The 107,537-nt window shown below is 44.1% G+C and overlaps 2 long non-coding RNA genes and 1 pseudogene across 2 annotated transcripts; 1 reads left to right on the top strand and 2 right to left on the bottom strand.

Annotated features, from left to right (window-relative positions):
• Positions 1-32,621: 32,621 nt before the first annotated feature.
• On the top strand, positions 32,622-84,306 carry LOC109495063 (annotated as a pseudogene).
• LOC111558254 lies at positions 58,613-74,208 on the bottom strand. Its single transcript, XR_006591277.1, has 2 exons — positions 71,347-74,208; positions 58,613-58,745 (listed from the first exon to the last, which is right to left on the bottom strand). It is a non-coding gene; the product is annotated as an uncharacterized LOC111558254 (long non-coding RNA).
• Positions 84,054-102,650, bottom strand: LOC123382628. Its single transcript, XR_006591276.1, has 2 exons — positions 101,533-102,650; positions 84,054-86,094 (listed from the first exon to the last, which is right to left on the bottom strand). It is a non-coding gene; the product is annotated as an uncharacterized LOC123382628 (long non-coding RNA).
• Between the last annotated feature and the right edge of the window lie 4,887 nt (positions 102,651-107,537).

The following is a 107,537-nucleotide window of genomic DNA, read 5'->3' as shown; positions in this document are numbered from 1 at the left end:
GGCTCGAACTTGGGAATCGCGAACGGCGAGATTGTGACCTGAGCCGAAGTCGGACGCTTAACCGACTGCGCCACCCAGGTGTCCCGAAAGCAGTTCTATTCTAATGGGCATTTGTGTCCACAAATTATAGAGTTCAGCTATAACTGCACAGCTGCACTCAGAACTTAGTGCTTAAAAATGGCTTATCCACACATGTCCTTTGCTGGGCGAAAATAGCCTCTCAAAGTCACAGGGTCAAACTGTGTCAATGTGCAGGGGACCTCGTTGTGTGTAGAGGACAGAGGGAGTCTGCATGTGCTCAAAGCCCCTTCCCTGAGCAGCAGGTCTAGCAGGGGTGTGTCATCGGCCCTAGCAGCACCCCTGCACGAACGTGGGGTGTTGCTCAAGTCGTCTGTAGAAGTCAGGGACCCACAGACAGGGGGCTGTAATAGATACAAAGAGGTAACTGATAAATTTAAATTTAATCCCTGCTCTGGCCACCTGGGTGGCTCAGTTGGTTAAGCATCTGACTCTTGGTTTTGGCTCAGGTCATGGTGTCACCGTTCGTGGGTTTGAGCGCTGCATCGGGCTCCTGCTTGGGATTCTTTCTCCCTCTCTCTGCCCCTGCCCCACTGGTGCACTCTCTCTCTCTCTCTCTCACACAAAAATGAATAAATAAACGTGAAAAGCAAATTAAATCCCTGCTCCCAAACAATCCCTATTGGAGCAATTGATACTTAGACACCTAAGGTTACAACTTCTAGATTATTAAAATTCCTGGGAGGGGTGTTTCTGCCATCGTTTCTGTTTAGTAGCTGTCATACATTTGCTCTCGAGGAGTGTGGCTATAACCGGCACCTGCATCTGCCGTGGTCCTCACACAGAGCCCCGAGAGGGAAGTTCTGGCCACCGTGGGTCCCATGGTGCCCTCCAGAGACAAATTTATCACTAGTTCCTGCCTCCTGAGGGGTTGGGTGAGGAGTGGCCGAACCCAGACCCTCTCTCCTGGCCGCTGCGTTCGTTCCCTATTGCAGTGGCACAGGTACAAAAAGACTGCGGCTCAAAGAAGCACAGAATTGTTTCCTTGAAGTTCCAGGACCCAAAGTCCACATGAGCTTCACAGGGCTAACGTCAAGGTGCCAGCAGGCTGGTCCCCCCTGGGGCTCCAGGAGAGGCCGTCCTGTCCCTTCCTCCATAATCAAACCCATGTTCTGCCTCTGCTTCTGCTGTCACATCACCTGCTCCTCTGTCCTGATATTCTTGCCTCCCCTTATGAGGACGCTCCCGGATAATTCAGATGCTCATGTTTATCACAGCTACAGATGCCTCTTGCTGTAAATTCACCTTGTCACAAGTTCTTGTGGTTAGAGATGTGGGCACCTCCAGGGGCCACGATTCAGCCTACCACACCCATGTTCTGACGTGAACCCACCCTACAGGTCCTCTTCCTTGGACACAGGCTAGAGCCCAAGCCAAAGGTCCCAGAGCCTGGAGCCGAGCCCTCTCCCCCACGTTCCCAAAAGAGATGGGCCCTCACTCTTAAGAAGGGCCTTCTCCTGAGTGGTTTTTAGCCGATGACCAGTCACAACCCTCCTTAACCCTCCCCATCACGGCTGCAATCCTCCCTAACCCCAAGCAACCATGAGTGGAAGCAAGATTGTGTCCTTGCTCCTTCCTGACAGGGAGACTAAAACGAGTCCTTGAAACTTTCCCCACTTCCCAGGGTCACTCCACCCACGCTCATCATCCCTGAACTTGTCATCTTTGTCAAAGCTGTATGAAAATATATTCAAAGATAGTTAATTTTCTTTCTACTGACTTCTCGAGCTCCTAACATGGCCTACAGGGTAGTGGTCACTAATGCTGGGAGAAATTCTTCATCTTTCAACATATCTCAGGTGGCCTTGAAACTTAGTTTAAGATGTGGGCCAACTGATGCCTATATAATAATGTTGCTAGATCTTATGACTCATTTTAATCTTAGTGTTACATTTGATAAATCTACGTGTGAAATAACAAAGAGTAACATTTTTCTATGAAAAAAAAAAAAATAAAGTGGCCCGCCCACTTCACTCTAAAACTTGAGAAAGAGCTAACTTTGCATTCTGTGACTAGGATGCTGGGACTTTGAAGTTTCACCCTACTAAACATGACAAGCTGTGATAGAGCTCTCGCTGGGTTGATTTAGCTAGTCACCGAGGGGGACCTGTCAGCAGCATTGATGGCAGGCAGCAGGGAGATGAAGGGGAACACAGCATCATTTATGCAAAAGCAGAATGAGATATTACCCCTCACAGATGGCTTCTGGCGTTTTCCTTGCTGAATCTCCCGTTAGCCACCTCGGCCAACACTTCTGAACAGCAAGACGGAACAAGAATCTTTGATTCTTCATAAAAAACATTGTCATAGAAATATTTAATGGAAAGTAGTTTTAGACTGTCCGTATTTAGGAGGGATCTCTAGGTCTTAGCTGAGCTCCTGCTCCTGCTTTTATCCTCTGGGTACTTAGCCTGGAAAGCTGGGGTTTAAAAACTGTTTTTAATAAAATTTGTATGTATTCAAGGTGTACAATGCAATGATTTGATATACGTAGATAGTGAAGTGATTGCTACAGTCGAATTAACATATCATTTCCTCACATAGTTACTTGTGTGTGTGTGTGTGTGCGTGCACACGTGCGTGTGGAACACCTGAAATTTACTCTTTTAGAAAATTTCCAGCCTGCAGCATGGTGTTATTAACTGTATCCATTCTGCTGTGCATCAGACCTCTATGCTTATTCGTGTTACGTAGGTGCAGCTTTGTGTCTTTATGCAGCATCTGTCCACTTCCTCCAACCACCGACCTCACCCCTACTCACCACTGTTGTAAACTCTGCTTCTGTGAATTTGACTTTTTTCAGATAAATGATGTTATATAGTATTTGTCTTTATCTATCTGGTGTATTCCACTTAGCCTAATGTTTTCCAGATTCATCCGTATGGCCTCAAATTGCAGAATTTCCTTCTTTTGTATAATTGAATAATACTCCCCTCTATGTGTGTGTGTGTGCATCTCACATTGTCTTTATCCGTTGCTTATCTTGTTTCTATGTCTTGGCTATTGTAGATAATGCTGGAAGGAACACAGCTGTACAGATATGCCTTTGTACTGTCTTTGCTCCTTTACCAAAGATTAATTGACTATATTTATGGGGTTCCACTTCAGGACTCTCTACTCTGTTCCCATTACCTGTTCGCCTGTTCTGTCACCAATACCACACTGTACCTTTGGAGTAAGTCTTACCGTCAGGTGCTGTCAGTGCTCCAAATGTGTTCTTGTTTTCCAGTATCGTGCTGGCTATTCTGCATCTTTTGCCTTTCCCTGTAAACTTCAGCATCACATTGTCAGTATCCATAAAATAACTTGCTGGAGTTTTGTTTGGGGATTGCACTGAATATACAGATTAAGTTGGGAAGAATTGGCATTTTGACAATAATGAGTCTTTCTAAATGTGAACATGGAGGAACCCTTATTTAGTTTGTGTTTAAATTATTTCCTTTGTCAGAGTGCTGTAGCTTTCCACATACATATATTGCACAAATTTTGTTAGACTTATGCCTAAATATTTCTTTTTTTTTTTGAGTGCTAATGTAAATGGTATTGTTTTTAATTTTAAAATCTGTTTATTCATTGCTGGCGTATAGGAAAGTGGTTGACTTTGTATATTAAACTTTATATCCTGCAGCCTTGCTATAATCACTTACTAATTTCAGGATTATTTTGTCTACACTTTTAGATTTTCTACATGGACTGTCATGTCACCTGTGAACAAAGACCAAGTTTATAGGTCTTCCTTCCCAATTTGTATGTCTTTTGCTTCCTTTTCTCGCTGTATTTCATTAGCAAGGACTTCCAGTATGAAGTTAAAAAGGAGTAGTAAGAAAGGACGTCCTTGCCTTGTTCCTGATTCTAGTGGGAAAGATTATAGTTTCTTGCCAGTAACTATGTAAGCTGTAGGTTTCATATACAGATAGCCTCTATCAAGTTGAGGGATTTTCTCACTATTCCTAGGTTACTGAGAGTTTTTATCATGAATGGGTGTTGGATTTTTCTGCATCTAATGATTTTTACCATATGATTTTTCTTCTTTAATCTGTTGATGTGATGGATTACGTCAATTGCAGCCTTGAGATACCTGGGATGAATTCCACTTGGTAGTCACATATAATTCTTTTCATACTTTTTTTTCACTTGATTTGCTAATACTTTGTTGAGGATTTTTGTGCCTCTGTCCATGAGAGATATTCGTCTGTAGTTTTGTTTGGTTTTGTTTTTCCTTGTCATGTTTTGTCTGGTTTTGGTTATGAGGGCGATGTTAGTTTTATAGAATGAGTTAGGAAGTATTCTTGAGGGTGATTTTTGATGAGTAAATTTTAACTTTGATAAAGTTCAATTTATCAATCTCCCGTCACCTCCTTGGTTTTTTAAAAAATTAATTTCTAAATATTAGGATAGTTTCAGGTTAATAGAATTATGGGCAGAGAAGGTTTCCATGGACTTCACATGCAGTTTCCCTATTATTAACACCTTAATCGTACGGTACACTTGTCAGAATGAATGAACAAATATTAACATATAATTATGAACTAAGTTCCATAGTTTATTCAGATACCCTTAGCTCTTACCAAGTGGCATTTTCTGTTGTAGGATTCCAGCCAAGATACCCCATGGCATTGAGTCCTCATGTCTCGTTAGGCTCCTCGTTGCTGAGACAGTTTCTCAGACTTTCTCTTCTTTTAATGATGTTGACAGTTTTGAAGAGTAGTACTCATGTATTTCGGAGATATCTCTCAACAGGTTCGTATGATGTCTTTCTCATGATCAGACCGGGGTTAGGGGCTCTTGGGACGCTCACACGGTAAAACACCATTCTCGTCACATCACATCAAGGGTGCATTTTATACTCATCACTCTTTTTTGTAATTTTTTTAACGTTTTTTATTTATTTTTGAGACAGAGAGAGACAGAGCATGAATGGGGGAGGGGCAGAGAGAGAGGGAGACACAGAACTGGAAGCAGGCTCCAGGCTCTGAGCCATCAGCCCAGAGCCCGACACGGGGCTCGAACTCACGGACCACGAGATCGTGACCTGAGCCGAAGTCGGACGCTTAACCAACTGAGCCACCCAGGCGCCCCAATGCTCATCACTCTTTTTTTTTTTTTTTTAATTTTTTTTTCAACTTTTTTTATTTATTTTTGGGACAGAGAGAGACAGAGCATGAACGGGGGAGGGGCAAAGAGAGAGGGAGACACAGAATCGGAAACAGGCTCCAGGCTCTGAGCCATCAGCCCAGAGCCCGATGCGGGGCTCGAACCCACGGACCGCGAGATCGTGACCTGGCTGAAGTCGGACGCTTAACCGACTGTGCCACCCAGGCGCCCCTGCTCATCACTCTTAATGGTGACCTTGATCACCTGGGTGGAGGTAGTGTTCGTCAGGTTTCTCTGCAAAGTCACTCTTTTCACCCTTTTCTGCGCTGTACTATAATTTACCGAACTTCTGTTTTATGCTTTGCGCGTTTTGTGTCTTCGTTATGGAGTCTTTGCCTCACTCTTGAGTTGACAAGAGGGGAGAAGGAGGAGGGTCAAGGCCCTCTTCATTACCTTTTCGTGTGGGTCCAGTTTTCCCGGCACCATTTTCCCTGCTGAATTGGCTGGGCTACCTTGTCAAGAATCATTTGGTGGCATCTGTCAGCCGACTTCTGTCCTCTGCACTGCTCTGTCATCTGTTATTGTGCTGATGCAGGTCTGTCACAAATCCTGCAGTTACAGTCAATCTTGGTAAGTCTCCTGACTTTGTTATTTTAAAAAAGATTGCTTTGGTGATTCCTATACCTTTGCCTTCCTTATGAATTGTAAAATTATCTTGCCAATTTGGAAAAAAAGTTTTCTATTGGGATTTTATGGAATAAATAAGTCAATTTGGGAGAAGCGGTATGCTAATAACATAAACCCTTTAATCAAAACCATAAAATATTTCTCTCTTTTGATTTCTCTCGTGAATGTTTTATAGTTTTTAGTGTAGAGGTTTTGCGCAGATTTTGTTAAATGTATCTGTAAGTATTTGATGTTTTTGACGTTACTGTAAATGGCATTTTACATTTTATTTTCAACTCTTCGGCATTTGTGTCTAGAAATGCAATTGATTTTTATATTTTGGCTTGGTATACTGTAATGTTGCAAAATTCAAGGTTTTTTTTTTTTTTTTTTTTCGGGTATATTCCTTAGGGTTTTGTCTTTGGTTAATCACATCACTTGCAAATAAGGCTAGTTTCAGGACTTCCTTCCTTATACTTTTATTTCTTTTCCGCGTCTCTTTGCACTGGCCAGAACTCCCAGTCCACTAGAATAGAAGAGGTAAAAGCAGAAAAAGAAATCCTTCCCTTTGTCTCCATTTTGGGGGCAGTTATGCAGGCTGTCCCCAACAGTTATAATGTTTGCTGTACAAGAAAAGTCTGTTTTAACAGTACTAGCTGCTCGGGAGAGCAAATTGCTCCCCTTGTCTGACGGCGGACCTTTCCAGAGGCCTCCGTGAGTTCTGAATGACTTCCTGGTGGCTAGGTTGATTGCCTCATGGATGCCTACAAATGGTAGAGGCAGGGACATTCCTGGGCCACACAAGCTTCTGTCTGGTGTCTCTTTTGAGCCACATGCAGTGAGAGGAGGAAGCAGCACCCTTGGGCCCAGTGTCCCAGACTCTCTCAGCTCCGGGCAGGGGTGCAACGAGCATCCAGCAATGGTCCCTATGTTGCTCCGATTCCCCCAAGTCCAGGCAGTCTCCTGCTTCATAGCTTAGTCCTAGCTAACAAGGAAACATTTCCCCGAGGCAAAGATGGACCAGAGAGCTGGCGGGTGTGCACTGAATAGACACGTGTTGATCTCAGCTCCCAGCCTCATCTCTCCATCCCCTGTGGGCCTGAAGCTGCCTGTGGCCAGAAAGCAGATGGCTGGACTGACAAGGGCAGAGAACTGCTGGTCCTGTGGACAGAAAAGGGTCATGCGTCATTTGCAGACACACACAGCTGCACAGGGGAGACCCAGCTGGGCCAGGCAAGATGTGCCTCTGAATGCATTTCACATGCCCCTCCTCTGCCTCCCCCTCACTTCTCGACTCTGCCCTTGTGGTTGTTCTGCTGAACTACGGGAGAGACCCACAAGAGAACCATTCCATTCCATTGAGTAAACCAGTTTACAGCTCTGCTTGAGGAAGCCTGAAGTATAGGCAAGGACTATCAGGCTTTGATGTAGAGATGGCCTGGGGCACAGCCTTCCAGGGGCCCGATAGGGGACGTCGGGAAGCCTCAGACCTAGTTCATCTCAGGCCAAGGTGAAGGTCCTCTTGTTCATTCTCTGCCAGACTGGGAGGCAAATGCTCATAAAATGAAAGAATTTTGGAAGTTTTAAATTTCTCTCTGTTTCCCCTGTGATAAGATGCATAAGAACACAATGTACAAATATTATATGCACGTTACAGGCTGAGGAAAGTAAACAGGGAGCCGAAGTACACAGCAAACACCAGCCGAGCACGGCTGTTTTCACCCTCAGAACTGTGGGGCTCTTCTGGATAAAAGACCCCACATTTCTCTCCCTTGTGCTAGCCAAGTGACATGAGCTGACGTTAGGAATGATGAAAACTATGCTGATTAATAGACCTCCTGACTGGTCAAGTCTGACCAGGAAACAAACACAAGGAGGGGAACAGGTGCAAACACAGGACACATTTCAGCAGAGCGTGGGCAGAACTCTAGGTCCCAGCCGTGCACAGCTGGCTGGGCATTTTGCCACCTCCTCTGAACCTGGCTCTTCTCATCCACACAAAGGCAGAAGAATGCCTCCTCGTGGGATGGCTTTTAGGTGGAATTACTTGACGTGTGCTGTGTTCTTTGCAGAGCTGCGGTGCAGGGTCAGTGGGAGTGGGTCCCTTGCAGGGCTGCGGTGAAGGGTTAGTGGGAGTGAGGTCTCTCCTGTTGTCCACTGACTGTAGCCTGAGCATCTTTGCATGTGAGAAGCCACCGGCTCTCGATGGAGTCACCACTGTGTGCCAGTTCTGCTGGATTTCATGGGTTCTGGACACTGGGCTTTTCCAAACTGGTGGATTATAAGGTGATAGAAAGGTTGTTGGCTGGTGGTGGTGTGGCCAGTGGCTGCTGACACGTGCAAGATAATCTCCCAGGGAAATCTTATCTATGCTAAGTTTCTGAACCTGCTTGGAGCCCTGGCTAGGAGCTGCCCTGAGAAACTTCCCAGTGATAGAAATGTCAACAGACAATTGTAAGTCTGGGGGCATCCCATCTGCCAGGTGTCCTTCTGGGAGTGAGTGCACAGGTCCTCTCAGGGCACAGGATGCAACCAGGTCTGTGGCTCTAGAGAGGCAGGAGCATGTCCTTGTGTGGGGAGATGAGTCTACCTGGAAATGAGGCACAGGTCCCACCCGCTCCTGATAAGGATGGGCCAGAAGTCTCTTCTGACAGGATATTTTATTGTGGGCATGTGACCCATCTGGTGGTCAAGTCAAAACGTTTATTGCCACCTGCCTTCCAAATGGTGGCTCTAATGGGAGCACAGCAGAAGGCATTGTGGCGTAAGCCTCGGAAGCGGCTCACACATGTCAGCCATTCAGAAATCATTCGGAAATACTTGCTGAGCATCTCATATGGCCAGGCAGTGTGTTAGGTTCTGGGGGTGCAGAGCCAGGGAGAGTGTAATGGATAATTTTATGTGGGCCAAGGATGCCCAGATTGCTGGCAAAAAATTATCTCTTGGTGTGTCAGGGGGGGGGTGTTTCTGGAAGTGATTAGCATTTGAAGCATTAGATTGGGGGAAGAAGATCATCCTCCCCGGTGTGGATTGGCCTCATGGAAGCCACTGATGGTGTGAATAGAACAAAAAGGTGGAAAGAGGGCAAATTCACTCCTTCTGCTTAGCTGGGATGTTCTGCTCTTCTATTGTCATGACAGAATAAAATATCAAATACTTTGTGATGTGATGCATTTGTTCGTGATGAGTTACCTTTATGTTGCTCACTTGAAGGGGGGCAGAACACACCACCCCAAAATATGCCATTTTGGTATATGAATTATGTTGAGTGCATACATACTTAAATTATTTTATCCTTTTAAAGAATTGACCTTTTTATCATTATACCATAAACTTCTTTGCTTCTCGTTAAGGCTTTTGACCTAAAGTCTAATTTGGTTTTGTGAGTTCAAGCCCCGCGTCGGGCTCTGTGCTGGCAGTGAGTCTGCTTGGGATTCTCTGTCTCCCTCTCCCTCTGCCCTTCCCCCACTCATGCTATCCTTCTCTCAGGATAGGTAAACAAAAAAATTTTTTTACAGTAATCATTTATAGGCAAGGACTTATTAATACCATCTTATTAAATTTTTTTTGTGGTTGTTTTGTACTGTCCTTGTTCCTTTGTTCTTCTGCTGCTGTATTCTTTTGTCAGTGGATGATTTCCCCATAGTGGGTGGCTTTGACTTCCTTCTCTTTATCACTTACGCGTGTTCTGTAGCTGTTTGCTTTGCGGCTACCATGGAACTTATGTAAAACATCTTATAGATGTAGTCGTCTGTTTTATAGTGATAGCTTTGATTTTATTTAAAAAAAGCTCTGTCCTTTCAGTCCCCTCCACACAGACTTCATGCTTCTGATGTCATACTTTACCTCTTGCAACAGAGTGTATACGTTAATGAGTTATTGTAGCTATAGCTATTTTTTAATAGTTTTGCTCCGATAGTGTCCGGAACTTCTCCACGGGAAGCCTGGACTTCCATAAGGCTCATTTGTCCCAGGGTGATTCTCTAAGTTGATGTTCTTTGGGGGGAGATGGTAGAAAACTCTTAATTCCACCATGTTGATTTGAAGCAATTGCAGTCCGCTTGTCCCCTTCATGGATCATAAGCATGAAATCTTTATTGCATGCTCCTTTTTTTGTGTGTCTGTGTGAGTATCACGATATGGCCCTTTCCTCAAAATTGTTATCTTTTAAATACACACACAGAGTTGTCTTACCTTTCTGCTGTAGTGTGGGGTATGAAAAAGATGACTGTGCAACCTGAGGCCAGCAAAGCGACCTTGATAATCACTGGGAGAAATTACGATTGTTTGTGGCCATTAAACATTTTTTTGTCAAAACATTAAGAACTCTTACTCTCAGTTATAAATGTATTAAAAATGGAAAGAATAGTAAAGGTAATATTTATTGAGCATATTGTAGTTTTAAATTAGAAACATTGAGCGTTACATTATTTTATTTCATTTTTCAAAGCTTAGTTAGTAGTGGGAACAGTGCTTGGCTTCTCATGGAATTTAATATATGCGGTAGGCATCTTTTCTACACCTTGGAGGACTGTCATATTCTTTTCAAAGTTTGTATCCACTTCCAACATTTTATCCTTTGCTTTCAATGTTGTGAAATATCTCTAAGAGTCCTGACAAAGACTCTTTGCTTGACTAGACTCTTTAGTTAGGCTCCTGAATCTTCTGGGTCCATCAGTGCCTTTCCTTGTAAAGTGCAGTTTTAGCAAGAACTCTGCTAAAGTTAGTTTAACCAGAACCTCTCATCCTTGATATGTGGTCACCTTGGATATCCGGTCACCCTCCTCATTCAGCCCCCTACCCAGGCGATGTCTAAGCACCTTGTCCTGTCCTCAGCAAGAATCCTGCTTGGTCCATTTAGTCAGAACCACCCCCAGCTGCTGTTTCCTACTGGTAACTCTCCACCCACTGGCCCTGCCTGCTCCCTGGATGTATCTGGAGCGGAGCCCCATCTCTCCCCCTATAAACTGCCACTGCAGTGGTCCCGCTAAGTCCATCAGTGGCCCTGAATAGGGCCTCCCTTGCCATCTCTGACAGGTGTCACTGAACCTTTTCCTCTGACACTTCCTCTCAAGTGAAGGCTATTGCTGGCATCACATCCCCTGCAACGTTGGCATCGTTGTGCCCAAACCACTTTTGTCATTTACACGGGTGAGTTGCCTTTACCCAGATCCTTTGGGTGCTAGTCCTTCCGGCAGGAAAACACCCACAGCCCCACGGCCAGCTTTGCTCCGTGACCCCTTTCCACTCCACCTGAACTTTCTTTCTGCACTGCTGCATTTCCTTTCTTTGCTCCATGTTCTTTTTTTCTGGCCAGTTCCCTCCTCCCATTATTCATTTTTGTGAAATGCCACATGGATTTACCCTTGGAGATGGAGAGGTAGCATACTTGCCCCCTGTATTGTCTGTGTCAGCCTGTACAGCGGATGCAGAGGGGGCGGCTGAGCCGTTGCAGGCTGAGTGTCCACAATTGAACCCTTTTGCCAGAAACTATTTGAGAGTGTCGTCCACGAAACAGAAGAAGAAGAAATAGGGAAAAATAGGAAGAAACGAGACCCAGATTTAGTGCAGCTAAGCCCAAAGAACACTGCTAGGCTGATACACCCGGATTGCAGCCTAGAGGGGGACTATTATAATTCCAGGAGGGTGGCTCCGGGGCAGGAAAGGAGAGTGATCTGTGCTTGCAGGGAGGGGCAGTGCTGGTCTACTGAAGAGATCTGAGGTGAGTTAGTGAGAGATTTAAGCCAGAGGAAAGCAAAGTAGTTATTAAAGGTGGAAAAACAAAATATCTATTTAAAAAAGAATATAATTAGAGGATATCCAGGTGCAATGATATTTGCACAGTCATAGCCATGTGAATAATAAATAACGATTTATTCAGAAATGGTGCCGTAAGTATATCAGGATAAGTGCCAGGGGAGTGATGGGGCCGTGGTGCCATGTTTTCTATTGATAATCAAAAGTTGTTATTCTGAGTCAACAGAACAGTTCATTCAGGAAGAATTTCTAGTCAATGGTAAGACTGAAGAATGTAGAAAAAAGTGCAAACAGCTCATTACCTCAATAATTAGTTTACAGTAGCTTAAAAGTGACGTTAGCTGTCCATTTGAGAGCTGATAATGTATAACCACATGATGACAAGTCAGCTGGTGTGACGTCGATGGCAGTAAAACCACGAGCAGGTCGGGGGTGCATCGGGTCTGCCTGAAAGGGGTAAGGTGCTCAGCACAGGTCCTCTGAGGTCACCCAGGCATTCTGCTCCTGCCACTGCCCCAGTGCAGCCTCTTCCTGCAGAGCAGACCCTCTGCTGCCGGCTCCCAGGGAGCACCCTCTTCCTGCCAGGGACTTCCTGTGGCATCAACGGGCACCAGCCTGGAGTGGCTGCCATTCTTCTCCCTGAGGGGGCCCCGTGGAGGCGACCTCCACGCTCCCACCTCCGCTGCCCTCAAATGACATCCCAGCCTGGAGTGGCTGCCCAGGGAGCTCCTCTCAGGGTGGGGACAAAAGGATCCTCTGTGCGGCGTGGACGGTTCACCTTCCGGCTGAGTGCAGCTTCAGTAGGATACGTGGGGGAGTGGCCCTTGTGCCACTCCCACCCCCGCACTCTGAAGAAGTTCCAAAACAGAGGTCACATGGATAACACTCTGAAGCCAAACAGCAATAAAGAGAGAGTCCAGTATCTGTTCAACCAAAGTAAAACCAAATACATCTTGGTGACCAGTAAATGTTTAAAAAAAATTTTTTTAATGTTCATTTATTTTTGAAAAGAGAGGCAGAGCACTAGTGGGGGAGGGAGAGAGAAGGAGACACGGCATCCGAAGCAGGCTCCAGGCCCTGAGGTGTCGGCACAGAGCCCGACGTGGGGCTCAAACCCACGAACCGCGAGATCGTGACCTGAGCTGAATTCAGCCGCTTAACCAACTGAGCCACCCGGGTGCCCCTTGGTCACAAGAAATTTAATTGAATGCCCTAAGTGATGATTGACTCAGAGAGGAAGAGACCATTCTCCAGTGACAGAGTATTTTAAAATGAAAATTAGAAACCAGATTTTGAGGTTTGCAATGGCTTTGCACAAAACTGTACTCAGAAATTAATATAGTTCTCAAAATGATTCATTGGCAGACATGAAAGTAAATGCAGAGTCCATGAAAATTCAACTCAAGAACCAGGAGAAGTGCCTGTCAAGACCAGAGCTGGGACAGGCGCACAGTGCAGCAGTGGGCTGGCTGTGGCCTAGACCAGGCCGAGCTGGAGTGAGCCAGCCCAGAGGAAATCAGGCAGGCAGGGAGGACAGAGGCAGTGGCCACAGTGCTTCAGCCGCGGCTCATGGAGAACTTGGGGTGCCCTCACGGTGGGGAAGGTGGAGGGGTGGACACAGAATGCCAGTTTCGTGTCAGCAGACGTGGGACAGAGTCAGACAGGGCACAGAACAGAACAGAAAGCCTCGAGTGAAGGTGCTGGGGCAGGTGCTGGGGCTGGAGGTCTAGCAGAGACAGGACTCAGCATGGCTGTTTCCTGGGCCTGTCCTTGAGCCCTGCTACCCACCTCAGGCTCCTCCAGAGGGTGGCTTGAATGTCACGTCTCCAGGGAGCCACTGCCCCACAGCCCAGACCCCGCCTGACTCCCGCAGGAGTCTTGACCCTTGGCTCTTCTCCCTTCCCCCAGATGTCACTGTACCTTTACTTGGGGATCATCCCAAAACACATTCCTGAGAGTAAGGGTGTGCCTGGCTTAGCTCCCTGATGTGTTCCCAGAGACAAAGCATCTGACACATAATGGGAACTCAGCCTATGTGTGTGTAACAGACCTTGTTGAGCTTTGACCAGTCAGGTAGGAAGAATGATGCCCCTTGAGATGTCCGTGTCCCAATCCTCAAAGCCAGTGGGTGTGTTATCTTACATGGCAAAGGGGAGTTAAGGTGGCAGGTGGAGTTAAGCCTGTTAATTAGCTGACCTTGAACTAGGGGTAATATCCTGGGCATTCCGGGTTGGAAAAGGCAGGACAGTGGAGTGTCTCGTAGAGCCTCCAGAGGGAATGCAGGCCTGCCCAACGCCTTAATTTCAGACCGGTGGACACTTGGTGGCTTCCTGCTGTCCACAAGTGTAAGATAATTAACTCTGTGAGCCACTGAGTGTGCTGCAATTTGTGATGCTAATGATAGGAAGCCTGTACAAACAGGTACAGTAATGCGGAGACAGGCCTCCACGATGCACTCAGAGCAGGGCTGCCTCTGCGTTGGGCAGCGGGTCCAGCGCCTAAGGCCCACCATCTTTCGGGATGAAAATATTAAATTTCTAACGTTTTTTTGTGGAAGAAGATGCTTGAGAAGGAAAAGTACGCAGGCATCTGGAAGTCAGGCTTAGAGGTGCCAGTGGATGGCTTCACTGAGCAGGGGTGAGATTACCTGAACCCCTCGAGGGTGGGACACCAACTGAGAGGCTTTTCAGCAGCCAGAGCCCCGTTTCGTGGGTCAGGAGAGCAGACACCTGGGGAGAAGGGGAACATGGAGTGACAGGCCCCTTATTTTCTCACTGTTCCTTTTCCCAAAGAAACCTGGGAACAGATGGCCCCCGTGAGCCACTTCCCTCTGAGGGGTGTTAGCACCCGTCTGCCTGGTTCAGAGCCCTAGGGGGCCCTGCGGCCCCAGACCTGCCCGTCTAGAGACCTCAGCTTTCATTTCCAGAAGGCTACTTGTAGGAAGGACTGGAAGCTGGGGGCTGGCCGGCTGGGCACTCACATAAATGCGTGGGGCACACCTACACGCACTGACTCACATACCTTCTTTTCAATGTCAGGGGTCTAAACTCAAGGCCCCTTAGCCCTGCTGGTCAGGAACCTTATTACTGGAATCCGGGCATTTGCATGTTTCAGGTGATAACCTGCACTGGCCTCCCTGCCCACCACTCACTGCCCCTGGAGAGAGGATCCAACCAGGCCTCGGGCACGAGGGTACGGGTTGGATGGGGAAAGAGAGGGGTAAGAAAGACAGGGGCTTCTCTTCTCTCTGGCTGTGTCACGTGCCAATACACAAGTCCTTTCTCCTCCAGTCCTCATCAGGATCCCGGGACCTGCCTGCCCCTTCACAGCCCCTTGCTGTATCTGATAGAACTAACCAGCCAGATGCTTCCTGCCTCCCGGAGGTAAAGGAAAAGTAACTGTGCCCTCTAGTGGACAGTTGCTGGTTTATGTATTTGGGCTGGATCCCGAAAACTGCTGTGGTCACTTTGAACGGGACAGGTACCTTTCTGGAGGCTCTGACAAAAACAAGTTATTGCCAGCAAGTCTGTTGCTTCTTCGACAGAAACTCATAAGAAGCTCTCTCCAGCAGCTTTGAAGAAAGAGAGAAAACCCCACCCCAGCCCTTCAGCTGCCCTCCAGGGAAGGGGGGAGGGGCAGGATTTAAAAAGGAAGATGTCTACAAAGCCCCTCTTGCCTAGAAGTCCCATTCAAATCCGATTGGTTGGCTTGAAGTGTTGGGGTTGGCTGGTCCGCGGCTCTGCAGGTGCTCTGGGAGAAGCAGCTGGGTGAGGCGTCTGCAGACTGTCCTTTCTCTGCCTTCCCCTTAGCTTTGTCTCAAGATGGTTCTCGGGGGCAGAGAACTGCCAAGATTATAATGTCTGAGAGCATGGACAAACACACTGGTCAGATGAGGGATGTTTCGAGCCATGGGGGACCGGAGCCTGGACGGATGGGCAGAGTCTGGGATGCCCTCCGATGTTGCCCTTCTCCACATCTGGCTTCCCAGCACCCTTGGCTCTCATCTGCCATTTTGGCCACGCCAAGAACAAGGATGCCGGGGTGTATGGATCACGTATGTGTGGATGTCTGTATGCGCGTCAGCAAGGGAACAGGAGAGCACCCTCATACCCCACCCCAGCCCCCCACGTCCACCAAAAAGTGGTCTAGGAAATGAGAAGAATGAGGGGTGCCTGTGTAGCTGACCCTGGGCTGCCCAGCTCAGCTTGGACGTCTTCTCTGAGGACCCACCCCAGCCCCAGGGTCTGCATCATCTGACCTGCCTCTATGTACATGTGGGCATGGATGCTTCTCCAGGGCCCAGAGAGTGCCTGGGACAGGTCCTGCCAAAGGTGTGACCGACATTCTGCTCCACCTCCAGGTGAGAATTGTGGCCCAGAGGCTCTGATGGGCACAGCTGGACCCAGCCAGTGGGATGTGGCAGGGAGGGGGTCACGAGGCACAGTGGGTTCCAGGAAGCCACTGCCCGTTGGGTTAGCACTTAACCATCTACCAACCCCTTCTTAGAGGCCTACCCTATGTTTCAGGGTACCTGCGTCTCTTTGGTGAATGCTTGACCCAGTGGTAGAAATTGTTTCCAGAGCAGGAAGCAGAGAGGGCGTGAGGTCACCAGCGCCACCAAGAGTTTGCAGAGAACATACACACGGGCTCCCTCAGGGTCCTGATCTAGGCCACACGGTCACTGTACATGTAGGGGTTCCCCTCCCGTTGGGGGGCTTTTTGCCCTTGGACCAGACACAGTTTTCTTCAAGGAACATCAGACGCTCACCCTCATGGTCAGCTTGGCCTCTGTCTTAGCCTGGAGACTACCTCCTGGTGTCCTGGCCTCAGAACACCTATTGTTGCTTTGTGCAAAGCAGCAGAGTCCTCTCCATTACATAAAGAATGGAATTGTTTTTGCTGACCTTCCAGAAATAGCTAGTGCACATACATCACTGTCATTGTCAAGGACGGGCCCTTCTCTTTTCCCCGACTGACTGCGGGTGGGCATGGCCTGGCAGCTCCAACTTGCTGTGTTCCATGTATCTAGGACGAGAATGTTCTGAAGTCCTTTCTTCGCTAATGCACATCTGAGACAGCAGGGTGTCCCTAAATCCATCATTCTGACTTTCCCCCACCCCCGCCCTCAAGTGGCCCCGGAGGCACGATATTAGCCCTGTTGGGTGATGAGTGTTCTATGTAACAAGGGTGGCATCCTGTCCGGTGTGGGTTTTGCAGCAGCATCACCTCTTTATTTGTTCCTTTGAAGAGCATCTATCTGCCCGGAGCCCTGGGACCCAGGGAGGAGCTGGGAGGGTCCCTGCCTTCAGAGAACACCTGGCCTGCAGGGGAGGAAGGTGCATGCACCTGCTGGTAGGAGGCCTGGGGTTCCATTCTACTCACAAGCCCCTCCAGAGACACCCTCCAAGGCTCAGTGGGAGGTAGACCTGGAGACAGGGGAAGAGTCCCTCCACCCTTTCCTCAAAGAAGTGGGAGCTCAGAGGGGGTCCGGAGAGGAATGTCCAGGAGCTGGAACTCAGTGAGATGGAGTTCAAACCGGAGGACAGAGGGCTCAGGGAGAGGGCATTCTGGGGCCCCCAGGCTCCAGGCTGTGCTCCAGGAGGGGTGGCGTCGGGGGTGGGTCTGGTCCTGGGCCTGTGTAAGCAGAGCCCTATTGCAGGGACCACAGTGAGAATCCTGGGTGGGGATTTTAGGTCCATTGGTCTTGGCTGCAGCACCCCTCCAGTCTGCTCCCCGGGGTCGAAGGTCTACAAAGCCTGTGTGCCTCTGTGTAGGATCACCTGGGGCTGACCAGACCCGGGCCCTGCAGCCTCTATGGGGCCAATCCTTGTACAAAGGGGTCTCATCTATCTGTGGAGATGCCCCTTCCATCACCAAGAAGAGACACAGACCCTCCACTTACAAGAGACACAGAGGCAGCATTCCTCTGAGTCAGAAAAGCCTTTAATTGCCGGGCTCTCTTCATGCATAAACCGCTGTGAGAATTACATCCCGTCATCAAGCCTTTTTCATTTAAAAAGCCCCATTCCATAATTAAGGTTACAAAAAGTGGCAGAAAAGTATATGGGAGCTCGTCCTGCAAGAGCAGCGATCTTGGAAGAAAGACGAGCTCCCCAAAGTTCTGAAATGGCAGCAGAGCACCCCTGCTATGCCCCGAGGAGTGTGTGATGGGCAGTGGGGCTGCACGGGGCTGATCCCAGGTGAGGGCAGGCACTGTCTGTGGACATGTTCCGGGGTCGGCCAAGGAGAAGGGCTTCCACCTGCCCCAGGCAGGGCCAAGGAAGCACGTTGGCACCAACCATGGGGGTGAGACTTCCCACCCCAGGGAGAAGGAAAGCCACACATGAGGCTTGGAAACCCACAGAATGGGGCGTCGTCCCAAAGCTAATTGAGGATTTTTACTCCAGTGGTGAATGTGGCCATGGCCTAGGTGACCCTGAGCTTATCGGCAGATCCCAGATAAACCCACCCCGGAGAGGCCAGTGGGAAGTAGAGGAGGGACGTTGACGGTCAGAAAAGGGAACTGGCCACCAGCGTCTGGACCCAAGGAGGCCACCCTGGTCTGTCTCTGCCCTCTGCTATCTCCCTTTCATCCTTCATTTCTCTCCGTCTTGGCTGCTTGATCACCCAACAAGACTAGGACCCCTTGGACCCTGCCACGGGACTTGATCTTAGCATTTTCTGGGAGGTGGGAGAAGCTTGTGACTTGGTTTACTCGCTGGCTAAGCAGGAACGATAGTGTCAGACTTCAGATGACTATGGAATGTATTACGATCCAGCCAGCCAAAGAGCACTGCTAAGGGTTACTTAACAGAAATGGTGTCATTCCAAGGGCTGGGATTATTTAAAGTTTCCCAGGGGGCGCCTGGGTGGCGCAGTCGGTTAAGCGTCCGACTTCAGCCAGGTCACCATCTCGCGGTCCGTGAGTTCGAGCCCCGTGTCAGGCTCTGGGCTGATGGCTCGGAGCCTGGAGCCTGTTTCCGATTTTGTGTCTCCCTCTCTCTCTGCCCCTCCCCCGTTCATGCTCTGTCTCTCTCTATCCCAAAAATAAACGTTGAAAAAAAAAATTAAAAAAAAAATAAAAAAAAATAAAGTCTCCCAGAAAAATAATTCGAAGGAAAACAAAACCAACAACCTCCTTAAAAAGTAACTTCACTTGTGACATTGCCCTCCTCGTGGTCAGTGGACATAGAGGGCATCCATCTACCTGCCTGCCTTGCCCTCTGGTGCCTGTGTGGGCCAGCCCGTGGCAGCGCCCTGGGTGGTTTGGTCAGACATTTACTCTGAGCAAGGAAACTGCCATGGACATCTCAGAGTTGCTCTGCTCCTTTGGGACTCCAAACACATTTCGCATTGCCAGAACAAGGAACCTAGATTGATTCTGACCCCATAAATTAGATTCCGCACCTGTGTGGATGAGAACAGACTATTTGTTGACCTCCATTCTTGCGTGACATTTGCATAATGCTCTCATGTAAATAATGAGAGAAGGAGGCCAGAAAATAAGAAGGTGAAAGACGGGTGGGGTATGGCCGCCCCGCCTGAGTGCCCCTAGCATCAAGGAGCCCAGGAACAGAGCCGTCCCCACCCGACAAGGTGAGCTCCACTTCTCTGAGATAACGTGGCAAATGGCGTTTTCTGAGGTGCAGGAGACATGACACTCACTGCCTGGCTTCTGCTCGTGGGGATCTAGAGACATGTCCCTGGGTGCAGGCTGCATGCTCACAACTGAAGCAGAAGGCAAGGGCCAGTGTGAGGGCTGGACTGCTCCCCCCAGATCCCCAGCTTCCTTCAAGCTGTTTTAATCTTGTGTTTTATTTTTTGCATTTTATCCAATATTTCCCTGCCCTAAAGCACCCAGGGCCAGGTACTGGCTAAGAACCAGCCACCCTACAGCCCAGAGCCCACCAAGATTCTTCAAACTACCCAACCCTGAACTGCCCCGCCTCACCCATTCCTTCCCCTGAAAACCACAGAAAGGCTCCAGGCCGTACTCCACCCACCACTCTTTCTGACTCTTGACCAACCCATGCTTCCTTGTGTGACCCTGTGTGGCGAAGGGGCATGCCCCCCCTTTTTTTTTTGGTGAGAATTGTAAATGATGAACTCTTCTTTCAAGGAATTCCCTCCATGTCTGTCATTTTACAATACCTGATTAAAACAAATCCCTGCCCATCTTTAAACACAAGCCCATATCACACCGTCCACCCGGAACAAATAGGAGATGCCTTACAGGTGTCCAAGCATTGGGTCAGTACAGCAAGTGATGGGGTGGCCAGGGAGAACACTCTGAAGGTAACAGCCCAAAGGACAGGCTGCAGGAGGCTCGGGGAAAGGGAGGCATGTTGTAGGATCCTCCTGGGCAGGGAGCAGAGTCCGTGTTGCTAACACCATCTCCCAAAACTGCATGTGTGTCTAGGTAGTGTTCCACATGCAGACAGCTGTTCTATTTGCAGACTGTTCCATATGTAGATAAAGTGGCCTCGTTGTGGATAAGTTGGCCTGTCTGTGCATAAGCTGGGCCATCTACAGAAAGGCTGGCCCATGTGCCGATCTGCTCACCGCTGCAAAGACGTGGCGCAAAGACGTCCTGTAAACATGGTGCTTAGTGTTGGCTTGGGCAGATATAATTTGCAGAGCTAACATCAAAGCAGCTGCCCTGGAACTGGGCTCCGTGGGATACCTGTATTGATTCTTGGCCTTGGTTGGAAAGTGGGCAGAGAAGGCATCAGGGACTGATCCCACTTCTCCTGGTTCAGGATGTATCAATTAACCTGGCCTCAAATGAATAATTAAATCAAGCACTATAGTCTATCTTTTGATAGGTCTACAGTGAGGAAAAACTCTCCATATACAATTATTGGAGGAGTCCATCCCATTTTTAGTTGTTTAAACAATCATATGTCCATGGGGTTCTGTTACTATATGCACAGAATAACAAGCAAGAAGTTTGTCCACACCTCTGCTATTGTGACAAATATTTTCAAGTTTATCTCAAGTTATCCAGCTTTGGCAAACAACATCTATAGACTATCAGAACTAGAATTTAACATCCACAAAGGTGCATTATTGAAACATAGTTTTTCTCTCTAAAAACCCTCATTTCCAGAGGAAGCCAAATCAAAACTAACTTGTTTGTAAAACAAGTCCATTTTTAACAAACTTGGCCTAATTATTTACATAAGCTCAGCAAGACCAGAGATTACCATTAGATCTTCTAAAGTTTGCTTTTCTGGAACGTTTCATAAGGAACCTCTAGATTGAAATTTTAGTAGCCTCTCTAGGCCAGAAGCCAAGCCAAGTACTTGCTGTCAGACTTGCCTTCAATATTTGTAGATTTGGGCAGATTCCTCTTCATGAGGTCCCAAAAGTATCCTGAGGTTCCTGCACCTGCCAGGAAGTGACATTCTTTATTCACCTGGTAAGGGGGCTGGGAACTCTGTAAGCAAGGTATCAGGCTAACATTTCCAAGGTGCTTTATTGGCATCATGCTTCATAGTCAATCTTAGTTCCTTAAAGATGCTACCATTCTGGCCAGGGTACTACTAACTTCCAGCCATCAGAAAGGCTTTCTCCTCCCCCATAGAGTAGAGTAGCCACCGGCGAGAGGATCACAGCCTGAGTGATTGACATGAGAGTGTTCCAATAAGACCATACTTCTCAAAAGACCCTGAAATGAGGGTAAAGGAAGTAAAGAGTACTCATCAAGTTTGCAGGAGCTCAGAGTCCAGATGAAAAGACTCATCGCTCCACATGATGGGTGACATATAAACGATGAGGTTTTTGGGGTGATAGTGGGGTTCGAGGGATCCGGAGCCCATGCCCAGAAACAATTCTTGAAAACATCTTTGGTGCAAAAAGGTGATTTCACGAAAGCACAAGGACAGGACCCGTGGGCAGGAAGAGTTGCCCCTTGTGTTTGCGTTTTAAATTTTAATACAGTTTCCAGTGAATTTTGGTGTAGGTTGTAAAGTTTGTGTGTACATTTCATTGCATATGGTTTCCAATGAATTGTTCCGCAAGTATTTTTGGCGGAGTTGGGGGGATAGTGGGCTCCACTTCAGTTTCGATTTCCAAAATGTCGTGGATTCAGCGGGCGGCCAGGAGGGGGCGCTGCCTCCACGGACCTGTGAGCTCAGGGTGTCCCGCACTACACCTCCACCGCCTGCAGGGGGCGCCCGAGCCCCGCTGCCTGACGCCGGCGCGCGCACGCGCATTCAGCGCTACTCCTGCTTGACGGGAGCTCCGCTTCCCCAGGACCCGCTGTGGGGGATTCAGGAGGACGTGGAGCCGCGTCCACAGGGACAAGAACCCGGTCTCCTCAGGACCCGCTGTGGAGGATTCGGGAGGAGGTGGAGCCGCGTCCACAGGTGCAAGAACTCGGTCTCCTCAGGGCCCACCGCGGGAGGGAGGAGCAGGTGAGGAGAAAGCGAGGCCGGGGGAGGAGGAGCTTCGCAGCGGGGATGCGGAGGGGGGCGGTGTGCAGGGGACGCGGCGGGGAAGGGCCCGGCATGGCCTCTTGCGCGGTGACTCTGTGTCCCCTGCGGGGCTCCGCGCGCGGCCGTCGGGTCTTCCCACTCCGGGCTCTGGGGCCGCAGGGCCGCGCGTGCGTGTTCCCGCTCCGCGCCGACGCGGTTCGCGGTCCGGGAGCAGGTGCTCGCGCTGCCGCCTGCGTCTGCGGCGGCGGCGGCGGCGGCGGCGTCGTGGGGAGTTCGGTGCGATGGCGCCGGGTCTGCAGATCGCTCCGGGCAGGACGGACGTGTCTCTGGTCGCAGTGTCGGTGCCTCTACGTCCAGGAGGCCCCGCCCCCGCCGCAAGTCGTTCCTTGTGATGCGGTTGTAAATGGGACCGTCTCTTCGCTTCTCTTTCCGACGGGTCGTGGGGAGTGTGTCGATGTGCACGTGGTGTCTGTGTGTTGGTCTTGTGTCCTGCGGGTGCGCTTACTTATTAGTTCCGTTTACCTTAAATAGAACGCCGCCGGTTCCCACCGGCAAAAATGGGTTGACTTGGGAAGAAGAGAGCATTTCCCCCCCCCCCCCCCCGTGACTGGCGTATTTCCCTCGGCACGACGACTGCAAGGTTCAGTCCGTGTCGTGGCAGGTGTCAGAATTCCCGCCGTTGGGGAGGCCGAGGCTGTTCCGTCGCGTAGAGACCGCATCGTGTTTATTTATTCGTCCCGCCGCGGGCGCTCGGGTTGCTTCCTCTTCACAAAGAGGCTGCAATGAACACGGAACAGGAATGTCGGCTCAGGGCTTCGCTTTCAGTTCCCGGGCGTGTGTGCAGAGGTGGAGTCTGTGTTAGTTTCCCGAGGAGCCACGTGCTGTTCTCTGCGGCCGCGCCATGTTGCTTCATTCCTTTCTAGGACAGAATAATATTGCTGTTCGTGGGTCTGCCCCAGTTTGTCTGTCCGTCACCCCCAAGGGTCATTTGCATACTTTCTACCATTCAGCTACTGTGAGCAGTGCTGCTGTGTGTGTTTGTGCACGTGCTCTTTTTTCAAACTACTGTTCTCAATTCATCCGGATACACATCTAGGGGTAGAGTTGTTGAGTCACGTGGTAATTCTACGTCTTAATCCTTTTGAGGAAATGCCAAACTATTTTACACTTAGGCTCCACCCTGTTACGTTTCCACAAGTTCGGTTTAAGGGTTCCAATTTGTCAACATCTTTGCCACCATTTGTTATTTTGTAGTTTTCTTGATTATAGCAATTTTAGTGTGTGTAAAAGAGTAACTGTGGTTTAAATCTTCATTTCCGTAAGGATTAATGATGTTTAACATCTTTCCATGTCTAATCACTATTCCTATGATCTCCCTGGGGAAAGGTGTATCCAAGTGCTTTGTCCATTTTAAAAATTGGGTGTTTTGTTGTGGTGGTTGATGATGACGTGTTGTACAAACTATTTACGTATCCTATAAAACAGACTCTTACCAGACAAATAATGTGCATGTATTGTCTTCCATTCTAGACATTGTCTTTTCACTTTTGGGATAGCACCTTTTGCTGTCCAGAGGTTTTTAATTTTGGGGAAATTAAATTCATCTATTTTTCTTTCCTTGATTGTGCTTTGGTGTCAGCTCTAAGAGCATTGTTAAAGTCAATGGTCATGAACATATATCTCCATTTATTTCTCCCAGAGTTTATGTAAGTTTACCTCTTACATTCAAGCTTTTGGTCCACTTTGAGTTAATGTTTTTATGTGATGTGAGGGTAAGGGTCCAATTTCATTCCTCTGCGCATGGATAGCCAGTTGTCTAGCACCCTTTGTTGCAAAGACCATCGTTTCCCCAACACCATGTTGTACACCCTTGTCAAAATTCGGTTGATGATTGATGAAAGGGTATATTTCTGGGTTTTCATTTAAATCCCACTGATCTGTATGTATATCTTTATGACAGTATCACACTGTTTATTTATTGTTGCTTTGTTTTGAAGATCTGAAATGGGGAAGTATGCACTTCTACCTTTGATTTTTTTTGATTAGAGTTAGGGTTTTAGGGTTTAGGAATTAGGGGTTGGGGTTAGGGTGAGCGGTTAGGGTTCGGGGTTTGGGGTTCAGGGTTAGGGTGTTAGGGTGTTAGGGTGTTAAGGTTTGGGGTTTGGGTTCGGGTTCAGTGATCGGGGTTTGGGTTTTGGGTTTGGGTTTGGGGTTCGGGTTCGGGTTGGGATCGGGTTCGGGTTTAGGGTTTAGGGTTAGGGTTTAGTGTTAGGGTTAGGGTTAAGGTTAGGGTTTAGAGTTACGGTTTAGGGTTCGGGTTCCAGTTTAGGATTCGGGTTAGGGTAAGAGTTTAGGGTAGGGTTAGGGTTTAGGTTTAGGTTAGGGTTAGGGTTAGGGTTTAAGGTTAGGTTTAGGTTAGGGTTTTTGGTTAGGGTTAGGGTTAGGGTTAGAGTGTTAGGCTTAGAGGGTTAGGGTTAGTGATAGGTATTAGGGTTAGAAGGTTCCGGTTAGAGGTTCGGGGTTAGGCTTCGGGTTAGGATTTAGGGTTAGGGGTACGGGACAGGTTTCAGTTCAGGGTTTACATGATTTTCTGGATCAGGGGTTTCGGGTTAGGGTCCGTGGTCAGTGTTAGGGGTTAAGATTAGGGGTTAGTGTTAGGGTTCGTGTTAGGTTAGGTTGATGGTTCGGGTTTGGGATTAAGGATTGGTGTTAACTTTTATGGTTTAGGTTTTAGGGTATATGATTACTTTAGAGTTAAAGTTAGGGATACCTCCCCTGAGGTTCCATGTGCTGAATCTACAGTAGTGTAGTTGTCTCCCCAAAGGGCTCAGTGGAGGTTACATGGGATGGTGTTGGTTAGGATTCGTCTTTTGTTTGCAAGTAAGGAGAAATATATTGGACACTGGTCTGGTAGCTCCCAGGAATCCTCTCGGGCACCTGCAGGATGGCCCGGGAAACGACATAGTGATGTTCCAGGTTCCATGCCGAGTGACCCTGCACCACTTCTGGACCCCAGGCGCGTGTTGTTGTCCGACTTTGGTATTGGGTCCCCATGGGGATACAGTCTTAAATAGGGCTAGTTGTCGTTCCAGGTATGTTGCCTGGGCTGAATCGACTCCTTTCTCGTGATCTCCCTTGAGGTCTGAAGTGAGTGTCCATGCTACCATGCAGGTCAAGTGTAGGGTTAGGGTTCGAGATAGGGTTAGGTTTTGGATGAGGGTTGTGGTTATTGTTAGGGCTAGGGTTAGGGTTAGTTCCCAGTAGGGTTAGGGTTAGGTCCCAGGAGGCTTCAGGCGATGAACCCACAGCAGGGCAGTGGTCCCCCCAAGGGGTGAGTTGAGGGCACACGGGAGGGTGCCGGTCAGGATCAGTCTTTGGCTGCCAAGGCCACACACGTCGATGGAACCCTGGTCGGGTAGGCCTCAGGAATCCTCTTGGGCAGCTGAAGCTGGGCCTGGGAAACGACATGGTCAGCTTCCAGGTTCCATGACAAGTGAGCCTGCACCGCTTTTGAACCCTAGGCGCGTGGCGTTTTCACATTTTGGTATTGGGTCCCCATGGGGAGAGTGCCTTAGCTAGGGTTAGGGTTTCGGGCCGGGATGTCGCCAGGGCCGAAGCGACTCCGGTATCGTGATCTCCCTCGAGGGCTGAAGTGAGGGCCCATGACAGAAGGCGGCTCAAATCCAGGGTCAGGGATCGAGGCAGGCTTAGGTTTCGGTGGAGGGTACGGTTCGGGGTAGGGTTATGGTTAGGGTCAGGTCCCAGGAGGCTCCAGGCGATGAACCCACAGCGGTGCAGTGGTCTCCCCGAAGGGCTGAGTTGAGGGCACACGGGTGAGTGCCGGCCCTGATTAGTCTTTGGGTTCCAAGGCCAGACAACTCTATGGGCCACTGGTCGGGTAGGCCTCACCATTCCTCTGGTGCAGCTCTAGTCATTCTTTAGAAATGACATGGTGATGTTCCAAGTTCCATGCCGAATATATCTGCACCGATTCTTGAACCTGTGTGTGTGCTGTTGTCAGATGTTTGAACTGGGTCCCCATGGGGAAAGAATTATAGCTAGGGTGAGGGTTAGGGTTAGGGTTAGTTCCCAGTAGGGTTAGGGTTAGGCACCCACCACCAGGGAGGGTGCCAATCAGAATTAGTCTTTGGGTTCCTAGGCCAAAAGTGTGGGCCACCCTGCGGTGAGGCCTCAGGAATCCTCTCGTGCAGCTGCAGTTGACTTTGAAAGAGACATGGTGGTGTTCCACGTTCCATGCCACGTATTTCTGCACTGATTCTCGAACCCATGTACGTGCTGTTGTCAGGCTTTGGAATTGGGTCCCCATGGGGAGATAGCCTTAGCCAGGGTTAGGGTTCATTCCCGGATGTCGCCAGGGCTGAAGCGACTTAAGTTTCGTGATTTCCCTCATGGGCTCAATTGAGGGGCCATGCCAGTGTGTGGGTCATGTGTTGGTTAAGGTTTAGAGGTAGGGTTAGGTGTAGGTTGAGGGATAAGTTTTAGGGTTAAGGTTAGGGTTAGGGTTAGGTCCCACTAGTCTCCAGGCACTGAACCCACAGCCGAGCAGTTGTCTCCATGAAGTGCTGAGTGGAGCACCCAAGGGAGGGTGCATGTCAGGAGTAGTCTTTGGGTTTCTAGGCTAGACAAATGTATGGGCCACCCTTCAGGTAGGTTCAGGAATCCTCTCGTGCCGCTGCAGTCACGCTTCGCAACTTACATGATGATGTTCCATGTTCCATGCCAAGTATTCCTGCACCGATTCTTGAACCCATATGCGTGTCGTTGTCAGACTTTGGAATTGGGTCCTCATGGGGAGAGAGCCTATACTAGGGTTAGGGTTTGGTCCTGGGACGTCGCCAGGGCTAAATCGACCCCAGTTTCGTGATCTCCCTCGAGGGCTGAATTGAGGGCCCATGAGAGGGTACGGTTCAAGTGTATGGTTGGGATTAGAGATAGGGTTAAGTGTAGGATGAGGTTTATGGTTAGGGTTACGGTTAGGGTTATTGGTAGGTCCCATGAGGCTCCAGGCACTGACCCCACAGCAGAGCAGTTGTCTACTTGAAGGGCTAAGTTGACTACAGAAGGAGGGTGCCGGTCTGGGTTAGTCTTTCGGTTCCAAGGCCAGACAAATATATGAGCTACCCTTTGGGTAGGCCTCAGGAATCCTCTTGTGCAGCTGCAGTCATGCTTTGCAAATGACTTGGTGATGTTCCACGTTCCATGCCAAGTATTTCTGCACCGAGTCTCGAACCGGTGATCGTGTGGTTGTCAGACTTTGGAATTGGGTCCTCATGGGGAGAGAGCCTTAGCTAGGGTTAGAGTTCGGTCCATGGACGTAGCCAGTGCTGAAGGGACATCAGTGGTGTGAATTCCATGGAGGGCTGATGTGAGGGCCCATGAGCGGTTGTGGGTCTGGTTTAGTTATAGTGTGATAGATAGGTTTAGGTGTAGGGTGAGGGTTATGGTTATGTTTATGGTTAGGGTTAGGGTTAGGTCCCAGGAGGCTCTAGGGACTGAACTCACAACAGTGCAGTTGGCTTTCCGAGTGGCTACACCGAGTGCACTAGGGAGGGTGCCAGTTAGGATTAGTCTTTGGGTTCCAAGGCAGACACTTAATGGGTCGCTCTTCAGGTAGGCCTGAGAAATCCTCTCTTGTAGCTGCAGTCGCGTTTTGGAAATGACATGGTCATGTTCCAGGTTCCATGCCAAGTATTTCTGCACCGATCCAGGAGCCAATTTGCGTGCTGTTGCCAGACTTTGGAATTGGGTCCTCATGGGGAGAGAGCCTTAACCAGGGTTAGGGTTCGGTCCAGTGATGTCGCCAGGGCTGAAGTGCCTGCAGTCTTGTGATCTCCCGGGAGCGCTGAATTTGAGGGTCCAGGCAAGCGTGCGGATCAAGTGTAGGGTTAGGGTGAGAGGTAGGGTTAGGTCTAGGTTGAGGGTTATGGTTAGGGTTCGGGTTAGGTCCCAGGAACCTCCAGGCACTGAACACACAAGAGTGCAGTTGTCTCCACAAATGGCTGTGTCGAGTCCACTAGGGAGGGTGCCAGGTAGGAATACTCTTTGTGTCCAAGCCAGAGAAGTGTATGAGACAGTCTTCAGGTAGGCCTCAGAAATCCGCTTTGTAGCTGAGGTCGCGCTTTCGAAATTACATGGTGATGTTCCCGGTTCCATGCCGAGTATTTCTGCACCAATTTCCGAACCTGTGTGCGTGCTGTTGTCAGACTTTTAAATTGGGTTCCCATGGGTAAAGAGTCTTCACTAGAGTTACAGTTCGGTCCAGGCATATCGCCAGGGCCGAAGTGACACCAGTGTTGTGAAATCCATGGAAGGCTGACGTGAGGGCACATGTGCAGCTGTGGATCTGGGTTAGTGTGATAGATAGGGTTATGTGTAGGTTGAGGGTCATGGTTAGGGTTACGGTTAGGGTTAGGGCTAGGTCCCAGGAGCTCCAGGCACTGAACCCACAGCAGAGCAGTTGTCTCCCCGAAGAGCTGAGTGGAGTACACTAGGGAGGGTTCCAGTCAGGATTAGTCTTTGGGTTCCAAGGCCAGACAACTTTTTGGTACGCTCTTCGGTTAGTCCTCAGAAATCCTCTCTTGTAGCTGCAGTTGTGCTTTGGAAATGACATGGTGATTTTCCAAGTTCCGTGCCGAGTTATTCTGCACTGATTCTCAAACATGTGTGTGTGCTCTTGTCAGAGTTTGGAATTGGGTCCCCATGAGGAGAGATCCTTAGCTAGGATTAGGGTTCGGTCCAGGGACATCTCCAGGCTTATACTGTCATCAGTGTTGTGAAATCGCTGGAGGGCTGAAGTAAGTGCACATGCTCAGATGTGGGTCTGGTGTAGAGTTAGTGTGATAGATAGTGTTAGGTGTAGGGTGAGTGTTCTGGGTAGGGTTATGGTTAGGTCCCAGGAGGCTCCAGGCAATTACCCCACAGCAGAGCCATTTTCTCCCTGAAGGGCTGAGTGGAGTACACAAGGGAGGGTGCTGGTCAGGATTAATCTCTGGGTTCCAAGCCGAGACACGTGTATGGGCCACCCTTTGGGTAGGCTTCAGGAATCCTCTCGTGCAGCTGCAGTCGCGCTTTGGAAATGACCTGTTGATATTCCACATTCTGTGCCGAGTATTTCTTCACCGATTCTCTAAACCATGTGTGTGCTGTTGGTGGAAAATATACAAATGTATATTTTCTGATGGAATGATATCTACATTGATGTCGTTCGTGTGTTAAAGTGCACTAGTATGATTGTATGACTATCAAGTCTTTAAGTTTTTACTTATTTGTGTATTGGATGGTCTCAAGTTGAGCGCATTTATGTTCACAATTGGATCTTTTTGTTGGATTGTACCTTTTAGTATTATAGTGTCCTTCTTTGTCTCTTGTTGCAGTTTTATTTTTAAATCTATTTTGTCTGATATAGGTATGGCTACTGCTGTTTTTTTTTTTGAGACTTTAGTTCTATAATTAGTCTCTTTTAGGTAGAAGATTGATGAGTCCTGTATCTTATTCATTCTATCACCCAGTGCCTTTTATTATGAGGAGAGAGAGAGCACAGGCATGGGAGGGCAGGGCGGGGGAATGGGGGAAGATAGAAAGAGAGAGAATGAGAATGAGAATGAGGATGTATCTTAAGCAGGTTCCATGCTCAGTGCAGAGTCCACTTGGGGCTCAATTCCATGATCCTGGCATCATAGCCTGAGCCGAATTCAAGAGTAGAAATCTCGGGGTGCCTGGGTGGCTCAGTTGGTTAAGTGTCCGACTTCGGCTCAGGTCATGATCTCGTGGTTCACGAGTTCAAGCCCCGCGTCGGGCTCTGTGCTGACAGCTCGGAGCCTGGAGCCTGCTTCCGATTCTGTGTCTCCCTCTCTCTCTGACCCTCCCCCCCATTCATGCTCTGTCTCTCTCTGTCTCAAAAATAAATAAACGTTAAAAAAATTTTAAAAACAAAAAGATTAGAAATCTCAAACTATTGAGCCATCCAGGTGCCCCTATTTGTCACCCAGTGCCTTTTTTTTGAGCATTTATTCTGTTTCCATTCAAAGTAATTGATAGACATGTACTTGTCTTTTATTACTTGATGTTGGTTGTTTCTGAATCTTTCTGATACTTTCTTCTTTTTCTCTTTTTTATGGTTTGCTGGGTTTCTTTAGTAGCACAGTTGAAATTGCTTGTCTTTATACACTGCATATGTATTAGTGGTGTTTGATTTGTGGTTATTATTAGGTTTGTACCTAACCACTTCTTCATATAGAAGTCTATATTAAGTTGATAGTTGTTTAAGTTTGAACCAGTTCTTTACTCCTCTCCTCCCCGTGTTGTAGATATGTAGTGTCATATTTCAAAACCTTTCATATCGCGAATACCTTGGCTGATGTTTTATAGATATACTCATTTTTATTGCTTGTGTGTTTCGCATTTTAATACTGTCACTTTAGGTATTTCTTTTCCACTTAAAGAGTGCCCTTTAACATTTCTTGCAGGAGTGGTTTGTTGGTTATGAACTCGCTTAGTATTTATTTGGGAACATCTTGATCTCTCCTTCCATCATTGTGCTGGATAGACTCTCTTTGGCTGCAGATGTTTTCCATTTGGCACCTTTACCATACCGTGCTGCTCACTTACGGTTTCAAAGTTTCTTCTGAAAAACATCCAGTGATAGCCTTATGGGGTTTCCCTTGCAGGTAACTGCCATCTTTTGTTTTCCTGCTGTTAAAATTTTGCTTTATCATGACATTCTGCATTTTAATTACTATATGATTTGGTGTGGATCTGCTTCTGTTGAATATATTGGGGGTTCTTTGTGCCTCCTGCTTCTGGATCTGTTTCCTTCCCGCATTAGGGAAATTTCATCTATTGTGTCTTCAAATAAATTTTTTGGTTCTATTTCTTGGAGTTCTGAGAATGAGAAATAGGACAGGAAAGACCTATTGAAGGTTCTCTGATGAACCACTAGATTTGCATGTGTGGAGGATAGATTTGGGACTCAAATGAATAACCTACCTTTAACTTCAAAGAATTAGAAAAAAACTACAGTCTACGTCCAATGTTCTCAAAAGGGACAAAGTAATCCATATGAGAGTAGAAACCAATGAAACTGAGATCATGAAATCAATAGAAAATATGAAGAAGATCAAAAGTGGGTTTTCTGAAGAGTGAAACAAAATTGTCAGTACTATACATAGACTATGCTAAGACAGAGGACCTTATTCAAAAGAATTATAAATAAAAGAGTAGACATTACACCTGATACCAAAGAAACATAAAGGAGACAAAGAGGCAACTACGGCCAAATTAGATGCCAGCAAACCGCCTACCTAGAAGAAATGGATAGATTCTTAGAAACACACAACCTACCAAGACTGTATCAGGAAGAAATAGAAGGTTTGCACAGACCCATTAAAGGAAGACTGCATCGATACAAGAAGATAACCAATGCAAGTAAATTGAATCAGTAATCGAAATTCTCTCAGGGAAGAAAAGCCCAGGACCAGGTGGATTCACTGGTGAATGTGAATAAACGTTTGTAGAAGAAACTAACAGCAGTCGTCTCACTGATTCAAAAGGAACGAACACCACCAAACTCATTTCATGATACTGGAATTACCCTGGTAGGAGCCAGAAAAGGATACTACCTGAACAGAAAACTATAGGCCAGTATTCCCGTGATGAATATAGATGACATGTAACATAGTGTGTCAGCTATTCCCAAATAACATGATTTTTTAAAATAAGGTAAAGGAATGAAATAAAAAGTTTAATGTAAAAGAACCTGTTAATATCTAATCAAGAAATGCAGTAAAGTTCCAAACTAGAAAGTCACCATATCAAATTCTATAGCATTCCTATACACTAACCAAATTATCTAAGAAGTAAAGAAAACAATCCCATTTACAATAGCATCAAAAACAATAAAATTTATAGGAATAAATTTAGCCAAGGAAGTGAAAGATCTCTCTACAGAAAACTATAACACCTGTGTACAGAAATGGAAGAAATTCAATTTGGATGAAAGAAACAGGAGAACACACAAGTCAGTGAAAAGCCATCCCACGTCCATCTTTTGCAGGAATTAATATAGATACAATGTCCATACTACCCAAAGCCATCTAGAGATTCAGTGCAATCTCTATTAAGACTCCGATGCAATTTGTATGCAATTAGAAAATCATATCCTAAAATGTATTTGGAACCACAAAAAGACCCCAAGTAGCCAATGCAAGAAAGAACAAAACAGGAGGCATCACACTTCTTGATTTCAAGCTGCATTCTAACACAAAGAAATCAGATATATCACTGGCATAAGCACACACACAAGACAAGGGAATGGAAATTGAGAGGCCAAACTAAACCCTTGCATTGCACAGTCAACTAGTATTTGACAAGGGAGTCAAGAATACACAGTGGAGAAGGGTAGTCTCTTTTTAAAAAAAAATTTTTAACGTTTATTTATTTTTGAGACAGAGAGAGAGACAGCATGAACAGGGGAGGGTAGAGAAAGAGGGAGACACAGAATCTGAAACAGGCTCCAGGCTCTGAGCTGTCAGCACAGAGCCTGATGAGGGTCTCAAACTCACGGACCGCGAGATCATGACCTGAGCCGAAGTCGGACGTTTAACCGACTGAGCCATCCAGGTGCCCCGGAGAAGAGTAGTCTCTTGAATAACTGGTGCTGGGAAAAAAGGATATTCACGTGTGTAATGTGTAAAGCTTAGCACCTTATGTTATACCACTCCAAGAATTAACTAGAAATGGATTAAAGATGTAAATGAATGATACAGAAACAAAATTCTTCCTCATCATTTCAGCTCTTACTATGCCAACATGGAGCTGTTGAGGTGGTGAAGGGCTGGGCGGAGAGTAGTCCTGGAAATAGAAGACTGTGTAGAACAGACTTTCTTTAGTAGTCTGGAGTTATCCCTCTGATCCTTTAAGACTAGCCACTTCCTTCCCTACGTTTGCAGACACAGCTAGTACCATGCATGCTGCCAGCAATGCACTGCTTTGTCTCCTCCAACTCCTAAAAGCTCTAGGTGGGACCCAGTGGGAAGGGTGGAGTTTAGTGGCACCAATGATGCCCTGTTGAAGCCAGATGGAGGGGAAGGAGACAGGTACCATTCCAGCTTCATTGGGGTTCAGGTATGTTAGTATTGGTGTTGGATTTTTCACCTTTTACCCTAACACATCTCAAAAGTTTAATTTCTGTCCTGCAGGTCCACGTGGTTTCCAGAACATTTCCTCCTTTCCCAGAAGTGCCCTCCATGTCCTACTCCATGGGCTGCCCTTTATCACTGTCTGTGGGCTTTAGGCCACCTCCACCTTCTCCAAATTGGGGTCCTCTGGGACCTCACCTTCCACCTCCACCATCTGGAAAGATGATATGACCAGTATGAGTTGACTTATAAAACACGTTTTGTCTTTTACTTGTTATGTGTTTGGAGAAGATGCAGTGACGGCACCACAGGGGTTACAGGCCAGCCTGAGTGAGGATGTTGTAACGTGATTCAGGTTTCTCAGGACATGCATGAAATGGGCAGTCATTTCCACATAGTGAGCTGGGCAACACGTGTCTCTGATAGAGAAGGAAAGAGGCCTTATACATGTGACAGACACAGCACTCCCTAGGATGTTGCTTGTACAGAGACCATGTGCTGGGCTCTCTGAGGGATGAGACACACCGCTAACTTAGTTTCTAGTGAGTTGAGACCTGAGCTGTTCACAGCTGCTTGATTAGTTATAAAAACACCCAAACCAGGGTCCTGTAAACCTTCCTCAAAAGACAGGATCAGATCTCCCTCTTGTCCTCAAGGGTCACCTGAGACACCTGAAAAACCCTCTGCCCCTGGTAAGGGACCCGAGAGTGTGAATGAGTTGAATATAATGAAACATGTGGCGGATGGTTTCTTTTTCTTCCACATAGTCTATGCAGGTCAGAATCAACCTCCATCTACCTCCATCATTTATGAGACCTAGGACGTGGTGCAGCTCCCATGGGGAATATCAGTTGTGTCTCTACCAAGGATGCAGAGAAAGACAAGGTAAATTCTGTTGCCCGTTTCAGTTGCAATGATTTCTGGAAAATTTTATCTGGCCTTGTCTGGGTTTCTATGTCCTCTAGTGTCTTTACTGCTTGATTTACATCCTCACAAGCCTCCAGGCTTCTCCAGTTTAAGATCATCATGTTAGCTAGAGCCTCTGGAAGCCACAAGTGCATGGAGGCTGAGGACCACGTGGCTCTCACTTTGTGTTTTTGGAAATAACTTGAAGAGGATGACACTTCATTGCACCCCAAGTCTTCTGGAGCATCTGACTCCTTCCCCACCTTCTTTACATGGGATTATCCTTATTATTTTCATTTTTTCCTATTTTAGTGTAGGCGATGAATTTGTTCAGAATGTCTGCTATGAGCCTCGTGACTGGAATAGATAAAAACTCTTTCCAACATTATATTGTGTGCTTTGTGCAGTGCTGAGGGTTTTTAGAAAAATTTCAGAATTCATTACTGGTCCTTCTGTGTTGGTAAATATACAATAGAGAATTTCTCCAGTTGTCCCCTTCGTGGAAATACTCTGAATTTTTAGAAGCGGCATGTGTAATCAAAAATGTATATGGAACTGCAGTCATGAAGGGAGAGAATCAGTGATTACCTGCAGGGCCAGTATCTCAGAGTTTTTGTTTTTTTTTAATTTTTTTTCAACGTTTATTTATTTTTTGGGGGACAGAGAGAGACAGAGCATGAACGGGGAAGGGGCAGAGAGAGAGGGAGACACAGAATCGGAAACAGGCTCCAGGCTCTGAGCCATCATCCCAGAGCCCGACGCGGGGCTGGAACTCACGGACCGCGAGACCGTGACCTGGCTGAAGTCGGATGCTTAACCGACTGCGCCACCCAGGCGCCCCTCACAGAGTTCTTCAGTTGTGTTTATATGAGCAGGTTCTCTTGTGTCCCGGGAGCAGTTGTAATTGGTACTTTGTCTCATGTTACCTTATGCGAGTTTTACACCTGAAATTGAGACATGTTTCTGTTCATTCTTTTATTTAGAATTTCTACCTCCCTTTTACAATGGGACAAAATAGCTCTGCAATTCATATTGTATTTAAAAGCTGAATTACCTGTGAATTAAGATAAACATACTGGAGACCAATGAATGTGCACAGGTAATGTGTTTCTCTCAGAAAACACATTTTCAGGCCCCCTGCAGGACTCCAGGAATCCCCATCTCCTCAGAGGTCTCTGTGGCCTTGCACAGAAGATGTCTTTGTCAGGGAGGGAAGCAGAGTGAGGACAGGCATGGGATGGCAGGTTGAGCTTTGACCCTGGGGTGGCCCTGAATCTCTGTGTGGTGCTGGGCTTTTCTTTCATTCCTTCATGTTCTGTCTGTTCTCAGTGTGAAAATAAAAAGTCTGCAGATCTGGTGGAAGAGGGTTAGGGTTAGGGTTGCCTCCTGGAATACGCTCCTTTATTAGACCAGCATTACTGCCATCAATCTTCTAGAATAGGACTCCTTGGCTTTCTGCATTTGTAGACATGGGCAGTGACATGTGGCGACAGTAATTTTTCCTTGTGCTATCTGGTACCTTCAGGTTGTAGGTGGGACCTCGTGGGAGGGTAGAGTTTTCTGGCACTGATGCTCCATTCTGCTAGAACCTGTGAATGAACAAGGGGCCAGGTGCTGACACCTGCTTCATTGTGTTTCAGCTCCCGTGGGCGTTCTGCTTCTGTCTGTCATACCAACATACCTGACACTTCTGTTCTGTAGGTCCCTATGGATTCAAGAGGACCTCCTCCTTTCCCAGGTCCACTCTGCAGGCCCTTCCCCACAGATCCCCTTTATCACTGTTCAATGGCTCTATGAGCCACCTCCAGCTCTTTGGTGTTCTCATGGACAGGACTCACCACTTCCACCTGGACTCTTTGTGAGATGATCTGAACAGTATGAGTTGACATGTTCAGCTTCTGTGTTGTTGAGTCTTTGAGAAGATGTAGAGATGGCCTCACAGGCTTTGTAATGCAAGGGTGCTGCTGGATGAGGACACTGTTAAAATTCCTCAAATTTCTCAGGACATGCATATGTTGGGCTGTGTCATTTTCCATTGCTGAGCTGGGCTATATATGTCTCTTGTGGAGAAGGAAAGAGTCTTTTAATAGAAAAGCAGGCATATCAGTTCTGCAGATGTGCCTTGTACACAGTCCATGTCCCTGGCTCTGTGAGAGATGAGGCAAACCCTTACCATCAGGGGCTTCAAGTGTCCTAATGGGGAGAGAGTCACATGCATTAAATGACATGGAACTTCTGATCTACAGTAGTGGAAGCTCCAGTAATGGGTCCTCAAGTACAAAAGATGGAGACATGAATCTCATGGGAATGAATTGGAGGTTGTGCATGAGAAGGGAGAGCTGAGATGGTGCAGAGGGGAGGGTATTAGACTCAGTGAGATGGAGTTGGAGGCCATTTGTGGCAGGGCCCACAACCTGGGCAGGGAGAGTGAGTGCAGCATGAAGTTCACACAGAGCTGCTGCATGGGTTGAAGGACAGTTCATGCAGGTATCATCTCTGAAATTTCATTGTGGCCAAAGTGCACCTAGTTCATTATCTAAATAAAGACTGTTGTTTCCCTTGGTTTTCTGAAGGTTCTGGATCCGTGTGAAAGAATGCCCTGGAGAATTGTATTTTAACTTGGTTCTTATGGGATGCTTGTCTGCCTAAGTTTGTGTGCCTCTGTAAGACTAAATGCGACGAAAGGTTGATCAGCTGTGTGGCTTCCTTGGCCTTCAGCCTGAGTCAGACTCTTAGCGGGGAATTCAGGGTTGATCAGGAAACTCCCCTGCTGGACTCTCGTCACCGTACCCCTGAACCTACTGTCACCACCCTCCATGAAGGTTTGCATCTCTGAAACTTCCCTCACAATTTCCTGAGGCATTGCCTGGGATCCTGCTGTCTCAGTCCTAATGTCACCTCTCAGTGGGGCCATCTCAGAGCCTCAGCTTTGTAATCTGAGAAGCAGGGACAGTGTTGGTTTCTGAGGTCAGTGCGATGAAGAGGTGGTTAAGCACATAAGGAATTTGTAAAATGTATGGGATGAGTGGGCATTCACCCTTCTCAGGGTGGAAATGAATGTATCTGCACACAGAAGATCATCAGATGTTCATTCAATTTCATGAAACTAAGGGTATAATGCCTAAGGCTGGGAGATTGGCAATTCCTGTTTCAAAAGATACAGCAAACACCCCTGTGTTTTTTCTATTAAAATTCAGGTCCGACTTTACAGAGAAGGAAAAGATAAGTATGAGAATATGTACATTCAGGGATCTACATCTAAGATCTGAGGTAGACACACAAATGCAGCCACACAAATATGTGCTCATTCAAGGCCAAGATGTATTGTAGAAGAAAAATGTATAGAGGAGAAGAGAAGATCCCTTTGCAATAACTCAAAATCACTTTGACGTAGAGGGCAATCAGTTTGAAATTTGTTTTTTTTTTTTAAGTTTTTTTTTAACGTTTATTTATTTTTGAGACAGAGAGAGACATAGCACAAACGCGGGGAGGGTCAGAGAGAGAGGGAGTCACAGAATCTGAAACAGGCTCCAGGCTCTGAGCTGTCAGCACAGAGCCCGACGCGGGGCTCAAACTCACGGACTGCGAGATCATGACCTGAGCCGAAGTTGGACACGTAACCGACTGAGCCACCCAGGCGCCCCTGAAATTTGAATAGGACACGGAACCATTACAAACCAGCTGGTTATTATATATTTAGAGATGGTGTGTAATTTGCCCCTTGGTCTGAATGCTTTCCCTGCCCACCCTGTCCACTCCACTTTGTCCTTCCTAATGTCCCCTAATACACTTGTCACAGTTGGGTTTCTGTGTCAGTGTCTGCTTCCAGGAAGTTCGACACTCATTCCCTATCAAGTGTATACTTTGGTGTTCCTGAATACGCAGTTAACCAACACATCGTATGTACAGTATTGGTGGAAGAAGACAGATCATTCTTTGGGGTTGTATTGCCTGGAAGGGACCTATAGTTCCATCTGAGGAGTTGGATACGTCCTTTAGGGAGCTCTGGTGGTGGTGGTTAATTCTGTAGATAGATACTCATGAGCACACGGTGTGCATGCTAGTTGATGGGGTTTGTGCTGATGAGCAGGGCAGGTATCTGTCTCCAGGAAAGGGTCTATTTTGATGGCGAGGAATGGATTCAGGAGACCAGTAAGGTGGCCCTTCATTAATTCAGCTCTTGTCCCCTTGTGCACCTTACCAGCTGCCCCCAATAGCACCAATCCAGGTGGCCTCCAAGGGGGCAAATGGCGCAATTTTTGTGGTGAGTCACATGATGTCCCACAAAGCTTTCCCTGTTGCCTTATTGAGGGATGGGGAGGGCAGAGGTCTATGGTCTGAGATAGATTCCTTCGACACCACCCAGGAGAGTTGTGTGTAAGCCTATGGCTCCTTCTACATCGGCCAATCCAATCCACTTTGCCCCAGGGACTCTGAACCTGTGGGCCCCTTTTTCCTCCCAGCTTAGGGAAGCAGCCAGCTCTCCAGCAGGTTTTGGATCATGGCTGGGCCACCATGGGTAAATGTCTGGCTGTCCACATGCTGCCAGCATTGCTATAGCAAATGTCAACGTGAGCAACTGCTGTACAGGGGATTCTACTCCATTGTGATCGGGGCCTGGGACAAAACATGACAGGAGAAAGGGAGAGACAGGAGGGCCCTGTGCTCCTTGACAGGGCTGCATGCACATAGTAGATATCCTGAAGCCTGGGGAGAGGTGGAGAAAGAGGCAGGCAGGGAGAGAGACACTGGATGAGTGATAGGGGAACTGGGCAAGTCCTGGAGAGTGAAAGGAAGAAACAGAGAGAGATGTGGTTAGAGAGAAACAGAGACAAAGAGGAAGTACAAGGAGAAAGTAGAGACCTGGTCCAGGAATGTGGATGGGGTGAGATGGGCCAGGGGAGAGGGGATGTATGAGGTGTCTCTGAGTGCTGGGGCAGAAATGGCTGGTATCACGGGCATCAGAGTTCTGTGAGTCCAAGACTCCAACATCCCTGGGGCCAAGCTTTGCAGAGGTCATTGCATTTGAAAAGATGGGTATCCCTCATTTCTCCTGGAATTGTGGGGCTCATCCTCATGTTCTGTCATGGAGAGGGATGTCTTGAGGGAGAGTGTGCTGCTCTTTGGCAGGTAAACTCCAGATCCCGCCCTGTGGGGAGGGAACCCGGACCCATCTCTCTCACTTCCCCAGGCCCTGTTGGATTTCCCCGCCACTCCCTACCAGCTGGTCTTCCTCATGTTCTGAACCCAGGCATCAGGCATTGTGTTGCCCCCAGGTCCGGCAGTCTGGACCTGGCAGAGTTGAACTGCTGATATTGATAAAAAGTATTTGACAAAAAGGTCCATATTCTCCCTCTGGAACTAGCGGTGTGCATCAAGATCATGGGTTTCTATCCTCCTGTCCACTGCCAAACTGAGGATGCCAGATGGTAGGTGAACCCTTTAAAACACCATAGTCTTCTCTTACATCAAATTCAAAGACATTTTCTTCTCCCAGCTTTAATTCTGAAGAGATGGCAATTAGTAATTGAAGGCATAATGGTCCTATAGGAATTTGACCTATATGACCAATGGACATTATTTCATCCATCTGTATCCCTAAAGCACATTTCATTAGAAATATTAGCCAAGGATAAATACAGTAAATTCATAACAGATGTGTAGCTCCCTGTAAGTTGCATTCTGACCTTGTCATGTATGTGTCATCAAAGATATCATTAGTGACTTTTCAGGTAAGCTTTCAACATCAAGATGGTGATGTTAGAGAATCTGGTGTAAGTGGAATTTCACAGATTCTAAATTAGGAATGATTTTTTAATATATAATGTTTCTGTTTTTCTTTTTTTGGGGAGAGCCTGAGCGGGGAAGGGGTGGAGAGAGCAGGAGACACCAAATCTGAGGCAGGCTCCAGGCTCTGAGCTGTCAGTACAGAGCCTGACGCAGGGCTCAAACTCATGGACTGCAAGATCATGACCTGGGTGGAAGTCGGACGCTTAACTGACTAAGCCACCCAAGCGCCCCAGAAATGATAGTTTATTGTTCACACATTTGTTGTATTAATTTCAGGCATACATTGTAGTCATTCCATGTCTATAAATTATGTTGTACTTGAGCACAAGTGTAGCTATCATGTAGAAGCATGCAACAGTATTATTACAGGATGGACTCTCTTCCATTGGCTGTCCCTTGTATCCCTAGGACTCATTCATTCCATAGCTGGAAGCTGGTATCTCTCTCTCAAAGGTGTTAATTCTTTATCTAACCTAAACACTATGGTGGTAAACATGATGACCTCTTGTTCAGCATGTGTAAATTGCTGGTCTATTTTTCTGGGAACGTTACATAAAGCATTACAAAGGATGTCATTACATTAATAAATTCGGTTTCATTCTTCACTCACAAGAAAGGAGAAGGAAAAGATTTTTTATGTTCCAGGCCCTGTCACTAAGACCCTTCCCAATGTGGAGAACAGGCTGGGTTGCTCAGAGCACCTTCGATCCCTCAGCTGAGCGACCAGGGCTTTCAACATTGCAGGAATTCCCATGGTGGCCAGCAGAGAGAGCTCGAGCACCACACACCGGGAGGGCGGTTTCCTCTGCCTGGGCAGTGATGGCCAGCAGAGGGCGCATCATTGGCTTTTCTGACCCAGGAAACCTCAGAGCAGGAAGGGTTGCTGTTGCTCCCAGAGGACACAGGTCCTCTGCCGCTGCCTCAGGACAGAGAGCAGAGCTGCGTTTCCAGCGCGTTCTGCCGCCCACCCCAGGGGAGACATTGGGAGTTTTGCAGCAACTTGGCATCTCCTGAGTCACCAGAGAGAAGCTGCCTTGTTGTACTGAGTGCTGAGGAGGGGGCGCTGGGTGGCTTCCCTGGGCAAGCTGGTTGCTGAGCACCGCAGTCCCTTGCATTTTCTGGGCTGTCCCCATGTTTCATTCCTCCCCTTCCCAGACAGTATTTGAACAAGACATATTTTACTAAAGGACTCATGGATTGCGGGGTCCCAGGACATCACCTCATAGATGCAGTCGATGGTTTGTTCCAGATTCAGGCTTGTTCCCGGGCAGAAACCCTGACAGAAATTCAGAAGAACGGGAGCTGCATTCAGTTAGGACGTGAATACATGAAATGCTCATCTCAGGACCTTCTAGAAGAATGAGCTGGGACCCACTTTCCGAGTCCTGCCGGAACCAGAGACCGAGGTAAGGGCACAAACTGTCCCCCACATCATACATGCTTTTTAAAAAATTTCATGGTTATTTTTCCAACCTAGTGAAGTGATTGAAAACTACAGAAAACCTGGTAGGTAAGTCTCATTAACCTTATGTTATCTTTTAATGTAAATTCCAGTGAGTTAAAACACAGTGTAATATCAGTTTCAGGTGTACAATATAGAGCAACACTTCAACACGTCACCCGGTGCTCATCCCAGGGGCATTCTTAATCCCCAGCAGCTGTTTCACCCATTCCCCATCTCGCTGTGGAAGCCCTCAGTTTGTTTCCCAGTTAAGAGCCTGTTTGTCACTGTCTCCCCCCACCCCCCACCTTGTTTTGTTTCATTTCCATGTGTTAGTGAAATCATCTGGTATTTGTCTTTCTGTGACAGTCTTATTTCACCCAGTATAACGTTCTCTCGCTCCATCCACCTCGTGGCCAATGACAAGATTTCATGTTTTTATGGCTAAATAATATTACATTCCATACACTACATCTCAGTTTATTCATCAGTTGATGGATGCTCGGGCAGTTTCCGTAATTTGGCTGTTGTAGAAAATGCTGGTGTAAACATCAGGGTGCATGTATCCCTTTGAAGAATTATTTTTGTATTCTTTGTGGAAATACTTCGTAGTGAAATTGCTGGATTGTAAGGCAGTTCTATTTCCATTTTTTTTTTTAACAAATCTCCATGATGTTTTCCAGAGTGGCTCCACCTGTTTGCATTCCTACCCACAGTGCAAGAGGGTTTCTCTTTCCCCTTATCCTTGCAACACCTGCTGTTTCATCATTCATCGATTTTAGTCATGCTGACAGATGTCATGTGTTATCTCATTGTAGTTTTGAATTGTGTTTCCCTGAAGATGAGTAATGTTGAGCATCTTTACATGTGTCTCTTGGCTATGTGTATATCTTCCTTGGGAAAATGCCCATTCATGTCGTCTGCCCATTTTTAGTTGGATTTTTCATTTCTTAGGTGCTGTATAACTTTATATATTTTGGACACTAACCCTTTATCAGATGTCGTTTACAAATATTATTCTTGTAGGTGTTTTAGTTTTGTTGACTATCTCCTTGGTGACAGAAGCTTTTTATTTTTATGAAGTACCATTATTTTTGCTTGTGTTTCCCTTACCTCAGGAGATATATCTACAAAGACGTTTGCAGACAAAGTCAAATAAGATACTGCCTGTGTTAGGTATCCTCTGGGATTTTTATGGTTTCAGGTTTCACACATAGGTATTTATCCGTGTTGGATTTATTTTTGTGTATGTTGTAAGGAAGTGGTCCGTTGTTGTTTTTGTTTTGTTTTCCAGGTTGCTGTCTAGTTTTTACAAAACAATATGTTGAGGAGACTTTTTTAAAGTTTATGTATTTATTTTTGAGAGAGAGAGAGCATGCAGAAGAGGGGCAGAGAGAAATGGAGAGAGAGAATCCCACGCATGCTCTGCACTGCCCTGAGATCATTATCTGAGCTGAATCCACAATCACATGCTTTGGAGCCACCGATGTGTCCCAAGACTATCTTTTTTTATTCCATTGGATATACTTTCCTGCTGTGTTGAGAATTAATTGACCATATAGGTGTGAATTCATTTCTGGGTTTCCATTCTATTGATGTCTGCGTCTGTATTTTTGTTGTTTTTGTTTGCTGGTACCATACTGTTATATTCAGTACAGCTTTGTAATATAACCTAAAGTCTGGAAGTGTGATGTCTGCAGCTTTAGTTTTCTTCTTCAAGTTTGTTTTGGCTGTTTGGGGTCTTTGTCTTTCCATACAAATTTTGGGATTATTTGTTCTAGTTCTTTGACAAATGTTTTTGTTAGTGTGATAGGTATTTCATTACATGTGCAGATTGTTTTGAGGAGCGTAGACATTTTAACAGTGTTTTGTTCTTCCCATCCATGAACATGAAATGTATTTCCTTTTCTTTGTGTCCTCTTCCATTTCTTTCATCAGTGTTTCATAGCCTTTAGAGTATAGGTCTTTCACCTCTTTGGTTAGGTATATTCCTGGTATCTTGTGGTATTTGTGAACCTGTCAATGGGATTGATCCCTTACTTTCTCTCTGTGTTAATTCATGATTCGTGTATAGAAATGCAATACATTTATGTACATTGATTTCTGAATATTGTGACTTGTCAAATTCATATATCAATTCTAGCAATTGTTAAGGGAGTCTTTCATGTTTTTTATAGAACACATCATGTCAGTTCCAAACAGGGAAAGTGCTACTTCTTCCTTGCCGATTTGGATGTCTCTTATTTCTTTTTGTTGTCTGATGGCTGTGGCGAGGGTTTGCCGTACTATGTGGAATAACAGTGGTGAGAGGGGTCATCCCTGTCTTGTCCCTGACCTTGGAGGAAAAACTTTCAATTTTTCCCCATTGAGGATGAGATTAGTTGTGGGTTTTTCCTAGATGACCTTTATTATTTGCAGGTAGGTTGAGTATCAATGTACTTTGCTGAGGGTTTTTATCATGAATGGATGTGACATTTTGTCAGATGGTTTTCCTGTATCTGTTGAAAGCATCATATTGTTCATATCCTTTCTTCTACTACTGTGGTGCATTATGTTGATTTGTGAATGTGGAACCACCCTTGCAGCCCAGGAATATATCCCTCTTGATTATGGTAAATGATTCTACTAATGTATTGTTGACTTTAATTTGAAGGTATTTTAATGAGAATTTGTGCATACATACTCATCAGGCTATTGGTCTGCAGTTTTATTAAAAAATTTTTTAACATTTTTTTAAATGTTTATTTCTTTACTTAGAGTACATAAAAGTGAGGTAGGGGCAGAGAGACAGGGAGAGAGAGAATCCTGGCCATGCCCCACACTGTCATGGCAGGTCCAATGTGGGACTGGAACCCACGCACCACAAGATAATGTCCTATTCTGAAATTAAGAGTTGGACAGTAAACCACCTGAGCCACACAGGTGCCGCTGCAGCTTTAAGTTTTAGTAGAGGCTTTATCTGGTTTTGGTATCAGGGTAATGATGGCCTCGTAAGATGAATTTGTACGTTTTCCTTCTTTTTTATTTTTTGTAATAATTCAAGGAGAATACATATTACCTCTTCTTTAAATGGATGGTAGAATTCATGAGTGAAGCCATCTAGCCCTGAACTCTTGTGTTTGGGGGGAGATTTTTTTAATTACTGATTTGATTTCTTTCTGTTTTCAGATTTTATGTATCTTCCTGTTTCAGTTTTGGTAGTTTGTGTGTTTCTAGGAATTTGTCCTTTTTTCTCAGAGTGTCCAATTTGTTGCATATAGTTTTTCATAGTATTATCTTCTAATTATATTTTTGTGGTGTTGACTCTTATTTCTCCTTTCTTGTGATTTTATTTACTTGAGTCCTTTCTCTCTTCTTTGTGAAAAGTCTGCCTAGGAGGTTTTCAAGTTGATTACTGCTTGCTAAGAACCAGCCCCTGGTTTCATTGATTTGGTCTAGTGTCTTTTTGGTTTCTATATTCCTTATTTCTGCCTTAATCTCTATTATTTCCTTCCTTCTGCTGTTCTTCTCATTCCTTTAGTTGTAAGTTAGGATTGTTTGAGATTTTTCTTGCTCTTTAAGGTAGGCTTGTAGTGCTATATACTTCCATTGTAGACTGCTTTTGTCTCATTCCAAAGGTTTTTACCAGTGTATTTTCATTTTCATTTGTTTCAGTGTATTTTCTCAGTGATTTCCTGTTTGGCTCATTCATTTAGTAGCATGTTATTTAACCTCCCTTTATTTGTGGCCTTTCCCCCCTTCCCCCCCCCCCCCCCCGCTTTTTTGTGGTGGACTTCAAGTTTCCTAGCTTTGTGGTCAGAAAAGATGCTTGGTCTGATCTCTGTCTTTGGGTACCTCTTGAAGCCTGATTTGTGAGCTAGAATGTGATCAATTCTGGAGAATGCCCCATGTGCACTTTAAAAGAATGTGTACTCTGCCTTTTTAGTATGGAGTGTGCTGAATATATCTGTTAAACCTGTCTGGTCCAGTGTGTCATTCTAAGCCATTGTTTCCTTGTTGATTTTCTGTTTACAGGTTCTGTCCATTGATGTGACTGATGTGTTAAAGTCCTCTACTATCGTTATATTATTATAAATGAGTTCCTTTATGGTTGTTGTTAAATGTATTATGTACTTGGTGATCGCATGTTGGGTGCATCAAAATTTACAATGATTGGATGTTCTTGTTTGGCCGTCCCCTTTAGTATGAGATAGTGTCCGTCTTCATCTCTTATTATAGCTTTATTTATTTATTGATTTATTTATTTATTTATTTATATTTAAGTCTTAGTTGACATACAGTGCATTCTCGGATTCGAGAGTAGAATTCGGTGATTCATCCCTTACATACAACACCCAGTGCTCATCACAACAAGCGCTCTCCTTAATACTCGTCCCACATCTAGCCCAGCTCTGACCCATCTCCCTCCATCAACTTTCACTTTTTTTTCCTCTAACATTAGGAGACTCATGTGGTTTGTTACCACTCTTCTCTTTTCCTGCCCCCTTCCGATGTTTTCATCTGTTTTGTTTCTTACATTCCACATGAGTGAAATCATATATTTGTCTTTCTCTGATTGACATATTTCACTTAGCATAATACATCCTAGCTCTATCCACATTGTTGCCAATGGCAAGATTTCATTCTTCTTGAAGCTGAGTTATATTTCATTGTATATACGTATATATGTATATATGAACATAGATATGCGTATACATATGTATACACACGCGCACACACACACACACACACCACAACTTTATACCTTCATCTATTGATGGATACTTGGGCTTTTCCATAGTTTGGCTACTGTTAATGCTGCTATAAATACTGGGTGCATGCGATGTCACTATTAGGTATTTACCCAAAGGGTACCAAAATAGAGCCTGGTTTTAAAGTTTATTTTTCCTGATATAAGTATTGCTACTGGTTTTCTTTTGACATTATTGGCATAAATGTTTCTTCATTCCCTCTCTTTAAATGTGCAGGTGACTTAAGTCCAAATAAGGCTTTGTAGGCAGCATCTAGATAGATGTTGTTTTTGTTTGTTTGTTTTGTCCATTTTGACACCCTATCCAATGTCTTTTTATTGGAGCATTTAGTCCACGAACATTCAGAGTGATTATTGATAGGTATATATTGAGTGCCATTCTACTAGTTGTTTTGCCATTGTTTCTTGATGTTTTCTCTGATCCTTTCTTGTCTGTAACACTTTTAGTCTTTCACTTCCACTCAAAGAGCCCGATTTAAATATTCCTTTCTTTTGACCGGTAGTACATTTCTTTACTTCTTTTTAATATTTCTTCTTTTTTAAATTTAAGCCCAAGTTAGTTACCTTATAGTCGAATACAGTTTCAGCAGTAGAATTTAGTGATCCGTCAAGTACAAAATATACCCAAATACTCATCCCAAGTGCTGCCCGTAATGCCCATCACCCATTTAGCCCATACCCCTATTCAGTAACCCTCCTGAAACCCTGAGTTTCTTCTCTGTATTTAAGAGTCTCTTAGATCGTTTGAATCCCTCTCTGTATCTTATTTTTGTTTTCCTTTCACTACGTTCATCAGTTGTATTAAATTCCACAGAAGAGAGAAATCATATGACATGTGTCTTTCTCTGACATATTTTGCTTAGCATAATAAAGTAAGGTTCCATTCACGTTGTTGCAAATAGCAAGATTTCATTGTTTTTGATCGCCGAGTAATATTCCATTGTATGAATATACCACATCTTCTTTATCCATTCATCTATCAATGGACATTTGGGCTCTTTGCATAATTTAGCTATTGTTGATAATGCTGCTATAAACATTGGAGTGCATGTGCCACTTCGAGTCAGCATTAGTGTATCCTTTGGATAAATACCTAGTAGTGCAATTGCTGGGTCCTAGTGTAGTTCTATTTTTAGTTTTTTGACGAATCTCCATACTATTTCCCAGAGTGGCTACACCACTTTGCATCCCATCAGCATTTCAAAAACATTCCCTTTCCCTGCATCCTTGCCAACATCTGTCCTTTCCTGAGATGTTAATTTTAGCCATTCTGATAGGTGTGAGGGGATATCTCATTGTGGTTTCAATGTGTATTTCAGTGATGATGAGTGAGATTGAGCATCTTTTCATGTGTGACCATTCTGGATGTCATCTTTGTTAAAGTGTCTGTTCATGTCTTTTGCCCATTTCTTCACTGGATTATTTGGTTTTTGGGTGTTCAGTGTGATAATTTTTTATAGATTTTGGATACTAACCCTTTATCTGATATGTCACCTGCAAATATCTTCTCCCATTTCATTCAGTTGCCTGTTAGTTTTGCTGATTGTGTCCTCTGCTGTGCAGAGCTTTTTATCTTGATGTCTCAATAGTTCATTTTGGTTTTTATTGCCCTTGCTTCAGAGACATGACAAGCAAGAAGTTGCTGTGGCCAGGATCAAGGAGGTAGATTGCCTCTTTTCTCCTCTAGGATTTTGATGGTTCCTTTCTTACATTTAGATCTTTCATCCATTTTGAGGTGTGTGTGTATGTGTGTGTGTGGTTTAAGAACATAGTCCAGGTTCATTCTTCTCACTGTCCAGTTTTCCCAGTACCATTTGCTGAAGAGACTTTTGTTTTCCCATTGGATATTCTTTCCTGCGTTATCAAAGATTACTCAGCCATATGTTTGAGGGCCCATTTCTGGGTTCCCTATTCTGTTCCAATGATGTCTGTGTCCGTTTTTGTGCCTGTACCATACTGTCTTGATGATTGTGGCTTTCTAATACACCATAAAGTCCAGAATTGTAATGTCTCCAGCTTTGTTTTCTTTTTCAACATGACTTTGGCTATTTGGGGTCTTTTCTGGCTCCCTACAAATAATGCTGTTGTTATTTTGGTAAGGATTGCATTGAATGTGTCGATTGCTTTGGATAGTATTGATATTTTAACAATATTTGTTCTTCTAATCCATGCGCATGGAATGTTTTTCCATTTCTTTGTATTTCTTCAGTTTCTTTCGTAGATGTTGTATGGTTTGTTCTTTTATTAATGTTTATTTTTGAGACAGAGAGACAGAGAGAAAGAGAGAGCGCATGAGCAGGGGAGGGGCAGAGAGACAGAGAGACACATACTCGGAAGCAGGCTCCAGGCTCTGAGCTTCCAGCACAGAGCCCATAGCGGGACTTGAACCCACAAGTGAGGGATCATGACCTGAGCTGAAGTCAGCGCTTAACTGACTGAGCAACCCAGGCTTCCATCTGTTGTTTTAAGTGTACTGATCTTTTACCTCTTTGGTTTAGGTTTATCCCTGGGTATTTTATGTTCTTCAGTGCAGTTGTAAAGTATATCAATCCTAGATTTCTCTCTGATTATTGGTATATAGAAATACAATCAATTTCTGTATATTGATTTTATATCCTGAGACTTTCCTGAATTCCTGTATCAGTCCTAAGAGTTTTTCCATGGAGTCTTTGGATTTCCATAGAAAGTATCATGTCTGCGAAGAGGGGAACTTTGACTCCTTCTTGCCAATTTGGACACCTTGTATTTCTTTTTGTTGTCTGATTGCTGAGGCTAGGACTTCCAACAGTATGTTGAGTAACAGTGGTGAGAGAGGACATCCCAGTCGTGTTCCTGACCTTAGGGGGAAAGCTCTCAGTTTTTCCCCATTGAAGATGACATTAGCTGTGGGACTTTTGTATCTGGACATACTGATATTGAGGCAAGATCTCTCTATCCCTCCTTTCATGAGTGCTTTTTTTTCATCAAGAAAGGATGCTGCATTTTGTCAAATGCTTTTTCTGCATCTGTTGAGAGGATCATGTGGTTGTTATCCTTTCTTTTATCAATGTGATGTGTCACATCAGTTGATTTGCAGATATTGAATCGGTTGTGCATCCCAGGAATAAATCCAATTCATTATGGTGAATAATTATTTGTATGTATTGTTGGATCCGGTTTGCTGTTTTTTGTTGAGAATTTTTACATTCAGGTTCATCAGGGAAATTGGTCTGTAGTTTTCCTTTTTGGTGGGGTCTTTGTCCAGTTTGGACTCAAGGCCGTGCTGGCCTCATAGAATGAGTTTGGAAGTGTTCCTTCCATTTCTCTGGTTATGACCTTATCTTGTTCTTTCATTTGGGATGCATTCCTCTTGTCTTGGAATTTTGGCTATTTGCTTCTCTGTGTTACCAAAGCTCATTGTGTTACCTGCCTGTGAGATGAATGGCTTTATGAAGAGGAAGTCATCTAGTGTCCAGGGCCTGGCACATCAGGGAGTGTCTGTGGTGTGTGTTGCATGCATTGTTTTGTGTCCTTGCTGCACTATTCTTCAGGCCAGTTGTATGGGCAATGTATGGTCCTTGGCCAGAATGTGCTGAGTTTTATCTAGGTCTGCTCCCATCTGCTCGTTAAATGAGACTTGAAACGACTGCCACTCAAAGTGAAGCCCTGCGGAACTGTCTAATCAAGAGAGGTGGTGTGGTCATGGGCTTCTGGTGAACCAGAAGGGGACACCTCCATTGGGACTGAGGCAAGCCTGATTGACCTAGAAGGCCAGTCTCACCAGAGCACAGGAATGTGGGGTTGGTGTAAGCAGCTTACGCAGCCAGTGTGGGGATGGAACTGTTTCCAGCAGATGGCTCTGTTTATGCTGTGGGGAAGAGGAGGAAAATGGCGCCACCCAGCTCCTCTGTCCTAGCTCCTTTGTCCCCTTGTTGTGAACACTGCCTCTCAGGGATGCTCTCCATGATCAGTGTATAATCTCTCCACTGTGTACACCAGGAAATGTACAGATCACTGTTTCCATGCCATCTGCCTGCAAGTAATTTGCTGCCTTCTCTCAAGGAGTAGGCCAGTGCTCCTAGGGCTATATCCCAGCCAAGCCTGCTAAATTTTGAAACTCCACATTCTCGGGGTGTCTGGATGGCTTGGTTAAGTGTCCGAGTCTTGATCCTGGCTCAGATCATGACCTCGTTGTTGTGGAATTCTTTCTCCCTCTATTCCTGCCCCTCCCTTGCATGTGCTGTCTCTTGCAAAATAAACTTAAAACAAATTTAGTGGCATGGAATATCTTATTTAGGCAAGATTTCCTCCCTGAGGGGAATGGCAGTGGTCTATCAGTTAAATTTCCAGCACTGACTAGGAAATTCTTTGCTGACTGGTTAAAGGTTACATTCCTGCAGGAATGAAATTAGGTTTAGTGACATGGGGCCTTAGCATAAGTAACTCCATGATGGGCCTGTGATTTTTCTTAACATTCCAAACCCAAATGTTTACACATCCATTTTTTTAAATTAAAATATAGCCCTAAATAATATTTTAGCCATCTACTGCCGGCCCGATGATCATATCCTGTAAAACTGTGACCATCTCCTAATCATAGATGAAGATCAACTCTGTGGCTCTAAGATCTTTGTGAGTCTGGGTTATTGCTGGCCTTCTTAAATCTTTGACCCAGGGACCCCCAGCCAGGTTCCTGAGCCATCACTTATGCACAGAAGCACCCTTTCCAAGTCACCTCTTCCTAAAGCGTTGTCTTTCCCTCTGGTACTTCTGGGTCTTACCCTTTTGTAGATCACATGCTGTGATGGACGTCCCCTCCTGAAAACCTGTCAAAGTGGACCAGAGAAAGCTGCTTGCCTGTGACTGCCACTTCATGGTCACATCTTTTCCTTCTGAAACCCTTTGAACTCCGTATCATTCTTCCAGTCTTTGATTTGGAAATATTCCATTCTCTTGTATTCCTGCTAAAAATATGCATGAAAATATTAAAGCAAGGATTCTTTACAATAAGTGAGCCAGTCCCAATGATCCATCTGGCGGTGTGTACTTTTTTTTTTTTTTTTTTTTTTGACAATGTTCAGGCATGATGTGAAGTACATCCTGTAAAATCTGGGTATCATTCATTACCTAGGATAACCACCTTTATGGAAAGCCATTCAATGACATGCTTGTTCAAGATCAGAAAAAACACTTAATTTACATACCACGTAATACAGTGGTATATACATACGTTATCTTAAAATATGTCAAGTAGATGTTTCTATGAAGTGTATATCATGCATTCAGTTTTCTGTACCATGAATGATATTTAAATTACACAATAGTAAGAACAAGAATAGGTACATGGCCATCACTAGTAACTAATACTAGAACTAGTCATATATTATGTGTTGAAAACATAAAACCATGATTACTAATAATCTGTTCATTCGTGATGGGTTTCTAGTTACCAGAAAAATTGGGAAGACATTATTGAGTCTCCACATACATCAGACTGTTTTCTGACTATTGATGTCTTATGAGTTGATACATGATCACAATCAATATCCCGAAGAGATATGGTAGTATTAACTAAAGTTTATATTTGTATTTAGATTGGTTCGGTTTTAACCTCTTCTGTCCCAGACTCATCCCAGCTGGCACATTACAGTCATCCTGTCTCCTTAGGCTCCACTTGACCATGACGATGTTTAGATTTTTCCATATTTTTCATAATCTGCAAAGTTTTGAGGGTACATCTGTAGAATGTATTTTGTAGAATGATCCCTGGTTGGGATATGTCTACCATTTGTTCAAATGCTTAGGCCAGAGTTACCGTGTTTTGGAGAAGATCCAGAGGCATAATGCCATCCATAATTATCACTTCACATAAATGTTGTTTACTCTGAAGCCCGTGGTCTTTATGGTTCCGTACAAATTTTAGGACTGTTCTAGTTTCATGAAAAATGTTGTTGCTATTTTGATGGCCATTGCATTAATTGTGTCAGTTGCTTTGGGAAGTGTAGACATTTTCATGAAATTTGTACTTCTGATCCATGAGTATGGAATATCCTTCATTTCTTTTATCACTGTTTTACAGTTTTCAGAGTATAGGTCGCTCACCACTTTGGTTAGATTTATTCGTAGATACCTTATTATTTGGTGTACAACTGTAAATGGGACTGTTTTCTTCATTTCTCTTTCTACTGCTTCATTGTTTAGAAATGCAACAGATTTCTGTACAATGATTTTGTATCCTGTGACATTGCTGAATTCATTTATCAGTTCTAGCAGTTATTGGACTGTGAGATCATGACCTGAGCCGAAGTCGGACGTTCAACCGACTAAGCCACCCAGGCGCCCCCATCTTACTTTTTTTTTTTTTTATTTAAAAAAAATTTTTTTTAATGTTTATTTATTTTTGTTTTTTTTTTGTTTTTTTTATATGAAATTTATTGACAAATTGGTTTCCATACAACACCCAGTGCTCATCCCAAAAGGTGCCCTCCTCAATACCCATCACCCACCCTCTCCTCCCTCCCACCCCCCATCAACCCTCAGTTTGTTCTCAGTTTTTAACAGTCTCTTATGCTTTGGCTCTCTCCCACTCTAACCTGTTTTTTTTTTTTCCTTCCCCTCCCCCATGGGTTCCTGTTAAGTTTCTCAGGATCCACATAAGAGTGAAACCATATGGTATCTGTCTTTCTCTGTATGGCTTATTTCACTTAGCATCACACTCTCCAGTTCCATCCACGTTGCTACAAAAGGCCATATTTCATTTTTTCTCATTGCCACGTAATATTCCATTGTGTATATAAACCACAATTTCTTTATCCATTCATCAGTTGATGGACATTTAGGCTCTTTCCATAATTTGGCTATTGTTGAGAGTGCTGCTATGAACATTGGGGTACAAGTGGCCCTATGCATCAGTACTCCTGTATCCCTTGGGTAAATTCCTAGCAGTGCTATTGCTGGGTCATAGGGTAGGTCTATTTTTAATTTTCTGAGGAACCTCCACACTGCTTTCCAGAGCGGCTGCACCAATTTGCATTCCCACCAACAGTGCAAGAGGGTTCCCGTTTCTCCACATCCTCTCCAGCATCTATAGTCTCCTGATTTGTTCATTTTGGCCACTCTGACTGGCGTGAGGTGATACCTGAGTGTGGTTTTGATTTGTATTTCCCTGATAAGGAGCGACGCTGAACATCTTTTCATGTGCCTGTTGGCCATCCGGATGTCTTCTTTAGAGAAGTGTCTATTCATGTTTTCTGCCCATTTCTTCACTGGGTTATTAGTTTTTCGGGTGTGGAGTTTGGTGAGCTCTTTATAGATTTTGGATACTAGCCCTTTGTCCGATATGTCATTTGCAAATATCTTTTCCCATTCCGTTGGTTGCCTTTTAGTTTTGTTGGTTGTTTCCTTTGCTGTGCAGAAGCTTTTTATCTTCATAAGGTCCCAGTAATTCACTTTTGCTTTTAATTCCCTTGCCTTTGGGGATGTGTCGAGTAAGAGATTGCTACGGCTGAGGTCAGAGAGGTCTTTTCCTGCTTTCTCCTCTAAGGTTTTGATGGTTTCCTGTCTCACATTTAGGTCCTTTATCCATTTTGAGTTTATTTTTGTGAATGGTGTGAGAAAGTGGTCTAGTTTCAACCTTCTGCATGTTGCTGTCCAGTTCTCCCAGCACCATTTGTTAAAGAGGCTGTCTTTTTTCCATTGGATGTTCTTTCCTGCTTTGTCAAAGATTAGTTGGCCATACGTTTGTGGGTCTAGTTCTGGGGTTTCTATTCTATTCCATTGGTCTATGTGTCTGTTTTTGTGCCAATACCATGCTGTCTTGATGATGACAGCTTTGTAGTAGAGGCTAAAGTCTGGGATTGTGATGCCTCCTGCTTTGGGCTTCTTCAAAATTCCTTTGGCTATTCGGGGCCTTTTGTGGTTCCATATGAATTTTAGGATTGCTTGTTCTAGTTTCGAGAAGAATGCTGGTGCAATTTTGATTGGGATTGCATTGAATGTGTAGATAGCTTTGGGTAGTATTGACATTTTGACAATATTTATTTTTCCAATCCATGAGCAGGGAATGTCTTTCCATTTCTTTAAATCTTCTTCAATTTCCTTCATAAGCTTTCTATAGTTTTCAGCATACAGATCCTTTACATCTTTGGTTAGATTTATTCCTAGGTATTTTATGCTTCTTGGTGCAATTGTGAATGGGATCAGTTTCTTTATTTGTCTTTCTGTTGCTTCATTGTTAGTGTATAAGAATGCAACTGATTTCTGTACATTGATTTTGTATCCTGCAACTTTGCTGAATTCATGTATCAGTTCTAGCAGACTTTTGGTGGAGTCTATCGGATTTTCCATGTATAATATCATGTCATCTGCAAAAAGCGAAAGCTTGACTTCATCTTTGCCAATTTTGATGCCTTTGATTTCCTTTTGTTGTCTGATTGCTGATGCTAGAACTTCCAGCACTATGTTAAACAGCAGCGGTGAGAGTGGGCATCCTTGTCGTGTTCCTGATCTCAGGGAAAAAGCTCTCAGTTTTTCCCCGTTGAGGATGATGTTAGCTGTGGGCTTTTCATAAATGGCTTTTATGATCTTTAAGTATGTTCCTTCTATCCCGACTTTCTCAAGGGTTTTTATTAAGAAAGGGTGCTGGATTTTGTCAAAGGCCTTTTCTGCATCGATTGACAGGATTATATGGTTCTTCTCTTTTTTTTTGTTAATGTGATGTATCACGTTGATTGATTTGCGAATGTTGAACCAGCCCTGCATCCCAGGAATGAATCCCACTTGATCATGGTGAATAATTCTTTTTATATGCCGTTGAATTCGATTTGCTAGTATCTTATTGAGAATTTTTGCATCCATATTCATCAGGGATATTGGCCTGTAGTTCTCTTTTTTTACTGGGTCTCTGTCTGGTTTAGGAATCAAAGTAATACTGGCTTCATAGAATGAGTCTGGAAGTTTTCCTTCCCTTTCTATTTCTTGGAATAGCTTGAGAAGGATAGGTATTATCTCTGCTTTAAACGTCTGGTAGAACTCCCCTGGGAAGCCATCTGGTCCTGGACTCTTATTTGTTGGGAGATTTTTGATCACCGATTCAATTTCTTCGCTGGTTATGGGTCTGTTCAAGCTTTCTATTTCCTCCTGGTTGAGTTTTGGAAGAGTGTGGGTGTTCAGGAATTTGTCCATTTCTTGCAGGTTGTCCAATTTGTTGGCATATAATTTTTCATAGTATTCCTTGATAATTGTTTGTATCTCTGAGGGATTGGTTGTAATAATTCCATTTTCATTCATGATTTTATCTATTTGGGTCATTTCCCTTTTCTTTTTGAGAAGCCTGGCTAGAGGTTTGTCAATTTTGTTTATTTTTTCAAAAAACCAACTCTTGGTTTCGTTGATCTGCTCTACAGTTTTTTTAGATTCTATATTGTTTATTTCTGCTCTGATCTTTATTATTTCTCTTCTTCTGCTGGGTTTAGGCTGCCTTTGCTGTTCTGCTTCTAGTTCCTTTAGGTGTGCTGTTAGATTTTGTATTTGGGATTTTTCTTGTTTCTTGAGATAGGCCTGGATTGCAATGTATTTTCCTCTCAGGACTGCCTTCGCTGCGTCCCAAAGCATTTGGATTGTTGTATTTTCATTTTCGTTTGTTTCCATATATTTTTTAATTTCTTCTCTAATTGCCTGGTTGACCCACTCATTCGTTAGTAGGGTGTTCTTTAACCTCCATGCCTTTGGAGGTTTTCCAGACTTTTTTCTGTGGTTGATTTCAAGCTTCATAGCATTGTGGTCTGAAAGTATGCATGGTATAATTTCAATTCTTGTAAACTTATGAAGGGCTGTTTTGTGACCCAGTATATGATCTATCTTGGAGAATGTTCCATGTGCACTCGAGAAGAAAGTATATTCTGTTGCTTTGGGATGCAGAGTTCTAAATATATCTGTCAAGTCCATCTGATCCAATGTCTCCTTCAGGGCCCTTGTTTCTTTATTGACCGTGTGTCTAGATGATCTGTCCATTTCTGTAAGTGGGGTGTTAAAGTCCCCTGCAATTACCACATTCTTATCAATAAGGTTGCTTATGTTTATGAGTAATTGTTTTATATATTTGGGGGCTCCGGTATTCGGTGCATAGACATTTATAATTGTTAGCTCTTCCTGATGGATAGACCCTGTAACTATTATATAATGTCCTTCTTCATCTCTTGTTACAGCCTTTAATTTAAAGTCTAGTTTGTCTGATATAAGTATGGCTACTCCAGCTTTCTTTTGGCTTCCAGTCGCATGATAAATAGTTCTCCATCCCCTCACTCTCAATCTAAAGGTGTCCTCAGGTCTAAAATGAGTCTCTTGTAGACAGCAAATAGATGGGTCTTGTTTTTTTATCCATTCTGATACCCTATGTCTTTTGGTTGGCGCATTTAATCCATTTACATTCAGTGTTATTATAGAAAGATATGGGTTTAGAGTCATTGTGATGTCTGTATGTTTTATGCTTGTAGTGATGTCTCTGGGACTTTGTCTCACAGGGTCCCCCTTAGGATCTCTTGTAGGGCTGGTTTAGTGGTGACAAATTCCTTCAGTTTTTGTTTGTTTGGGAAGACCTTTATCTCTCCTTCTATTCTAAATGACAGACTTGCTGGATAAAGGATTCTCGGCTGCATATTTTTTCTGTCTAGCACCCTGAAAATCTCGTGCCAATTCTTTCTGGCCTGCCAAGTTTCAAAAGAGAGATCAGTCACGAGTCTTATAGGTCTCCCTTTATATGTGAGGGCACGTTTACCCCTTGCTGCTTTCAGAATTTTCTCTTTATCCTTGTATTTTGCCAGTTTCACTATGATATGTCGTGCAGAAGATCGATTCAAGTTACGTCTGAAGGGAGTTCTCTGTGCCTCTTGGATTTCAATGCCTTTTTCCTTCCCCAGTTCAGGGAAGTTCTCAGCTATTATTTCTTCAGCAGACCTGATGTCTGCCCCCAGCCCACCGCTGGGGCCACAGTCAGACTGGTGTGTGCCTTCTCTTCCCCTCTCCTAGGGGCGGGATTCACTGTGGGGTGGTGTGGCCCGTCTGGGCTACTTGCACACTGCCAGGCTTGTGATGCTGGGGATCTGGCGTATTAGCTGGGGTGGGTAGGCAAGGTGCACAGGGGCAGGAGGGGCAGGCTTAGATCGCTTCTCCTTAGCACCTTTCCCTCTCTCTTCCTCTTCTGGGATACCAATTATGCGTATATTATTTCTTTTTAGTGTATCACTTAGTTCTCTAATTTTCCCCTCATACTCCTGGATTTTTTTATCTCTCTTTTTCTCAGCTTCCTCTTTTTCCATAACTTTATCTTCTAGTTCACCTATTCTCTCCTCTGCTTCTTCAAGCCGAGCTGTGGTGGTTTCCATTTTGTTATGCATTTCGTTTAAAGCGTTTTTCAGCTCCTCGTGACTGTTCCTTAGTCCCTTGATCTCTGTAGCAAGAGATTCTCTGCTGTCCTGTATACTGTTTTCAAGCCCAGCGATTAATTTTATGACTATCATTCTAAATTCACTTTCTGTTATATTATTTAAATCCTTTTTGATCAGCTCATTAGCTGTTGTTATTTCCTGGAGATTCTTCTGAGGGGAATTCTTCCGCTTGGTCATTTTGGATAGTCCCTGGCGTGGTGAGGACCTGCAGGGCACTTCCCCTGTGTTGTGGTGTATAACTGGAGTTGGTGGACGGGGCCGCAGTCAGACCTGATGTCTGCCCCCAGCCCACCGCTGGGGCCACAGTCAGACTGGTGTGTGCCTTCTCTTCCCCTCTCCTAGGGGCGGGATTCACTGTGGGGTGGTGTGGCCCGTCTGGGCTACTTGCACACTGCCAGGCTTGTGATGCTGGGGATCTGGCGTATTAGCTGGGGTGGGTAGGCAAGGTGCACAGGGGCAGGAGGGGTAGGCTTAGATCGCTTCTCCTTAGGTGATCCTCTTCAGGAGGGGCCCTGTGGCAGCGGGAGGGAGTCAGATCCGCTGCCGGAGGTTTGGCTCCGCAGAAGCACAGAGTTGGGTGTTTGTGCGGAGCGAGCAAGTTCCCTGGCAGGAACTGGTTCTCTTTGGGATTTTGGCTGGGGGATGGGTGGGGGAGATGGCGCTGGCGAGCGCCTTTGTTCCCCACCAAACTGAGCTCTGTTGTCAGGGGGCTCAGCAGCTCTCCCTCCCTTTGTCCTCCAGCCTTCCCGCTTTCTGAGTAGAGCTGTTAACTTATGACCTCCCAGACGCTAAGTGGCACTTGTGTGGGAACACAGGCCCCTCCGCTTTTGCAAGCCAGACTCGGGGGCTCTGCTTGGCCGGCGAGCCGCCCCTCTGCCCCGGCTCCCTCCCGCCAGTCCGTGGAGCGCGCACCGCCTCGCCGCCCTTCCTACCCTCTTCCGTGGGCCTCTCGTCTGCGTTTGGCTCCAGCGACTCCGTTCCGCTAATCCTCTGGCGGTTTTCTGGGTTATTTAGGCAGGTGTAGGTGGAATCTAAGTGATCACCAGGACGCGCGGTGAGCCCAGCGTCCTCCTAAGCCGCCATCTTGCCGCTTCTCCCCCATCTTACTTTTAGTAGGCACTTTTCTTTGTTCATAGAATTCTTCCAGGTTATGTGCTTTCTCCTTCAGCTGTTTGACTTTTGCTTCCTTTGTGGCTTTCACAGACCTCAATGCATTACACTTGTCTTTCAGGGCCTTTTTATTTTCTGGAAAAAGAAAAAGTGTTTTCTTGATAAATGTGCACATGACCTGAGTCTTGATTTTGGTGAGACAGAAAAAGGGCAAGACCATGAAGGCATGAAAGTATTCTTTCCCTTACCAATGCAAAGTCATTGCCATCATATGGGGATTTCTCCCCAACAGAAAATATAACTTCCAGTTGACAGTTATTGGACCTCAAGGGTCTTAGCTCTACATCCTCGAATTCAACATTTGCATCTTGTGGTTAAGGCAGATATGAGGAAAGACTTTAACGGAAAACTGATCACACAACAATTTGTACCTCACACAGCAAGATCGTGCATTGCAATGAACAAAGACCTTGAGGCATGAATATAACTAGAAGACAAAGATGGTGGAAAATGTCTAACAACTCATAAATGGCTTTCTTAGTGGTATACATATGTATGTGTGTTGTTTATCCCCCCATTCACATTGAAAACTCATTATTCAGCCTTCAGCGAGAAAGAGACTATGGAGCACCTGGGTAGCTCAGTCATTTGAGCATCAGACTCTATTTTGGGTCAGGTCATGATTGTAGGATCATGTGATCCAGACCTGTATTGGGCTCCACACTGAGTGTGACTCCTGCTTAAGATTCTCTCTCTTTTCCTCTGCCCCTCTCCCCTGCTTGCATGCCACCCTCACTAAAATTAACACAATCATAAAGAATAATTTAAACATTTTTTTTAAAAGGGAAAGGATTATACACTTTGGCTATCACCCTTTCTCTCTCAACTATATTTGGGTATTTTCTACATATCTTGGAGGGCATAGTTGAATGATATGATAATTACATAGTTGTGAAAATAAAAGATAACTCGTAGTCCCTGAAATAACAAAACTCATTTTGGCAGTCCCAGTAAAATTCCAACTCATTGGTCAGAAAGAGGTTTGGCTCCCAGAGGCCCACTCTCTACTGTGGTAAAGGGCAAGCAAATATGCTGTGCTCACTTCACCCAATGAAAAAAAGCCTCCAAAGCCAAATTACGGTAAAACTCAGCAGCCAACCCTTACCACGTCCTGATTCTTCACATTTCTTTCTCTGAGTTTGCAAGGTAGCAAGTGCACTTTGAAGGGTATCATTTAAAATTTCATTAAAGTGGGTGCCTGGGGGCTCGGTCAGTTGAGCATCCAACTTCAGCTCAGGTGGTCAATTCGTGGTTTGTGAGTTTGAGCCCTGTGTCAGACTCTGTGCTGACAGCTCAGAGCCTGAGGCCTGCGTCGGATTCTGTGTCTCCCTCTCTCTCTGCCCCTCCTCCACTCACGCTCTAAAATAAACATAAATAATTTTATGTTTCCTTGTACTCAAGTACAAAAAGATAGAGATCATACCATGCATATTTTCAGACCCCAGTGCTATGAAACTCAAAATCAACCACAAGAAAAAATTGGGAAAGATAACCAATACTTGTAGACTAAAGAACATCCCACTAAAAATTGAATGGTGGAATGCAAGCTGGTGCAGCCACTCTGGAAAACAGTATGGAGGCTCCTCAAAAAGCTAAAAAGATAACTACCCAATGACACAGCAATTGCAGTACTAGGTATTTATCCGAGGGATACAGGTGTGCTGTTTAGAAGGGACACATGCACCCCCATGATTATAGCATCACTATCAACAATAGCCAGTTGGAATCTCATTGGTCAGAAAGAGGTTTGGCTCCTAGAGGCCCCCTCTCTACTCTGGTAAAGAGCAAGCAAATATGCTGTGCTCACTTCACCCAATGAACAAAAAGCCTCCAAAGCCAAATTACAGTAAAACTCAATATGGAAGAAGCCCAAATGTCCACTGATGGATGAATGGATAAAGAAGATGTGGGGTGTGTGTGTGTATAATGGAGTATTACTCAGCAATCAAAAAGAATGAAATCTTGCCATTTGCAACTACATGGATTGACCTGGAGGGTATTATGCTAAGTGAAATTAGTAGTCAGAGAAAGACAAAAATCATATGACTTCACTCATAGGAGGACTTTAAGAGACAAAACAGATGAACATAATGGAAGGGAAACAAAAATAATATAAAAACAGGGAGGGGTACAAAACAGCATACACATAAATATGGAGAACAAACAGAGGGTTACTGGAGGGTTTGTGGGGGGGGTGGGCTAAATGGGTAAGGGGCACTAAGGAATCTACTCAAGAAATAACTATTGCACTATATGGTAACTAATTTGGGTGTAAATTGTAAATAATAAAAACTAAAATTAAAATTAATGGGTGAAAGAAGAAGTTAAAGAGAAAATTAAAAAGTACATGGAAGCCAGTGAAACTGATAACACCACAGCCCAAAACCTCTGGGATGCAGCAAATGTAGTCATAAGAGGAAGTTTATAGCAATCCAGGCCTTCCTAAAGAGGGAAGAAAGGTCTCAGATACACAACCTAACCTTATACATTAAAGAGATGGAAAAAAGATCAACAAATAAAAACCAAATCCAGCAGAAGACAAGCAATGATAAAGATTACAGCAAAAATCAATGCTATCGAAGCTGAAAACAAAAACAAACAATAACCCCCCCCCCCCCAACACACAAACAGTAGAAGAGATCAATGTAACCAGAAGCTGGTTCTTTGAAATAATTAATAAAATTGATAAACCACCAGCCAGTTGGATCCAAAAGAAAAAGGGAAGGACCCAAATAAAATCAAGAATGAAAGAGGCGAGATCACAACCAACACAGCAGAAATACAAACAATAATGAGAATATCATCAGCAATTATATACCAATAAAATGGGCAATGTGGAAGAAATGGACAAATTCCTAGAAATATATAAACTACGAAAACTGAAAGAGGAAGAAAAAATTTGAACAGACCCATAACCAGTAAAGAATTAGTAATCAAAAATCTCCCAGAAAAACAGGAGCCCAGGGCCAGATGTCTCTCCAGGGGAATTCTATCAAACATTTAAGGAAGAGTTAATACTTATTCTCTTGAAGCTGTCCCAAAAACAGAAATGGAAGGAAAACTTTCCAAACTCTTCCTATGAATCAGCATTACCTGGATTCCAAAACCAGACAAAGACCCCACTAAAAAGGAGAGTACAGACAAATTTTCATGATGAACATGGACGCAAAAATCTTCCATAAGATATTAGCCAACCAGATCCAACAATACATTTAAACTTTATTCACCACGACCAAGTGGGATTTATATGCCTGGAATGCAAGGCTGGATCCATATCAACAAAACAATCAATGTGATTCATCACATCAATAAAAGAAGGGACAAGAACCACATGATGCACTCAGTAGATGCAGAGAAAGCATTTGACAAAATACAGCATCCTTTCTTGATAAAAGGATTCCACCAAAAAACTGCTAGAAATGATCCATGAATTCAGCAAAGTGGCAGGATATAAAATCAACGCACAGAAATTAGTTGCATTCTTGTACACAATGAAGCAACAGAAAGAGAAATCACAGAATCAATCCCGTCGACAATTGCACCAAACCCATAAAACACCTAGGAATAAATCTAACCACAGAGGTGAAAAATCTATACTGAAATCTATAGAAAGATTATGAGAGAAATTGAAGATGACAAACACACAAAAACGAAAAACATTCCATGCTCCTGGATAGCAAGAACAAATACTGTTAAAATGTCCATAGTACCAAGCAATCTACATATTCAATGCAATACCTCTCAAAATAACACCAGCATTCGTCACAGAGCTACAACAAACAATCCTCCAATTTGTATGGAACCAGAGAAGACCCTCAGTAGCCAAAGAAATCTTGAAAAAGAAAACCAAAGTAGGAGGTATCACAATCCTGGACTTCAAGCTGTATTACAAAGCTGTAATCATCAAGACAGTACAGTACTGGCACAAGAACAGACACTCAGATCAGTGGAACAGAATAGGAACACAGAATTGGACCCACAGATGTAGGGCCAACTAATCTTTGACAAAAAGAAAGAATATCAATGGAATAAAGACAGTCTCCTCAGCAAGTGTGCTGGGAAAACTGGACTGTGATATGCAGAAGAATGAGCCTGGACCAGTTTCTCACACAAAAAGACACTCAAAACGGATGAAAGACCTAAATGTAAGATAGGAAGGCATCAAAATCCTCAAGGAGAAAGCAGGCAAAGCCTCTTAATGTTGGCTTCCACAACTTCTTAACACAACACGTCTCCAGAGGCAAGGGAAACAAAAGCAAAAATGAACGATTAGGACCTCATCAAAATAAAAAGGCTTCTACACAGAGAAGGAAACCATCAACAAAACTAAAAGGCAACCAACAGAATGGGAGAAGATATTTGCAAACGACATATCAGATAAAGGATTAGTATTCAAAATCTATAAAGAACATACCAAACTCAACACCCCCAAAAAAGGTTATCCAGTGAAGAAATGGGCAAAGACATAAGCAAACACTCCTCCAAGGAAGGCATCCAGAGGGCCAACCGACACATGAAAAAATGCTCAACATCACTCATCATCAGGGAAATACAAACTAAACCACAATGAAACACCCCCTCACCCCTGTGAGAATGGCTAACATTAACAACTCAGGCAACAACAGATGTTGGCAAGGAAATGGAGAAAGAGGAACTGTTGCACTGCTGGTGGGAATGCAAACTGGTGCAGCCACTCTGGGAAACAGTATGTAGGTTCCTCAAAAAATGAAAAAGAGGACTATCCTACAACCCAGAAGTTGCACTACTAGGTATTTATCCAAGGGATACAGATATGCTATTTCAAATGGACACGTGAACCCCAAAGTTTATAGCAGTACTATCAACAATAGGTAAAGTATGGAAAAAGCCCTAATCTCCATCGATGGATGAATGGATATAGATGTGGTATACATAGATACATATATATACAAATATACATACATACATATATACATACATACACATATACATAGTATAAATATGTATATATATATGTATGTGTGTGTATATATATATATATATATATATATATATAGCCATCAAAAAGAATAAAATTTGTCCTTTGAAACTACGTGGATGGAGAGCCTCCTGGGACCTAACCCTAAACGTCACCATAACCCTAACCATAAGCCTCACCCTACACCTAACCCTATCTAGCACACTAACACTAAACCAGATCCACAGCCCCGCATGTGCCCTCACTTCAGCCCTACATGGAATTCACAACACTGGTGTCACTTTGGCCTTGGTGACTTCCTTATACCGAACCCTGACCCTAGCTGAGTGTCTATCCCCATGGGGACCCAATTCCAAAGTCTGACAACAGCATGCACACGGGTTCAAGAATCGGTGAATGCTGGGCATGGAACGTGGAACATCACCATGTCATTTGCAAACTGCGTTTGCAGCTGCATGACAGGATTCCTGAGGCCTAGTCCAAGGGTGGCCCATGTATCTCTCTGGCCTTGGATCCTAAGAACTGATACTGACCGGCACCCTCCCTATGTACTCCACTCAGCCCTTCAGGGAGGCAACTGTACTATTGTGGGTTCAGTGCCTGGAACCTCCTGGGACCTAACACTAACCTTAACCCTAACCATAACCGTCAACTACACCTAACCCTATTTCTAACTGAACCCTATACTTGAACCCCACCCTTGCAAGGGCCCTCACTCAGCCCTCGAGGGAGATCACGAGACTGAAGTTGCTTCGGCCCTGTCGGTGTCGCTTGACTGAACCCTAAGCTTGGCTAAAGCTCTCTCCCCATGTGGACCAATTCCAAAATCTAACAACAGCACCTACATGGGTTTGAAAGTCGGTGCAACAATACTCAGCATGGAATGTGGAACATCACCATGTCATTTCCAAAGTGCGACTGCAGCTGCACGAGAGAATTCCTGAGGCCTACCAGAAGAGTAACCTATACATTTGTCTGGCCTTGGAACCCAAAGACTAATCCTGACCAGCACCCTCCTTTGTGTCCTCCACTCAGCCCTTCGGGGAGACAATATCTCTACTGTGGGTTCAGTGCCTGGAGCCTCCTGGGACCTGACACTAACCCAAACTGTAACCCAACCGTAAACCTCAACCTACACCTAACCCTATCTCTAATCCGAACACTACACTTGACCCGCACCTTCGCATGGGCACTCAATTCATCCCTCCAGCAAGATCACGAGACTAGAGTCTCTGGCCATGGCGACATCCCTGGAGTGAACGCTAACCCTAGCTAAGGCTCTCACCCCATGGGGACCCAATACCAAAGTCTGTAGTGCTCGCTTCGGCAGCACATATACCAAAGTCTGTCAACACCACACACCTGGGCTCCAGAAGCAGTGCAGGAAAACTCAGCATAGAACCTGGAACATCACCATGTCTTTTCCAAAGCGTGACTGCAGCTGCACGAGAGGATTCCTGAGGCCTACCCAAAGGGTGGCCCATACATCTGGTTGGCCTTGGAACCCAAATACTAAGACTGACGGGCACCCTCCCGTGTGTACTACACTCAGCTTTTAGGTTAACACCTGCTCTGTTTGGGGTCAGTGCTTGAAGTCTCGTGGGACCTAACCCTAACAGTAACCCTAACCGTAAAATCACCTTCACCGAATCCTATCTATCTCATTAAGTCTACACCAGACCCACAGCTGCACATGTGCTCTCACTTCAGCCCTCCATGGAATTCACAAGACTGGTGCCTCTAAGGCCCTGGTGACGTTCGTGATCCAAAACTAACCGTATCTAAGTCTGTCTCCCCATGGGGAACCAAACCCAAAGTTTGACAACAGCATGCACAAGCGTTCAAAAATAGGTGAAGAATTACTTGGCATGGGAACCCAATTCCAAATTTGACAAGAGCAGGCACACTGGTTCGAGAATCAGTGCAGAAATACCTGGCATGGAACGTGGAACATCACCATGTCATTTCCAAAGTGCAAGTGCACTTAGACAAGAGGATTCCTGAGGCCTATGGGAAGGGTGGCCCATACATGTGTCTGGCTTTGGACCCAAAGACTAATCCTGACCAGTACCCTACCTTGTATACTCCAGTCAGCCCTTCAGGGAGACATCTGCTTTGCTGTGGGGTCAATGCCTGGAGCCTCCTGGATGTAAACCTAACCCTAACCTTAATCCTAAACATAATGCTCATCCTACACCTAACCCTATCAATCTCACTAAGCTACACCAGACCCACAGCCGCAGACGTGCTCTCACTTCAGCCCTCCAAGGAATTCACAACACTGATGTCACTTTGGCCCTGGGGACATCCCTGGACTGAAACCAAATCCTATCTGAGGCTCTGTCCCCATGGGGACCCAATTTCAAAGTCTGACAAGAGCACGCACATGGTTTTGAGAATTGGTGCAGAAATACTCGGCATGGAACATGGAAATTCACTGTGTCATTTGCAAAGTGCGACTGCAGCTTCACAAGAGGATTCCAGAGGCTGACCCGAAGTGTGGCCCATATATTTGTCTGGCCTAGGAAGACAAAGACTAATCCTGACTGGCAACCTACCTAGTGTAGTCCATTCAGCCCTACAGGGAGACAACTGCTCTGCTGTGGGTTCAGTACCTGGAGCCTTCTGGGACCTAACCCAAACCCTAAACATAACCCTAACCATAACCCTCACCCTACACCTAACCCTAACCATAACCCTCACCCTACACCTAACCCTAACCAGAACCAGAACACTAACTCTACACGAGATCCGCAGCTGCCCACGTGCCCTCACTTCAGCCCACCATGGAATTCACAACACTGGTGTCGCTTCATCCCTGGCGACTTCCCTGGACCAAAGCCTACCCGTAGCTAAGACACTCTCCCCATGGGGACCCATTTCCAAAGTCTGAAAACAGCATGCACACGGGTTCGAGAATCGGTGCAGAAATACTCGGCATGGAACGTGGAACATCACCATGTCATTTCCAAAGCACGACTGCAGCTGCACAAGATGAATCCTGAGGCCCACCTGAAGGGTGGCCCATACATTTGTCTAGCCTTGGAACCCAAAGACTAATTCTGACCAGCACCCTCCCTTGTATACTACACTCAGGCCTTCGGGTAGACATCTGCTCTGGTGTGAGTTCAGAGGCTGGAGCCTCCTGGGACCTAACCCTAACTCGAACCTTAACCCTAACCATAACCCTCAACCGAAACCAAACCCTATCATGAACCCTAACCCTATACTTGACCCGCACCCTCAAATAGGCCCTGAATTCAGCCCTCCAGGAAGATCATAAAACTAGAGTCCCTTTGGCCCTGGCGACATCCCGGGACTGAACCCTAAGCCTAGCTAAGGCTCTCTCCCCAGGGGGACCCAATCCCAAAGTCTGATAACAGCACGAACATGGTTTTGAGAATCGGTGCAGAAATACTCAGCATGGAAAATGGAACACCACCATGTCATTTGCAAAGCACAATTGCGGCTGCACGAGAGGATTCCTGAGTCCAAAAAAAATGTGGCCCATACATTTTTCTGGCCTTGGAACCCAAAGACTAATCCTGACCGGCACCCTCCCTTGTAAACTTCACTCAGCCCTTTGGGGGAGACAACTGCTCTGGTTTGAGTTCAGAACCTGGATCCTCCTGGGACATAACCCTAAGCCCAATTGTAACCCTAACCATAACTCTCACCCTACACTGAAACCTATGTAGCCCACTTGCTCTACATCAGACCCACAACTGCACATGTTCCCTCACTTCAGCGCTCCATTTAATTCACAACACTGGTGTCGCTTTGGCCCTGGCAACTTCCCTGGAACGAACCCTAACCCTAGCTAAGGCGTTCTCCCCATGGGGACCCAATCCCAATGTCAGACAACAGCACACACACAGGTTAGATAATCGATGCAGAAATACTTGGCATGGAATCACCATGTCATTTGCAAAGCGTGACTGCAGGTGCACAAGAGGACTGCTGAACCCTACCCTAAGGGTGATCCATACATTTGGCCCATACATGTGTCTGGCCTTGGAACCCAAAGACTTATCCTGACTGACACCCTCCCTTGGGGACACCACCTCAGCCCTTCGTGGAGACAACAGCACTGTTGTGGTTTCAGTGCCTAGAGCCCCCTGGGACCTAAACCTAACTGTAACTGTAAACCTAACTATAACCCTCACCCTACACCTAACCCTATCTAGCACACTAACTCTAAACCAGATCTACAGCCACCCATGGGCCCTCACTTCAGTCCTGCATGGAATTCAAAACAGTGGTTTTGCTTCAGCCTTGGCGAATGCCCTGTACCGAAACCTGACCCTAGCTAAGTGTCTATCCCCATGGAGACTCAATTCCAAAGTCTAACAGCACACAAACGGGTTCGAGAATCGGAGCAAAAATACTCGGCAAGGAACATGGAACATCGCCATGTCATTTGCAAAGCGCGATTGCACCTGCACAACGGGATTCCTGAGGTCATTTCCAAGGATGGCCCATACATCTCTCTGGCCTTGGATCCTACGAACTGATACTGACCGGCACCCTCCGTGTGTACTCTACTCAGCCATTCAGGGAGAGAACTGCTCTGTGTGTGTTCAGTTCCTGGAGCTTCCTGGGACCCAAACCTGACCCTAACGGTACCCTAAGCATAACCCTCAACCTACACCTAGCCCTATCTCTAAACCTAAGCCTACACTTAACACGCACCCTCGCATGGGTCTTCAATTCAGGCCTCAAGTAAGATCACGAAACGAGTAGCTTCGGATCTGGTGACTTCCCTGGACCGAACCCTAACCCTATCTAAGGCTCTCTCCCCAAGTGGAACAAATTCCAAAGTCGGACAACAGCATGCACACGGGTTTGAGAATCGGTGGAGAAATACTCAGCATGGAACGTGGAAATCACCATGGCATTTGCAAAGTGCGACTGCAGCTGCACGAGATGAATACTGAGGCCTAATGAACGATGGCCCAACTTTCATCTAGCCATGGAACCCAAAGACTAACCCTGACCGGCACCCTTCCTTGTGTACTCCACTAAGCCCTTAGGGGAGACAACAACTCTGCTGTGAGGTCAGTGCCTGGAGCCTGCTGGGACCTAAACCTAAACCTAACCCTAAACATAAACCTAACCATAAACCTCACGCTACATCTAAACCTATCTCCAACCCTAGCCCTATACTTTACCCGCACCCTCTTATGGGCGCTCAATTCAGGCCTCGAGGAAGATCACAAAACTGGAGTCACTTCGTCCCTGGTGACCTTCGTGGACCGAACCCTAACCCTAGCTAAGGCTCTCTCCCCTGGGGACCAATTCCAAAGTCTGACAACAGCATGCACATGGGTTTGAGAATCGGCGCATACTTGGAATGGAACGTGGAACATCATGTCATTTGAAAAGCACGACTGCAGCTGCATGAGAGGATTCCTGAGTCCTACAAGAAGGGTGGCCCATCCATTGTTCTGGCCTTGGAACCCAAAGACTATTCCTGACTGGCACCCTCCCTTGTAAACTCCACTCACCCCTTTGGGTAGACAACTGCTCTGGTGTTGTTCAGAGCCTGGAGACTCCTGGGACCTAACCGTAACCGTAGCCGTAATGCTAACCATAACACTTACCATACATCTAACCCTAACTAGAACAATAACTCTATACTAGATCCGCAGCCGCCCATGTACCCTCACTTCTGCCCTGCATGGAATTCAAAACACTGGTGTTGCTTCATCCCTGGCAACTTCCCTGGACCGAAGCCTAACCGTAGCTAAGGCTCTCTCCCCATGGGGACCCAATTCCAAAGTCTGAAAACAGCACACACACAAGTTCGAGAATTGGTGCAGAAATACTCGGCATGAAACGTGAAACATCACCATTGCACTTGCAAAGAGCGACTGAAACTGCACGAAATGAATCCTGAGGCCTACCTGAAGGGTGGCCCATACATTTGTCTAGCCTTGGAACCCAAAGACTAACCGTGACCGGCACCCTCCCTTGTGTACTCCACTAAGCCCTTTGGGGAGACAACAAGTCTGATGTGAGGTCAGTGCCTGGAACCTGCTGGGACCTAACCCTAACCCTAAACTTAAATGTAACCATAAACCTCATGCTACACCTAAACCTGTCTCTAACCCTAACCCTATACTTGTCCCGCATCCTCTCATGGGCCCTCAATTTAGACCGCGAGGAAGATCACAAAACTGGGGTCTCATCAGCCCTGGGACTTCCCTGGACCAAACCCTAACCCTATCTAAGTGTCTATCCCCATGGGGACCCCATTCCAAAGTCTGACAACAGCACACACATGGGTTCGAGAATTGGTGCAGAAATATTCGGCATGGAATGTGGAAATTCACCATGTCATTTGAAAAGCGCGACAGCAGGTGCACGAGAGGATTCCTGAGGCCTACCTGAGGGGTGGCCCATACATTTGTCGGCCTTGGACAAAAAAGACTAATTCTGACTGGCACCCTTTCTTCTACACTGCACTCAGCCCTTCAGGGAGACCAATGCTCTGCTGTGGGTTAGGTGCCTGAAGTCTCCTGGTACCTATCCAAACCCTAAACGTAACCCTACACATAACCTTCACCCTACACCGAACCCTATGTAGTACATTAAGTCCACACCAGACCCACAGCCACCCATGTACCCTCACTTCAGCCCTCCAAGGAATTCACAACACTGGTGTCACTTCATCCCTGGCGACTTCCCTGGACCGAACCCTAAACGTAGCTAAGACTCTCTGCCCAGGGGGACCCAATTCCAAAGTCTGACACCAGCACACACATGGGTTCGAGAATCGGTGCAGAAATACTTGGCATGGAACGTGGAACATAACCATGTCATTTCCAAAGCGCGGCTGCAGCTGCACAAGACAAATCCTCAGGCCTACCTGATGGGTGGCTCATACATTTCTCTAGCTTTGGAACCCAAAGCCTAATTCTGATGTGGACCCTCACTTGTGTACTCCACTAAGCCCTTTGGGGAGACAACTGCTCGGCTGTAGGGTCCGTGCCTGGAACCTGCTGGGACCTAACCCTAACCCTAACCATAAACCTAACGCTACATCTAAACCTATCTCTAACCCAAACCCTATACTTGACCAGGACCCTCATATCAGCACTCAATAGAGCCCTCGAGGAAGATCATGAAACTGGAGTCGCTTTGGCCCTGGTGACTTCCCTGGACAGAACTGTAATCCTAGGTAAGTCTCTCTCCCCATTGGGACCCAATACCAATGTCTGACAACACTACGTGCCTGGTGGCCAGAAGTGATGCAAGATCACTCAGCATAAAACCTGGAACATCACCATGTCGTTTTAAAGGCCTGGCTGCAGCTGCCCGAGAGGATTCCTCAGGCCTACCTGAACAGTGACCCAAAGAGTTGTCTGGCCTTGGAACACAAAGAATAATCCTGACCGGCAGCCTCCCTTGTGCCCTCCACTCAGGAGTTGGGGGAAAAAACTGCACTGCTATGGGTTCGCCGCATGGAGTCTCCTGGGATGTAACCTTAACCCTAACTTACCCCTAAGCAGAACCCTCAACCGAAACCAAACCCCATGTTGAACTATAACTCTCCACTTGACCTACACCGTCAAATGGGCCCTCACTTCAGCCTTCGAGGGACATCACGAGACTGGAGTCTCTTGGGCCATGACGATATCCCTGGACCGAACCCTAACCCTACTTAAGGTACTCTCCCCATGGGGACCCAATCCCAAATCTGACAACACCACACACCTGGGGTCATGAAGCGGTGCAGGATTACTCAGCATAGACCTGGAACATCATGTTGTTTCCAAGGTGCGTCTGCAGCTGCCAGAGAGAATTCCTGAGGCCTACCGGACCGGTGGACCATAGAGTTCTGTGGCATTGGAAAACAAACATTAATCCTGAACAGAATCCTCTCTTGTACCCTCCACTCAGTCTTTCAGGGAGACAACTGCACTGCTGTGGGGTAAATGCCTGGAGTCTCCTGGGACCTAACCCTAACCCTAATCTTAATCCTAACTAGAACACTCAACCTAATATGGAACCATAACCCTACATTTGACCCTCACCATCGCATGGGCCCTCATTTCATACCTCGAGGGAGACCACAAGACAGGAGTCAATTCAGCCCTGGCGACATCCCTGGACTGAACCCTATCCCTAGGTAAAGTTCTCTCCCCATGGGTCCCAATAACAAAGTCTGACAAAACCATGGGCCTGGGGTCCAGAAGAGGTGCAGGATCACTCGGCATAGAACCTGGAACATAACCATGTGTTTCCAAGGCCCATCTGCACCTGCCCTTGAGGATACCTAAGACCTACAAAACCACTGGCCAATAGAGTTGTCTGGTCTGGGGATCCAAGACTAATCCTGACCGGCACACTCCGTTGTGCCCTCAACTCAAACCTTTGGGGAGACAACTACACTCCTGTGGTTTCAGCACCTAGAGCCTTCTGGGACTTAACCGTAAACCTACCCTAACACTAAACAGAACCCTCAACTGAAACCTAACCCCATCTCGAAAACTAACCCTACACTTGACCCACACCTTCGCATGGTCCCTCACTTTAGCCCACAAGGGAGATCACGAGACTGGAGTCGGTTCGGCCCTGGGGACATACCTGTAAGGAACCCTAATCCTAGGTAAAGATGTCTCCCCATGGGGACCCAATACCAAGGGCTGACAACACCATGCTCCTGGGGTCATGAAAAGGTGCAGGATCACTTGGCATAGAACCTCGAACAACACCATGTCCTTTCCAAGGCCCAGCTGAAGCTGCCCGAGAGGATTCCTGACCCTACCCGACAATTTCCCATAGAGATGTCTTGCCTTGGAACCCAAAGGCTAATGGTGACCGGCACCCTACCTCATTTGCTCCACTCAGCCCTTCTGGGAGACAACTACAGTGCTGTGCGTTCAGTGCCTGGAGCCTCCTGGAACATAACCCTAACCCTAACCAGAACCCTCAACCAAACCCTAACATTATCTCGAAAACTATCCCTAAACTAGACCTGCACCGTCGCATGGGCCCTCACTTCAGACCTCGAGGGAGATCACGAGACTGTGTTTGCTTTGGCCTTGGCGACGTCCCTGGAACGAAACCTAAACGTAGCTAAGGTTCTCTCCCCATGGTGAACCAATACCAAATCTGACAACACAACATGCCTGGGGTCACGAAGAAGTGCAGGATCACTCGGCATAGAACCTGGAACTTCACCATGTTCTTTTCAAGGCCCGGCTTCAGCTGCCTGAGAGGGTCCTGAGGCCTGCCCGAAAATTGGCCCATAGATTTGGGTGCCTGGAAACCAAAGACTAATCCTGACCGACACCCTCATATTTGTCCTCCACTCAGCCTTTCAGGAAGACAACTGCCCTGCTGTGGGTTTAGCGCCTGGAGCCTCCTGGGACCTCACCCTAACCCTAATACTAATCTTAACCCTAACCCTAACCATAACCCTAACCAGAATCCTCAACCGAATCGTAACCCTATCTCAAAACCTAATCCTAAACTAGACCCTCACTGTCACATGGGCCCTCACTTGAGGCCTCGAGGGATATCACGAGACTGAAGTCGCAGTGGCCTTGGTGAGGTCCCTGGACCAAACCCTAATGCTAGATAAGGTTCTCTACCCATGGGGAACAAATACCAATGTCTGACAGCACCACACCCCTTGTGGTCCAGTGCAGGATTACTCGGCATGAACCTGAACATCACCATGTCGTTTCCAAGGCCCAGCTGCAGCTGCCTGAGAGGATTCCTGAGGCCTACCCGACCAGTGACCCATATAGTTGTCGGTTCCTGGAACCCAAAAACTGATCCTGACTGGCACACTCCATGTACTCTCCACTCAGCCCTTCAGGGAGACAAATGCACTGCTGTGGGTTCAGCATCTGGAGTCTCATGGGAACTAACACTAAACTTAACCCTAATCAGAACCCTCAACCGAACCCTAACACTATCTCAAAACTTAACCCTACACTTGACCCACAATGTCACATGGGCCCTCACTTAAGCCCTGAAGGGACATCACGAGCCTGGTGTCACTTCAGCCATGGCGATGTCCCTGGATGGAACCCTAATCATAGCTAAGGCTCTCTCCCCAGGCAGACCCAATACCAAAGTCTGACAAGCCCACACTCCTGTGTTGGGACGTCCATATTACCCAAAGCAATCTACAGATTCAATGCAACCCCTATCAAAATAGCAAAAGGATTTTTGTGCAAAACTAGAATAATCCTAAAATACGTATGGAACCACAGAAAACCCCAAGTAGCCAAAGCAATAATGAGAAAGAAGAAGAAAGCTGGAGATAGAACAATCCAGATTTGAAGATCTACTATAAAGCTGTAGTAATCAAAGCAGGATGGTACTAGATCAAAAACCGACACATAGATCAATGGAACAGAATAGTGAACCCAGAAATAAACCCACAGGTAGATGGCCAATCTATGACTAAGGAGACAAGGATATACAATACGGAAAAGAAAGCCTTTTTAATAACTTCTTCTGGGGAAACTACAGCTACATATAAAACAATTAAACTGACTACTTTGTAACACCATACACAAAAATAAACTCAAGATTGATTAAAGACATAAATCCATACAAATCCTAGAAGAAAACACAGGCAGTCATTTCTCTGACATTAGTTACAGCAACAATTTTCTAGATACATCTCCTAAGGCAAAGGAATCAAAAGCAAAAATAAGCTATTGGGAATTCATCAAAATAAACAGACCCCAAGTATTTTATGTGCATAAGACTAAAGCTGAATTTCAAGCCAGAGTTAGAGCATACCCTAAAGTGACTGAAGACCATGATACATTTGCTGAACAATTTAACATATTCATTCCAACTTACCAACCTGGTTTCTCAGATTTTTATCAGTTGGCTCACATGCTTGTTGCTGAGGGGCTAGGCCAAATATTGCATAAAATTCTCCCACTGGTAACATCCTGAACTAGATTTAGAGAAACAGAAACTTCTCGGGGTGGGGCCAAGATGGCAGAGTAGCATGGAAGGTCTCAGCTTCTCTCATCCTTGAAATGCAGCAAGATCAGCACCAAACCATTTTTGCAAACTTAGGAAATTGATCTGAGGATTAACACAACAATGTGCATTATTTGAGCCACAGGACTTGGCAGGTACGTGGTGCAGAGAGGTTATGTGGGGGAGAGAGAAGCCGTGGATGGTAAGGAGCTGTTTTGGGGGGGGGGGAGAGGACAGAGAAACTGGGGGAGAGTGTGGTGCACTGGGAAAGAACAGGAAAAACACTCCCCTGAAAGCTGCTTGAGAGAAAGAGTGGAAACACCCATAAGGGACTGAACAAGAAATCTGTTCCCCAAACAGAAATCTCCCCATTGATGGGGAGAAAAGAGAGGGTTTCAATACCATTAGGACTCTATAAACAGGGGAGCACAGAGTTGGAAATTCCAGAGCTCAATACCTGGCAGTGCTCTGGTGGGATGGGTGAATCCCCAATAGCAGAGAGTGAGGCCCGAGGGGTCTGTGGGCCACATGTGGAGAAGTGGTTCCCCTGCTTGGAGGGCATTTGGTAGAGGCCATACAGCCTCCCCACAGGCAAAGGTCCCAGCGGACCCTGGAGAGCAGCCATATTTCCTGGTATTGGAACAAAGATGCCAGAGTGGAGTGAAACCTGGTGCTGTATGTGTTGTAATTTGCCATAATCTCTGAACCTTTGCCACTACAAGGATCGCATGAACATTTTCTGGGGTAAGCTAGCATCCAGCCATTGCTCAGTGAGACCCTTCCCCAGATGGTCGGAGTGGGTCCAAGCAGCAGAGTTCTCAGAAGTGAGGGGTTTGGAAACACAACCCCATCTGAGATAAAATTTGATAGAGAAAGGTGCCACCTGGCAGGCTGACCGCTTGGACATGGACAGTGTAGAAGCGGGGAGTGGATGGAAGCCAGAGACAAAGGAGGAGTACCTGACTGCGGGTGGGTGAGAGCACAGGGTTCCTGTGCCAGAAACTAGGAAGCTGGGTGATGCCAGTTTCACCTGTCTCATGCATGTGCATGCACGTGCTCACATGCCACAACAATCCAGCCCAGTAAGCAAAGCAGCACCACCTAGTGGAAAATGGAGCCATTATATCAAGCCCTGCTCAACTGTGCCCTCTAAGCACATGCCCTAGAGGATGACCACAAACGTCTCTGCCTGCTTAGAGTATGGATTACAGAGTGCTTCATAGTTGGAGTTCTAGGGGAAACTGAATGTAACTTGATGCACATTTCATTCTATCTGCTGGTTCATGTGTTCGATTTTTTTTCCTTTTCCACCTTTCTTTTTCTTGCATACAGAAAGGAAAAAAATATTTTTATTTTCCTTTTTTAAAAAAAATTAGTTTTACCATGTTTTTAAAAAAATTTTGGGGGGCGCCTGGGTGGCGCAGTCGGTTAAGCGTCCGACTTCAGCCAGGTCACCATCTCGCGGTCCGTGAGTTCGAGCCCCGCGTGGGGCTCTGGGCTGATGGCTCAGAACCTGGAGCCTGTTTCCGATTCTATGTCTCCCTCTCTCGCTGCCCCATCCCCGTTCATGCTCTGTCTCTCTCTGTCCCAAAAATAAATAAACGTTGAAAAAAAATTTAAAAATTTTGGTAAATATTTTTATTCTATTTAATTTCTTCATTTAATTTTATTCTATTTTGTTGTATATATTTGTTTTAAATTTTTAAACTTTTTCTTACTTTTTTAAATTTTTAAATTTTTTTCACTTATTTCCTTTATTCCTCTATTCTATCAAACTTCTTTCAACCACCAGACTGAAACACACGTAGCATATAGCTACCTTTACTTGATTTTTTTGTGTTTTTAATTTTTTAACTTAATTTTTATTTTATTAATGTTTTTACTTCCTCCAAAATGACAAAGTGAAGGAATTCAAACTAAAATAACAGGAAGAAATGGCAGCCAGGGGCTTATTCAACAAAGATATGGTAAGATGTCTGAACTAGAATTTAGAACCACAATAATAAGAATACTAGCACAGGCTGAGAAAAGCATAGAATCCATTTCCCTTCCTGTGGAGATAAAGGAAGTAAAATCTAGTTAGGATGAAGTTAAAACTACTATAACCGAGATGCAATCTTGAATGGATGCCATGGTGGAAAAAGTGGACAAAGCGGAGTTGTGAATCAGCATTACAGAAGACAAAATTATGGATAATAAGTAAGCATGAAAAAATAGGGAAACAAAGGCAAAAGAGCATAATGCAAGAAGTAGAGAAATCAGTCTTAGAAAAAGAGGGATAACATTTGAATCATAGGAATCCCAGAAGATGAAAAGAGAGAAAAAGGGGCAGAAAGTTTATGTCAGCAAATTGTAGGGGAAAACTTTTCTAATCTGGGACGGACACAGACATCACCATCCAAGGAGCACAGAGAACTCCCATTAGAGTCAACAAAACCCGACCATCAAAAAGGCATATCATAGTCAAATCCAGGAAAGGAAAGAAATATGAAAGCAGCAAGGGAAAAAAAGTCCTTAATCTACAAGGGAAGACAGGTCAGGTTGACAGCCGACCTGAAAACAGAAACTTGGCAGGCCAGAAAAGAGTGGCAGAATATATTCACCGTGCTGAATCGGAAAAATATGCAGCCAAGAATTCTTTCTCCAGAAAGGCTGTCATTCAAGATAAGGGAGAAATAAAGGGTTTTCCAGACAAACAAAAACTAAAGGAGTTTGTGACCACTAAACCAGCCTTGCAAGAAATGTTAAGGGGGCTCTCTGAGGGGAGAAAAGATGAAACAGAAAGACCAAAAGCAACAAAAACTAGAAAGGACCAGAGACCACCATCAGAAACTCCAACTCTACAGGCAACACAATGCAATAAATTTATATCTTTCAGTACTCACTCTAAATGTCAATGGACTAAACGCTCCAATCAAAAGACGTAGGGTATGAGAACAGATAAGAAAATAAAATCTCTGTATAGGCTGTTTACAAGAGACCCATTTTAGACCTAAAGACACCTTCAGATTGAAAGTAAGGGGATTGAGAACACCTTCAGATAGAAAGTAAGGGGATCTATCATGCTGATGGTCGCCAAAAGAAACAGCGAGTAGCCATACTGATATCAGACAAACTAGATTTTAAAATAAAGACTGTGCAAAGAGACGAAGAAGGGCATTATATAATAATTAAGAGGACTACCCACCAAGAAGAGCTAACAAATGTAAACGTTTAAACCCCCAATGTGAGAGCACCCAAATATATAAATCAATTAATCACAAACACAAAGACACTTTTTGATAATAATACCATAATAGTAGGGGACTTCAACTCCCCATTTACAACAATGGACAGATCATCTAAGTAGAAAATCAACAAGGAAACAATGGCTTTGAATGATACACTGGACCAGATGGACTTAACAGACATATTCAGAACATTTCTTCCTAAAGGAGAAGAATACACATTCTTCTTCAGTGTACATGGAACATTCTCCAGAATGGATTACTTTACTGGGTCACAAATCAGCCCTCAACAAGAATAAAAGGATCAAGATTATACCATGCATAGTTTCAGATCACAATGTTATGAATCTCAAAATCAACCATAAGATAAAAGTTGGAAACCCCACAAAAACTTTGAGAGTAAAGAACACCCTACTAAAGAATGAATGGGCTAACCAAAACATTAAGGAGGAAATTAAAACGTACACGGAAGCCAATGAAAATGATAACACAACAGCCTGAAACCTCTGGGATGCAGCAAAGATAGTCATAATAGGGAAGTATATAGAAATCCAGGCCTTCCTAAAGAAGGAAGGTCTCAAATACACAACCTAACCTTACACATTAAAGAGTTGGAGAAAGAACAGAAAATAAAGCCCAAAACAGGTAGAAGAAGGGAAAAAATAAAGATTTGAGCAGAAACCAATGATACCAAAGTCAAGAAAACAGAACCGATCAGTAAAACCAGGAGCTGGTTCCTTGAAAGAAGCAACAAAATTGATAAAAACCTAGCCAGATTGATGACAACAAAAAAAGGAAAGGACCCAAATAAATACAGTTAAGAATGAAAGAGAAGAGATCACAACACTGCAGAAATAAAAAAAACAATCTTAAGAGAATATGATGAGTAATTATATGCCATTTAATTGGGAAATCTAGAAGAAATGGAGAAATTCCCAGAAACATATAAGCTACCAAAAGTGAAACAGGAAGAAATAGAACATTTGAATAGACCCATCACCAGCAAAGAAAGTGGATTATTAATCAAAAATCTCCCAAAACCAAGAGTCCAGGGCCGCCGGATGGCTTTCCAGGGGAACTCTACCAAAAACATTTAAAGAAGAGTTAACACCTAATCTTTTGAAGCTTTCCCAAAAATTAGAAATGGAGGACAAGCTACCAAACTCATTCTCTGAGGCCAGCATTACCTTGATTCCAAAACCAGACAAAGACCCCACTTAAAAGAACTACAGACCAATTTCCCTGATTAACATGGATGCAAAAATTCTCAACAAGATACTAGCCAAGCAGATCCAACAATACATTAAAAGAATTATTCACAACGACAAAGTGGGATTTATGCCTGGGATGCAAGCCTGGTTCAATATCTGCAAATCAACCTATGTGATACATAACATTAATAAAAGAAAGAAAAAGAACCACTTGATCCTCTCAATAGATGCAGAGAATGAATCTGACAAAATACAGCATCCTCTCTTGATAAAAGCCCTCAAGAAAGGAGGCATAGAAGGATCATACCTCAAGATCATAAAAGCTAGATACAAAAGACCCACTTCTAATATCACACTCAATGGGGAAAAACTGAGACCTTTCCCCTTAAGGTCAGGAACCTGACAAGGATGTCCATGCTCACCACTCTTATTCAGCGTAGTGTTGGAAATCCTAGCCTCAGCAATCAGACAACACAGAGAAATAAAAGGCAGCCAAATCGGCGAGGAGGAAGTCAAAATTTCAGTCTTTGCAGTTGATAAGATATTCTTTGTGGAAAATCCAAAAGATTCCACCAAAAACACGGCTAGAACTGATCCATGAATTCAGCAAAGTCGCAGAATATAAAATCAATGCACAGAAATCGGTTGGATTCCTATACACCAATAAAGAAGCAGCAGAAAGAGAATCAAGAAATTGATTCCGTTTACAATTGCACCAAAAACCATAAAATATCTAGGGATAAACCTAACCACAGGGGTGAAAAATCCATACACTGAAAACTATAGAAAGCTTGTGAAAGAAATTGGAGAAGACACCAAAAAATGGAAAAATATTCCATGCTCATGGATTGAAAGAACAAATATTGTTAAAGTGTTGACACTACCCAAAGAAATCTACATATTCAATGTGATCCCTATCAAAATAACTCCAGCATTCTTCACAGAGCTACAACAAAATCCCTAAAATTTATATGGAACCAGAAAAGACCCCAAATAGCCGAAGCAATCCTGACAAAGAAAGGAGAATGGAGGTACCACAAGTTCGGACCTAAGGATGTATCACAGAGCTGTAATCATCAACACAGTATGGTACTGGCACAAAAGCAGATACATAGATCAACGGAAACAAATAGAGAACCCAGAAATTGACACACAAACGTATGGCCAACTAATCTTTGACAAAGCAGGAAAGAAGATCCAATGGAAAAAAGTCTCTCCAGCAAATGGTGCTGGGAAAACTGGAGAGCGACATGCAAAAGATGAAACTGGACCACTTCCTTACACCATACACAAAAGCAAACTCAGAACGGATGGAAGACCTAAACGTAACGCAGGAAGTCATCACAATCCTAGAGGAGAAAGCAGGCAAAAACCTCTTTGACCTTGGCCACAGCAACTACTAACTTGACATGTCTCTGGAGGCAAGGGAAATAAAAGCAAAAATGAACCATTGGGACCTCAACAAGATAAAGAGCTTAACCGACTGAGCCACCCAGATGCCCTTCCACTAAACAATTTTAACGGCTTTTCCTAAGCCTGAAGGTTGAAAGAAATTTCAGTCTTATACCAAAAAAAGCCTCATGAATCTGTTCACGATTATCACCTTTGACTCTAAATTGTCTTTAATTAACTCTGCTCCTCCTTTAGATCTATGTTTATTAATGTGCTAGTCTGGGACCTTTCCCTTTTAGTTAAAAGGACCAAGAATAGAATGGGAAACTATGTCTACTCCAGGTTTAATTAACCTGGAAAATCACTTTGCTCATACCCAAGATGAGTCATCTAGTGGAAAGACTATTAAATTTTCAATGCTCAACTCCAGCAAATAAAGACCCCCCCCCGAAACTAGAAGTCTAGTTCCTGCTGTGACTGCAAGAACTAGGACATTGAAAAACGATGGTTATAAATTTAAGAGCTTCAAGGCCCTGCAGCCCTCTTTCCAACCTTTTCAATGTCCTCCCAATTCCCAAAGATGGGATTCCAAGGAACCACGGAGCCCTTCCCAAACCTCCGTCTTAATCTCTTTGGCGAAACTACTCTCCAGATTGGGAATGAATGTATCTCTGTCTTTACTGAAGCTGCAACTAACCCGAGTGCTATAAAGAAGCCTTAGCCTCGGGGTACAAAAACAGCTCAATTAGGGGGGATCTATTAGATTTCAACACGTTCCTACCTCTGAACCTATTCCCTTTGATCAAGGCCCTTTGAGAGATATACACCCTATTCTCCTTAGTTCTTCGACCCGTATTGATTACCTGGACTGAGATTTCTTAGAAAAATACCATGCTGGAATTTCTTTTGCCCAAAAGGGAAAAATAATTCTAGAATTTGACAACAGTAACCAAAATAGCAAAAAGGGATAACAGGATCCTTTGGCACCTTTTCTGTGCCGTGTCTGTGCTGGTCCTATAGCTGAGTCTGGAGGTACTGATCATTTATTCCTGTTGGATCAGCTTCCATCCTCGTTATGGGCAAAATCTTCAACTGATCTTGGCAGAATCCAGCGTGTACCCCCCGTCAAGATTCAAATCGGTCCTGCAAAACTTCTCCCTAGAATTAATCAATATCCTGTAATTTAAGAAGGCCTTCAATGCATCAACATCATAATAGAATGTTACAAGGCTCATGGCCTCATAATCCCCTGCAGTAGTCCATATAACACCTCTATTATACCTGTGAGAAAACCCAACTGCTGAGGATATTATTTTGTCCAAGACGTCCGAGAAATAAATAGCACTGTAATCCCTCGACATCCCCTTCTTCCCAAACTTCACACTCTACCTACAATCGACTCCCATTGAAAGCAAAGTTTTCAATGTACTTGACCTATGTGGTGTAGTTTTTAGCATTCCAGTTTATAAGGATAGCCGGTATCCTTTTGCCTTCACTTGCAGGGAATGAATGACAATACATCTGGACTGCAACCTCCCTGGGTTTCACAGAGTGCTTCATGTTTCCCACAAACCTTAAAGGCTGATTTGGATGATGGAAAGTGTTCTGCAGGCTCTATTTTGTTACAATGTGTAGATGATTTGTTTCTCTGCTTCCCTGCTCATGCCTCTTCACACGAAGACAGCACCCCCCTGGGAAAACTTTTTGTTTTACAACTTAAGCCCATAAAGTCTCCAAAGAAAAACTGTAGTTTGCTCAAACTCAGGTTAGGTATTTAGCTCACCTGTTCTCAGAACAAGGCCCACATCTGGACCCAGGCAGACTGAAGGCATCCACAATCTCCCACAACCTAAAACTAAGAGCCAATTACAAGGCTTTCTTGGATGGCTGTCTACTCTCAAAACTGAATTCCAAACTTCTCTCTTAAGGCTCAGCACCTAAATGCTCTACTGAAAAAATGAGAATGCTAATCCTACTATTCGGAAAGAGGGGGATGACACAGCCTCGTAAACGTTATACCTTTAATTTACGTTCTGTGGGCCATTATGTATACAAGAGAGCCTGGTCCTTACCCATGACCGCTTTGCATGTCTTACCCTATGGACCATCCTTCATCACCAGTCATGGGCTATGACCCCCCCCCCCCACCTCAACCATTTGGTAAGATGACCTGAAGTGGATGAGGGACTTGTAAAGCATATTCATCTTTTTCAGGAAAGACTTGGTGGGAATGTCGTAGAGATGGTTGTGAGGGCTTGGCAATTCAATTGCAAACCTGCCTGAGGACAGTGTAACATATCTCAAGCTTCTCAGGATGTATGTACAATGTGCTGTGTCATTTCCATGTAATGAGGTCAGCTATGTTTCTCTTGTCAAAAAGAAAGAGGATTTTTACACAAAGGCAGATGTATCATGAGTAGTTGTGCACACTTTACACATGTTTTGAGTTCTGTGAAGGATGAGATGCACTCCTAAGTGTAGGTGCCTCAGGTGTCCTGTGTGAAATGGGGCACATGCATTATATAACACAGACCTTGTGTTCACCACCTGGAAGCACCTGTGAAGGAATGGGGGAAACTTGAATCACACAGGAATAGAAGGGAAATTGAGGACAGTAAGCAGAGTTTGAGGAGGTGAAAAGGGGAGGGTCTTGGGGTCAGTGAGATGCAGTTGCAGGCCATTCCTGACCACAGCCTGAGCAGGGAGCATGAGTTCCACATGGAGCTGCTATGTGGGATCACTCTCAGTGCACAATGCAGGGTTCATCTCCGAAATGTCATTTTTGTCAAAGTGCACCTAGGTCATCATCTAAAAAGGTTGCTGTCTCCCCATGTTGTCTGAAGGTTCTGGATATTTGTGGGTGAGAAAGTGCCCTGGACATATAGGAAATTTAGCTTGGTCTTAAGGAAATCCTTGTCTGCCTAAGTTCACATCCCTCAGTGAGACTAAAAGTGAAGACAGGATCTAGATCAGCTGAGAGCCTGCATTAGCCTTCAGCCTCGGTCAACCTACAGTTCAGGGCTGGCCAGATGCCACCCCTGCTGGACCCGACATCACCCTGACTACAGCTTTGCATCTATCTCCTTAAACTTTTCTCACAATATCCCGAGGATTTACCTGTGTTCCTGCTGTCTCAGCCAGAATACCAATTCTCACTGGGACCTACACAGAGCCTGAGCTGTGTTATCTGTGAAACAGAGGTAATATTTGTTTCTAAGGGCATAATAAAAAGAAGACATTGAACACAGAATGCATCTGCAAAATGTCTGTGAAATGTCCACTCACCCTTCTCACAGTTTCAATTAAGATATCTCCACACAAATGATCATCAAAAACAGATGGTCACGGTCATACTCCTAGGCTTTTTGGACTTGGGTGGTTGCGTTTTGTGCGCTACCCGACTGAAAGAGTGCCGGCACCACTAGGATGAAGCTCATAAGATTTTTGATGAAATTGAGTTATGAAACCGTAACCGTTGAATTAAAGAATGGAACACAGGTCCATGGAACAATCACAGATGTAGATGTCAGAATGAATACACATCTTAAAGCAGTGAAAATGACTTTGAAGGATAGAGAACCAGTATAATTGGAAACACTGAGTATTCGAGGAAATAACATTTGATATTTTATACTGCCAGACAGCTTACCTCTGGATACACTACTTCTGGATGTTGAACCGAAGGTGAAATCTAAGAAAAGGGAAGCTGTTGCAGGAAGAGGCTGAGGCCGAGGAAGAGGAAGAGGACGTGGTTGGGGTAGAGGAAGAGGGGGTCCTAGGCGATAATGTCTCTCAAGATTACTATTTCAAAGTGATACGTGATTTGGAATATTTTTTGTACAGGCTTTGTTTGTTTATGTCAGTTTTTAATAAACATAAATGTAGGACACAGTTGTCTACTGACTGTCAAATTTTAATAGTTCATATAGATTCATGATATTTACATAGTAGGAGCTAAGCATTTCTACTAGGCAATCACAGACTGATTTCATTTTAGATCAGACTTTTAATTTTTTAACTAAAGTTTTTGCATGACTATATGTAGAATATGTACCTATTTCACATGCACTGAATATGCATTTTATTGTTTTACTTTGACTCCATTCTATAGAACCTGCCTACAAGTGAAATAATAAGTTCATTTTGGTACTTCAGGAAAAAAAAAAACAGATGGTTGTGGAAATTCATTAAATTAAGACTGTTAACACCTCAGCCAAGGGATTGGGAATCACCATTTTAAACAATGAGACAAAGACATGCTTTTTCTATTAAAATTCAGGCCCTACCAGGCAAAGAAAGAAAATGATAATTATGAGAATGTATATATCAGAGTTCTACATCTGAGATCTGAAGACAATCATATTCCATTACATAGAGACTCGCAGATGCATCCACACTCTAAAGTGTTCATCTGAGGCCACAGATTAACTATCGAAGAGGGAATGCAGGTAGGAAAACATATGACCATAGGGAAATAACCCCAAATCTCATAAATCTCACTGCCTTATATGACAACTATTTTGAAATTTGAAGAGGACTGTGTGAGCTGACAGAGTATGGTGATTATATATCTTAAAAATGTGTCAGATCTGCCTGCATGCTTTCTCTGCCCACCCGGTGCTCTCCACTTTGTTTTTCTTAGTATCCCTTAATAGTACTTTCACTGTTCTGTCTCTGTTTCAGTGTTTGCTTCTAGGAGGACCTACTCTCACTCCCCATCGAATGCACACAGTGCGGTTCGTATACACACAGGTAATAAACTAGCAGAAATTGAGGTGATGGAGGATAGTAGCAAGATCACCCTTTGTGCAGAGGAGCCCGAGTTTTCTGGGGTGATGGTAATTTCCTATATCTAGATGCATGGGGTCCTTGTGCTCATTTATTTTAGAAATACTCACTGACTCCTGGTGCTTCGGGTCACATAGACAGGTTCCTGACCCTAGAATATGGCTGATTTCTAATGGTGGGTAAGGATCAGGGACCAGCAGTGACTGTGGGAGATGAGTGAGGAGGCTACACATAGAGTCAGATCCTCACCCAGGATGCCATGTCTCCACAGACAGCAACCTTGTGCAGGAGGGCTCTGAGGATCACATATTTCTTGATCAGTCCTGTGAACTCCATAATCCTACTCCAGATTTCTCACTGAGGGATGGACAGGGCAGAGGCCAGCAGCTGTAGGACACCCTGATTATGGCTGGAGTGGAGCAGTGGGCCTGGAAGATTGAGTCAGAGAAAGGGAAAGGCAGAAGGTAGTGAAGAGGAGTTTGAGAGATAAAGGGAAGAGGAGAGAAGGCAGTGTTTTCTACTGACTTCACCCACATTTCTGTGTGAACAACAGGAGATTCTTGTCTTCAAGGGAAAGGAAGAGGGCTGGCAAAAAGACAGAGTGACATTCTCAGCTCAAGTGCTCAGGATATCTGGCTTGCTCTTGAATACCTAACACAGGAAGCCTGCACTTTGTCATAAATGGAACTGCAGCTCATACCATTTAGTGAAAATTAAAGTGATGATGAAGGCCTCATCATTAAAGTGGTGCAACAAAAGTATGTGAACATACAGAGAGATACAATAGAAGCAAAAGTCCAAAGTAGACCGACTGCAATACTTATGGGAATATAGACTATTGGAAAAGGAGGTACCCCAATGCAGGCTTTCAGACACCTGGGCAATATCTGAAAAAAAAAAAGTAGTCCTTACTTCAAAAGCAACATGACCTTAGACACAAAGGGATCGTGATGGAAGGTTTAGGGAGAAACCATATGATTTCATGGTCCTGTACCCATGGTCCTGTACCCTCATGTCTCACCAAATTATACCCTTTAACTTGAGGCTATTTGTTATATGTAAATTATCCTTCATTAAAGAGAGTTTCAAAACATAAAATACTAGAAGCACATGTTGGAAAGTTCCTTTCAAATCCTGAAGTGCATGGGTGCTATGAGTCTGCCTGCCCATGTCTCAAAAATACAAAATAATAAGACATTTAAAAACTTAATAATAGCAGAGTAAGAGGACATCAGCTCACCCTGTCCCATGTGTTCAACTACATAACATCCACATCCAAGTCCATGAACCAGAGAGCGATCCAAAGACTGGCAGAACAAACTCCACACCTAAATAGAGAGAAGCTGCATCAGAAAGGTTAGGAATGTCAGAAAGGTGGAGGCTGGCTGCCTGCAGAGAGGGCAGAGAAAGTGAGCCCTCACACCAGGGAGCTCACACAGAGAAGACTAATCTCCATAACATTTGGCATTAAAACCCAGAGGGGCTGAATTTCCTTGACTTTAGATCCAGGAGCTTTGGAGGTCAGCTGACCCAGCACTGGGTGATCCAGGAGGATGAGTGCTAGCCAGGTCCCTGCCTGTGTAGAGAGGCAATATAAACGTGGCATTTTACACAATGCCAAGGCAACAGGAGACAGATGTATTCATGCTGATTCCTGAGTGTCAGGAGGACTTCAACAATGAGGGAGCTCACAGGCACCATTCTTCTCCCCCAGCCTCCCAGAATAAGCATAGAAGCACCCACCAGTGGGTGAGGCTGCACCGACACTTGCTACCTAACCTGTTAGCAGTGCACCAGTCCCAGGGGTTCACTGGGGGACTCACCACACCAAGCCTCCTGATCTCAGGGCAAACATTCTTAAAACCACAACGGCACCCTGTCTGACAAGCATGCATAGCTGCCACAGTACGCTGTGCACATCTGCACCTCACCCAGCTGTGCACATCCAGGCACCCTCACCTGTCTCACCCAGCCACATGTCCCCAGGCACAGACATGCTCTGTGCATATCCTCAAGCCTCTAGCTTCCACCGCTGGCCCACAGCCCCCAGCCACCAAAGGATATTGGGAAATCTGGCATAGGACTAGTAGCCTTGTGCAATTTTGCTAACACTCCTGCCCTGCTCCCAAGTTACCCAGTGGGCATACCACCCCACAACTGGCCTGCCTGGGTCCCACTAATACCACTGAGAGCAAGCACAGCCCACAACAGGGATAAAATCAGTTCAGACACCTGCACTGAAAGGAAAAGTAACCCAGACACAACAGCAGGGAGTGAGCAATACCCATACGATATCCTCCTGAAGGTCCAGGTCCTATAAATGGAGACACGCATTACTGAGGACTCCAGGACCTCTTCTTCATACAGTCATTAATTTCAAGATCAGAAGGCACAGCTGACTTTCTTAACACAGAGAAATAGAGCCAGAGGGAAGACATACTGGACACACTGAGATGTTTATCCACAATGAAAGACCTAGTCAAAGCCACAGCCAGAGATCTAAGCCAAAGAGATATAAGTAATATACCTGATACAGAATTTAAAGCAATGATCATAAGGATACTCATTGGAGTTGCAAAATGAGTAGAAGAGTGAGACCCCTAACATAGAGATAAGATATAACACAGTAGACACTGAGGACACAATAAAGGAGAAACATGCTTGCTGGAACGAATAGAGGGATGGAAGAAGCAGAGGAACAAACCAGTGACCTCGAAGACTGAGTAATGGAAATTAATCAGAGAGAGAGAAAAGAATTCTGCAACGTGAGATGAGACTAAGGGAACTCAGTGACTACAGCAAACGTAATAATATTCATATTGTAGGAGTCCCAGAAGAAAGAGAAAAGGGGGCAGAAGATTTATTTGAGGAAATAATAGCTGAAAACTTCCCTAATTGGGGGAGGGAAACAAACATCCACATCCCAGAGACTAGAGAACTCCCATAAAAATCAACAAAATCAGGCCAACACCCAGACATATTGTAAGCAAACTTGCAAATTACAGTGACAATAAAGAAAAACTCTTAAGAGGAGCAAGACAAAAGAGACCTTAACTTAGAAGGCAAGACCCATAAGGCTAGCTACAGATTTCTGAACAGAAACTTGGCAAGCCAGAAGGTAGTGACATCACACATTCAAAGTGCTGAATGGAAAAATCAGCAGCCAACAATATTCTATCCAGCAAGGCTATCCTTCAGAATGGAAGGAGACACAGACTTTCCAAACAAAAACTAAAGATGTTGTACCACTAAACCAATCCTGTAAGAAATATTAAGAGGGTCTCTTTGAGTGGAAAGGAGAGACCAAAAGTGACAGTATAAAGGTAAAAGACACAAATCAAGTAAAACATGAATATTTCTGTAAAAAATCAGTTAAGGAACTCAGAGAAATGGATTTGAAATATAATAACATCTACCAAAAGCCCAGGGAGGAGAAAATAATGGGTTCAAAGGTAAATGACCATCAACTTAATACCAACTGCTAAATGCAGAAGAGGTTATATAAACACCTAACAGTAACCATATACTAAAACCAGTCATAAATATGCTAAGAATAAAGATAAAGAAATCAAATGTATCACCAAAGAAAATAAGCAAAACATGAAAGACAAGAAAGGATCGGAGAAAATCATTAGAAACCACAAGAAAACAGGTAATAAAATGGCAATACATACATACATATCAATCATTTCTTTGAAGGTAAAGGGAATGAATGCTCCAATCTAGAGACGTAGGGTGTAAGAATGGATGAAAAAACAAAAGCTGGAGTAGCAATACTTGTATCAGAAAAAATACACTTAAAAAAAAGTACATAACGAGACAGAGGAGGACACTATATAACAGTAAAGGGTACAATCCAAAAAGAAGGTATAACAACTGTAAATATATCCCACAATTAAATGGGATTTATTCCCAAGGTGCAAGGGTGGTTCAATATTCGCAAACAATCAATGCGATACAATACATCAACAGGAGAAAGGATAAGAACCATACGATCTGGGCACCTGGGTGGCTCAATCTTTTAATGGTCCGACATCAGCTCAGGTCATGACCTCATGATTTGTGAGTTCAAGTCCTGCATTGGACTCCGTGCTGAAAGCTCAGAGCCAAGAGCCTCCATCGAATTCTGTGTCTCCCATTCTCTTTCTGCCCCTCCCCTCCTCACACTCTGTCTCTCTCAAAATTAATAAACGTTTAAAGAAAAGAACAATACGGTCATTTCAATACATGCAGAAAAAAGTATTTGACACACTACAACATCCATTCATGATTATAACCCCCTAATATAGGTTTACAGGGAACATACATCAATGTAATAACAGTTCTCTATGAAAACCCTGCAGTGAAAATCAACCTTAATGGGGAAAATATGAGAGCTTTTCCTGTAAGGTCAAGAAGAAGAGAAGGATGTTTACTCTTACCACTTTTAATAAACATAGTACTGGAAGTCCAAGCCACAGCCAGCAGATAAATGAAACGAAATGAAAGAAACAAAACAAAACAAAGTAAAGTAAAATAAAATAAAATAAAAGCAAACCCAAATCTGAAAGAAGTGAAACTTTCACACTTTGCAGAGTACATGACACTATATATAAAAAACCCTAAAGAGTCCACCCAATAATTGCTAGAACTGATAAATGAATTCAGCAATGTCACAGGATACAAAATCATTGTACAGAAATCTGTTGCATTTCTAAACAACAATAATGAAGCAGTAGAAAGAAAAATGAAGAAAACATCCCATTTACAGTTGTACACCAAATAATAAGGTATCTATGAATAAATCTAACCAGAGTGGTGAGCGACCTATACTCTGAAAACTATAAAACAGTGGTGAAAGAAATTCAAGATGACACAAAGAAATGGATACTCATGGATCAGAGGTACAAATATAGTGAAAATGCCTATACTTCCCAAAACAATTGACACAATTAATGAAATTTCCACCAAAATACCAATAACATTTTTCACAGAACTAGAACAGTCCTAAAATTTGTATGGAACCACAAAAGACCCCAATCTTCAGAGTAAACAACCTTTATGTGAAGTGATAATTATGGATGGCATTATGCCTCTGGATCTTCTGCTCCAAAACACGGTAACTCTGGCCTAAGCATTTGAACAAACGGTAGACATGTCCCAACCAGGGATCATTCTACAAAATACATTCTACAGATGTACCCTCAAAACTTTGCAGATTATGAAAAATATGGAAAAATCTAAACATCATCATGGTCAAGTGGAGCCTAAGGAGACAGGATGACTGTAATGTGCCAGCTGGGATGAGTCTGGGACAGAAGAGGTTAAAACCGAACCAATCTGAATACAAATATAAACTTTAGTTAATACTACCATATCTCTTCGGGATACTGATTGTGATCATGTACCAATTCATATGACATCAATAGTGAGGAGACAGTCTGATGTATGTGGAGACTCAATAATAGCTTCCCAATTTTTTTGGAAACTAGAAACCCATCACGAATGAACAGATTATTAGTAATCATGGTTTTATGTTTTCAACACATAATATATGACTAGTTCTAGTATTAGTTACTAGTGATGGCCATGTACCTATTCTTGTTGTTCTTACTATTGTTTAATTTAAATAATAGCATTCATGTTACAGAAAACTGAATACTGATATACGATTCATAGAAACATCTACTTGACATATTTTAAGATAATGTATGTATATACCACTGTATTATGTGGTATGTAAATTAAGTGTTTTTCTGATCTTGAACGAGCATGTCATTGAACGGCTTTCCATAAAGGTGATTATCCTAGATAAGGAATGATACTCAGATTTTACAGGATGTACTTCACATCATGCCTGAACATTGTCAAAAAAAAAAAAAATGTACACACGGCCAGATGGATAACTGTGACTGGCTCAATTATTGTAAATAATCCTTGCTTTAATATTTTCACGCATATTTTTAGCAGCAGTATAAGAGAATAAAATTATTCCAAATCAAAGAGATATTCAAAGACTGGAAGAACGATATGGAGTTCAAAGGATTTCAGAAGGAAAAGATGTGACCATGAAGTGGCAGTCACAGGCAAGCAGTTTTCTCTGGTCCACTTTGACAGGTTTACATGAGGGAATGTCCATCACAGCATATGATCTACAAAAGGGTAAGACCCAGAAGTACAAGAGGGAAAGAACACTTTAGGGGGAGGTGACTTGGAAAGGATGCTTCTGTGCCTAAGTGATGGCTCAGCAACCTGCTAGGGGTCCCTGGGTCAAAGACTTCAAAAGACCAGCAGTAACCTAGATCACAAAGATCTTACTAACATAGATCAAAGAAACTTAGAGCCACAAAGAGCTTAGAGCCCAGAGTTGATTTTCATCTATGATTAGGAGATGGTCACAGTTTTACAAGATATGATCATCGGGCCAGCAGTAGATGGCTAAAATATTATTTAGGGCTATATTTAAAATTTTTTTTTTTAACGTTTATTTATTTTTGAGACAGAGAGAGACAGAGCATGAATGGGGGTCAGAGAGAGAGGGAGACACAAAATCTGAAACAGGCTCCAGGCTCTGAGCCATGAGCACAGAGCCCAAAGTGGGGCTGGAACTCACGGACCGTGAGATCATGACTTGAGCTGAAGTCGGATGCTCAACCGACTGAGCCACCCGAGCGCCCCTTAGGGCTATATTTTAATAAAAAAATGGATGTGAAAAATTTGGTTTTGGAATGTTAAGAAAAATCACAGGCCCACCATGGAGTTACTTATGTTAAGGCCCCATGTCACTAAACTTAATTTCATTCCTGCAGGAATGTAACCTTTAACCAGTCAGCAAAGAATTTCCTAGTCAGTGCTGGAAACTTAACTGATAGACCCCTGCCATTCCCCTCAGGGAGGAAATCCTGCCTAAATAAGGTATTCCATGCCACCAAATTTGTTTTAAGTTTATTTATTTTGAGAGAGACAGAAAGAGAGCACATGCAAGGGAGGGGCAGGAATAGAGGGAGAGAGAGAATTCCACGACAACGAGGTCATGATCTGAGCCAGGACCAAGAGTCAGACACTTAACCAAGCCATCCAGGCACCCCGAGAATGTGGAGTTTCAAAATTTAGCAGGCTTGGCTGGGATACAGCCATGAGGTCACTGGCCTACACCTTGAGAGAAGGCAGCAAACTACTTGCAGGCAGATGGCACGGAAACAGTGGTCTGTACATTGCCTGGTGGACACAGTGGGGAGATTATACACTGATCATGGAGAGCATCCCTGAGAGGCAATGTTCACAACAAGGGGACAAAGGAGCTGGGTGGCGCCATTTTCCTCCTCTTCCCCACAGCATAAACAGAGCCATCTGCTGGAAACAAGGTCATCCCCACACTGGCTGCCTAAGCTGCTTACACCAACCCCACATTCCTGTGCTCTGGTGAGACTGGCCTTATAGGTCAATCAGGCTTGCCTCAGTCCCAATGGAGGTGTTCCTTCCCCAGAAGACCAGCAGAAGCCCATGACCACACCACCTCTCTTGACCAGACAGTTCTGCAGGGCCTCACTTTGAGTGGCAGTCGTTTCAAGTCTCATTTAACAAGAAGATCAGAGAAGACCTAGACAAAACTCCTTGACTCACATTCTGGTCAAGGACCATACATTGCCCATACAACTGGCCTGAAGGATAGTGCAGCCAGAGCACAAAACAGTGCATGAAACACACACCACAGACACTCCCTGATGTGTCAGGCCCTGGACACTAGATGACCTCCTCTTGATAAAGCCATTCATCTCACAGGCAGGTAACACAATGAGGTTTGGTAACAGAGAAAAGACAAATACTCAGCTAAAATGCCAAGACAAGAGGAATACATCCCAAATGAAAGAACAAGATAAGGTCATGGCCAGAGAAATGGAAGGAACACTTCCAAACTCATTCTATGAGGCCAGCTTGGCCTTGAGTCCAAACTGGACAAAGACCCCACTAAAAAGGAAAACTCCAGACCAATTTCCCTGATGAACCTGGATGCAAAAATTCTCAACAAAAATTAGCAAACCGGATCCAACAATACATACAAATAATTATTCACCACAATGAATTGGATTTATTCCTGGGATGCACAACCGATTCAATATCTGCAAATCAACTGATGTGATACATCACATTGATAAAAGAAAGGATAACAAACCACATGATCCTCTCAATAGATGCAGTAAAAGCATTTGACAAAATGCAGCATCCTTTCTTGATGAAAAAAAAGCACTCATGAAAGGAGGGATAGAAAGATCTTGCCTCAATATCAGTATGTCCAGATATAAAAGTCCCACAGCTAATATCATCTTCAATGAGGAAAAACTGAGAGCCTTCCCTCTAAGGTCAGGAACACGACTGGGATGTCCACTCTCACCACTGTTATTCAACATACTGTTGGAAGTCCTAGCCTCAGCAATCAGACAACAAAAAGAAATACAAGGTGTCCAAAATGGCAAGTAGGAGTCAAACCTTCCCTCTTCACAGGCGTGATACATTCCATGGAAAATCCAAAAGACTCCACCGAAAAACTGCTAGGACTGATACAGGAATTCAGGAAAGTCTCAGGATATAAAATCAATATACAGAAGTTGGTTTCATTTCTATACACTAATAATGAATCAGCAGAAAGAAAAATCAAGGAACTGGTCTCATTTAAAACTGCTTTAAAACCATAAAATACCCAGGGATAAACCTAACCAAAGAGGTAAAAGATCAATCAGTACACTTGAAACAATAGAGGGGCGCCTAGGTGGCTCAGGTGGTTAAAAACTGACTTCAGGTCAGGTCATGATCCCGCATTTGTGGGTTCGAGTCCCGCGACAGGTTCTGTGCTGACAGCTCGGAGCCTGGAGCCTGCTTCAGAGTCTGTGTCTCCCTCTCTCTCTCTCTCTGCCCCTCACCTGCTCATGTGGTCTCTCTTTCTCTCAAAAATAAACAAACATTAAAAAAATAAAGGAACAAACCATACAATGTCTATGAGAGAATTGAAGAAACACAAAGAAAGGGAAAAACTTTCATGCTCATGGATTAGAAGAACAAATATTGTTAAAATGTCAGTACTACCCAAATCAATCGACACATTCAATGCAATCCCTATCAAAATAACAACAACATTCTTCACAGAGCTAGAACAAACAACCCTAAAATTTGTAAGGAGCCAGAAAAGACCCCAAATAGCCAAAGTCATGTTGACAAAGAAAACAAAGCTGGTGACATTACAATTCTGGACTTTATGGTGTATTAGGAAGCCACAATCATCAAGACAGTATGGTACAGGCACAAAAACGGACACAGACATCAATGGAATGGAATAGGGAACACAGAAATGGACCCTCAAACATATGGCCGAGTAATCTTTGATAATGCAGGAAAGAATATCCAATGGAAAAAAAAATAGTCTCTTCAAAAAATGGTACTGGGAAAACTGGACAGTGAGAAGAATGAACTTGGACTATGTTCATAAACCACACACACACACACACACACACACACACACACACACACACACACACACACACACACCCCTCAAAATGGATGAAAGATCTAAATGTAAGAAAGGAACCATCAAAATCCTAGAGGAGAAAAGAGGCAATCTACCTCCTTGATCCTGGCCACAGCAACTTCTTGCTTGTCATGTCTCTGAAACAAGGGCAATAATAACCAAAATGAACTATTGAGACATCAAGATAAAAAGCTTCTGTACAGCAGAGGACACTATCAGGAAAACTAAAAGACAACTGAATGAGATGGGAGAAGATATTTGCAGGTGACATATCAGATAAAGGGTTAGTATCCAAAATCTAAAAAGAACTTATCACACTCAACACCCAAAAACCAAATAACCCATTGAAGAAATGGGCAAAAGACATGAAGAGACACATTAACAAAAATGACATCCAGAATGGTCACACATGAAAAGATGCTCAATCTCACTCGTCATCACTGAAATACAAATCAAAACCATAGTGAGATATCACCTCACACCTATCAGAATGGCTAAAATTAACATCTCAGGAAACGACAGATGTTGGCAAGGATGCAGAGAAAGGGAACGGTTTTGCAATGCTGGTGGGAATGCAAAGTGGTGTAGCCACTCTGGGAAATAGTATGGAGATTCGTCAAAAAACTAAAAATAGAACTACACGAGGACCCAGCAATTGCACTACTAGGTATTTATCCAAAGGATACACTAATGCTGACTCGAAGTGGCACATGCACTCCAATGTTTATAGCAGCATTATCAACAATAGCTAAATTATGCAAAGAGCCCAAATGACCATTGACAGATGAATGGATAAAGAAGATGTGATATATTCATACAGTGGAATATTACTCGGCAATCAAAAAGAGTGGAATCTTGCTATTTGCAACAACGTGGATGGAATCGGACTTTATTATGCCAAGCAAAATATGTAAGAGAAAGACACATATCATATGATTTCTCTCATCTGTGGAATGTAATACAACTGATGAACATAGTGAAAGGAAAGCAAAAATAAGATACAAACAGAGAGGGATTCAAACGATCTAAGAGACTCTTAAATACAGAGAAGAAACTCAGGGTTCCTTGAGGGTAACTGAATAGGGGTATGGGCTAAATGGGTGATAGGCATTTAGGGGGGTTACTTGAGATGAGTACTGGGTATATTTTGTACTTGATGGATCACTAAATTCTACTCCTGAGACTGTATTCCACTATAACATAACTAACTTGGGCTTAAATTTAAAAACGAAGAAATATTAAAAGTAAGTAAAGAAATGTACTACCAGTGAAAAGCAAAGAATATTTAAATCGGACTCTTTGGGGCACCTGGGTGGCTCAGTTTGTTGAGAGACCGAATTCGGCTCAGGTCATGATCTCATGGTTTGTGAGTTCGAACCTCGCATTGGGCACTGTGCTGACACCTCAGAGCCTGGAGCTTGCTTCTGATTCTGAGTCACTCTTTCTCTCCACCCCTCCCCCACTCGTGCTCTGTCTCTGTCTCAGAAATAAACATTAAAAAAATTTTTTTTAAATCAGACTCTGAGTAGAAATGAAAGACCAAAAGTGTTACAGACAAGAAAGGATCACAGAAAACATCAAGAAACAATGGCAAAACAATTAGTAGAATGGCACTAAATACATACCTATCGATAATTACTCTGAATGTAAATCAACTAAATGCTCCAATCAAAAGACATTGGATAGGGTGTCAGAATGGACAAAAGAAAAAAAAAAAAAGAAAACAAACAAACAAACAACAAACAAGACCTATCTAGATGCTGCCTACAAAGCCTTATTTGGACTTAAGTCACCCACAGATTTAAAGTGAGGGAATGAAGAAACATTTATCATGCCAATAATGTCAAAAGAAAGCCAGTAGCAATACTTATATCAGGCAAAATAAACTTTAAAACCAAGACTCTATTTTGGTGCCATTTGGGTAAATACCTATTAGTGAAATTGCATGACCCAATATTTATAGCAGAATTATCAACAGTAGCCAAACTATGGAGAAAGCCCAAGTATCCAACAACTGATGAAAGTATAAAGAAGTTGTGTGTTGTGTGTGTGTGTGTTGTGTATAAGTATGTATACACATATGTACATATATACATATGTGTATGTTCATACATACATACATATGTATATTCAATGAAATATAACTCAGCTTCAAAAAAAATGAAATCCTGCCATTTGCAATGATGTGGATGGAGCTAGAATGTGTTATGCTAAGTGAAACATGTCAATCAGAGAAAGACAAATGTATGATTTCACTCATGTGGAATGTAAGAAACAAAACAGATGAAAACATGGGAAGGGGGCAGGAAAAGAGAAGAGTGGTAACAAACTACATGAGTCTCTTAATGTTAGAGGAAAAAACTGAAGGTTGATGGAGGGAGATGGGTCGGCACTGGGCTAGATGGGGGACGAGTATTAAGGGGAGCACTTGTTGTGATGAGCACTGGGTGTTGTATGTAAGGGATGAATCACTGAATTCTACTCCCGAATCCAAGAATGCACTGTATGTCAACTAAGACTTAAATTAAAAAAATAAATAAAGCTGTAACAAGAGATGAAGATGGACACGATCTCATACTAAAGGGGACAACCAAACAAGAAGATCCAATGATTGTATATTTTGATGCACCCAACATTCAATCACCAAGTATATAAAACATTTAACAACAACCATAAGGGAACTCATTTATAATAATATAACGATAGTAGAGGACTTTAACACATCAGTCACATCAATGGACAGAACCTGTAAACAGAAAATCAACAAGGAAACAATGGCTTTGAATGACACACTGGACCAGACAGGTTTAACAGATATATTCAGAACACTCCATACTAAAATGGCAGAGTACACATTCTTTTAAAGTGCACAGGGGGCATTCTCCAGAATTGATCGCATTCTAGGTCACAAATCAGGCTTCAAGAGGTACCCAAAGACAGAGATCACACCAAGCATCACTTCTGACTGCAAAGCTAGCAAACCTTCAAAACCTGTGGTTTTTGAAGTCAACCACAAAAAGAAGGTGGGGGGGAGGCCACAAATAAAGGGAGGTTAAATAACATACTACTAAATGAATGGGCTAAACAGAAAATCAATGAGAAAATACACTGAAACAAATGAAAATGAAAATACACTGGTAAAACCCTTTGGAATGTGGCAAAAGTAGTCTACGATGGAAGTATATAGCAATTCAAGCCTACCTTAAAGAGCAAGAAAAACCCCAAACAACCCTAACTTACAACTAAAGGAATGAGAAAAAGAACAGCAGAAGGAAGGAAATAATAGAGATTAATACAGAAATAAGGAATATAGGAACCAAAAAGACACTAGACCAAATAAATGAAACCAGGGGTTGGTTTTTTGAAAACAGCAATCAACATGAAAACCACCTAGGCAGACTTTTCACAAAGAAGAGAGAAAGGACTCAAATAAAATCACAAATAAGAAAGGAGAAATGACAGTCAACACCACAAAAATACAGTTAGAATATAATATTATGAAAAACTATATGCAACAAATTGGACACTCTGAGAAAAAAAGGACAAATTTCTAGAAACACACAAACTACCAAAATTGAAACAGGAAGATACATAAAATCTGAAAACAAAGTAATCTAAACAGTAGCAAAAAGCCCTCTCCAACACAAGAGTTCAGGGCCAGGTGGCTTCACTGATGAATTCTACCAAACATTTAAGGAAGAGGTAATATCTATTTTTCTCAAATTATTAAAAAAATAAAAAAAGAAGCAAAACTTACAAATTGATCTTATGGGGCCATCATTACCCTGATACCAGAACGAGAGAAAGCATCCACTAAAACCAAAAACTGCAGTGGTGCCTGCGTGGCTCAGTCGGTTTACTTTCCAACTCTTAATTTCGGATTAGGTAATTATCATGCGGTGTGTGGGTCCGAATCCTAAGTTGGACCCTGTGCTGACAGTGTGGAGCATGGCCAGGATTCTCTCTCTCCCGGTCTCTCTGCCCCTCCCTCACTTTTATGTATTCTATCTCTCCAAGTAAATAAATAAACATTTTAAATATGCTAAAATTTTTTCAATAAAACTTCAGACCAATAGCCTAATGAGTATGTATACACAAATTCTCATTAAAATACCTTCAAATTAAATTCAACAATACATTAATAGAATCATTTACAATAATCAAGTGGGATATATTCCTGGGCTGCAAGGGTGGTTCCACATTCACAGATCAATCAACATGATGCACCACAGTAATGGAAGAAAGGATAGGAAAAATATGATGCTTTCAACAGATGCAGGAAAACCATTTGACAAAATGTCACATCCATTCATGATAAAATCCCTCAGCAAAGTACATGAGACTCAACCTACCTGCACATAATAAAGGTCATCTAGGGAAAACCCACAGCTAATCTCATCCCCAATGGGGAAAAATTGAAAGTTTTTCCTCCAAGGTCAGGGACAAGACAGGGATGATCCCTCTCACCACTGTTATTCCACATAGTACTGGAAGTCCTAGCCACAGCAATCAGACAACAAAAAGAAATAAGAGGCATCCAAATCAGCAAGGAAGAAGTAGAAATTTCACTATTTGGAACTGACATGATGCTCTCTATAAGAAACATGAAAGACTCCCATAAAAATTGCTAGAATTGATATATGAATGCGACAAATCACAATATACAGAAATCAATTTACATAAATCTACTGCATTTCTATAGATGAATAATGAATTAACAGAAAGAAAAAAGGGATCAATACCACTGACAGGTGCACCAAATACCCCAAGATACCTGGAATAAACCTAACCAAGGAGGTGAAAGACCTGTACTCTAAAGGCTATGAAATACTGATGAAAGAAATGGAAGAGGACACAAAGAAGTGGAAATACATTTCATGTTCACCGATAGGAAGAACAAAATACTGTTAAAAGGTCTACACTCCACAAAACAATCTACACATGTAATGAAATCCCTATCCCACAAACAAAACATTTGTCACAGAACTAGAAGAAATAATCCCAAACTTTGTATGGAATGACAAAGACCCCAAACATCAAAAACAAAATTGTAGAAAAGCAAAGCTGGAGACATCACAATTACAGACTTTAGGTTATATTACAAAGCTGTACTGAACGGAACAGTATGGTACTGGCAAAACAACAACAACAAAAATGCAGATGCAGAGATCAATAGAATGGAAACGCAGAAATGAACTTACACATATATGGTCAATTAATTCTCAACACAGCAGGAAAGAATATCCAGTGGAAAAAAAAAGATAGTCTAGGGACACACGGGTGGCTCAGTCAACAAAGCGTGTGATTGTGAATTCAGCTCAGGTCATGATATCAGGGCAGTACAGAGCATGCATGGCATTCTCTCTCTCCATTGCTCTCTGCCCCTCATCTGCACGCTCTCTCTCTCTCAAAAATAAATAAACTTAAAAAAGTCCCCTCAACATATGGTTTTGGAAAAACTAGACAGCAACCTGCAAAACAAAACAAAAACAACAGACCACTTTCTTACAACATACACAAAAATAAATCCAACATGGATAAAGACCTATGTGTGAAACCTGAAACCATAAAAATCCCAGAGAATAACTAACATAGGCAGTATCTTATTTGACATTGGCTGTACAAACATCTTTGTAGATATATCTCTAGAGGTAAGGGAAACACAAGCAAAAGTAAGGGGACTTCTTAAAAATAAAAAGCTTCTGTCACCAAGAAAATAATCAACAAAACTAAAACACTTACAGAATGATATTTGCAAACGACATCTGATAAAGGGTTAGTGTCCGAAACATATAAAGTTATACAGCACCCAAAAAAGGAGAAATCCGATTAACAATGGGCAGAAGACACGAATGGACATTTCCCAAGGAAGACATACACATGGCAAAGAGAGACAGGAAAAGATGCTCAACAACACTGATCTTCAGGAAAATACAATTCAAAAGTACAATGAGATAACACATCACATCTGTCAGAATGACTAAAATCAATGAATGTTGAAACAGCAGGTGTTGCCAGGGATGTGGGGAAAGAGAAACCCTCTTGCACTGTGGGTAGGAATGCAAACTGGTGCAGCCAGTCTAGGAAACATCATGGAGATTCATAAAAAACAAAACAAAACAAAAACCCCAAAAACCCCTGCAAATACAATTACCTTACTATCCAGCAATTTCACTACGAGGTATTTACACAAAGAATACAAAAATAATTCTTCAAAGGGATACATGCACCCTGATGTTTACACCAGCATTTTCTACAACAGCCAAATTACAGAAACTGCCCGAGCATCCATCAACTGATGAATAAACTGAGATGTAGTGTATGCAATGTAATATTATTTAGCCGTAAAAACATGAAATCTTGTCATTTGCCACGAGGTGGATGGAGTGAGTGAATGTTATGCTGCGTGAAATAAGCCTGTCAGAGAAAGACAAATACCAGATGATTTCACTAACACGTGGAAATGAAACAAAATAAAGGGGCGGGGGGAAGGAGACAGTGACAAACAAACAGACTCTTAACTAGGAAACAAACTGAGAGCTTCCACAGTGAGGTGAGGGAGTGGGTGAAACAGCTGCTGGGGATTAGAAGTGCACCTGGGATGAGCACCGGGTGACGTGTTGAAGTGTTGCTCTATATTGTACACCTGAAACTAATATTACACTGTGTCTTTACTCACTGGAATTTACATTAAAAGATAACATAAGGTTAATGACAGCTACCTACCAGGTTTTCTGTAGTTTTCAATCACTTCACTAGGTTGGAAAAATAACCATGAAATTGTTTAAAAAGCATGTATGATGTGGGGGACAGTTTGTGCCCTTACCTCGGTCTCTGGTTCCAGCAGGACTCAGAAAGTGGGTCCCAGCTCATTCTTCTAGAAGGTCTTGAGATGAGCATTTCATGTATTCACATCCTAACTGAATGCAGCTCCCGTTCTTCTGAATTTCTGTCAGGGTTTCTTCCTGGAAACAAGCCTGAATCTGGAACAAACCATCGACTGCATCTATGAGGTGATGTCCTGGGACCCCGCAATCCATGAGTCCTTTAGTAAAATACGTCTTGTTCAGATACTGTCTGGGAAGGGGAGGAATAAAACATGGGGACAGCCCAGAAAATGCAAGGGCCTGTGTTGCTCAGCAACCAGCTTTCCCAGGGAAGCCACCCAGCGCCCCCTCCTTGGCACTCAGTACAAGGCAGCTTCTCTCTGGTGACTCAGGAGATGCCAAGTTGCTGCAAAACTCCCAAGGTCTCCCCTGGGGTGGGCGGCAGAACGCGCTGGAAACGCAGCTCTGCTCTCTGTCCTGAGGCAGCGGCAGAGGACCTGTGTCCTCTGGGAGCAACAGCAACCCTTCCTGCTCTGAAGTGCCCTGGGTCAGAAAAGCCGTTGGTGGGCCCTCTGCTGGCCATCACTGCCCATGCAGAGGAACCCGCCCCTCTGGGTGTGTGGTGCTCGAGCTCTCTCTGCTGGCCACCATGGGAATTCCTGCAATGTTGAAAGCCCTGGTGGCTCAGCTGAGGGACTGAAGGTGCTCTGGGCAACCTAAGCCTGTTCTCTACACTGGGAAGGGTCTTAGTGACAGGGCCTAGGACACAAAGAAATCTTTTCCTTCCCCCTTCTTGTGAGTGAAGAATGAAACCGAATTTATTAACATAATGACATCATTTGTAATGCTTTAAGCAATGTTCACAAGAAAATAGACCGCCAATTTACACATGCTGAACAAGAGGTAATTGTGTTTACCACCGAAGTGTTTAGGTTAGATAAAGGATTGACACCTTTGAGAGAGAGATAACTGCTTCCAGCTGTGGAATGAATGAGTCCTAGGGATACAAGGGATAGCCAATGGAATAGAGTCAGTCCTGTAATAATACTGTTGCATGCTTCCACATGATATCTACACTTGTGCTTAAGTACAACATAATTTATAGACATATAGAATGACTACAATGTATGCCTGAAACTAATACAACAAATGTGTGAATACTTCAATTAAAAGTCGACATTCATTTATGCTATCTTTAATTTCTTCCTTCTTAATAAACTATCATTCCTGGGGCGCTTGGGTGGCTTAGTCAGTTAAGCATCCAACTTCCACTCAGGTCATGATCTTGCAGTCCATGAGTTTGAGCCCTGAATCAGGTTCTGTCCTGACAGCTCAGAACCTGGAGCCTGCCTCAGATTCAGTGTCTCCTGCTCTCTCCCCACCTTCCCTGTTCAGGGTCTCTCAAAAAAACAAAGAAAGAAACATTATAAATGAAAAAAAAAAGCATTCCTAATTTAGAATCTGTGAAATTCCATTTATTGCAGAGTGTCTAACATAACCATCTTGATGTTGAGAGCTTATCTAAAAAGTCACTAATATCTTTGATGACACATATGTGACAAGGTCAGAATACAACTTACAAGGAGCTACACATCTGTTATGAATTTACTGTATGTATCCTTGGCTAATATTTCCAATGAAATGTGCTTTATGGATACAGATGGGTGAAATAATGTCCATTGGTCATATAGGTCAAATTCCTATAGGACCATTATGCCTTCAGTTACTAATTGTCATCTCTTCAGAATTAAAAGAAAGCTGGGAGAAGAAAATGTCTTTGAATTTGATGTAAGAGAAGACGATGGTTTTAAAGGGTTCACCTACCATCTGGCATCCTCAGTTTGGCAGAGGACTGGAGGATAGCAACCCACGATCTTGTGGGTTCCAAGAACTAGCACATTGCTAGTTCCAGAGGGAGAATACGGACCTTATTGTCAAATACTTTTTATCAATATCATCAGTCCAATTCTGCCAGGTCCAGACTGCAGGACCTGGGGGCAATACAATGACTGATGTCTCGGTTCAGAACAAGAGGAAGGCCAGCTGGTGGGGGTCAGGAGGGAAATCCAACAGGGCCTGGGGCAGTGAGGGAGATGGCTCCAGGTCACCTCCCCACAGGGAAGGCTCTGGAATTTACCTGCCAAAGAGCAGCACACTCTCCCTCAAGACATCCCTCTCCTTGACAGAACATGAGGATGAGCCTCACAATTCCAGGAGAAATGAGGGATACCCACCTTTTCAAATGCAATGGCTTCTGTAAAGCTTGGCCCCAGGGATGTTAGAGTCTTGGAGTCACGGAACTCTGATGCCCATGATATCAGCCATTTCTGCCCCAGCACTCAGAGCCACTTCGTACATCCCCTCCCCCCTGGCCCATCTCACCCCATCCACATTCCTGGACCAGGTCTCTACTTTCCTCCCTTTACTTCCTCTTTGTCTCTATTTCTCTCTAATTCTCTCTCTGTTTCTTCCTTTCACTGTCTAGAACTTGCCCAAATCCCCTATCACTCATCCAGTGTCTCTCCCTGCCTGCCTCTTTCTCCACCTCTCCCCAGGCTTCAGGATATCTACTATGTGCATGCAGCCCTGTCAAGGAGCACAGGGCCCTCCTGTCTCTCCCTTTCTCCTGTCATGTTTTGTCCCAGGCCCCGATCACAATGAAGTAGAATCCCCTGTACAGCAGTTGCTCACATTGACATTTGCTATAGCAATGCTGGCAGCATGTGGACAGCCAGACATTTACCCATGGTGGCCCAGCCATGATCCAAAACCTGCTAGAGAGCTGGATGCTTCCCTAAGCTGGGAGGAAAAGGGGGCCCACAGGTTCAGAGTCCCTAGGGCAAAGTGGATTGGATTGGCCGATGTAGAAGGAGCCATAGGCTTACACACAACTCTCCTGGGTGGTGTCGAAGGAATCTATCTCAGACCATAGACCTCTGCCCTCCCCATCCCTCAATAAGGCAACAGGGAAAACTTTGTAGGACATCATGTGACTCACCACAAAAATTGTGCCATTTGCCCCCTTGGAGGCCACCTGGATTGGTGCTGAGGGCAGCTGGTAAAGTGCACAAGGGGACAAGAGCTGAATTAATGAAGGGCCACCTTACTGGTCTCCTGAATCCATTCCTCGCCATCAAAATAGATTCTTTCCTGGAGACAGATACCTGCCCTGCTCATCAGCACAAACCCCATCAACTAGCATGCGCGCCGTGTGCTCATAGTATCTATCTACAGAATTAACCACCACCACCAGAGCTCCCTAAAGGATGTATCCGACTCCTCAGATGGAACTATAGGTTCCTTCCAGGCAATACAACCCCAAAGAATGATCTGTCTTCTTCCACCAATCCTGTACATACGATGTGTTGGTTAACTACATATTCAGGAACACCAAAGTATACACTTGATGGGGTTGAATGTCGAACTTCCTGGAAGCAGACGCTGACACAGAAACACAACTGTGACAAGTGTATTAGGGGACATTAGGAAGGACAAACTGGAGTGGACAGTGTGGGCAGGGAAAGCATTCAGACCAAGGGGCAGATTAGACACCATCTCTAAATATATAATAACCACAGCTGGTTTGTAATGGTTCAGTGTCCTCTTCAAATTTCAAACGGATTGCCCTCTATGTCAAAGTGATTTTGAATTATTGCAAATGGATCTTCTGTTCTCCTCTATGCATTTGTCTTCTACAATACATCTGTGGCCTTGGATGAGCACACATTTGTGTGGCTGCATTTGTGTGTCTAACTGTAATGGAAGAGGATTATCTGCAGATCTTAGATGTAGATCCCTGAATGTACACATTTTCATATTTATCTTTCCTTCTTTGTAAAGTAGGACCTGAATTTTAATAGAAAAAACACAGGGGTCTTTGTTGTATCTTTTGAAACAGGAATTGCCAATCTCCCAGCCTCAGGCATTACACGCATAGTTTCATGAAATTGAATGAGAGTCTGTTTTTCAGACTTTGATTTCACTCCGTTGGTATCAACTTCATTAAGGGATAGGTGAACCTGAGCAAAACATTCTCTTTAGTGACTTCTTCCCAAGAAGAGGATCACTCAGTTGATAACATGTAAATCGAATATTCTAAGACATAAAGATTTGTTTTTCTTCAAAGCTAAAGTGTACAATAGATATCCTGCAGGAAATAGAGGCAATTTACGTCTGAAACTTCTCAAATGTTTACTAAAATAGCACCTTTCCAGTTCTTTGTAGATTTTTCCTTTCCCTGATTTGCAAGTAAGATAGAAACAAAACGTGTACTAGGCTTTCCAAACAAATACTGGACAATGTGTCACAAAGAAGCATTGTCAATAGAACATACCCCACAGTTAGTCCCTGTATCATTAAAAACAGCCGATCCAGTTTGGGCCAAAGAGAAAAGCCAGACACATAAAGAAATAAATGTGAAGAGAATGGAGGAAGGTGTCAGTATTTCAGAGCAACTATCTTGGTTTCAAGACAATGGATCTGTGACTGGATGACAATGAAAAAGTGAAGAAAGTGTAAAATCTTTCAAACCAAACAGCTCCAATGAATGACTTTTCTTTATGGAAGAGTAATACTGTCACCAGATCACTTTCAAAATTCTCTGAATTAAGAGGAACACAACTGTTCAACATGGTGAGAAACCTCTAGTGCTCTCTCTGGCAACACTGAATGATATAAAACTTAAGCCAGGGTTATGAAAACAAATTCTGCCTCACTCCTACCTAAAAGAGGTACTGTGGTGTTACTGCTTGAAATAGCAGTGAACAACATGGAAGGTTGAGGGGCTCAATTCACCCAATGACCAAAAGGGCTCAAATATCAAATTATGTAACTCAAGAAGCCCCGATTCTTGACATTCTGATTTCTTTCAGATGGCAACGAAGCATGTGCACTTGGAATGATGTTGTTAAAAAATTCATTAGTGCGCCCAAGTGTCTCACGGTTATTCTTCAACAAAACACATAGTCATCAGGAATACTTACTCCTTACTTTTACTTCTATTTTTAAAGGACAAAGAAGTGATTTTAATACTTTTTTAAATTTATTTTTTGAGAGACAGAGCGAGCAAGCAGGGGAAGGGCAGACAGAGACACAGGGAGAGAATCCCAAGCAGGCTCCCCACCATCAGCATGGAGCCTGATGCAGGGCTCAACCTCACAAACCATGAGATCATGACCCGAGCTGAAACTAAGAGTTGGATGGTTAACCAACTGGGCCACCCAGGCGCCCCAGGACAAAGAAGGGATTTTTATCCTACATCTATGTACTTCATAAGAGGGAAGGTTATTTTGCCACATGGTTTCTTGAGCATAATGTCTTTGCTCCATTGATCTACACAAATAAGTAATAAAGGATTCAGAATTCAAAAATATTAATTACACTGACATAAAAATCTATCTCTTATGGGTAAGTCATTACATAAATAAAGGATGTGGTATTTTACATATGTGATGATTGCTTTGAATTTATCCTGGTAGAGAATGGAATGAAATGGGACATCAGGATAAAAAAGGAGATTTCAAAATCAGTGAACCATAAGTGAACACAATTCCAGATGAAATAATGAAAATGAAAAAAAAGGGGGAGATGGTTTTACCTGCTGTTCACAAATGGATATTTTTTTCTGCACGTTTTATATTTTCCTTCATGTAGTAGTTAATCTTCTCAGAAATTTGATCTAAATTAACCAAAAAGAGGAAAAAGCAATCTCTTAAGGTTATTACCAAAACCAGCAAGATCAAATTACCCATCGTGTCAACAGAAAGGCACATGATCTGGCACTTTGTTTACATATAACATTTTGGCATTACTGTGGTCCCTGTAGAAAGCAAATTTTATTTAGTGGCATTTTATTTTTCTTTCTCTCTTTCTCTTCTCTCTCTCTTTTTTTTTCTTTCAGAGAGAGATAACACATGAGTGGGTGAAGGGTAGGGAGAGAGAGAGAATCTTAAGCATACTTCAGACTCAGCGCAGAGTCCAAGGCAGGGCTCGATCCCATGACCCT

Source organism: Felis catus, chromosome E3 (assembly GCF_018350175.1).
Source record: "Felis catus isolate Fca126 chromosome E3, F.catus_Fca126_mat1.0, whole genome shotgun sequence".
Taxonomy (NCBI): domain Eukaryota; kingdom Metazoa; phylum Chordata; class Mammalia; order Carnivora; family Felidae; genus Felis; species Felis catus.
This window is presented reverse-complemented; position numbering and strand designations above follow the sequence as displayed.